This window comes from Stegostoma tigrinum, unplaced genomic scaffold (assembly GCF_030684315.1).
Source record: "Stegostoma tigrinum isolate sSteTig4 unplaced genomic scaffold, sSteTig4.hap1 scaffold_330, whole genome shotgun sequence".
Classification (NCBI taxonomy): domain Eukaryota; kingdom Metazoa; phylum Chordata; class Chondrichthyes; order Orectolobiformes; family Stegostomatidae; genus Stegostoma; species Stegostoma tigrinum.
This window is the reverse complement of record NW_026728258.1, coordinates 28,363-161,174: the sequence shown is the minus strand read 5'-3', so window position 1 is coordinate 161,174 and position 132,812 is coordinate 28,363. Positions and strand designations below refer to the sequence as shown.

The following is a 132,812-nucleotide window of genomic DNA, read 5'->3' as shown; positions in this document are numbered from 1 at the left end:
GGGGGAGAAAGGAGCAGGACGGGGGGGGGAGAAAGGAGCAGGACGGGGGGGGGGAGAAAGGAGCAGGACGGGGGGGGGGAGAAAGGAGCAGGACGGGGGGGGGGAGAAAGGAGCAGGACGGGGGGGGGGAGAAAGGAGCAGGACGGGGGGGGGGGGAAAGGAGCAGGACGGGGGGGGGGGAAAGGAGCAGGACGGGGGGGGGGGAAAGGAGCAGGACGGGGGGGGGGAGAAAGGAGCAGGACGGGGGGGGGGGAGAAAGGAGCAGGACGGGGGGGGGGCGCAAGGAGGAAGGGAGATGAACACAGCAGACAGGCTGACATCACCTCTACACCCAGAATATTCAGACCCTCCAGAAGCGTTTCTCCCTGCGACTCCTGAAACAGAGACTCGCAGCCATGCGCCGGCACCTCCACACACTGCAATCCAGCCTGCCCCAGCTCAGAGCCTCCCTCTCCCAGACCTGCACATGACCCCTGCTGTTTTTTATCCGCCGCAGGATCCACAGACTGAACACCCAGTTCCACTCAGCTTTACTGGACACCAAAAATCCTAAGTACAACCAACTCACGGGCCCCTGCCACCCACAAGAGGATTCCTGCGCCTCCCAAATCCCAAGTCTGTACCTGTCCCGCCGCCATTGACCATGAAGACCTGGCCGGAGACCCAACCGATGACGTCACATCCGCCTCCGCCGGCCACACCACTTCCGGAACCGCTACTGCAGTCACCACCTCCACTTCCAGGTACAACACCTCACACACCACGCTCACCGCAGCTGCTGCCGCCCACCCCGATCCTCCAACCGCCGACGGAACCCCGCCCACGTCAAACGGAACCCCGCCCACGGCCGACGCCGACAGAACCCCGCCCACGGCCGACGCCGACGGAACCCCGCCCACGGCCGACAACCTCATCGCTCCGCCCACAGCCTCCACAGCCAGCAACCCCAGAGGAGACAGACGCACTGAGCCCTGCCGCATGTTCACCTTCCCCCCAGACCTCCCACTGACTGAGGACGAACGGTCAGTCCTCAGTCAGGGGCTCACCTTTGTCCCCCTACAACCACACATCAACCAATACCAGTCACGATTGGACATAGAGCAGTTTTTCCACCGTCTTCGCCTCCATGCCTACTTCTTCAACCGGGAGCCGAACCCTCCCTCCACTGACCCCTTCACCCTCTTCCAACACAAGTCCTCCTCCTGGACACCACCCCCAGGCCTCCTAACCTCCCTCGCCCTCTTCATCTCCAACTGCCGTCGAGACATTAACCGCCTCAACCTCTCCACCCCTATCACCCACTCCAACCTCTCCCCCGCAGAACGGGCAGCCCTCCGCTCCAACCCCAACCTCACCATCAAAGCCGCAGACAAGGGTGGCACAGTGGTAGTATGGCGCACTGACCTCTACATCGCCGAGGGCAGACGCCAACTCTCTGACACCACCTACTACCGCCCTCTCGATCATGACCCCACACCCGAGCACCAAACCATCATCTCCAACACCGTTCATGACCTCATCACCTCAGGGGACCTCCCACCCACCGCCTCCAACCTCATTGTTCCCCAACCCCGCACGGCCCGTTTCTATCTCCCTCCCAACATCCACAAACCTGCCTGCCCTGGTCGACCCATCGTCTCAGCCTGTTCCTGCCCCACCGAACTTACCTCCACCTATCTGGACTCCATTTTCTCCCCTGTGGTCCAGGAACACCCTACCTACGTCCGTGACACCACCCACTCCCTCCACCTCCTCCAGGACTTCCAATTCCCTGGCCCCCAACACCTCATCTTCACCATGGACGTCCAGTCCCTATGCACCTGCATTCCGCATGCAGATGGCCTCCAGGCCCTGCGCTTCTTCCTGTCCTGCAGGTCCGACCAGTCCCCCTCCACCGACACCCTCATCCGCCTAGCCGAACTCGTCCTCACCCTCAACAACTTCTCTTTTGACTCCTCCCACTTCCTACAGACAAAGGGGGTGGCCATGGGCACCCGCATGGGCCCCAGCTATGCCTGCCTCTTTGTAGGTTATGTGGAACAGTCCCCCTTCCGCACCTACACAGGCCCCGAACCACACCTCTTCCTCCGGTACATTGATGACTGTATCGGCGCCGCCTCTTGCTCCCCAGAGAAGCTCGAACAGTTCATCCACTTCACCAACACCTTCCACCCCAACCTTCAGTTCATCTGGGCCATCTCCAGCACATCCCTCACTTTCCTGGACCTCTCAGTCTCCATCTCGGGCAACCAGCTTGTAACTGATGTCCATTTCAAGCCCACCGACTCCCACAGCTACCCAGAATACACCTCCTCCCACCCACCCTTCTGCAAAAATTCCATCCCATATTCCTAATTCCTCCGCCTCCGCCGCATCTGCTCCCACGATAAGACATTCCACTCCCGCACATCCCAGATGTCCAAGTTCTTCAAGGACCGCAACTTTCCCCCCACAGTGATCGAGAACGCCCTTGACCGCGTCTCCCGTATTTCCCGCAACACATCCCTCACACCCCGCCCCCGCCACAACCGCCCAAAGAGGATCCCCCTTGTTCTCACACACCACCCCACCAACCTCCGGATACAACGCATCATCCTCCGACACTTCCGCCATCTACAATCCGACCCCACCACCCAAGACATTTTTCCATCCCTACCCCTGTCTGCTTTCCGGAGAGACCACTCTCTCCGTGACTCCCTTGTTCGCTCCACACTGCCCTCCAACCCCACCACACCCGGCACCTTCCCCTGCAACCGCAGGAAATGCTACACTTGCCCCCACACCTCCTCCCTCACCCCTATCCCAGGCCCCAAGATGACATTCCACATTAAGCAGAGGTTCACCTGCACATCTGCCAATGTGCTATACTGCATCTACTGTACCCGGTGTGGCTTCCTCTGCATTGGGGAAACCAAGCGGAGGCTTGGGGACCGCTTTGCAGAACATCTCCGCTCAGTTCGCAACAAACAACTGCACCTCCCAGTCGCAATCCATTTCCACTCCCCCTCCCATTCTTTAGATGACATGTCCATCATGGGCCTCATGCAGTGCCACAATGATGCCAGCCACCCGAAGGTTGCAGAAACAGCAACTCATATTCCGCCTGGGAACCCTGCAGCCTAATGGTATCAATGTGGACTTCACCAGTTTCAAAATCTCCCCTTCCCTGCGTCCCTGATGCTGCTTGTCCTGCTGTGTTCATCCACATCAACACCTTGTTACCCCCCATTCTCCTTCGTTTGTGTTTTCTTGCTCTTCCTCCCTCCCTCTGATTCTCTCCCCCTCTCTCACCTCTGCTGGCTCTAATTTCACTCCCTTGTCATGTTCCCTTATTTCCATCTTTCTGTCCCTTCTCTCTCTCTCTCCGCCCACAAACTCACTCTGGCTTTATTCACAGAGAGTACAAGAGGAAAGGAAACCAAAGCACGCAGCGCCTTCGGCTGAGAGAGAAATGAAGAACTGCCGGAGATTTTCCAAACCCTGACACAGGGGTTGCCTCTCTCTCTCTCGACAGTCTCTGTGACTGCCCCATCAAACCCCACACCCATTCCCGTCCCATGGTGTCTCTCCACAAACCCACCTCCGGTTGGAAATGCAAACACAAGTTGCTGGAAATGCTCAGCATCTGTGAAGAAAAAGTCCCGAGGTAGCGTTTTGGGTGCGATGACCCTTTCCCTCAGAGCTCCGGCTCGAAATGCTCCAGCCTCTGAGACAGGGTCCCCTTGAGGTCGGAGAGCTGCGGCTCCATCTCGGCTGTTCGCTTGGCATCAGGAGCTCCCCTCAGCCCCTGGAAGGGGTATGATCACCCCCTAACCTTATACTGACAGTGGTTGTGTCCTTCCCTCATCCCTGGGAGCCCCTCCTGCCTTCTCACCTTGTTGCCAGGGTGCTTTTTGACTACGGAGGGCTGTGCGATAAAGATCCTACTTCCCACAGCGGCAGGGGGAGGGGGCATCCCATCGCTCCTAAAACACCTCCTCCCATCCAATCTTGTGGCAATGGCTGTTCGGCTGCAGAAAGCGGCGCTGCCCGTGACCCCAAACCTCCCTACAACACCCCTCTCCTAATCCGACCCTTTTGCAGTAGCTGTCGGCCACTCAGTCACTGGGCTGTACAATAGTGACTCTCCCCATGTCCACGCACTTCCAGGACGGCTATCCTCCAACCCCGACCCCATCCCATCCGCCTCCTTCCCTTTACCATGTGGTACGAGAGCTGCAGGCTGGTCGGCTACGGAAACCCGCGCAAGGCTGGATAATAGACACCCTCCCAATGTCCCCAGCCTTCCCCTCACCCGGGGAGGGGAATTCTCACCCCCAAAACATCCATTCCCAACACCTCGCTTTGGGATAGGAGCGGCGCACGATGTGAAACAGGGACCGTGCTCATGTCCCCAATCCTCCCTTCACCCCAAACCACCACCCCCAGCTTACCTTGCAGTAGGACATAGTTGTAGGCTGCTCAGCTACGGAAGGCGTCGCGGACCCGTGGCCGGATGCTCGGGCTCGGTGCCAGGCAGCTGTGCCCAGGCGCCGGGTGAAGAGGCCTTCTCCCACCTTGGATCCCCGCTCCCGACGCAGGGCCGAGCCACTGAGCAGCGAGCGCTCCAGCAGCCCGGATGCCTGCTCCCAGCCCGGTGGTCATGCTGGAGGCCGCTGGAGAACATGAGGTTGTAGGGGTCCGGGAGCGTGGTGCGATGATCCCCGCTGCCGAACAGCTGGGTCCTCAGAACCCTCCTGGGAAAAGGGATCCAGACAGCGGACTCGTCGCCGAGGGAGAGCGGGGGAAAGGCGTGAGTAGGAACAGGAGAGGAAGGGGATTTACTGAGAGGGAGAAAGAGACAGACTCTGTGTGTGTGTGTGTGTGTGTGTGTGTGTGTGTGTGTGTGTGTGAGAGAGAGAGAGAGAGGGGATTAGAAATGCAGTCTGATTGCGGATGGGTTGGGTTTAAATAGAGATTTTTAAACTTCGTTCAAAAAAACTCACAATGCTCCCTGCTGAGCGGGTGGAGAGGCTCGGATAGAGAGGAAGAGAGACACAGGGGGGCGGGGGAGAGGGGACAGAGAGAGGTTCACAGGGAGAGACGGAGAGACAGGGGAGACAGGGGAGAGAGAACGGCAGAAGCACACACAGAGGGAGCCAGATACAAGACGAGAGATAGAGAGGGGCGCACACATAGACAAAGAGACAGAGTGAGAGAGGAGAGAGACAGAAGTGCACAGCGAGGTGGCAGAGACAAGATGACAGAGAGAGACAGAGACATACAGTGAGGCACACACAGAGAGATGGAGAGACAGAGATTGTGTGTGTGGCGGGGGGTGGGTTTGGAGAAAATGGGAGAGAGAGAGACAGAGTCGTCGAGTTGTACAGCAGGGAAACAGACCCTTCAGTCCAACTCCTCCAGGCCGACCAGACACCGTAACTGACTAGTTCTGTTTGCCAGCCTGGAGCCCATATCCCTCCAGCCCCTTCCTATTCATGTGTCCCTGCAGGTGACTTCTCAATACTGTGAGTATAACAGCCTCTGCCACTCCTCTGGCAGTTCATGCCACACACAAACTACACTCGGGAGAACACGTTGGCGCCAAATCCCCCTCCCATCCTCTGAGAAAAGGAACCGGAAATGACATCACCAACCCAAGGAAACCGGAACACTGAAAGAGAAGGCGGGACCTAACTCCAGCGCTTCCCCGGATGCTCCCTGAAGATTTTACCCGGAATGGTGCCGAAACGTCTGCAAACTAACCTTCCAGCTCAGTGAGCAATCTTACATCCAGAACCTCAACCCTGAGCTACAAATCTTCTCAAAACTCGATAATGCTTTGCCACTTGATTAACAGGTGCATCCTTTTTTTAAAAAAAAATAAACTTTTTTTGCTGGATGTATGACTGACTGGCCAGTGTTTATTGTCCTTCCTTAACTGAGCCTTGGGAGCTCTGCAGACCAATGCTATCAACGTGGATTTCACAAGCTCCAAAATCTCCCTTCCCACCACTGCATCCCAAAACCAGCCCAGCTCGTCCCCTAATCTGTTCTTCCTCTGACCGATCCCCTCCTCCCAGCTCAAGCCAAACCCCCATTCCCGACCTCCAAACCTCTTCCCGCCCCCTTGACCTGTCCGTCCTCCCCAGACTGACCTAACCCCTCCCTACCTCCACACCCACACTCACCTCTACTGGCTTCATGTCCGCCCCTTTTACTTAAGACCAGAAGACATCGGAGTGGAAGTACGGCCATTCGGCCCATCAAGTCCACTCCACCATGTAAATCATGGCTCAGGGGCATTTCAACTCCACTTCCCTGAACTCTCCCCGTTGCCCTTGATTCCTCGTGAGATCAAGAATTAGTCGATCTCTGCCTCGAAGGCATCCAACGTCCTGGCCCCGACTGCACTCCGTGGCAATGATTTCCACAAGCCCGCCACTCTCTGGCTTTACAATTGTCATCTCATTTCCGTTTCAAATTTACCCCCTCTAATTTTAAGGCTGTGCCCACGGGTCCTAGTCTCCCGGCCTCACGGAAACAACTTCCTAGCGTCCACCCCTTCCGAGGCAGACATTATGTTGTAAGTTTCTATTAGATCTCCCCTCAACCTTCTAAACTCTGATGAGTACAATCCCAGGATCCTTAGCCGTTCATCATATGTCAAACCTACCACTCCAGGGATCATCCGTGTGAATCTCCGCTGGACACGCTCCAGGGCTAGTATGTCCTTTCTGAGGTGTGGGGCTCAAAATTGGACATGGTATTCTCAATGGGGCCTAACTAGAGCTTTATAAAGCCTCAGAAGCACATCGCTGCTTTTATATTCCAACCCTCTTGCGATAAAGGACAACATTACATTCGCTTTCTTAATTACGGACTCTACCTGCAAGTTAACCTTTAGAGAATCCTGGACCAACACTTCTAGATTCCTTTGTACTTGAGCTTTACGAATTTTCTCACCATTTAGAAAATAGTCCATGCCCGTATTCTTTTTACCAAAGTGCAAAACCCCACATTGAATTTCATCAGCCATTTCCTGGACCACTCTCCTGAACTGTCTAACTCTTTCTGCCGCTTCTCCACCTCCGCAGTACCACCTGCCTGTCCACCTATCTTCGTATCATCGGAAAACTTCGCCAGAATGACCCCGGTCCCTTCATCCAGATCATCAATACGTAAGGTGTACAGCTGCGGCCCCGACACCGAAACCTGCGACACCAATCGTCACCGGTTGCCATGCCGAAAAACAGCCTTTTATCCCAACTCTCTGCCTTCTATCAGACAGCCAATCCTCAATCCAAGCCAGTAGCTCATCTCGAACACCATGGGCCCTCACCTTGCTCAGCAGCCTCCCGTGAGACACTTACGTAAGGCCTTTTGGAAGTCTAGATAGATAACATCCACTGGGTTTCCCTGGGCTAACATACTTGTTACCTCTTCAAAGAATTCTAACAGGTTTGGCAGGCACGACCTCCCCTTACTACATCCATGCTGACTTGTTCTAATCTGACCCTGCACTTCCAGGAATTTCAAAATCTCATCCTTGACAATGATTCAAGAATTTTATTAACTACCGAAGTCAGGTTAATCGGCCTGTAATTTTCCACCTTTTGCCTTGATTCTTTCTTAAACAAGGGGGTTACAACATCAATTTTCCAATCATCTGGGACTTACCCTGACTCCAGGGACTTTTGAAAGATCACATCCAAAGCCTCTGCTATTTCCTCAGCCACCTTCCTCAGAACTCTAGGATGTAGCCCTTCGGGGCCAGGAGATTTAGCAATTTTTAGACCTTTTAGCTTTTCTAGCACTTTCTCTTTTGTAATGCCTATCGTACTCAACTTTGCCCCCTGACTCTCCCTAAGTGTTGGCATACTACTCATGTCTTCCACTGTGAAGACTGATGCAAAGTACTTATTCAGTCCTTCAGCTACTTCCTTATCTCCCATCACTAGCCTTCCAGCATCAATTTGGAGCGGCACACTGTCTACTTTTGCCTCATGTTTGTTTCTTATGTATTGAAAGAAGCTTTCACTGTGATTTCTAATATGACTAGCTAGCCTACCTTCATATTTGATCCTCTCCTTCCTTACTGCTCGTCTGTCTCCTCTGCACCTATCTTCCCCTCTGTCCATCTTCGATCTGCCTTCCCCCTCTCCCTGTTTATTTCAGAACTGTCTCCTCCTCCCTCTTTTCTGATGAAGGGTCTCTGCCCGAAATGTCAGCTTTTGTGTTCCTGAGATGCTGCTTGGCCTGCTGTGTTCATCCAGCTCCACACTTTGTTATCTTGGAATCTCCAGCATCTGCAGTTCCCATTTTCTTTTTATTTTGGGGGCAGCTGCTGTCAATACCCACCCAAACAAAAGCTTCATTTGTCATTTTCAAAATTGGTAATAGCCCACAATCTGCTGAGTGAACAAAGAAAGTACCCATTTGCCTGTGACTCTCAGATGGATTTCTTTCCGATTTATTTATTCTTTAATGAGACATAGCTGTTGCTGATTGTCCAGCATGAACTGACTTCTTGAACAGCTTCATGTTGCTGTACAGAGACCCACAATGCTGTTCCAAAAGAGATTACGAAGATTGACTCAGTCACAACCATTCATTTCCAAAAAAGTTTGTGAGTAGCTTGGAGGTGATTTTTACTGGGGTTAGTGCTACCATGTCTGATGTCCTTGCCCTTGAAGATGAGTTTTCTAAGTCTGGAAAGGTGTGTGTCAGAATAGTGGGTAAAAAATGTGGCAGTGCATCTTGTACAGGGACACATTATTGTCTCTTGAAGTTGGCTGTGGAGAGAATGGATACGGTGCCAATCAAGGGGCTGCTTTGGCCTAGACTCAAGATTGTTTTCAGTGTTGTTGGATCTGCACCGTCATTTACACACTTCTGACTTGAGAATTGGAGGAGGGCTGCAGGCTTCGGAGTGTCAGCAGTTTCTACATCAAATCGCAGAGTCGTCTTGCTTTGTCTCTGAGTCTGTGGCCCCGAGTGATATCTAAAACCAGGTCATCTCTCTTGTGAGCTTGTTATTCTAAACTGGACATTGCGCTTTCTTTACTCAGAGAGTAGTAAGGGAATGGAATGCTTTGCTTGCAACGGTTTTAGATTCGCCAACTTTCGGTACATTTAAGTCGTCATTGGATGAGCACATGGACGTACATGGAATAGTGTAGGTTAGATGGGCTTCAGATCGGCATGACAGGTCGGCACAACATCGAGGGACGAACGGCCTGTACTGCGCTGTAATGCTCTATGTTCTAATGGTCTCTTCATTATAGAAAAGAGGTGATTGCATTTGAGCATGTGTGGAGGACATTCATCAGGATCTTCTGAGGGAGTGAAGCATTTTAACTCGATGGAGAGTCTGGATAAGTTTGAGATAACAGGAACTGTCAATGCTGGAGTCTGAGATAACACAGCGTGGAGCTGGAGGAACACTGCAGGCCAGGCAGCATCACTGTTTTATCTGGATAAGGTTGGCTTGTTTTCTTCCGAAGAGGGAAGGTTGAAAAAGGTCCTGAAAAAATGGTCTGCATTCTGATGGGTCTAGGCGAGGGAAGCAGAACGACCATTCATGGGGTGGGAGGTCGGGGGGGCCGGGGGACGGGGGGGAAGAGATACATACATTTAAGCTAAAAGGCTCAGAAGGAATTTCAGGAAAGAAAAGACACCCAGAAGGTGCTAGGGGTTTGGAATTCATTGTCTGGGACTTTAGTTGAGGTGGTGGATAATCTTTTCACATTAAAGAAAAAGGGTTGGTACAGCACTTAAAATGAAATAACATTCAAGGCAACGGGCCTATTGCTAAAACATGAGCCGAATGTGAACTTTGTGTGGCTTCAGTGGTTACAGACACAATGGAATGAAGTGCTTGTTCAATTCACACAGATGATCCCTGGAATGGTAGGCTTCACCTACGATGAATGGCTAAGGATCCTGGGATTGTACTCACTACAGTTTAGATGGTTGAGGGGAGAACTAATAAAAACTTACAAGATAATGTATGGTTTAGAAGAGGTGGACGCTAGGAGGTTGTTTCCGTTAGCAGGGGAGACGAGGACCCGTGGGCACAGCCTTAAAATTCGAGGGGTTCAATTTAAAACTGAAATCAGACGACATTTCTTTGGGCAGAAAGTGGTGGGCTTGTGGAATTCATTGCCGCAGAGTGCAGTGCAGGCCGGGATGTTGGACGCCTTCAAGGCAGAGATCGACAAATTCTTGATCTCAAAAGGAATCAAGGGCTACGCGGAGAGTGCAGGGAAGTGGTGTAAAAATGCCCATCAGCCATGATTTAAATGGTGGAGAGGACTTGATGGGGCGAATGGCCTTACCTCCACTCCTATGTCTCATGGCCTTATGGTCTAATTCTGGAGAATTCTCTTATTCTATGATTCTGGAGCAGGGGACAGTGAGTGGACAGCACAGGACAGTTCACCTAACTTCTCCTTTACCAATCTTCTATCTGCCTCCCCACTTCTCCCTACTTTTTTCAGAATCTCCTTCTCCTCACCCATTTTTGAAGAAGGGTCTCGACCCGAAACGTCAGCTTTCTTGCTTCTCTGATGCTGCTCGGCCCGCTGTGTTCATCCAGTTCTACACCTTGTTCTCTCAGATTCTCCAGCATTGGCAAGTTCCTACCATCTCTTGAGGAAGCTTACTTGTTTTTGCACCCAACCTGTGGTGAGAATGTGGAACGCACCGACTGTGTGGGTGGTAGAGGCAGAAATGATAACATTTAACAAGTCTTTGATTGGGCATTTGTGATGCCAAGGCATACAAGGCTCTGGGTCGAGTGCTGGGAAATGTGATGAGAATAGTTCGGGACTTGCATCTTGTGAGGGCACATACAATTTGCTGAAGGGTCTGTTCCATTGCCATAGCACTCTATTATGCTGTCCCTCAATGATCCTGTGACAAGCAAGTGAAGGTTTACAGAAACAGGTACTTTTCAAGGACAATGCCAAAAGGAAAAGTGATGCACAGGCAAAGTGCATGTAAGAATTTAACCAAGGATTAACACCATTGAAGAACTGGAATTTGTGCCAATGCACCAAACCTGCAGATGAAAATGCAGTGTCCAGTTTGATTGCAAACTGCAACAACCACCAGTTAGTAACATGATCAATGGAAATATCTGAATGCCTGCTGTTGTGATCTCAAGCATTTACCTGCGTCGAGTGAAATCCACCACCATAGTTCTGTTGCATCGTTGGCCACCTCGCAATCGGTGTTGCATCGTCGATATCATTCCTTGACAACGCTTGAAGCAAGGCATAAGCAGTGGTTTCCACAGTCATCGCAGAAGCCTGTGCTGCTTCAATTGGATACGGCTTCTCGTCCTCCAACAATGGAGGCTTTCCAGTTACCAACATCAGAATCTGTCATTTGTTAAAGGGATTAGCTGAGAATAAAGTTTACATCATATAGATTTTTGTTTGCATTTCACCAACACAACAATGGTTTTGCTGGTCAAGATCCAGCATTATCTCACCACTGATGTCTATAACATTCTCCATACTTTCCGCTCAGTGATGGGTCCTTTTGTTTGGGAAAAATAGGCACCTTCGAATGCAAATGAATCAAGATGAGCTTTAGTTTCTCATCAGGCTACATGGCAGTTATTACAAGATGTTACGAACAAAAGGTGAAGGAGCAGATGAAACCATTCACCAGTCTGGATGATCTTCTTGCCCTCATCCTGAGGAGGCATCACAGATCTTAACTTACACGCAATTCAAATTATTTCATGCAATGACAAGACTGAATGTTCCGGATACTGCAAATGCCATGGCACCTGGCAGCATCCCACAAACTGTACTGGAACAATGTGCCCCAAGGTCGCCACACCAACAGTAAATGTTTTCCAGTACATTTTTAAACACTTGCAACACTCACATTTCATCGAAAGATGACCTATCACGCAATCGGCAGACAAATTGTCCTGACCAATTATGACCTCAATGTATTCTCAATCATCAGCAAAGGAACGCAACATCTGGATGACAGTGCTGTCAAACAGCTGCACACTAAGGTCCAGTTTACTTTTCGTCAGGCTCACACTTCTCATAACCTCATTCAGGATTTCCCACAAATATGATCAGAGATCCTGAGCTTGAAAAGGAAGGAAACTGCAATCTGTCATTTCCACCAAGGCAACTTCTGATTGAATGTGGTGTGAAGCAGAGGAATAGAAAATTGAGTCAGTGGCATTCACTGGATACCTGCACTGGCTGAAGTCATGTCTTCACTTGAACCAAAGTGGAGACATGAACGTTCATTGAATATTGTCCAGGTGTCCAGCAGAATTCATGACTTTTCCAACAGTGAAGTCAACGATGAGAAAATACAGCGAGACTTGGACAACGATCAGGCTTGGCCTGATAAACGATAAGTAACATTTGCACCATACAAGTGCGAAGCAGCAATCAGCTCCAACAAGAGCGAATATGACCATATCACAAAATTCCATGTCCTTACCCTCACATCATCCTTACATTTTTTTAAATGTGCAAGTGTTATCCAAGCCATGCAGGGTAATGGGCCAAGTGTTGGAAATGAGGTTCGAACAATTCAGTGCTTGTCTTTGACTCTCACAGAATCCGTGAGCCTAAGAATTTAATTCTCCTGTACTGTCGCCCACTGAGGTGCTTGGCTATCCAATTAATCAAGGTTAACACTGATCTAAAACTAAACTGGAACGGTTATATAATCAGCAGCTGCCAGGTCCGTGGTACAAACCGCCCTGCTGTGGGACAGGGTCAGGCAAATCCAAGTGAGTGATCGTGGTTGGAGACTCATTCGTTGGGGGCATAGTTTCTGTAGCCACATTTGAGATACCAGGGCTGTGTGTTGCTTCCCTGGTACCAAGGTCAAGGACATCTCTGAGTGGTTGCAAGAAATTCTTAAGGGGGAGGGTGAGCAGCCAGAGGCCATTGTGCGCATTGGTACCAATGACGTAGGTAGAAAGAGGGATGAGATCCTGTGGACTGTGTACAAGGAGTTAGCAAAGAGGCTGAAAGGCAGGACCTAGAGGGTAATAATTTATGGGTTGCCACGAGTGCCACATGTTAGTGAGTTAAGTCAGAGAAAGATAGGTGAGAAGAATGCATTGGTGAAGGAGCTGGTACTGGGGGCAGGCTTTCAGGTTCATGGATAATTGCGACCGCTTCTTTGGCAAGGGGTGACCTGTGTAAGAGGGATGGGTTGCACCTAAACTGAACGGGAACAAATACCCTCACAGGGAGGTTTGCTAGTGCTACTTGGGAGGATTTAAAGACTGGCAGGCAGCTGGGAACCAGAGCAGCAGGTCAGCAAGCAGATGAATTGATGGCAGGTACATGCTAGGACCAATAAATCAGAAAAGAATGGCAGTCAGAGACAGGTACATGAACATGATGGCACGAACAAGCTGAAATATGTTTATTTCACTGCCAGGAGTATTACAGGTAAGGCAGATGAGCTTAGAGCCTGGATCAGTACATGGGACTCTGATGTTGAGGCCATTACAGAGGCTTGGTTGAGACAGAGACCGGACTGGGTGCTCAATGTTCCAGGGTTTCATTGCTTTAGACAAGATAGAGGGGAAGATAAAAGAAGGTGGTGCTCTCCTAACCTGTGGGAAATGTTGCATCTGTACCTAGAAAGGACATTCTGGAAGGCTTGCCCACTGAGGCAACAGAGGTAGCGTTCAAAAATAAGATAGACACAATCACTCTGATCAGATTAAACTAATAGCCTGCTCCCCTTTTGCCACTGACACACTGAGGAACAAATATGTAGGCAGCTTTTGAAACAATGCGATAAGTCAGAGTTGTCACAGTCAGTGAATTTAACCTCCCCGGTATTGACTGGGACTCCCTTACAACAAGAGTTTACATGAGGCTGAATTTGTTAAGTCTATCCAAGAGAGTTTCTTGACACAGTACGTGGATAGAAGATGGGCCATACTGGACTTTGTCCTGGTCAGGTAACTGGTGAGAAGGGTGGGAAAGCATTTTGGAAATAGTGATCACAACTCCTTAAATTTTAAGATTGCTATGAAGAAGTATAAGTCAGGACCTTGGGGGAGAGTAAATTATATCAATTTTAGGTAGGAGCTGGGGAGTGTTAATTGGGAGGAGCTGTCACATTTGCCATATGGGAATTGTTTAAAGGCCTGCTTATGAGTTTAGGATCAGGAAGGAGGAAGGACAACGATGGCAAGGTAAAAGACCCTTGGATAATTGGGGAGGTTGTGAAGTTAGTCAAAAGGGAAAAACAAAAATATGTCAGGTTTAGGAAGCTAAAATCGAACAGGGCTGACATAAAGAAAGCAGAAAAAGAAAGGCGATCAAATGACCTTGGCAAGGAGGGTTGAAGGAAATCCCAAGGCATTCTGTGCATACATCTAAAACAAGGGGATAAATAGCAAGAAGGTACGACCATTCAGGATAAAGGAGGGAACTTGTGTTTGGAAGCAGAGGATGTGGGCAAGATCCTAAATTAAGTCCGTGCATCACTATTCACTCAGGCGAAGGGTGTGGAGGATAGTGGGATTTGTGTGGAGCATGCTCATATGATAACAGCATTTTGAAATCAAGAAAGAGCATTAAGGTGGATAAGTCCTCAGGACCCAATGGTATCTCCTCAAGGTTTTTGAGCGAGGTGAGAGAAGAGATTGTCGGGGCATTCAGCAATATCTTTGTATCCTTGGTAGCCACTGGAGGGGTACTGGAGGATTAGCAAGTTGCTAAATGTTCTTCTTCTGTTCAAGAAGGGAAATAGGGTCAATCCAGGAAACTCTCGACTAGCGAGTTTCTCATCGTTCATTGGAAGCTATTGGAGAGAATTCTTAGGGATTGTATTTATCTGTATTTGGAACAGCATGGCCTCATTCGGGACAGTCAGCATGGCTTTGTGCAGGGCAGGTCATGTCTTCCTAACTTGACTGAATTTTTTGAGGAGGTGACGAATGTGATCAATGAAGGTAGAGCAGTGGATATTGTTGACATGGATTTTAGCAATACTTTCAACAAGGTGCCTCATGATAGGATCATCCAGAAAATTAAGATGCACCGAGTCAATGGTGGCTTGGATGCTTGGATTCACAACTGGCTTGCCCAGAGAAGACAGAGGCAAGAGGTGGAATGGTGCTTTTCAGGCTGTAGATCCAGGACGATTGGTGTTCCGCAGGGATCTGTGCTGGGACCTCTGCTGTTTGTGGTCGATACAAAATGACTGAGGTGAAAATATAGATGGATGGGTTAGCAAGTTTGCAGACAATAGAATGATTGGGAGAATCAGGATGAGTGTAGACGTCATAAAAGGATACAGATCAGTTGCAGAAACGGCAAGTGGATTTTAATCCATTAAATGTGAGATGCTCCACTTTGGGAAATCAACTATTACAGAAAAATATACAGTTAATGGCACCCCTCAGTGCAGACACCCTCAGTGCAGAATTGTTAAGGTGGGGATGCAGGTGCACTCAATCTGTTCATTGAGAACTGTCGACGTGCTATCACCTCAATTTCTCTGTTCCCTGCACCAAACCCAACCTACGTCCTGCCCAACTGACTGCCCTCCACGCACTCATATCTCACCCTGACTTTGTTATTAAGCCTGCCGATAAGGTGGTGCTGTTGTGGTCTGGTGAGCTGAAGTCTACCTTGCAGAGGCTGAGCGCCAGCTCTCAGATACCTCCTCCGACTTCTCCTGGACCATGACCGCACCGGGCCATTGTATCTACTACAGTAACTGATCTTGGTCTATCTGGTGATCTTCCCCCTCTGTTTCCAAGCTGAAAGGCCACAGCTCCCCACAGGTTGCTCCTATGTCCCCCTAAAAATCCACAAATGAGACTGTCCTGGCAGACCCATTGTTTCAGCCTGTTCCTGCCCCACAGAACTCATCTCTTCCGACCTTGACTCAATCTTCTGTCCCCTGGTCCAAGCACTGCCCACATACATCCAGAAATACTCTGACATTTTACGCAGTTTTAAAAACATCAGTTTGCCGGTTCCAGCTGCGTCCTCTTTACCATGAACGTGTAATTCCTTTACACATCCATTCCCCACCAGGAGGTTCTTAGGGCTGTCCCCTTCTTCTTGGAGCAAAGACCTGTACATGCCCCTCCCACCACCACCCTCCTCCACTTGGTCGACCTCATCCTCACCCTCAACAACTTGTTGTTTAACTCCTCTCATTTTCTTCGGGTAAGAGGAGCAGCTCCGGGCACCTGCGTGGGCCCGAGTTAAACCTGTCTCTTCACGGGGTACGTGGAACATTCCCACCCACAACACTTTCTCCGATACATCAATGATATCATCCAGCTGCTTCTCTCTCTTGTCTGAAATTGGAAAACTTCATCAACTCCGCCTCCAATTTCCATCCTGCCCTCACTTTCACCTGCTCTACCTCTGACTCCACCCTTCCCTTCCTCAACATTTCTGCTTCCATTCCTGGGGGTAGGCTTCGCACTAATATCCATTACAAACTCTCTGACTCTCACAGCTACCTGGTCGATATATCCTCACACCCCACTTTCTGTAAAGACTCCAACCTCTTCTCTCACTTCCTCCATCTCCATCGAACATGTTCTCATGAGGCCAACATCAACAAGGGAGCCTCCAAAATGTCCATCTTCTTCCTCAACTGAGGATTCTCCGGCTCCGTGGTCGACAGGGCCCTCAACTGTGTCCAACCCAGCACTTTTGCCCTCACCTTTTCTCTTCCCTCCCAAGATAGCAATAAGGTTCCACTTGACCTTACCTATCAACCCACATACCCACATCCATACCAACCTCAGGCACCATTTCCACCACCACCAGCAGGATGCCGCCACCAGACACATATTCCCCTTCCCTCCCTTATCCGCCTTAACTGGATCACCAGGAGGAAATGCAAGCAGACACGGGGAGAACGTGCAAACTTCGCACAGACAGTTGCCCGAGGCTGCAGTGCGAACCACTGAGCCACCGTGCTGCCCAGAATCTTGGTGGTGTGGATGAGCAGAGAGATCTCGGTGTCCATGTGCGTAGATCCCTGAAAGTTGCCACGCAGATTGATAGGCTTGTTCAGAAGGCGTACGGCGTGTTAGGTTTTATTGGTACAGAGATTGAGTTTCGGAGCCATGAGGTCATGTTGCAGCTGTACAAAACACTGGTGCGGCCGCGCTTGGACTATTGCGTACAGTTCTGATCGCCACATTATTGGAAGGATTTGGAGGGGGTTTATTAGGATCTTGTCTGGTGTGGAAGGAAGGTCTTATGAGGAAAAGCTTCGGGACTTGAGGCTGTTTTTGTCAGAAGAAGGTGAAGAGGCAACTTAATAGAGACATACAAGATAATCAGAGGATTAGATAGGTGGACAGCGATAGTCTTTTTCCTCGATGGTGATGGTGAGCACGAGTGGAGATAGGTTTAAATTGAGGGGAGATAGATATGGGACACATGTCAGAGGGAGGTTCTTTATTCAGAGAGTAGTATGGGTACGGAATGCCCTGCCTGCAACAGGAGTAGATTGCCAAGTTTAAGGGCATTTAAATGAACATTGCTAAATATATGGATGGTAATGGAATAGTGTCGGTTAGATGGGCTTCAGGTTGGATTCACAGGTTGGTGCAACATCGAGGGCTGAAGGGCCTGTACTGCGCTGTAATGTTCTATGTTCTATGTCATAATACTTCAGTGAATTCTGGTTACCCTGCCGTAGGAAGAATGCTGTTAAACTATACAGAGTGCAAAAATAATTACAAAAGGTCATTGCCGGGACTGGAGGGTTTACGAGGAGTGGTGGATAGACTCGGACTTTTTCCCTGGAGGATCGGAGATGAAGGGGTGACTTCCAGAGGTGTAAAAAATCATGATGGGCATTGATAAGGGGAATAACCAAGGTAGGGGAGTCCAAAGCTAGAAGGGAGTAGGTTCAAATGTGAAAGGGAAAGATTTAAAAGTGACCCGACCGGCAACTTTTCCCACACAGAGGGTGGTGCGTGAATGCAATGAGCTGCCGACAGACGTGGTAGAGGCAGATAAAATTTCTGTATTTAAAAGACATTTGGACAGGTACACAATGAGGAAAGGTTTAGACGGATACCAAACGCAGGCAAATGGGACCGGTTAAGTTTGGGACACCTGATCAGTACAGATGATTAGGAGTGAGGGTCCTGATTCTGTGCTGTATGACTCTATGAATCTATGACTGAAGAGCTAACTAGGTGTGTGGATGAGGGCAATGCATTTGACACAGTCTACTTGGGCTTCAGCAGAGCTTTTGACAAGATTCCCCATTTGAAGACTGTTAGAACAGGAAACAGTCCATGGGATCCGAGGACACATGTGCACAGGAAATCATAACTCATGTAATTTGAATGAGTTTTTTAAAGTAGGAATGAAGAGCATTGATTGAGGCAGAAACATGGACGTATATGGGTTTCAGTAAGGCGTTCAAGAAGGTTCCTCACAGTAGTCCAGTAGGGAAGTTAAATCACACGGAGCACAGGGAGAGCTAGCCATAGAAGATAGAACATAGAACATTACAGCACAGTACAGGCCCTTCGGCCCTTGATCTTGTGCTGACCTGTCATGCCGATCTCAAGCCCATCTAACCTGCACTATTCCATGTACGTCCATATGCTTGTCCAATGACCACTTAAATGTACCTGAAGTTGGCGAATCTACTACCGTTGCAGGCAAAGCGTTCCATTCCCTTACTACTGTCTGAGTAAAGAAACTACCTCTGACATCTGTCCTGTATCTTTCACCCCTCAATTTAAAGCTCTGCCCCCACGTGCTCGCCATCACCATCCTAGGAAAAAGGCTCTCCCTATCCACCCTATCTCACCCTCTGATTATTTTATATGTTTCAATTAAGTCACCCCTCAACCTTCTTCTCTCTAATGACGACAGCCTCAAGTCCCTCAGCCTTTCCTCGTAAGACCTTCCCTCCATACCAGGCAACATCCTAGTAAATCTCCTCTGCACCCTTTCCAAAGCTTCCACATCCTTCTTATAATGCGGTGACCAGAACTGTATACAATACTCCAATGTGGCCGCTTCAGAGTTTTGTACAGCTTCACCATAACCTCTTGGTTCCGGAACTCGATCCCTCTATTAATCAAAGCTAAAACACTGTATGCCTTCTTAACAGCCCTGTCAACCTGGGTGGCAACTTTCAAGGATCTGTGTTCATGGACACCGAGATCTCTCCGCTCATCTATACTACTAAGAATCTTACCATTGGCCCTGTACTTTGCCTTCTGGTTACTCCTGCCGAAGTGCATCACCTCACGCTTGTCTGCATTAAACTCCATTTGCCACCTCTCAGCCCAGCTCTGCAGCTTATCTGTGTCTCTCTGCAACCAATCCTTTGTCACAATCCACAACTCCACCTATCTTAGTGTTGTCTGCAAATTTACTAACTCATCCTTCACTGCCCTCATCCAGGTCATTTATAAAAATGACAAACAGCAGTGGACCCAACACCGACCCTTGCGGTACCACCAGAAACTGGTCTCCAGGATGAACGTTTCCCATCAACTACCACCCTCTGTCTTCTTTCAGCAGGCCAAATTCCGATCCAAACTGCTATATCTCCCACAATTCCATTCCTCTGCATTTTGTACAATAGTCTGTTATGGGGAACCTTATCGAACGCCTTGCTGAAATCCATATACACCACATCAACCGGTTTACTCTCATCTATCTGTTTGGTCACCTTCTCAAAGAACTCAATAAGGTTTGTGAGGCACGACCTACCCTTCACAAAACTGTGCTGACTATCCCTAATCAATTTATTCTTTTCTAGATGATTATAAATCCTGTCCCTTAGAACCTTTTCCAACACTTTACCAACAACTGAGGTAAGGCTCACTGGCCGATAATTACCATGGTTGTCTCTACTCCCCTTCTTGAACAGGAGAACCACAATTGCTATCCTCCAGTCATCTGGCACTATTCCTGTAGACAATGATGAGTTAAAGATCAATGCCAAAGGCTCGGCAATCTCCTCCCTGGATTCCCCGAGGATCCGAGGATAAATCCCATCCGGCCCAGGGGTCATAGCTGTCTTCACCCTCTGTAGGATTTCAAATACCTCTTCCTTGTGAACCTCAATCCCACCTAGTCCAGTAGCCTGTATCTCTGTATTCTCCTCGACAACATTGTCGTTTTCTAGAGTGAATACTGTTGAAAAATATTCATTTCACGCTTCCCCTATCTCATCTGACTCCACACACAACTTCCCACTACTATCCTTGATTGGGCCTAATCTTACTTTTCTCATTCTTTTATTTCTTAAATACCGATAGAAAACCTTACGGTTTACCCTGATCCTATCCGCCAACAACTTCTCAAATCTCCTCCTGGCTCTTCTGAGCTCTCTCTTTCGGTCTTTCCTGGCTACCTTGTAACCCTCAAGCACCCTGACTGAGCATTCACATCTGAGAGTAACAGAAGCCTTCTGCTTCCTCTTGACCAGAGATTCCGCTTCCTTCGTAAACCACGGCTCCCGCGCTCTACAGCTTCCTCCCGGCCTGACAGGTACATACTTATCTAGGATACACAGGAACTTTTCCTTGAATAAGCTCTACATTTCTATTGTGCCCATCCCTTGCAGTTTCCTTCCCCATCCTATGCTCCCAAAATCTTGCCAAATCTCATCGGAATTGCCTTTCCCCCAGATAACTCTTGCCCAGTGGTGTACACCTCTACCTTTCCATCACTAAAGTAAACATAACAGAATTGTGATCGCTGAGGTTGGCAGTTTATTATCTTAGAATTGTGATCGCTATCACCAAGGTGATCACCTACTTCCAAATCTAACACCTGGCCAGGCTCATGACCCAGTTCCAAATCTGATGCGGTCACTGCACTCCAATTCCATTAGTCACTACATCCCACTTCCCTCAGTCACTGCACCCCAAGGCCCGTCAGGCACTGCATCCCTATTACCTCATTCACTCCTTCCCATTACGTCAGTCACTGCATCCCATTTCACTCAGTCACTACATCCCACTTCACGCAGTCACTGCCTCCCATTACCCTCAGTCACTGCATCCCATTTCCCACGGTCACATCATCCCATTTCACTCAGTGACTGCATCCCATTTCACTCAGTCACTGCCTCCCATTTCAGTGAGTCACACCCTCCCATTTCAGTGAGTCACACCCTCCCATTTCAGTGAGTCACACCCTCCCATTTCAGACAGTCACTGCATCCCATGTCCCCAGAGTCACTGCGTCCCATTACACTCAGTCACTGCATCCTATTTCCCTCAGTCACTGCATCACATTTCACTCAGTCTCTGCTTCCAATTTCCCTCAGTCACTGCGTCCCAGTTCAGTCAGTCAGTGTTTCCCATTACACTCAGTCACTGCGTCCCATTACACTCAGTCACTGCATCCTATTTCCCTCAGTCACTGCATCACATTTCACTCAGTCTCTGCTTCCAATTTCCCTCAGTCACTGCGTCCCAGTTCACTCAGTCAGTGTTTCCCATTACACTCAGTCACTGCGTCCCATTTCCCTCAGTCACTGCAAACCATTTCTGACAGTCACTGCAACCCATTTCACACAGTCACTGCATCTCCTTCCCCTCAGTCACTGCATCTCCTTCCCCTCAGTCACTGCATCCCCTTACCCTCAGGCACAGCATTCCATTTCCCAGAGTCATTGCATCTCCTTTCCCTCAGTCACTGCATCTCATTTCCCTCAGTCACTGCATCCCATTTCACTCAGCCACTGCATCCCATTTCACTCAGTCATTGCATCCTTTTTCACTCAGTCATTGCATCCTTTTTCACTCAGTCACTGCATCCCATTTGACTCAGTCACTGCATCCTATTTAACGGAGACGTTGAATCCTATTCAACTGAGACAGTGCATCCATTTCCATCAGTCACCGCACCCGATTCCCGACAGTCACCGCATTCCATTTCCCTCAGTCACCGCATCCCATTTCCCTCAGTCACCGCATCCCATTTCACTCAGTCACGCATCCCATTTCACTCAGTCACTGCACCCCATTACCCTCAGTCACTGCATCACATTACCCTCAGTCACGGCATCCAATTACCCTCAGTCACGGCATCCCATTTCACTCATTCACAGCTTCCCATTTCACTCAGTCACTGCATGCCATTTCCCACAGGGACGGCATCTCCTTTCCATCAGTCAACGCATCACATTTCACTCAGTCACTGCATCCCATTTCATTCAGTCACTGCATCCATTTCCCCACAGTCTCCGCATCACATTTCACAGAGACACGGCGTCCCATTTCACTTCGCCACTGCAACCCGTTACCCTCAGTCACAGCTTCCCGTTTCCACAGTCACTGTCTCCTTTCCCCAAGTCACTGCATCCCATCTCCACGGTCACTTGCACCCATTTCATTCAATCACTGACTCCCATTTCCATCACTCACTGCATCCCATTTCCAAAAGTCACTGCATCCTATTTCCCTCAGTAACTGCATCCCATTTCCCTCAGTCACTGCATCCCATTTCCATCAGTCAGTGCATCCCATTTCCCTCAGTCAGTGCATCCCATTTCACTCAGTCAGTGCATCCCATTTCACTCAGTCAGTGCATCCCATTTCACTCAGTCCGTGCATCCCATTTGCATCAGACACTGCATTTAATCTCCATCAGTCACTGCATCCCACTTCACACAGTCATTGCAGCTCATTTCACGCAGTCACTGCATCCTATTTCCCTCAGTCACTGCATCCCAATTCACTCAGTCACTGCATCCCATTTCACGCAGCCACTGCACCCCACTTCACTCAGTCACCGCATCCCATTTCACTCAGTCACTGCATCCCATTTCACTCAGTCACTACATCCCATTACACTCAGTCACGGCGTCCCATTTCACTCAGTCACGGCGTCCCATTTCACTCAGTCACGGCGTCCCACTTCACGCAGTCACGGCGTCCCACTTCACGCAGTCACCGCATCCCATTTCACTCAGTCACTGCATCCCATTTCACTCAGTCACTACATCCCATTACACTCAGTCACGGCGTCCAATTTCACTCAGTCACGGCGTCCCATTTCACTCAGTCATGGCGTCCCACTTCACGCAGTCACTGCCTCCCATTTCAGTCAGTGACTGCATCCCATTTCAGTCAGTCACTGCATCTCATTTCAATCAGTCAATGCATCCCATTTCACTCAGTCTCAGCATCCCATATCACTCAGGCACTGCATCCCATTTCCATCAGTCACTGCATCCCATTTCCTTCAGTCACTGCATCCCATTTCACTCAGTTACTGCATCCCTTCTAACGGAGACAGTGAATCCTATTCAACTGCAACAGTGAATCCATTTCGATCATCACCACACCCAATTCCCCACAGTCATGGCATCACATTACACTCAGTCACTGCATCCCATTACAGTCAGTCACTGCATCCCATTTCCCTCAGTCACTGCGTCCCATTTCACTCAGTCAGTGCATCCCATTTTCATCAGTTTGGGCGTCCCATTTCACTCAGTCACGACATCCCATTTCACGCAGCCACTGCATCCCATTTCACGCCGCCACTGCACCCCATTACACTCAGTCACTGCATCCCATTACCGTCAGCCACTGCATCCCATTACCGTCAGCCACTGCATCCCATTTCACTCAGTCACTGCATCCCATTTCCCTCAGTAACTGCATCCCATTTCACTCAGTCACTGCATCTGCTTTCCCTCAGTCACAGCATCCCAATTCACTGAGACAGTGAATCTCATTGAACTGAAACGGTGCATCCCATTACCCTCAGTCACAGCATTCCATTTCCCAGAGTCATTGCATCTCCTTTCCCTCAGTCAGTGCATCCCATTACCCTCAGTCACTGCATCCCATTTCACTCAGCCACTGCATCCCATTTCACTCAGTCATTGCATCCTTTTTCACTCAGTCACTGCATCCCATTTCACTCAGTCACTGCATCCCATTTAACGGAGACGTTGAATCCTGTTCAACTGAGACAGTGCATCCATTTCCATCAGTCACCGCACCCGATTCCCGACAGTCACCGCATTCCATTTCCCTCAGTCACCGCATCCCATTTCCCTCAGTCACGCATCCCATTTCCATCAGTCACTGCACCCCATTTCACTCAGTCACTGCGTCACACTACCCTCAGTCACTGCATCACATTACCCTCAGTCACTGCATCACATTACCCTCAGTCACTGCATCACATTACCCTCAGTCACGGCATCCCATTTCACTCATTCACAGCTTCACATTTCACTCAGTCACTGCATGCCATTTCCCACAGGGACGGCATCTCCTTTCCATCAGTCAACGCATCACATTTCACTCAGTCACTGCATCCCATTTCATTCAGTCACTGCATCCATTTCCCCACAGTCTCCGCATCACATTTCACAGAGACACGGCGTCCCATTTCACTTCGCCACTGCAACCCCTTACCCTCAGTCACAGCTTCCCGTTTCCACAGTCACTGCATCTCCTTTCCCCAAGTCACTGCATCCCATCTCCACGGTCACTTGCACCCATTTCATTCAATCACTGACTCCCATTTCCATCACTCACTGCATCCCATTTCCAAAAGTCACTGCATCCTATTTCCCTCAGTAACTGCATCCCATTTCCCTCAGTCAGTGCATCCCATTTCCCTCAGTCAGTGCATCCCATTTCCCTCAGTCCGTGCATCCCATTTCCCTCAGTCCGTGCATCCCATTTCCCTCAGTCCGTGCATCCCATTTCCCTCAGTCCGTGCATCCCATTTCCCTCAGTCCGTGCATCCCATTTGCATCAGACACTGCATTTAATCTCCATCAGTCACTGCATCCCACTTCACACAGTCACTGCATCCCATTTCACTCAGTCACTGCATCCCATTTCACTCAGTCACTGCATCCCATTTCACTCAGTCACTGCATCCCATTTCACTCAGTCACTGCATCCCATTTCACTCAGTCACTGCATCCCATTTCACTCAGTCACTGCATCCCATTTCACTCAGTCACTGCATCCCATTTGCATCAGACACTGCATCTCACTTCACTCATTCACTGCATCCCATTTCCCACAGTCACTGCATCCCATTTCACTCAGTCACTGCATCCCATTTCACTCAGTCACTGCATCCCATTTCACTCAGTCACTGCATCCCATTTCACTCAGTCCCTGCATCCCATTTCACTCAGTCCCTGCATCCCATTTCACTCAGTCCCTGCATCCCATTTCACTCAGTCACTGCATCCCATTTCACTCAGTCACTGCATCCCATTTCCCACAGTCACTGCATCCCATTTCCCACAGTCACGGCATCTCCTTTCCCTCAGTTACTGCGCCTCATTTCCTCACTCAGTGCAACCCATTTCCCACATTTACCTCAGTCATTGCATCCCATTACCCTCAGTCACTGCAACCCATTTCCCACAGTCACTGCATCGCATTTCACTCAGTCACTGCATCCCATTTAACTGAGACAGTGAATCTCATTGAACTGAGACAGTGCATCCCATTTCCCTCAGTCACAGCATCTCCTTTAACTCAGTCACAAAATCCCCTTTCACTCAATCACTGTATCCCATTTCACACAGTCACTGCACCCCATTTCACAGAGTCACTGCAGCCCATTTCACTCAGTCACTGCAGCCCATTTCACTCAGTCACTGCAGCCCATTTCACTCAGTCACTGCAGCCCATTTCACTCAGTCACAGCTTCCCATTTCACTCAGTCACTGCCTCCCTTTTCCCACAGTCACTGCAAAATTTTCCCACAGTCACTGCAACCCATTTCCCTCAGTCACTGCATCCCATTTCCCTCAGTCACTGCATCCCATTTCCCTGAGTCACTGCATCCCATTTCCCTCAGTCACTGCATCCCATTTCCTTCAGTCACTGCATCCCATTTCCCTCAGTGACTGCATCCCATTTGCATCAGACACTGCATTCAATTTCCATCAGTCACTGCATCTCACTTCACTCATTCACTGCATCCCATTTCCCACAGTCACTGCATCCCATTTCCCACAGTCACTGCATCCCATTTCACACAGTCACTGCATCCCATTTCCCACAGTCACTGCATCCCATTTCCCACAGTCACTGCATCCCATTTCCCTTAGTCAATGCATCCCATTTCACGCAGTCACTGCATCCCATTTCACGCAGTCACTGCATCCCATTTCACGCAGTCACTGCATCCCATTTCACGCAGTTACTGCATCCCATTTCCCTAAGTCACTGCATCCCATTTCACGCAGTCACTGCATCCCATTTCACGCAGTCACTGCATCACATTTCACGCAGTCACTGCATCACATTTCACGCAGTCACTGCATCCCATTTCACAGAGTCACTGCATCCTGTTTCTCATCTGATGCTGCATTAAAGTTACGTCAGGTACTGCATCCCATTTCCTCAGTCACTGCATCCCATTTCCCTCAGTCACTGCGTCCCATTTCACTCAGTCACTGCATCCCATTTCCCTCGGTCACTGTATCCCATTTCCGTCGGCCACTGCATCCCATTTCACTCAGTCACTGCATCCCATTTCCCTCAGTAACTGCATCCCATTTCACTCAGTCACTGCATCTGCTTTCCCTCAGTCACTGCATCCCAATTCACTGAGACAGTGAATCTCACTGAACTGAAACGGTGCATCCCATTACCCTCAGTCACAGCATTCCATTTCCCAGAGTCATTGCATCTCCTTTCCCTCAGTCAGTGCATCCCATTACCCTCAGTCACTGCAGCCCATTTCACTCAGTCACTGCAGCCCATTTCACTCAGTCACAGCTTCCCATTTCACTCAGTCACTGCCTCCCTTTTCCCACAGTCACTGCAAAATTTTCCCACAGTCACTGCAACCCATGTCCCTCAGTCACTGCATCCCATTTCCCTCAGTCACTGCATCCCATTTCCCTCAGTCACTGCATCCCATTTCCCTCAGCCACTGCATCCCATTTCACTCAGTGACTGCATCCCATTTCACTCAGTGACTGCATCCCATTTCACTCAGTGACTGCATCCCATTTCACTCAGTGACTGCATCCCATTTGCATCAGACACTGCATTCAATTTCCATCAGTCACTGCATCTCACTTCACTCATTCACTGCATCCCATTTCCCACAGTCACTGCATCCCATTTCACACAGTCACTGCATCCCATTTCACACAGTCACAGCATCACATTTCACACAGTCACAGCATCACATTTCACACAGTCACAGCATCACATTTCACACAGTCACTTCATCTCGTTTCCCACAGTCACTGCATCCCATTTCCCACAGTCACTGCATCCCATTTCCCACAGTCACAGCATCACATTTCACACAGTCACTGCATCCCATTTCACTCAGTCACTGCATCCTATTTAACGGAGACGTTGAATCCTGTTCAACTGAGACAGTGCATCCATTTCCATCAGTCACCACACCCGATTCCCGACAGTCACCGCATTCCATTTCCCTCAGTCACCGCATCCCATTTCCCTCAGTCACCGCATCCCATTTCACTCAGTCACGCATCCCATTTCCATCAGTCACTGCACCCCATTTCACTCAGTCACTGCGTCACACTTCCCTCAGTCACTGCATCACATTACCCTCAGTCACTGCATCACATTACCCTCAGTCACGGCATCCAATTACCCTCAGTCACGGCATCCCATTTCACTCATTCACGGCATCCCATTTCACTCATTCACAGCTTCACATTTCACTCATTCACAGCTTCACATTTCACTCATTCACAGCTTCACATTTCACTCAGTCACTGCATGCCATTTCCCACAGGGACGGCATCTCCTTTCCATCAGTCAACGCATCACATTTCACTCAGTCACTGCATCCCATTTCATTCAGTCACTGCATCCATTTCCCCACAGTCTCCGCATCACATTTCACAGAGACACGGCGTCCCATTTCACTTCGCCACTGCAACCCCTTACCCTCAGTCACAGCTTCCCGTTTCCACAGTCACTGCATCTCCTTTCCCCAAGTCACTGCATCCCATCTCCACGGTCACTTGCACCCATTTCATTCAATCACTGACTCCCATTTCCATCACTCACTGCATCCCATTTCCAAAAGTCACTGCATCCTATTTCCCTCAGTAACTGCATCCCATTTCCCTCAGTCAGTGCATCCCATTTCCCTCAGTCCGTGCATCCCATTTCCCTCAGTCCGTGCATCCCATTTCCCTCAGTCCGTGCATCCCATTTCCCTCAGTCCGTGCATCCCATTTCCCTCAGTCCGTGCATCCCATTTGCATCAGACACTGCATTTAATCTCCATCAGTCACTGCATCCCATTTCACTCAGTCACTGCATCCCATTTCACTCAATCACTGCATCCCATTTGCATCAGACACTGCATCCCATTTGCATCAGTCACTGCATCTCACTTCACTCATTCACTGCATCCCATTTCCATCAGTCACTGCATCCCATTTCCCTCAGTCACTGCATCCCATTTCACTCAGTCCCTGCATCCCATTTCACTCAGTCCCTGCATCCCATTTCACTCAGTCCCTGCATCCCATTTCACTCAGTGACTGCATGCCATTTGCATCAGACACTGCATTCAATTTCCATCAGTCACTGCATCTCACTTCACTCATTCACTGCATCCCATTTCCCACAGTCACTGCATCCCATTTCACACAGTCACTGCATCCCATTTCACACAGTCACAGCATCACATTTCACACAGTCACAGCATCACATTTCACACAGTCACAGCATCACATTTCACACAGTCACAGCATCACATTTCACACAGTCACAGCATCACATTTCACACAGTCACAGCATCACATTTCACACAGTCACTTCATCTCGTTTCCCACAGTCACTGCATCCCATTTCCCACAGTCACTGCATCCCATTTCCCTTAGTCAATGCATCCCATTTCACGCAGTCACTGCATCCCATTTCACGCAGTTACTGCATCCCATTTCCCTAAGTCACTGCATCCCATTTCACGCAGTCACTGCATCACATTTCACGCAGTCACTGCATCACATTTCACGCAGTCACTGCATCACATTTCACTCAGTCACTGCATCTCCTTTCCATCAGTCACTGCATCTCGTTTCCATCAGTCACTGCATCTCACTTCACTCATTCACTGCATCCCATTTCACGCAGTCACTGCATCCCATTTCACAGAGTCACTGCATCCTGTTTCTCATCTGATGCTGCATTCAAGTTCCGTCAGGTACTGCATCCCATTTCCTCAGTCACTGCATCCCATTTCCCTCAGTCACTGCGTCCCATTTCTCTCAGTCACTACATCCCATTTCCAAACAGTCATTGCATCCAATTTCACTCTCTCACTGCATTCAATTTCCATCTGTCACTGCATCCCATTTCACTCAGTCACGGCATCCCATTTCCCTCAGTCACGGCATCCCATTTAACGGAGACAGTGAATCCCATTTAACGGAGACAGTGAATCCCATTTAACGGAGACAGTGAATCCTATTCAACTGAGACAGTGAATGTATTTCCATCAATCACCACACCCAATGCCACACAGTCACTGCATCCCATTTCCATCACTCACTGCATCCCATTTCACTCAGTCACTGCATCCCATCTCCATCAGTCACGGCATCCGATTTCCATCAGTCACTGCAGCTCCTTTCCCTCAGTCACTGCATCCCATTTCAGTCAGTCACTGCATCCCATTTCAGTCAGTCACTGCATCCCATTTCCCTCAGTCACTGCATCCCATTCCCCTCAGTCACTGCATCACATTCCCCTCAGTCACTGCATCACATTAACCTCAGTCACAGCATGCCATTTCCCACAGTGACTGCATCCCATTTCATTTAGGCACTGCATCCCAGTTCAATCATTCACTGCATCCCAGTTCACTCAGTCGCTGCATCCCAGTTCACTCAGTCGCTGCATCCCATTCCCCTCAGTCACTGCATCCGATTTCCAACAGTCCCTGCAGCCCAATTAACGGTCACTGCATCCCATTTCACTCAGTCACTGCATCCCAGGACACTCAGTCACTGCATCCCCGTTCACTCAGTCACTGCATCCCCGTTCACTCAGTCACTGCATCCCAGTTCCATCAGTCACTGCACCCCATTTCAATCAGTCACTGCACCCCATTTCACTCATTCACAGCTTCCCATTTCACTCATTCACAGCATGCCATTTCCAACAGTGTCGGCATCTCCTTTCCATCAGTCAACGCATCACATTTCACTCAGTCACTGCATCCCATTTCATTCAGTCACTGCATCCATTTCCCCACAGTCTCCGCATCACATTTCACAGAGACACGGCGTCCCATTTCACTTCGCCACTGCAACCCGTTACCCTCAGTCACAGCATCCCATTTCCCACAGTCACTGCATCCCATTTCACTCAGTCACTGCATCCCATTTCACTCAGTCACTGCATCCCATTTCACTCAGTCACTGCATCCCATTTCACTCAGTCACTGCATCCCGTTTCACACAGTCACTGCATCCCGTTTCACACAGTCACTTCATCTCGTTTCCCACAGTCACTGCATCCCATTTCCCACAGTCACTGCATCCCATTTCACGCAGACACTGCATCACATTTCACGCAGTCACTGCATCACACTTCACGCAGTCACGGCATCACACTTCACGCAGTCACGGCATCACATTTCACTCTGTCACTGCATCACATTTCACGCAGTCACTGCATCCCATTTCACACAGTCACTGCATCCCGTTTCTCATCTGACGCTTCATTCAAGTTCCGTCAGGTACTGCATCCCATTTCACTCAGCCACTGCATCCCATTTCACTCAGCCACTGCATCCCATTTCACTCAGCCACTGCATCCCATTTCACTCAACCACTGCATCCCACATCACTCAGCCACTGCATCCCACATCACTCAGTCACTGCATCCCATTTCACTCAGTCACTGCCTCCCATTTTCCTCAGTCACTGCAACCCATTTCCCACAGTCACTGCGTCTCCTTTCCCTCAGTCACCGCATCCCATTTCACTCAGTCAGCGCATCCCATTTCCCTCAGTCACTGAATCCCATTTAACTGAGACAGTGAATCTCATTGAACTGAGACGGTGCATCCCATTACCCTCAGTCACAGCATTCCATTTCCCACAGTCACTTCATCTCCTTTCCCTCAGTCACTGCATGTCATTTCCCTCAGTCACTGCATGTCATTTCCCTCAGTCAATGCATCTCATTTCCCTCAGTCAATGCATCTCATTTCCCTCAGTCAATGCATCTCATTTCCCTCAGTCAATGCATCTCATTTCCCTCAGTCAATGCATCTCATTTCCCTCAGTCAATGCATCTCATTTCCCTCAGTCAATGCATCTCATTTCCCTCAGTCAATGCATCTCATTTCCCTCAGTCACTGCATCCCATTTCACTCAGCCACTGCATCCCATTTCACTCAGCCACTGCATCCCATTTCACTCAGCCACTGCATCCCATTTCACTCAGCCACTGCATCCCATTTCACTCAGCCACTGCATCCCATATCACTCAGCCACTGCATCCCATATCACTCAGCCACTGCATCCCATATCACTCAGTCACTGCATCCCATTTCCCTCAGTCACTGCATCCCATTTCACTCAGCCACTGCATCCCATTTCCATCAGTCACTGCATCCCATGACCGTCGGTCCCTGAATCCCATTTCACTCAGTCACTGCATCCCATTTCACTCAGCCACTGCATCCCATATCACTCAGTCACTGCATCCCATTTCCCACAGTCACTGCGTCTCCTTTCCCTCAGTCACAGCATCCCATTTCACTCAGTCAGCGCATCCCATTTCCCTCAGTCACTGCATCCCATTTCACTCAGCCACTGCATCCCATTTCAATCAGCCACTGCATCCCATTTCACTCAGTCACAGCATTCCATTTGACTCAGTCACTACATGCTATTTAACGGAGACAGTGAATCCTATTCAACTGAGACAGTGCATCCTATTTCACTCAGTCACTGCGTCCCATTACCCTCAGTCACTGCATCCCATTTCACTCAGGCACTCCCTCCCAAATTCAGTCAGTCACTACCTCCCATTTCACTCAGTCACAGCAGCCCCTTTCACTCAGTCACAGCAGCCCCTTTCACTCAGTCACTGCATCCCATTTCACTCAGTCACTGCATCCCATTTAACTGAGACAGTGAATCTCATTGAACTGAGACAGTGCATCCCATTTCCCTCAGTCACAGCATCTCCTTTAACTCATTCACAGCTTCCCATTTCACTCATTCACAGCTTCCCATTTCACTCAGTCACTGCAACCCATTTCCCTCAGTCACTGCAACCCATGTCACTCAGTCACTGCAGCCCATTTCACTCATTCACAGCTTCCCATTTCACTCATTCACAGCTTCCCATTTCACTCAGTCACTGCAACCCATTTCCCTCAGTCACTGCAACCCATGTCACTCAGTCACTGCAGCCCATTTCACTCATTCACAGCTTCCCATTTCACTCATTCACAGCTTCCCATTTCACTCAGTCACTGCATCCCATTTCCCTCAGTCACTGCACCCCATGTCACTCAGTCACTGCATCCCATTTCCCTCAGTCACTGCATCCCATTTCTCTCAGCCAGTGCATCCCATTTGCATCAGACACTGCATTCAATCTCCATCAGTCACTGCACCTCACTTCACTCATTCACTGCATCCCACTTCACACAGTCATTGCAGCTCATTTCACTCAGTCACTGCAGCCCATTTCACTCATTCACAGCTTCCCATTTCACTCATTCACAGCTTCCCATTTCACTCAGTCACTGCATCCCATTTCCTTCAGTGACTGCATCCCATTTCACTCAGTGACTGCATCCCATTTCTCTCAGCCAGTGCATCCCATTTGCATCAGACACTGCATTCAATCTCCATCAGTCACTGCACCTCACTTCACTCAGTCACTGCATCCCATTTCACTCAGTCACTGCATCCCATTTCACTCAGTCACTGCATCCCATTTCACTCAGTCACTGCATCTCACTTCACTCATTCACTGCATCCCATTTCCCACAGTCACTGCATCCCATTTCCCACAGTCACTGCATCCCATTTCCCACAGTCACTGCATCCCATTTCACTCAGTCACTGCATCCCATTTCACACAGTCACTTCATCTCGTTTCCCACAGTCACTGCATCCCATTTCCCACACTCACTGCATCCCATTTCACGCAGACACTGCATCACATTTCACGCAGTCACTGCATCACATTTCACGCAGTCACTGCATCACACTTCACGCAGTCACGGCATCACATTTCACGCAGTCACGGCATCACATTTCACGCAGTCACGGCATCACATTTCACGCAGTCACTGCATCACACTTCACGCAGTCATGGCATCACATTTCACGCAGTCACGGCATCACATTTCACTCTGTCACTGCATCACATTTCACGCAGTCACTGCATCCCATTTCACACAGTCACTGCATCCCATTTCACACAGTCACTGCATCCCGTTTCTCATCTGACGCTTCATTCAAGTTCCGTCAGGGACTGCATCCCATTTCACTCAGCCACTGCATCCCATTTCACTCAGGCACTGCATCCCATTTCACTCAGCCACTGCATCCCACATCACTCAGCCACTGCATCCCACATCACTCAGCCACTGCATCCCACATCACTCAGCCACTGCATCCCATTTCACTCAATCACTGCCTCCCATTTTCCTCAGTCACTGCAACCCATTTCCCACAGTCACTGCGTCTCCTTTCCCTCAGTCACCGCATCCCATTTCACTCAGTCAGCGCATCCCATTTCCCTCAGTCACTGAATCCCATTTAACTGAGACAGTGAATCTCATTGAACTGAGACGGTGCATCCCAATACCCTCAGTCACAGCATTCCATTTCCCACAGTCACTTCATCTCCTTTCCCTCAGTCACTGCATCTCATTTCCCTCAGTCACTGCATCCCATTTCACTCAGCCACTGCATCCCATTTCACTCAGCCACTGCATCCCATATCACTCAGTCACTGCATCCCATTTCCCTCAGTCACTGCATCCCATTTCACTCAGCCACTGCATCCCATTTCACTCAGCCACTGCATCCCATGACCGTCGGTCCCTGAATCCCATTTCACTCAGTCACTGCATCCCATTTCACTCAGCCACTGCATCCCATATCACTCAGTCACTGCATCCCATTTCCCACAGTCACTGCGTCTCCTTTCCCTCAGTCACAGCATCCCATTTCACTCAGTCAGCGCATCCCATTTCCCTCAGTCACTGCATCCCATTTCACTCAGCCACTGCATCCCATTTCAATCAGCCACTGCATCCCATTTCAATCAGCCACTGCATCCCATTTCACTCAATCACTGCATCCCATTTCACTCAGTCACAGCATTCCATTTGACTCAGTCACTACATGCTATTTAACGGAGACAGTGAATCCTATTCAACTGAGACAGTGCATCCTATTTCACTCAGTCACTGCGTCCCATTACCCTCAGTCACTGCATCCCATTTCACTCAGGCACTCCCTCCCAAATTCAGTCAGTCACTACCTCCCATTTCACTCAGTCACAGCAGCCCCTTTCACTCAGTCACAGCAGCCCCTTTCACTCAGTCACAGCAGCCCATTTCACTCAGTCACAGCAGCCCATTTCACTCAGTGACTGCATCGCGTTTCCCTCAGTCACAGCATCTCCTTTAACTCAGTCACAAAATCCCCTTTCACTCATTCACAGCTTCCCATTTCACTCATTCACAGCTTCCCATTTCACTCAGTCACTGCAACCCATTTCCCTCAGTCACTGCAACCCATTTCACAGAGTCACTGCATCCCATTTCACAGAGTCACTGCATCCCATTTCAATCAGCCACTGCATCCCATTTCACTCAATCACTGCATCCCATTTCACTCAGTCACAGCATTCCATTTGACTCAGTCACTACATGCTATTTAACGGAGACAGTGAATCCTATTCAACTGAGACAGTGCATCCTATTTCACTCAGTCACTGCGTCCCATTACCCTCAGTCACTGCATCCCATTTCACTCAGGCACTCCCTCCCAAATTCAGTCAGTCACTACCTCCCATTTCACTCAGTCACAGCAGCCCCTTTCACTCAGTCACAGCAGCCCCTTTCACTCAGTCACAGCAGCCCATTTCACTCAGTCACAGCAGCCCATTTCACTCAGTGACTGCATCGCGTTTCCCTCAGTCACAGCATCTCCTTTAACTCAGTCACAAAATCCCCTTTCACTCATTCACAGCTTCCCATTTCACTCATTCACAGCTTCCCATTTCACTCAGTCACTGCAACCCATTTCCCTCAGTCACTGCAACCCATTTCACAGAGTCACTGCATCCCATTTCACAGAGTCACTGCATCCCATTTCACTCAGCCACTGCATCCCATTTCACTCAGTCACTGCATCCCACATCACTCAGCCACTGCATCCCACATCACTCAGCCACTGCATCCCACATCACTCAGCCACTGCATCCCACATCACTCAGCCACTGCATCCCACATCACTCAGCCACTGCATCCCACATCACTCAGCCACTGCATCCCACATCACTCAGCCACTGCATCCCACATCACTCAGCCACTGCATCCCATTTCACTCAATCACTGCCTCCCATTTTCCTCAGTCACTGCAACCCATTTCCCACAGTCACTGCGTCTCCTTTCCCTCAGTCACCGCATCCCATTTCACTCAGTCAGCGCATCCCATTTCCCTCAGTCACTGAATCCCATTTAACTGAGACAGTGAATCTCATTGAACTGAGACGGTGCATCCCATTACCCTCAGTCACAGCATTCCATTTCCCACAGTCACTTCATCTCCTTTCCCTCAGTCAATGCATCTCATTTCCCTCAGTCACTGCATCCCATATCACTCAGTCACTGCATCCCATTTCCCTCAGTCACTGCATCCCATTTCACTCAGCCACTGCATCCCATTTCCATCAGTCACTGCATCCCATGACCGTCGGTCCCTGAATCCCATTTCACTCAGTCACTGCATCCCATTTCACTCAGCCACTGCATCCCATATCACTCAGTCACTGCATCCCATTTCCCACAGTCACTGCGTCTCCTTTCCCTCAGTCACAGCATCCCATTTCACTCAGTCAGCGCATCCCATTTCCCTCAGTCACTGCATCCCATTTCACTCAGCCACTGCATCCCATTTCAATCAGCCACTGCATCCCATTTCACTCAATCACTGCATCCCATTTCACTCAGTCACAGCATTCCATTTGACTCAGTCACTACATGCTATTTAACGGAGACAGTGAATCCTATTCAACTGAGAAAGTGCATCCTATTTCACTCAGTCACTGCGTCCCATTACCCTCAGTCACTGCATCCCATTTCACTCAGGCACTCCCTCCCAAATTCAGTCAGTCACTACCTCCCATTTCACTCAGTCACTACCTCCCATTTCACTCAGTCACTACCTCCCATTTCACTCAGTCACAGCAGCCCATTTCACTCAGTCACAGCAGCCCCTTTCACTCAGTCACTGCATCCCATTTCACTCAGTCACTGCATCGCATTTCCCTCAGTCACAGCATCTCCTTTAACTCAGTCACAAAATCCCCTTTCACTCATTCACAGCTTCCCATTTCACTCATTCACAGCTTCCCATTTCACTCAGTCACTGCATCCCATTTCCCTCAGTCACTGCATCCCATTTCCCTCAGTCACTGCATCCCATTTCCCTCAGTCACTGCATCCCATTTCCCTCAGTCACTGCATCCCATTTCTCTCAGCCAGTGCACCCCATTTCACTCACCCAGTGCATCCAATTTCCCTACATCAGTGCATCTCATTTCCCTCAGTCACTGCATCTCATTTCATTCAGTCACTGCATCCCATTTCCATCAGTCACGGCATCCCATTTCACTCATTCACAGCTTCCCATTTCACTCAGTCACTGCATCCCATTTCATTCAGTCACTGCATCCATTTCCCCACAGTCTCCGCATCACATTTCACAGAGACACGGCGTCCCATTTCACTCAGCCGCCTCAACCCGTTACCCTCAGTCACAGCATCCCGTTTCCACAGTCACTGCATCTCCTTTCCCCAAGTCACTGCATCCCATCTCCACGGTCACTTGCACCCATTTCATTCAATCACTGCCTCCCATTTCCATCACTCACTGCATCCCATTTCCAAAAGTCACTGCATCCTATTTCCCTCAGTAACTGCATCCCATTTCCCACAGTCACTGCATCCCACTTCACACAGTCATTGCAGCTCATTTCACTCAGTCACTGCATCCCATTTCACTCAGTCACGGCATCCTATTTGCATCACACACTGCATTCAATTTCAGTAACTGCATCCCATTTCCCACAGTCACTGCATCTCACTTCACTCATTCACTGCATCCCATTTCCCACAGTCACTGCATCCCATTTCACTCAGTCACTGCATCCCATTTCCCACAGTCACTGCATCCCATTTCCCACAGTCACTGCATCCCATTTCACACAGTCACTGCATCCCATTTCACACAGTCACTGCATCCCATTTCACACAGTCACTGCATCCCATTTCACGCAAACACTGCATCCCATTTCACGCAAACACTGCATCACATTTCACGCAGTCACTGCATCACATTTCACACAGTCACTGCATCCCGTTTCTCATCTGACGCTTCATTCAAGTTCCGTCAGGGACTGCATCCCATTTCACTCAGCCACTGCATCCCATTTCACTCAGCCACTGCATCCCATTTCACTCAGCCACTGCATCCCACATCACTCAGCCACTGCATCCCACATCACTCAGCCACTGCATCCCACATCACTCAGCCACTGCATCCCATTTTCCTCAGTCACTGCAACCCATTTCCCACAGTCACTGCGTCTCCTTTCCCTCAGTCACCGCATCCCATTTCCCTCAGTCAGCGCATCCCATTTCCCTCAGTCACTGAATCCCATTTAACTGAGACAGTGAATCTCATTGAACTGAGACGGTGCATCCCATTACCCTCAGTCACAGCATTCCATTTCCCACAGTCACTTCATCTCCTTTCCCTCAGTCACTGCATCTCATTTCCCTCAGTCAATGCATCTCATTTCCCTCAGTCACTGCATCCCATTTCACTCAGTCACTGCATCCCATTTCACTCAGCCACTGCATCCCATTTCACTCAGCCACTGCATCCCACATCACTCAGCCACTGCATCCCATTTCACTCAATCACTGCCTCCCATTTTCCTCAGTCACTGCAACCCATTTCCCACAGTCACTGCGTCTCCTTTCCCTCAGTTACCGCATCCCATTTCACTCAGTCAGCGCATCCCATATCCCTCAGTCACTGAATCCCATTTAACTGAGACAGTGAATCTCATTGAACTGAGACGGTGCATCCCATTACCCTCAGTCACAGCATTCCATTTCCCACAGTCACTTCATCTCCTTTCCCTCAGTCACTGCATCTCATTTCCCTCAGTCAATGCATCTCATTTCCCTCAGTCAATGCATCTCATTTCCCTCAGTCAATGCATCTCATTTCCCTCAGTCAATGCATCTCATTTCCCTCAGTCAATGCATCTCATTTCCCTCAGTCAATGCATCTCATTTCCCTCAGTCAATGCATCTCATTTCCCTCAGTCAATGCATCTCATTTCCCTCAGTCAATGCATCTCATTTCCCTCAGTCAATGCATCTCATTTCCCTCAGTCAATGCATCTCATTTCCCTCAGTCAATGCATCTCATTTCCCTCAGTCAATGCATCTCATTTCCCTCAGTCAATGCATCTCATTTCCCTCAGTCACTGCATTCCATTTCACTCAGCCACTGCATCCCATATCACTCAGCCACTGCATTCCATATCACTCAGTCACTGCATCCCATTTCCCTCAAGTCACTGCATCCCATTTCACTCAGCCACTGCATCCCATTTCACTCAGCCACTGCATCCCATTTCACTCAGCCACTGCATCCCATGACCGTCGGTCCCTGAATCCCATTTCACTCAGTCACTGCATCCCATTTCACTCAGTCACTGCATCACATTTCACTCAGTGACTGCATCCCATTTCACTCAATCACTGCCTCCCATTTCCCTCAGTCCCTGCATCCCATTTCACTCAGCCACTGCATCCCATTTCAATCAGCCACTGCTTCCCATTTCCCTCAGTCACTGCATCCCATTTCACTCAGCCACTGCATCCCATTTCAATCAGCCACTGCTTCCCATTTCACTCAGCCACTGCATCCCATTTCACTCAGTCACAGCATTCCATTTGACTCAGTCACTACATGCTATTTAACGGAGACAGTGAATCCTATTCAACTGAGACAGTGCATCCTATTTCACTCAGTCACTGCGTGCCATTACCCTCAGTCACTGCATCCCATTTCACTCAGTCACTGCATCCCATTTAACTGAGACAGTGAATCTCATTGAACTGAGACAGTGCATCCCATTTCCCTCAGTCACAGCATCTCCTTTAACTCAGTCACAAAATCCCCTTTCACTCATTCACAGCTTCCCATTTCACTCATTCAAAGCTTCCCATTTCACTCAGTCACTGCATCCCATTTCCCTCAGTCACTGCATCCCATTTCCTTCAGTGACTGCATCCCATTTCCCTCAGTCACTGCATCACATTTCACTCACCCAGTGCATCCAATTTCCCTACATCAGTGCATCTCATTTCCCTCAGTCACTGCATCTCATTTCATTCAGTCACTGCATCCCATTTAGCTCAGTCACTGCATCCCTTATCCATCAGTCACTGCATCCCATTTCCATCAGTCACTGCATGCCATTTCCCGCAGTGACTGCATCTCCTTTCCATCAGTCAACGCATCACATTTCACTCAGTCACTGCATCCCATTTCATTCAGTCACAGAATCCATTTCCCCACAGTCTCCGCATCAGATTTCACAGAGACACGGCGTCCCATTTCACTTAGCCACTGCAACCCGTTACCCTCAGTCACAGCATCCCGTTTCCACAGTCACTGCATCTCCTTTCCCCAGGTCACTGCATCCCATCTCCATGGTCACTCGTACCTGTTTCATTCAATCACTGCCTCTCATTTCCATCACTCACTTCATCCCATTTCCAAAAGTCACTGCATCCTACTTCCCTCAGTAACTGCATCCCATTTCCCTCAGTCACTGCATCCCATTTCACTCAGTCACTGCATCCCATTTCACTCAGTCACTGCATCCCATTTCACTCAGTCACTGCATCCCATTTCACTCAGTCACTGCATCCCATTTCAGTCAGTCACTGCATCCCATTTCAGTCAGTCACTACATCCCATTTCCATCAGTCACTGCATCCCATTACGCTCAGTCACAGCATGCCATTTCCCACAGTCACTGCATCCCAGTTCAATCAGTCACTGCATCCCTGTCCACTCAGTCACTGCATCCCATTACCCTCAGTCACTGCATCCCATTACCCTCAGTCACTGCATCCCATTACCCTCAGTCACTGCATCCCATTACCCTCAGTCACTGCATCCCATTACCCTCAGTCACTGCATCCCATTACCCTCAGTCACTGCATCCCATTTCCAGCAGTCTGTGCATCCCTTTTCCCTCAGTCACTGCATCCCATTCCCGTCAGTCACTGCATCCCATTTCACTCAGTCACTGCATCCCATTTCCATCAGTCACTGCATCCCATTCCCCTCAGTCACTGCATCCCATTCCCCTCAGTCACTGCATCCCATTCCCCTCAGTCACTGCATCCCATTCCCCTCAGTCAGTGCATCCTATTTCCCACAGTCCCTGCAGCCCATTTAACAGTCACTGCATCCCATTTCCCTCAGTCTCTGCATCCCATTTCCTTCAGACACTGCATCCCACTTCACACAGTCATTGCAGCTCATTTCACTCAGTCACTGCATCCCATCTCACTCAGTCACTGCATCCCATTTGCATCACACACTGCATTCAATTTCCATCAGTCACTGCATCTCACTTCACTCATTCACTGCATCCCATTTCCCACAGTCACTGCATCGCATTTCACTCAGTCACTGCATCCCATTTCCCACAGTCACTGCATCCCATTTCCCACAGTCACTGCATCCCATTTCCCACAGTCACAGCATCCCATTTCCCACAGTCACTGCATCCCATTTCACGCAGTCACTGCATCCCATTTCACGCAGTCACTGCATCCCATTTCACGCAGTCACTGCATCCCATTTCACGCAGTCAGTGCATCCTATTTCACTCCGTCACTGCATTCAATTTCCATCAGTCACTGCAATGCATTCCACTCTGTTACTGCATCCCGTTTCATTCAGTCATGGTATCCCACTTCACTCAGTCACTGCATCCCAATTCACTCAGTCACTACAACCCATTTCGCACAGTCACTGCATCCCATTTCACTGCGTCACTGCATTCAATTTCCATCAGTCACTGCATTCAATTTCCGTCAGTCACTGCATCGCATTTCACTCAGTCAGGGCATCCTATTTCACTCAGTCAGGGCATCCTATTTCACTCAGTCAGGGCATCCCATTTCCCTCAGTCAGGGCATCCCATTTCCCTCAGTCACTCCATCCCATTTCATGCAGTCACTCCATCCCATTTCACGCAGTCACTGCATCCCATTTCCCTCAGTCACTGCGTCCCATTTCACTAAGTCACTGCATCCCATTTCACTCAGTCACTGCATCCAATTTCACTCAGACACTGCATCCCATTTCACTCAGACACTGCATCCCATTTCACTCAGACACTGCATCCCATTTCACTCAGACACTGCATCCCATTTCACTCAGACACTGCATCCCATTTCACTCAGACACTGCATCCCATTTCACTCAGACACTGCATCCCATTTCACTCAGACACTGCATCCCATTTCACACAGTCACTGCATCCCATTTCACACAGTCACTGCATCCCATTTCACGCAGTCAGAGCATCCCATTTCACTCCGTCACTGCATTCAATTTCCATCAGTCACTGCATTCAATTTCCATCAGTCACTGCAATGCATTCTACTCTGTTACTGCATCCCGTTTCACTCAGTCATGGTATCCCACTTCACTCAGTCACTGCATCCCAATTCACTCAGTCACGACAACCCATTTCCCACAGTCACTGCATCCCATTTCACTCAGCCACTGCATCCCATTTGCATCACACACTGCATTCAATTTCCATCAGTCACTGCATCTCACTTCACTCATTCACTGCATCGCATTTCACTCAGTCACTGCATCCCATTTCCCACAGCCACTTCATCCCATTTCCCACAGTCACTTCATCCCATTTCCCACAGTCACTTCATCCCATTTCCCACAGTCACTTCATCCCATTTCCCACAGTCACTTCATCCCATTTCCCACAGTCACAGCATCACATTTCACACAGTCACAGCATCACATTTCCCGCAGTCACTGCATCCCATTTCACGCAGTCACTGCATCCCATTTCACGCAGTCAGTGCATCCCATTTCACTCCGTCACTGCATTCAATTTCCATCAGTCACTGCATTCAATTTCCATCAGTCACTGCAATGCATTCCACTCTGTTACTGCATCCCGTTTCACTCAGTCATGGTATCCCACTTCACTCAGTCACTGCATCCCAATTCACTCAGTCACTACAACCCATTTCCCACAGTCACTGCATCCCATTTCACTGCGTCACTGCATTCAGTTTCCATCAGTCACTGCATCGCATTTCACTCAGTCAGGGCATCCTATTTCACTCAGTCAGGGCATCCTATTTCACTCAGTCAGGGCATCCTATTTCACTCAGTCACTGCATCTCACTTCACTCATTCACTGCATCCTATTTCAGGCAGTCACTGCATCCCATTTCCCTCAGTCACTGTATCCCATTTCACTCAGACACTGCATCCCATTTCTCTCAGTCACTACAACCCATTTCCCACAGTCACTGCAGCCAATTTCACTCTCTCATTGCATTCAATTTCCATCCGTCAGTGCATTCAATTTCCGTCAGTCACTGCATCGCATTTCACTCAGTCAGGGAATCCTATTTCACTCAGTCAGGGCATCCTATTTCACTCAGTCAGGGCATCCTATTTCACTCAGTCAGGGCATCCTATTTCACTCAGTCAGGGCATCCTATTTCACTCAGTCACTGCATCCCATTTCCCTCAGTCACTGCATCCCATTTCCCTCAGTCACTGCATCCCATTTCATGCAGTCACTGCATACCATTTCACGCAGTCACTGCATACCATTTCACGCAGTCACTGCATACCATTTCACGCAGTCACTGCATACCATTTCACGCAGTCACTGCATACCATTTCACGCAGTCACGGCATCACATTTCACGCAGTCACGGCATCACATTTCCCTCAGTCACGGCATCCCATTTCCCTCAGTCACGGCATCCCATTTCCCTCAGTCACTGCATCCAATTTCACGCAGTCACTGTATCCCATTTCACTCAGACACTGCATCCCATTTCTCTCAGTCACTACAACCCATTTCCCACAGTCACTGCAGCCAATTTCACTCTCTCATTGCATTCAATTTCCATCCGTCAGTGCATTCAATTTCCGTCAGTCACTGCATCGCATTTCACTCAGTCAGGGCATCCTATTTCACTCAGTCAGGGCATCCTATTTCCCTCAGTCAGGGCATCCTATTTCCCTCAGTCAGGGCATCCTATTTCCCTCAGTCAGGGCATCCTATTTCCCTCAGTCAGGGCATCCTATTTCCCTCAGTCAGGGCATCCCATTTCCCTCAGTCAGGGCATCCCATTTCCCTCAGTCACTGCATCCCATTTCCCTCAGTCACTGCATCCTATTTCATGCAGTCACTGCATACCATTTCATGCAGTCACTGCATACCATTTCACGCAGTCACTGCATACCATTTCACGCAGTCACTGCATACCATTTCCCTCAGTCACGGCATCCCATTTCCCTCAGTCACGGCATCCCATTTCCCTCAGTTACTGCAACCCATTTCACTCAGTCACTGCATCCCATTTAACGGAGACAGTGAATCCTATTCAACTGAGACAGTTGAATGTATTTCGATCAATCACCACACCCAATTCCACACAGTCACGGCATCCAATTTCACTCAGTCACAGCATCCCATTTCTCTCAGTCACTACATCCCATTTCCCACAGTCATTGCTTCCAATTTCACTCTCTCACAGCATTCAATTTCCATCTGTCACTGCATCCCATTTCACTCAGTCACTGCATCCCATTTCACTCAGTCACTGCATCCCATTTCACTCAGTCACTGCATCCCATTTCACTCAGTCACTGCATCCCATTTCCATCAGTCACGGCATCCCATTTCCATCAGTCACGGCATCCCATTTCCATCAGTCACTGCATCCCATTTCCATCAGTCACTGCATCTCCTTTCCCTCAGTCACTGCATCTCCTTTCCCTCAGTCACTGCGTCCCATTTCACTCAGTCACGGTGTCCCATTTCCCTCAGTCACTGCATCCCATTTCACGCAGTCACTGCATCCCATTTCACGCAGACACTGCATCCCATTTCACGCAGACACTGCATCCCATTTCACGCAGACACTGCATCCCATTTCACGCAGACACTGCATCCCATTTCACGCAGACACTGCATCCCATTTCACGCAGACACTGCATCACATTTCAGGCAGTCACTGCATCACATTTCAGGCAGTCACTGCATCACATTTCACGCAGTCACGGCATCACATTTCACTCCGTCACGGCATCACATTTCACTCAATCACTGCATCTCCTTTCCATCAGTCACTGCATCTCCTTTCCATCAGTCACTGCATCTCCTTTCCATCAGTCACTGCATCTCCTTTCCATCAGTCACTGCATCTCCTTTCCATCAGTCACTGCATCTCCTTTCCATCAGTCACTGCATCTCACTTCACTCATTCACTGCATCCCATTTCACGCAGTCACTGCATCCCATTTCACAGAGTCACGGCATCCTGTTTCTCATCTGATGCTGCATTCAAGTTCCGTCAGGTACTGCATCCCATTTCCCTCAGTCACTGCGTCCCATTTCACTCAGTCACTGCATCCCATTTCCCTCAGTCACTGCATCCCATTTCTCTCAGACACTACATCCCATTTCCAACAGTCATTGTATCCAATTTCACTCTCTCACTGCATTTAATTTCCATCTGTCACTGCATCCCATTTCCCTCAGTCACGGGATCCCATTTCCCTCAGTCACTGCATCCCATTTCACTCAGTCACTGCATCCCATTTAACGGAGACAGTGAATCCTATTCAACTGAGACAGTGAATGTATCTCCATCAATCACCACACCCAATGCCACTCGGTCACTGCATCCCATTTCTCTCAGTCACTGCATCCCATTTCTCTCAGTCACTGCATCCCATTTCTCTCAGTCACTGCATCCCATTTCTCTCAGTCACTGCATCCCATTTCCACAGTCATTGCATCCAATTTCACTCTCTCACTGCATCCCATTTCCCTCAGTCACTGCATCCCATTTCCCTCAGTCACTGCATCCCATTTCCCTCAGTCACTGCATCCCATTTCAGTCAGTCACTGCATCCCATTTCAGTCAGTAACTGCATTCCAGTTCACTCAGTCACTGCATCCCATTCCCCTCAGTCACTGCATCCCATTCCCCTCAGTCACTGCATCCCATTCCCCTCAGTCACTGCATCCCATTCCCCTCAGTCACTGCATCCCATTTCCCTCAGTCACTGCATCCCATTTCCCTCAGTCACTGCATCCCATTTCCCTCAGTCACTGCATCCCATTTCCCTCAGTCACTGCATCCCATTCCCATCAGTCACTGCATCCCATTTCACTCATCACTGCATCCCAGTTCACTCAGTCGCTGCATCCCATTCCCCTCAGTCACTGCATCCCATTCCCCTCAGTCAGTGCGTCCCATTTCCAACAGACCCTGCAGCCCGTTTAGCAGGAACTGCATCCCATTTCATTCAGTCACTGCATCCCAGGACTCTCAGTCACTGCATCCCCGTTCACTCAGTCACAGCATCCCAGTTCACTCAGTCACAGCATCCCAGTTCACTCAGTCACAGCATCCCAGTTCAGTCAGTCACTGCATCCCAGTTCAGTCAGTCACTGCATCCCAGTTCAGTCAGTCACTGCATCCCAGTTCAGTCAGTCACTGCATCCCAGTTCAGTCAGTCACTGCATCCCAGTTCAGTCAGTCACTGCATCCCATTTCACACAGTCACTGCATCCCATTTCACACAGTCACTGCATCCCAGTTCACTCAGTCGCTGCATCCCATTCCCCTCAGTCACTGTATCTCCTTTCCCTCAGTCACTGCACCCCATTTCACTCAGTCATTGCAGCCCATTTCACTCATTCACAGCTTCCCATTTCATTCATTCACAGCTCCCCATTTCACTCATTCACAGCTCCCCATTTCACTCATTCACAGCTCCCCATTTCACTCAGTCACTGCATGCCATTTCCCACAGTGACGGCATCTCCTTTCCATCAGTCAACGCATCACATTTCACTCAGTCACTGCATCCCATTTCATTCAGTCACTGCATCCATTTCCCCACAGTCTCCGCATCACATTTCACAGAGACACGGCGTCCCATTTCACTTAGCCGCCTCAACCCGTCGCCCTCAGTCACAGCATCCCGTTTCCACAGTCACTGCATCTCCTTTCCCCAAGTCACTGCATCCCATCTCCACGGTCACTTGCACCCATTTAATTCAATCACTGCCTCCCATTTCCATCACTCACTGCATCCCATTTCCAAAAGTCACTGCATCCTATTTCCCTCAGTAACTGCATCCCATTTCCCTCAGTCACTGCATCCCATTTCCCTCAGTCACTGCATCCCATTTCCCTCAGTCACTGCATCCCATTTCCCTCAGTCACTGCATCCCATTTCCCTCAGTCACTGCATCCCATTTCACTCAGTCACTGCATCCCATTTCACTCAGTCACTGCATCCCATTTCACTCAGTCACTGCATCCCATTTGCATCAGACACTGCATTCAATCTCCATCAGTCACTGCATCTCACTTCACTCATTCACTGCATCCCATTTCCCACAGTCACTGCATCCCATTTCACTCAGTCACTGCATCCCATTTCAGACAGTCACTGCATCCCATTTCAGACAGTCACTGCATCCCATTTCAGACAGTCACTGCATCCCATTTCAGACAGTCACTGCATCACATTTCACACAGTCACAGCATCACATTTCACACAGTCACAGCATCACATTTCACACAGTCACTGCATCCCATTTCCCACAGTCACTGCATCCCATTTCCGTCAGTCACTGCATCCCATTTCACGTAGTCACTGCATCCCATTTCTCGCAGTCATTGCATCCCATTTCACGCAGTCACTGCATCCCATTTCACGCAGTCACTGTATCCCATTTCACGCAGTCACTGTATCCCAATTCACTCAGTCACTACAACCCATTTCCCACAGTCGTTGCAGCCAATTTCACTCTCTCACTGCATTCAATTTCCATCCGTCAGTGCATGCAATTTCCGTCAGTCACTGCATCGCGTTTCACTCAGTCAGGGCATCCTATTTCACTCAGTCGGGGCATCCTATTTCACTCAGTCGGGGCATCCTATTTCACTCAGTCGGGGCATCCTATTTCACTCAGTCGGGGCATCCTATTTCACTCAGTCGGGGCATCCCATTTCACGCAGTCACTGCATCCCATTTCACGCAGACACTGCATCCCATTTCACGCAGACACTGCATCCCATTTCACGCAGACACTGCATCCCATTTCACGCAGTCACTGCATCCCATTTCACGCAGTCACTGCATCACATTTCAGGCAGTCACTGCATCACATTTCACGCAGTCACTGCATCACACTTCACGCAGTCACGGCATCACATTTCACTCAGTCACTGCATCACATTTCACTCAGTCACTGCATCCTATTTCACCCAGTCACTGCATCCCATTTCACACAGTCACTGCATCCCATTTCTCATCTGATGCTGCATTCAAGTTCCGTCAGGTACTGCATCCCATTTCCTCAGTCACTGCATCCCATTTCCCTCAGTCACTGCATCCCATTTCTCTCAGTCACTACATCCCATTTCCCACCGTCATTGCATCCAATTTCACTCTCTCACTGCATTCAATTTCGATCTGTCACTGCATCCCATTTCACTCAGTCACTGCATCCCATTTACCTCAGTCACTGCATCCCATTTATCTCAGTCACTGCATCCCATTTCACTGAGTCACTGAATCGCATTTGTTGTTCTCACTTGAATGCAATGGTCATGAATCTCCTCCAATGGCTGGTCATGTATTTCCAATGCAAAATTTTACCAAGTTTTGATTTTCAATTTTGATTACATGTGTCTCCTCTATTCTATAAGATGCTGCTATAAACTCAAATTTTATAAATCATAATTCATCCACCATTACCTACAGAGTTAATTTCAACAAACAGATCCAATTAGAATTGTCACATTCCCAAATCCTGATTCAATTTTTTCTAATTATGGGCCACGTGGTTCAGAAAAAAGACACTTCAGGTCAGAGAGATGTACAGTAGGGAAACAGATCCTTTGGCCCAATTTGTCTATGTTGACCGGATATCCTAAATTAATTTAGTCCCATTTGCCAGCATTTGGCCCATATTCCTCTCAACCCATCCTATTCATATACCCATCCACATGCCTCTTAAACGTACAAGCCTCCACCACTTCCTCTGGCAGCTCATTCCACACATGCACCACTATGAAAAAAATCCGGTCCATTTTAAATCTTCCCTCTCTCATTTTCAACCTATTCCCTCCAGTTTTGGATTCCAGCAACCCGGGGAAAAGATCTTGGCTGTTCGCTCTATCCACGTCCCTCGTAATTGTATAAACTTCGATATGGTCAGCCCTGAACTCCAAAGTTCCAAGTAATCGCTGCCTGTTCAAGCCCACGGTATACCTTCAACCTCCGATGCTGGTAACATCCTTGTAGATCTTCTCTGAACCCTTTCAAGTTTACAACATACAACAATACAGCGCAGAACAGGCCCTTCGGCCCTCAATGTTGCGCCAACATCCTTCCTCTCGCAAGGAGACCAAAAGCGATTGCAGTATTCCAAAAGCAGCCGAACCAACATCCTATATGGCTGCTGAGTGATCTCCCAACTCCTATACTCAATGCATTGACCGATAAAGGCGAGCACACCAAATGTCTCCTTCATATCCTTTCTACCGGTGGCTGTACTTTGATGGAACTACGAAACTGCACACCAGCGTCTTTATTAAGCAACACTCCCCACAACCTTCAGTGTATACGTGCTGCCCTGATTTGCCTTTCCAAAAGGGAGCACCTCACATTTATCTAACCTCAACTCCATCTGCCACTCCTCAGTTTATTGGCCCTTGTCAATGTCCCATTGCATTCTGAGGTGACCTTCTTGGCTGGCTACTACACCTTCAATCATTGGGAAACTTACTAACCACACCTTCTATTTTCATATCCAAATCATTGCATCACTTCAACTCCCCCTCCCACTCCCTGAATGACATGTCCATCCTGGGCCTCTTCCAGTGTCACAATCACACCACCCAGAAACTAGAGGAGCAGCACCTCATATTCCGCCTCGGGAGCTTCCAACTCAATGGCCTCAATATGGACTTTGCCACCCTCAAAATCTCCCCACCCGTCAGCCTCATCCCAAGACTAGTTCCTCCACTCATCCCCGCCTCCATGACCTGTCCGCCTTCTCTCCCACCTATCCACTCCTCCCACCTCACTGACCAACTCCCACCACTGCTTGGAATTATTCTTCTTTTCACACTTCATCAGCTCGATGTTGTTTCTAAAATCTATTTTCCAATTTTGGAAAAAGTGAGATAAAGAGAAGTAAAAGAAGTTACATTCTTACCACTCGTGAAATCTCTGAATATTCTTCTGTTGAAAGGCCGCCAAGGAACAATGCAATTCTTTTGTCACAAACGCTGTGAGGGAGACATCTTTTTCGGTTCCACTAACTCCACCCTAAGGAAGACAAACCCACGTAACATATCTAGTGACTTAAAGCATACTCTATTGTTGCCCAAGGTGGAGAGCTGGATGAACACAGCAGGCCAAGCAGCATCAGAGGAGCAAGAAAGCTGATGTTTCGGGACGAGACCCTACTTCAGAAAATTGGCGCTGGAGAATCTGAGATAACAAGGTGTAGAGCTGGATGATAGTGCTTGACCTGCTGTGTTCATCCAGCTTTACACCTTCTTATCTCAGATTCTCCAGCATCTGCAGTTCCTACTGCCTCTATTGTTGCCCTTTCACTTTACTGAACTAATATGAGCCAGTAGTTTTGTTTAGGCCCATGTAATCTTACAGTTATTGGCCTGTACAAAATTCTGAATTAATTTTGATCAACTGACGGGAGGAGAGATTAATTTTATAGAAATTTTTGTTTTCTACCAATTTGCAGAGGGCATCGTGGGCGATTGAAGGACAGTGTTATTATCCTCCAGGTCTGCGGACTGCATCGTTACCAACTTGCCCATTTGCATAGACATACAGTATTCATGATGTACCAATGAAACATAATAAACCAATACTGTGTACTAAAAACAACGTTCACATATCAACGGAAAGTTAAATATTTATCATCGAGTTTGAAGGATTGAATTCAATGATACAAAGCAAAAACCAGTGAAGATGAGTGCAGTTGGTCAGCACTTTTGCCACTAAGTGGAGGTTGGCAGTTTGAGGCCACCCAAGAACAAGCAAGCTCTGTCTAACTCCAAGGGCAGCACGGTGGCTCAGTGGTTAGCACTGCTGACTCACAGCGCCAGGGACCCAGGTTCGATCCCACCGTTGCGTGATTTTCTGTGCAGAGTTTGTACATTCTGCCCATGCCTGCATGGGTTCCTGCTGGGTGCTCTGGTTTCCTCCCACTGTCCAACGATGTGCAGGCTAGTTGTATGGGCCATGCCAAACTTGCCCATTGTGTTTCGGGATGTGTAGATTAGGTGTGTTAGTCATGGGAAATGTAGGGTTACTGAGGAAAGGGTCGGGGAATGAGTCAGGGTGAGATGCTCTTTGGAGGGTGGCTGTGGTCTTGTTGGGTCAAAAGGGGCTTGTTTCCACACTGTAGGGATTCTATGATATGGAAGTATCTTTTGAAGTGGGCATTCATGGGTATGCTGTAACAGAGACCTTGTAATACTACACAACAAATATTTGGAACTAGACTGTCAATTCAGACATAGCATCAAAAAAGGTCATGGAAGTTGTCACCGATATAAAGCAGGATTGATGAAAATCCAGCAGGAAATGGTGTCAAAAGGCACTGTATCTTTTATTCACCTCCAGTTATTTTGTCCAAGGCACTGGATGCTGGCAGGATTGAAACATGTAAGAAATGCTTCACAAATCACATATAAGGACCTGCACATCTTTGAACAATGGGAGGAAACTGCAGCACCTGGCAGAAGCCCCTCGCAGACGCGGGGAGGACATGTCAATTCCACACAGATCGTTACCCAAGACTGGAATCTCAATTGGCTCCCCAGTGCATGAGCAGCTCTAACCACTGAGCAACTACCTTGCCCAGAAGGGGTTTTATAAGCGCATACATTATTTCCATTAATAGTTGGGGTAAGACAGATCCAATCCTCTATGTCCAATCAAAATAACATATCGTAGATATCATGACAACAATCATAAATGATTTTGAATAAGTAAATCAAAAAAACAGAAATTGTTTCCAAGCCTAAATACTAGATATGGTGCAGTTAAGATGAATAGCGCAACAACAAAAAGGCCATATTTTATGTGACCATCGGTAACACTTGAAAACTTGCAACAATATAGTCACCAGTAGAGATCTGGAGTGGTTTGATGATGCACTCCTTCATACACTGGAATGAAACTCCAAAGATCACAAATTCTCCTTCAATACCGTGTTATAACAGTGACTGCATCAACCTGTGTTTATGGGCCTGACTGGAAGCCCACACAACACGCACAAACAAAAATATAATCTAAGGTGATAGGAGAAATAAATGTATGTATGCAACGTCTTTGAAAAGCAATCATTTCTAGCAGATGCAAGCCCATAAGGAATCTCGTTTCGCAGATTATATTCATTTGCACTGCAGTTCACGCCAGTCAGAATCAGTTTTCGTTTCATGACAGGTAACTAAAATGTCCAAAACAATGAACTTTGTTTGATCAGAAGATTTTAAGTAAGGACTATGTCTTGTGTGAGCTGACGGCATTAGGGGATGGAGAAGGTACACTCACTGCTGGCATCTTGACACCATTGAATGAGCAAGCGTGGATGCAAAGGTTGTAACAGGTAACAATTGTACAGGCAATATCTTTTGAGCTCCTTCCGAGCAGGCCTGTAATACTCTAAAGCTGTGCTAGACCCTCACTTACTCCACCTTACGTACGCTGCCTTTTTCTTTTCGACAAGAAGCACCTCTGCACCCGTCATCCAAGGCTCCTTAATCTTACCCCTTCTTACCTGTCTCAGAGGAACAAATTCATACATCACTCGCAACAACTGCTCCTTGAACAGCTCCACATGTCTGCTGTGCCCTTTCTGTGGAACAATTGCTCCCAATCTGTAGTTCCCAACTCCGGTCTGATAGCATCAGAGTTTCCTTTTCCCCAGTTCAATGTCTTCCCCTGGTAACTGCTCCTTTCCCTTTCCATGGCTATGGTAAATGTGAGGCTGTTGTAGTCACTGTCGCCAAAGTGTTCTCCCACCACGATATCTGACACCTGTCCTGGCTCATTGCCGAGCACCAAATCCAAAACGGCCTCCCTCCTCGGCCTGTCCACATACTGAGTAAGGAAACCCTCCTGAACACACCTGACAAAAACGGCACCATCCAAACCATCTGCACTCAGGAGGTTTCAATCTATATTGGGAAAGTTGAAGTCACCCTGAACAACAACCCTGCTACGTTTGCACTTTTCAACTATCTGCCGGCCAATGAGTTCTTTGATCTCTCAACTGCTATTTGGGGGCCGTAGGAAACCCCCAGTGAGGTGACTGCTGCCTTGCTGTTCCGAACTTCCACCCACACTGACTCAGTCGACAAACCTTCCTTGGCAACCTCAGCCCATACCACCACAGTAGACGAGTCCTCAAAGGTTCTTTCAGCCGCCGTTATAGTGTCCTTGACCAACAAAGCCACACCTCCCCATCTTTTACCACCTTCACAGACCTTAATCAAAGATCTAAACCCTGGAACCCGCAACATCCATTCCTGACTCTGCTCTATCCATGTCTCCGAAATGGCCACAACATCGAAGTCCCAGGTACCTATCCAAGCTGCAACCTCACCTAACTTATTCCGGATACTCCCGGCATTGAAGTCGTCACACTTCAATCCAGCTTGCTGTCTGCCAGCACACTCCTGTGACAGTGAGGTCCTGACCATGTCCTCCCTACGCTCATCCTCCTGTGTACTAGGACTACACCTCAGTTTCCCATCCCCCTTCTGAGCTCGTTTAAATCCACCCGAATGGCACTAGCCAATTTCCCACCCAGGATATTCGTGCCCCTCTGGTTCAAGTGGAGACCGTCCTGTTTGTACAGGTCCCACCTTCCCCAGAATGAGCCCCAATTGACATTGTACCTGAAGCCCTCGCACCTGCACCATCCCTGCAGCCACGTCTTCAGCTGAAATCTCTCCCTGTTCTTTGCCTCGCTATCACGTGGTACGGGTGACAAACAGAGAGGACCACGCTCTTTGTTCCAGCTCTCAGCTTCCACCCTAGCTCCCTCAAATCCTGCCTGGCATCCCTATCCCTCTTTCTACCTATGTCGCTGGTGCCTACGTGGACCACGACTTGGGGCTGGTCACCGTCTCCCCTCAGGACCCTAAACACACGATCCGAGACATCATGGACCCTGGCTCCTGGTCGGCAACACACCAATCGTCAGTCTCTTTCGTTCCCGGCAAATCTTCTATCAGTCCCTCTAACTATTGAGTCCCCAATGACTATCACTCTCTTCCTATCCCCGCTTCCCTTCTGTGCAAGAGGGACAGACTCTGTGCCAGAGACCTGCACCCTACTGCATGCCCCTGGTAAGTCGTCCCCCGGAACAGTATCCAAAACGGTATACTTGTTTTTCAGGGGAGCGACCGCAGGGGATTTCAGGGGAACGACCACAGGGGAAGGTTGGTCGAGCTACACCGGGTAAACGTACATTTTTGGCTGAAGAAACATGTGTTTCAATGTGAGCTAATGGAAGAAGCCATGGACTCAAAGCTAAACATTTCGACAGTAAGACAACCATTCTTAAAAGCAGCAGACAGCATGAAAAAGAAATCAGCGGCTTTAATATCCGGTTAAAATTTGTGGAATATCAGATGGAATTTTCTTATTGACTCCATTGTGCAATCATATCGATCTAAAAATGTTAACTGCATTAATTAATACTAACCAGAAACGGACTTTGTAGTAAATGGTTTGACTATTTTCTGTATCTGGAACATCCCTTTTCCTTCTCCAACGAAGATCGTACCAACCTATGGTACCAAACTCTGAGTCAAACGGACGGGACTCGTAATCTTTAGGTTCCACATCAAAACAGTCTAATTGTATGGTTCTGTGCAATAAAAGAGAAAGAATAAACATGTTTCCCACAATTTTGCTGATGTTTACGAACAGAATGCACAAATTCAACAAGTTTGAGCTGGCATGTCTGCTTCCTCCAGCCTGTTTAAACTGTTCCATTCAATGTGAAATTTGTCATAAGTTTTAGCACACAGGTCTACTTGATCTGTGCCACCACCTTCTATTAGTCATACATGCTTTCCCCCTCTTCCTGTAATACATTCCTTGAAGTGTTCAATGAGATTTTGATTTTAAATCTTATCGTCATATTCTTTTGATTCTCAAGCATCAATGAATCTGATGTCGCCGCCATTCCATGCAGTGCATAGCACGTCAAACAGGAGTCTTACTCTTGCCATGAGCACTGAGGGAGTACGGGATCATAACTGTCTCATAGTTCAGAACGAAATTCTACATATAGGGCTATGTCGAGTCATGCAGTTAATTTTATTTGACATGCTATTTCTTTTCTTCACAAATATGCTGGATTTAAAGTGATCTTCACCCTCATTTAAAATGAATCCAATATCCAACCATGTGTAAAACAAGCAGATCCAAATTTTAATTGGAGTTTGGTGTTTCACAAATATATTACTTTCTTAAAAATTATATTTGAGTCAACATTATCATTTCATTCCCTGACAGCGGGTGAACTTACTTTTAAACTCCAATTTTCCTTCGGTATTAACGGAGAGGTGAGCCTTTTCGCAAGCACCGAAAGGCTGCACCAGTTTATGCTAAAACTTACGGAACTGTAAGTTTCACAAATATGTTCCTATTAAACACTAATTCCTATTGAAGCAGTATGAAGCTAAATTCATTCAACTGGACAGCAAAAATGGTCAAGATTTTAAAAGCAAGCAACTATTTTGAAGTCACTCTTTGAGCTAAATTCCATCTTGGTGTGTGAGAGTCCATAGGTTCCTCACTCTCAACGAACCATTCAAACTGTCATGCAATTACTGAAACACACAGACAAAAAACATGAATGTTAACAGTCACTAAGATTTTGAGAGTGATTTGGAATTCATATTCAATACCCGCTGGGGGAAATCTGTTCCAATCTGGATAGTACTCACTTATCACCATCCCACCTACCTTCCCCAGCACCTCCTCCCCCTCCACGCTGTTTTTTTCTGAGCTCCCTTCCACCCTCCATTTCTCAGGAAGGGTCCTGACCCAAAACCTCAACTTTCTTGAGCCTCTGATGCTGCCTGCCCTGCTGTGTTCCTCCAGCTCCACAATGTGTTATCTCAGACACCAACATTGGCAGTTCTTACTATCTGGATAACTCATTCTCACCTTGTCACAAGTGATTTATACTCATTATCTTTTCAGATTACGCATGTACATGTATATACTTAAATATACATATTGCACTTTTATGCCTGAACCACTAACCTAGAGGATATTTTAAAACAGTCTCTTCATATCTGCATGAAAGAGAAATCATCAAGGTCATAACTTTCATTTTAGGAATAACTCGAACATTCAAAGTACTCACAGTCAGTGTCCCATTTCCTTGACCAGTCAACTTGATGTGAATCTTTCTTCCAAGCGGAAGCTATAACAACAATTATATTTGAGAATCAAACTCTTCATTGCATCACCAATATTTCCTTGTCTGTTTGAAACATAAGATAATGAAATAATCATGGACAGATTGGCCAACAGTGTAATTTAATGCGTGTTACAACCATTGAAGTGATCTTTAAAAAGCTGTTGTCACACAACACACCACTTTTTGAGATGCAGTGATGAACATACTTCCTGAGACGTAAATAATATATGCCGAATTAATTCCAAAGAATACATTTACAATTAAAAAGAAGCTAAAAATCTCTTCACATTGTGATGCTTGTCAGATTGCTATTCGTCAATGGAAATCGTTCAGAACAGTTATTTATTCCCAGATGAAAAGGAAGTGTATACATATCATTTTCAAATCTTATCCAAGAGAGAAAAAAAAACGCCTTCATGAATGCATTGTCAAACAAGAAGACTCAGGAAAAAAGTCATTTGGCCCATTGAATTTCCTCCATCATTCGCTGAGATCATGTTTGATCTCATGACATTTATCACGACACAACATTTCCACCAAACCCACCTTACAGCTAATACATTCCGATCCAAGTCACATCCTGGTAAATCTCTGTTTCTGTGCCATGCCTTGTCTTTCTAAATATTTTTTCAGTCATCTACAAATTTAGCCACAGCACATGCACCTCTTTCCTCCAAGTCATTAATAAACAAGCACAAGAGCTGTGGTTCCTTCAGCACGACCTCATTTCTTACTGACAAGCCAACCCTGGCATCTCTGTCCATTTGTATCGGAGATAATGGGAACTGCAGATGCTTCAGAATCCAAGATAACAAAGTGTGGAGCTGGATGAACACAGCAGGACGAACACACAGAAGTAGAAGGGTCTCGGCACGAAACGTCAGCTTTTACGCTCCTGAGATGCTTCTTGGCCTGTTGTGCTCATCCAGCTCCACGCTTTGTTATCTCTGTCCACTTGCCTGTTCTTTCTATCGGACATGAATCATTGGATATTTTGTTCCCAACACTTATCCCCTAACAACCACCTCTCTGTGATACCCAGAGTGATGTATCTGTCAATTTCAATCTGCTCCACAAACTCATTGACTTTGTTTCATACACTCCCTGCAATTCAATACAAGATCTTCAGTCTGGCATTTACAGCCACCCTTCTTATCTGCTGCAGATGAAGTGAGATTCCTGACCATTTCGACACATTTTGTCCTATTACTTGCTCTGGAAACTTTGCTGAGCACTTACCAGCTTCTAACTCTTTCCACAATTTTCCATGCAACTGAGCTCACCCGCTCCACACTTTTTATTTTAACACCCTACCCCAAGACCGAGCTCTGTATTTTGCCAGGATACTTGGCCCAAAATGATTCTTGTCGAGCCTATAACAACAGAACGACTCCCTCCTTCCCCATACCGATGCCAATGTCCCATGAATTCAAACACATTTCTGCCATGCCACCATTTGAACAATGCATTTGCATCTATAATTATGCTCACACCGTGCCAAATTGCTCAGATAATAATCCAGAGATTATTACCATTCTGGTTCTGCTTTCTCATTCAGCACCTCAGTGCTCATAATCCCTCAGCAGAACCTCTTTCCTCTTTCTTCCATATCAATGGTACCTGTGTGGACCACGATAGCTGGATTTCTACTCCTCCCACTTCAAGTTCCTTTGTAGCCGAGATGGAATATCCTGAACCTGGGCACCAGGCAGGCAACACTACTTTCGAGACTCTCGATCCTAGTCACAACGAACAGTGTTCATTCCCCAAACTACACTACCTCTGATTATAACTACATTTCACTTTTTATCCCCTCCTGAATGTCCCCCCTGTACCACAGTGCTACAGTCAGTTTACTCATCTTCCCGAAACCCTGCACTCTCATCCACACACGAAGAAAGAATCTCAAACCTGTTAGATAAGATCAAAGGCCAAGGTTCCTTCTGCACTACATCCTGGATCCTTCCACCTGCCCTGTTCTTTGTCACACTCTCACGTCTCTGGCCACTGACTGAGTTTCAGCTAGTTAATCTAAGGTGTGTGAATGCCTCCTGAAGCACAGCATTCCCTGGTAACTCTGCCCCACATGATTTGTTGATTGGTCGAAACTGAGATTCCAGTTCATCAACCCTGAGCTGGAGTATGGGGTCTGACCACTCCCCCGTCATGTAGGAATAAATCATCATCTGGCCTGGCATCTCCATTTCAATTACTTGGATCTTAATTTGATTTGAAAACATTCTGGTCTTTTAGTTTGGAGCCTGTAAATATTTCTCCGATTTACTTTCAATCTGAAAGCTACCGATAATAGATTCTTAAACCAGTAGCGATCACCAACCAATGAACCTGGTTCACCCTCTAGGTCCCTGATTCTGGCTTCAATTCACCCTGTCTCAAGAAAAACTGCTTACGAACTATCAGGCAAAAAAAAGCAAGCAAATGGCACCTCTTACCCTCTGCGCTGACTTGCCACATTGCCACCAAGTTCCCCAAAATATATATTCATTTGGTGCATTTCACTCGAGATGTGATCTCTACTTCCAGAACATGCAAAGCATACTGAACCATCGCAATATACTACCTTAAAAACCTCAGCTCTCAGCTTATTACTTTTGGGTACATTCTCAAATGCTTTCTCCAAGTCCAAACACAACACATTTACTGGTTTTCCTCTATTAATTCTCCTTCCAAAACTTCCTCGAAAAACCAAAACAAATTAGCCAGACATAATTTCTCTTTCAGCAGGCTGTGGTGATTCTGTTTGATTAGATTCTGATTTTCCAAATGTCCTGCTATTATTTTTTTCACAGTTGATCACCACATATTTCCAACAATAGATGTTAGGCTGGTTCGGTTGTAGTTATCTTCTTTTTGCCTCTCTCCTTTTTAAATAGGAATGTCACATCAGCATTTTTCCAGCCCTCAGATGCTACTCTCGAATCTAAAACTTTTTGGGAAATTACAATCAATGCATACACCGACTCTGAAGCTCATTGTTCAGAATCTTAGAAAGTAAACCATCACGGCAAAGAGTCTAATCTGCTTTCACTCCATTAGATTGTCTACTGCTACTTCTCTCATGGTACTGATGGTGTGGTAGTGATGTGTTTAATTCCTCCCTGTATTCTTTAGTAATAAGGGGATCCTTGAAGTATCTTCCGCTGTAAAGACTACCCTTTTCTCATTGTCGTTGTTCCTTGATTTAAAAATTAACCTGGCCATCTCAGCCGAGCATATAATTAATGGCATTACCTCTCAAACCTTCTCTGTCAAAGTGTTCAATAGATTGCTACAACCTGAAAGAAGTAATTCTTCCCCTAAATTAATAGGCAACCAATTTGAAAATGTGGCCTCTGGTCGTAAAATCTTTCACAATGGGAGTAATCTCTACGGATATACACTATCAAGCCTCTTAAGCATCTTAAATGTTGAAAAAATAAGATTTGTTTCAATCTTATAAACTCCAATGAATGTCGTCCCAGCCCGCCCAACTTTCCTAAGCATGGCAATCCCCTACGCCATTTCCGAAATCAACCCAGTCAACATGAGGTGTACGGCCTCCGCAGCATTCACTCTGTGGCCGTACATGACTTGTCAGTTACCATCTTGCTGCTACGACTCTACTTCTATGTACGATGCAGTCCTCTGTCCATCCTAACATACTACGCTTGAACACGTGGGCTCTTTTCTTTTGAGACACCTTATGAGCTGTACCTTATCAAATGCTTTGTTGAAATCTCAATGTACGACATCAACTGGTGGTCCTTCGTCAGTAATGTTTGTTTCCTTCTCAAAGCACTGTAGCAAGTTTGTCAAGTATTATTTCCCCTTTATGAAAGGATGTTAACTCTGTAGGATGTTATAGTACACTAAGTACCCTGTTATTTCATCTTTCATTGCCGGCATGAACATCTTCCCAGGTTGACCTAAATTGGCAATACTTGCTCACTATTTTATTGAAGTATCTTTGTAATAAAGGTGTTATGTTCACAATCTTTCAATCCTCTGAGAATTTTCCACAATCTAAGGATTCTTGGAAGATTATCATCAGTGCCTCCATTGTATCTGTAGCTGCATTGTTCAACATGAGAGGATACAACTCATCATACCCCTTGGATATTTTCTCTACTGATTGGAGTCATGTTTGGAATTCTGTGCAGTGACATTCACTTTTAACAGTTTGCTAAATACTACCAGGAACAGAAATTGTGATCCAGCTGCAACTAAGCTAAAGCTTTCAGCACAGAAGAAAGTCTTTGAATTCATTTTGACCCAAATAACTCCTGAAAAGGGCAATACAATTTGCCTCAGTCCATAAATGTTCTTTCTCCAACATCCTGAGATGCATTATCTGTATTTCTTCAAATTTACCACAGAATCTGTTTCAATCACCCTTTCAGCAATACGCATGACAACAATTCGGCATTCTTCGTCCCCCTGTAGCCTCCGTTGCACATGTGCATTGTTAGCTGATTATTTGTTTGTGTGCCTGCTTTTTTGCTCAAATGGATCAAGTTAAGTTCGTGTTCTTTTGTCATCAGAACTCTTGGCTCCTCACTCTCATCTTCCATGTTTTATCCCTCTGCTGGAATATTTAATTTGTTGACATATCTGAAATATGTTGTCGAATGGATTGGGTTTTGTGCCATTGCATTCCCCACAGCCCATCTACCCATCCTGTTGCTTGTTCTAACAGTTATTATCTTGCAGAGTGGAAAATGCAGTTTGAAAGCAATGGAACATTATTGATGAAGAAGTTGATGCATAAATTGCTGCGATCTTCCAAACTACAAACTCACCTTCGATTCTTTCTCGGTCAGAGCATTATGCCAGCGCACATGAATCGTGTTCTCAATGGGACTTCCAAAACCATGGAATTGAATTTGCATGTTGATTTCTTCTTCCCTCTTCAGAAATGCAATGTCCTATCATGATGAAGCTTCCAAGGCAATGATTGTGTCCTTCAATGAAGGGAAAAGTGACTTTTAGATTCATGGAAATATTTCAGTACTTCCACATACATGAAATGCAAACATTCTCCCTGCATGCTGACCCAACTCCGCAAGGCTTGGGCATGACCCAGTCTCATTTTATCGAATCTTTCTGATTTTACATGCCACGGGATAATCATTGCAGGGTAACAGAAATGTTGATCATGGACATTTATCAGTGTTTTAATAAATAATGGCAAATTTTCAACATCTTGCAAGTGTATGAAGGCTCAATCTCATGACACCTTGCCTGCTGCACAAAGACATTCTTACACTGCTTTGAGTGTTAGGGCTCAAACAAAACACAATCATTACACAAATGCATCAACACACGGCTTTCAATAGGATCTGGCGCAGGCTTGGAGGGCCGAAGCGCCTGTTCCTGTGCTGTAATTTTCTTTGTTCTTTGACCACATAAAAAGGAAAAGGGAGGTGTATAACAGTCATCAAGGGAACAAGAGTCCCTGTGGACGCACTAACGTCAACCAGGCCAACATCCCCAGCACTGAGGCACTGACCATCCTCGATCAGCTACAATGGGCTGGACACTTCATCTGTATGACTGACACGAGACTCTCCGCATGTTCTCATCCCAGCTTCAAAAAAGCAGGCGAGACCCAGATGTGCAGAGGAAGCACTCGGTGATAAACTCAAGTCCTCAATGGTGAAGTGCGACATTCCTGCAGACACCTGGGAATCGCCGGCCTAAGACGGCCTAAAGCCTGAAGAGCACCTGGGAAGGCATCAAACACTTTGCGGCTTGCCTTTGGAAGCAGCGGAAGCCATGCAGCCACACCAACACCTCCCTCACCCCTTCCCACGACTGCCTTCTGCCCCGAGTGCAACAGAGCCGACGGGAGCTGCATCGGTCTGTGCAGCCAGCAATCAATTCAGCCTGAGAGTGGGAGAGTGTCATCCATATCTGCGAGAAACCACCATGATGATGATGATGTCATGATGATGATGATGTATAGTGTGCAGGGGCATCTCATCACAGCAAATCAGAGAACAAATACAGGGCAACAGAACACTGGTGACCAAGATTAGGATGAGGGAGAATCTCAAAATCTTCTACAAGTGTCTCAGAGGGAAAGAGAAAACCCAGGGAAAACCAGGTCTCATTAGGGATGAAGAGGCAAATGAACGGTTTGAACTGGAGGGCAATGTCAGGTGTTAAACGAGAATTTCACATCAGCTTTTACATGTGAGAAGGAGCACACAATTCTCGGACAGAATTAACAGAGACTGGGGAGATGTTAGGTGTTTTGGTGAATTTAAAATTGGACAAATCCCAGGTTTGGATGAGGTGTATGCCACGATGCCCAGGGAGATGAGAGAAAACATTCCACTCGCCCTCATACAGAGATTTCAAAAGTAACAAAGGACTGGAGAACAGGTAACATAGTTCCACTTATCAAAATGCGTGACAAACATAAAGCAGAGTATTTCAGACCGGTGAGTATCACATCAGTAGATAGCAAAATATTGGAGAAAATTCTGAACGGCAGACTCAATTTCCATTTCAAGAAGTGGGGTCTGATCAGCGACCGTCAGCATAGCTTTGTCAGAGGGAGGTCACGCCTCACAAACTTAGATGATTCTTTCAAAGAGGTGACAGAGTGTGCAGATGGGAGTTGATGTAGTGAAAATAGATTTCAGCAAAGACTTGGACAGGGTCCCAAATGGGAGCGTGGCAAAGAAGGTAAAGCTCGGGGGGTCCAGGAAAATGCAGCAAGTTGAATCCAAAGTCACAGATTGGTCAAATGGGCAGGTCAACGGTAGATGGAATGTTAACCCTGATCAATAAGGCAATTTGGACAAACTAACAAGGCAAGGAATCATTCAAAGAAATGCCAGGACACTAGGAAGATCAGAGGAATGGTGTGATCTTGGGGTGCTTGTCCACAGATTCCTGAACATGGAATGGCAGCTTAAAGGGACAGTTCAGAAAGCATATGGCTCAAGAGCTGTACAGGACTTTTGTTAGGCCCCAGCTGAAGTGCTCAGTGCAGTTCTGGTCTCTCCATTATAGAAAGGAGGTGTTTGCATTTGAGCATGTGTGGAGGACATTCATCAGGATGTTCTGAGGGGGTGAAGCATTTTAACTCTTTGGAGAGTCTGGATAAGTTTGCGTTAGCAATAACTGCCAATGCTGGAGTCTGAGATCACACAGTGTGGAGCTGGAGGAACACTGCAGGCCGGGCAGCATCACTGTTGCCGATCTCTGATTAAAGGTCTAGGCCTGAAACATCAGCTTTTGTGCTCCCGAGATGCTGCTTGGCCTGCTGTGTCTAGCCAGCTCCACACTTTGTTCTCTTGGATTCTCCAGCATCTGCAGTTCCCATTGTCTCTAGCATCACTGTTTTATCTGGATAAGGTTGGATTGTTTTCTTTCGAGTAGAGAAGGTTGAAGGAGGTCCTGAAAAAATTGTTTAGATTAATATGGGTAGGGGTGAGGTAAAAAGAAGGTCGATAATGGAGTCGGTCGGGGGGCGGTGGTGGTAGAGGAAGAGATACATACATTTAAGCTAAAAGCTCAGAAGGAATTTCAGGAAAGAAAAGACACCCAGAAGGTGCTGGGGGTTTGGAATTCATTGTCTGGGACTTCAGTTGAGGTGGATAATCTTTTCACGTTAAAGAAAAAGGGTTGGTACAGCATGTAAAATGAAATAACATTCAAGGCAATAGGCCTATTGCTAGAACATGAGCCGAATGTGAACTTAGTGTGGCTTCAGTGGTTACAGACACAAATGGAATGAAGTGCTTGTTCAATTCTGTAGAATTCTCTGATTCTATGATTCTGGAGCAGGGGACAGTGAGTGGACAGCACGGGACAGTTCACCTATCTTCTCCTTTCTCCATCTTCTGTCTGCCTCCCCACTTCTCACTATTTTTTACAGAATCCCCTTCTCCTCCCTGGGTTTTGAAGAAGGGTCTCGATCTGAAACGTCAGCTTTCTTGCTTCTCTGATGCTGCTCGGCCCGCTGTGTTCATCCAGTTCGACACCTTGCTCTCTCAGATTCTCCAGCATTGGCAAGTTCCTACTATCTCTTGAGGAAACTTACTTGTTTTTGCACCCAAACTGTGGTGAGAATGTGGAACGCACCGACTGTGTGGGTGGTAGAGGCAGAAAGCATGATAACATTTAACAAGTCTTTGATTGGGCATTTGCGATGCCAAGGCATACAAGGCTCTGGGTCGAGTGCTGGGAAATGTGATGAGAATAGTTCGGGACTTGCATCTTGTGAGGGCACATACAATTTGCTGAAGGGTCTGTTCCATTGCCATAGCACTCTATTATGCTGTCCCTCAATGATCCTATGACAAGCAAGTGAAGGTTTCCAGAAACAGGTAGTTTTCAAGGACAATGCCAAGAGGAAAAGTGATGCACAGGCAAAGTGCATGTAAGAATTTAACCAAGGATTAACACCATTGAAGAACTGGAATTTGTGCCAATGCACCAAACCTGCAGATGAAAATGCAGTGTCCAGTTTGATTGCAAACTGCAACAACCACCAGTTAGTAACATGATCAATGGAAATATCTGAATGCCTGTTGTTGTGATCTCAAGCATTTACCTGCGTCGAGTGAAATCCACCACCATAGTTCTGTTGCATCGTTCGCCACCTCGCAATCGGTGTTGCGTAGTCAATATCATTCCTTGACAATGCTTGAAGCAAGGCATAAGCAGTGGTTTCCACAGTCATCGCAAAAGCCTATGCTGCTTCAAGTGGATACGGCTTCTCGTCCTCCAACAATGGAGGCTTTCCCGTTACCAACATCACAATCTGTCATTTGAGAAAGGGATTAGCTGAGAATAAAGTTTACATCATATAGATTTTTGTTTGCATTTCACCAACATAACAATGGTTTTCTGGTCAAGATCCACCATTGTCTCACCACTGATGTCTAGAACATGCTCCATACTTCCCGCTCAGTGATGGGTCCTTTTGTTTGGGAAAAATAGGCACCTTCGAATGCAAATGAATCAAGATGAGCTTAAGTTTCTCATCAGGCTACATGGCAGTTATTACAAGATGTTACGAACAAAAGGTGAAGAGGCAGATGAAACCATTCAGAGCATCAGTCTGGATGATCTTCTTGCCCTCATCCTGAGGAGGAATCACAGATCTTAACTTCCGCGCAATTCAAGTTATTTCACGCAATGACAAGACTGAATGTTCCGGATACTGCAAATGCCATGGCACCTGGCAGCATCCGACAAACTGTATTGGAACAATGTGCCCCAAGGTCAGCACACCAACAGTAAATGTTTTCCAGTACATTTTTAAACACTTGCGACACTCACATTTCAGAGAAAGATGACCTATCATGTAATAGTCAGACAAATTGTGCTGACCAATTATGGCCTCAATGTATTCTCAATCATCAGCAAAGTAATGCAACATCTGGATGACAGTGCTGTCAAACAGTTGCACACTAAGGCTCAGTTTACTTTTCGTCAGGCTCACACTTCTCATAACCTCATTCAGGATTTCCCACAAATACGATCAGAGATCCTGAGCTTGAAAAGGAAGGAAACTGCAATCTGTCATTTCCACCAAGCCAACTTCTGATTGAATGTGGTGTTAAGCAGAGGAATAGAAAATTGAGTCAGTGGCATTCACTGGATACCTGCACTGGCTGAAGTCATGTCTTCATTTGAACCAAAGTGGAGACATGAATGTTCATTGAATATTGTCCAGGTGTCCAGCAGAATTCATGACTTTTCCAACAGTGAAATCAACGATGAGAAAATACAGTGAGACTTGCACAACGATCAGGCTTGGCCTGATAAAGGATAAGTAACATTTGCACCACACAAGTGCTAAGCAGCAATCAGCTCCAACAAGAGAGAATATGACCACATCACAAAATTCCATGTCCTTACCTGAACATCATCCTTACATTTTTGTTTTAAATGTACAAGTGCTATCCAAGCCATGCAAGGCTATGCGCCAGGTGTTGGAAATGAGGTTAGAAAAATTCACTGCTTCTCTTTGTCTGTCACAGAATCCGTGAACTTAAGAATTTAATTAAGTCTATCCAAGAGAGTTTCTTGACACAGTATATGGATAGAAGATGGGCCATGCTGGACTTTGTCCTGGTCAGGTAACTGGTGAGAAGGGTGGGAAAGCATTTTGGAAACAGTGATCACAACTCCTTCAATTTTAAGATTGCTATGAAGAAGGATAAGTCAGGACCTTGGGGGAGAGTAAATTATATCAATTTTAGGTAGGAGCTGGGGAGTGTTAATTGGGGGGAGCTGTCACATTTGCCATATGGGAATTGTTTAAAGGCCTGCTTATGAGTTTAGGATCAGGAAGGAGGAAGGACAAGGATGGCGAGGTAAAGACCCTTGGATAATTGGGGAGGTTGTGAAGTTAGTCAAAAGGGACAAAAACAGAAATATGTCAGGTTTAGGAAACTAAAATCGAACAGGGCCGACATTAGAAAAAGCAGAAAAAGAAAGGGCGATGAAATGACCTTGGCAAGGAGGGTTGAAGGAAATCCCAAGGCATTCTGTGCATACATCAAAAACAAGGGGATAAATAGTGAGAAAGTAGGATCATTCAGGATAAAGGAGGGAACTTGTGTACGGAAGCAGAGGATATGGGCAAGATCCGAAATGAGTACTGTGCATCACTATTCACTCAGGCGAAGGGTGTGGAGGATAGTGGGATTTGTGTGGAGCATGCTCATATGATAACAGCATTTTGAGATCAAGAAAGAGCATTAAGGTGGATAAGTCCTCAGGACCCAATGGTATCTACTCAAGGATTTTGAGCGAGTTGAGAGAGGAGATTGTCGGGGCATTCAGCAATATCTTTGTATCCTTGGTAACCACTGGAGATGTGCTGAGAACGAGCAAGTTGCTAAATGTTCTTCTTCTGTTCAAGAAGGTAAATCGGGTCAATCCAGGAAACTATAGACTAGAGAGTCTCTCATCGTTCATTGGGAAGCTATTGGACAGAATTCTTAGGGGTTGTATTTATCTGTATTTGGAACAGCATGGCCCAATTAGGGACAGTCAGCATGGCTTTGTGCAGGGCAGGTCATGTCTTACTAAATTGATTGAATTTTTTGAGGAGGTAACTAATGTGATCATTGAAGGTAGAGTGGTGGATATTGTTGACATGGATGTTAGCAAGGCTTTCAACAAGGTGCTTCACCGTAGGATCATCCAGAAGATTAAGATCCATGGGGTCCGTGGTCACTTAGCTGCTTGGATTCACAACTGGCTTGCCCAGAGAAGGCAGAGGGTGGTGGTGGAAACGTGCTTTTTAGGCTGCAGATCCAGGACTATTGTGTTCTGCAGGGATCTGTACTGGGACCTCTGCTGTTGTGGTATATATATAAAATGACTGAGGTGACAAGATAGATGGATGGGTTAGTAAGTTTTTAGACGATATAATGATTGGTAGAGTGGTAGTTAGGGTAGAAAGTCATAAAAGGATACAGAAGGATACAGATCCATTGCAGAAATGGCAAGTGAATTTTAATCCATTAAGTGTGAAGTGCTCCACTTTGGGAAATTAAATGTTAAGGAAAAATACACAGTTAATGGCAGGACCCTGAGCAGCATTTGTGTACACAGGGATCTTGGGATTCAGTTCATAGCTCCCCGAAAGGGGCCACACAAGTTGATAGAGTGGCAAAGAAGACGCATGGCATGCTTGCCTTTATTAGTTCGGGAATCGAGCACAAGAATCAGGATGTCATGTTCCAGCTTTAGAACACTTTGGTTAGGCCTTAAGTATTGCACTCTTAAGAATTGTATCCAATTCTGGTCGTCATGTTACAGGAAGGACGTGGAGGTTTTGAATACGGTGCAAAAGAGGTTGCCTGGATTTGAGGGCTTGAGCTAGAAAGGAGAGGCTGGAAAGACTCAGGCTGTTTTCTCTGCAGTGGCAGAGGTTGAGGGAAGACTTGATAGAGGTTTACAAATTTATGACATGCATAGACAGATTCTGACTGTAACCCTTCTTCCAGATTTGAAATGTCTAAAACTGGGGGCATGTATTTAAGGTGAGAGCAGGAAAGTTCAAAGGAGATGTCAGAGACAATTCTTATATCCAGAGAGTGGTAGGAGTCTGAAAAGCACTGCCGGGGTGGCTGTGGAAGCAGATACAATAGGGCCGTTTAAGACACTTTTATATACATGCATGAATATACAAGGAATGTAGGAATATGAATCAAGGACATTCAGAAGGGTTTAGCTAAATTTGGCATCATGTTTGGCACAACATTGCATGCCAAAGGGCCTGTTCCTCTGCTGAAGTGTTCTTGGATCTATGTTAATCAATGTGACTGGAACCGTAGATCAGAGACAATAGATTCTACAGCAAGTAGACTTCTCAACATCTGTCCACTGCCGATAAACTCCAAATCCGGGTGTCAATGAAATACTCTTCACTCAGCTGAACGAGTGCGACTCCGACAACACTATCGATAAACGACAGCAATGCAGTCAAATCATCCCATTGATTGATCCCCCTTCTTACGTAAGGATATAGGAAAACAAGTCAGCCATTCAACCCTTCAAACACTTTCTACCATCCAATGAGGTTATAACTTAATTGTGGCCTACCTCCATATTGCCTTTGGTCCATATCCCTCAATACTGTTTTTCCTTTCGGTCGAACTGAAAATTTACAATTAACAATGGATCGAGAATGAACTGTTGTTTGAGATGAGGAGTTACAATGAGACAATGCACCAATTCATCAAACTCCTTCCACAGTACCTGATAATTGTGTGAACCCTACCACCCAAAAATATTTAAACAGCAGCTCCAGAATCTGCATGTTCCCTGTCAAAATCAGCAGAATCCTGATCTGGAACTGTATGACTGTTACTTCATTTCCACTGAGTAAAAGCAATTCATCTCCTGTCCTCAGTATTTCATTAATATATTCATACCACGTGCATTGCAGCTATTCAACAGGCCAATTCTCCACAACCTTCTCAACAGCAATTCTGGATGGATAGCAAATGCAGCCCAAGAAAGCAACATCAATGACATGCTCGTGAATTTTAAAAATTATAATGACAATATTTGCGGATTATAACAAATCTCCGACTTCATGACGTCTCAAATCCATTCTCCCCCTCTCCCCACTGCTTGGATGTGCATTCATGATTGTGATTTACAAAGAACAGCAACTAATTTGAAACAATTCACTTGCAAAAATAGAACAGAAATCTAGTTTTGTGCAAAACCGATGCAAAACAGATAGTAGCGGATAGCGAAGGGGACTGTTGGAGAATGCAGAATATAGACAGATTGGAGAGTTAGGTGGAGAAATGGCAGATGGGGTTCAATCCGGGCAAATGCGAGGTGATGCATTTTGGAAGATCCAATTCAAGAGCGAACTGTACGGGAAATGGAAAAGCCCTGGGGAAAATTGATGCACAGAGAGATCTGGGTGTTCAGGTCCATTGCACCCAGACGGTGGCAACGCAGGTCAATAGAGTGGTCAAGAAGGCATACGGCATGCTTTCATTCATCAGACGGGGTATCAAGTATAAGAGTTGGCATGTCATGTTGCAGTTTTATAGGACTTTGATTCACATTTGGAATACGGCGTACAGTTCTGGTCGCCACATTACCAATAGGACGTGAATACTTTGGAGATGGTGCAGAGGAGGTTCACCAGGATGTTACCTGGTATGGAGGGCACTAGCTATGAACAGAGGTTGAGTAGATTGGGATTATTTACATGAGAAACACGGAGGTTGAAGGGGGGGGACCTGATTGATGTCGACAAAATCATGAGAGGTATAGGCAGGGTGGATAGCAAGAAGCTTTCCATCTCAGAGTGGGGGCATTACTAGACGTCACAATTTCAAGGTGAGAGGGGAAAAGTTTAAGGCATATGAGTGGAAAGTTCTTTATGCAGAGAGTCGTGGGTGCCTGAAACGCGTTGTCAACGCAGGCGTTCAAGGCGGGCACAATAGCGTCATTTAAGATGTATCTAGACAGAAACATGAATGGGCAGGGAGCAAAGGGAACAGATCCTTGGAAAACAGGCGACAGGTTTACATAAAGGATCTGGAACGGCGCATGCTTGGAGGGCCAAAGGGCCTGTTCCTGTGCTGTAATTTTCTTTGTTCTTTTCCTCTTTGAAACAGTTTGAAGGCTGGCTATCAGCTAGACAACAGCAGCGAAACCTGGGATTCGTCATTAGAAACATGAAGGAGTTTCCAACATCAATTGGAGAGAGAGCGTACTTGAAGATTCAAGTCACTATTTCATCTACAACTTTCCACTCACACCGGTGAAATGCCCTTTCAGAACTACAGTGCACGTTAGTCCAGAACCTGCTGCACTCAAGCCACTTCCATTTTTCCACTTCCTGAACTACAATTTGATCCCTTCATTTCCTGGTTTGTTTGCTTTTATGTTTTTCTAGTCTTGAAGATTTCTACAGTACAAATTTACAGTTGCCCTATTTTAGAAGGATATTATTAAGCAAGAGTGGGCACAGAAGAAATTTACCAGATTGTTGCTGAGCATGGAAGGTTTCAGTGATAAAGGAAGGTTGGGTCAGCTGGAACTTTTTTCACTGGAGCAAAGGGGATAAAAGGTGACCTGATCGAGGTTTATAAATAGGACAAGGCTGAATGGATATGGGCCACGAAGAGGCAGTTGGGACTAGTTTAGTTTGGGATTATGTTGGACCTCAGGGCCCATTTCCACGCTGTACGACTATGACTCTATAAAATAGGCTGACAAGGTAAAGTAACACATACCGTACCAAAACGAGAAAAAAAAAGCACAGCATCCCCTTCAAATTACATCTCACCACAGGACAAGTTAAGGCCAGGCTACTACATAGAACAAACATCAACACTGCATCTCAAACCTCCACTGGAATTGAATAGTTTTGCATTTATCTTGATAAGTCAAACCACATTCTGTTCTCCAACCCTCTGGTACTTCCCTTGTGAGAGGAATTGAAAAACTGGTCAGGGCCACTGAGATTTTCTTTGAAGTAACAAGGTGTACAGCTGGACGAAAACAGCCGGCCAAGCAGCATCAGAGCAACAGGAAGGCTGACGTTTCAGGCCTAGACACTTCTTCAGAAATGGAGGAGGGAGAGGGGGTTCTGAAATAAATAGGGAGAGAGCGGGAGGCGGATAGAAGTTGGATAAAGGAAAAGATAGGTGGACAGGAGACAGGCAGGTCAAAGAAGCATGGATGGAGTGCAGGTGGGAAGTCAGGGAGCAGACAGGGCAGTCCAGAGAGGACAAACAGGTCAAGGGGGCGGGAAGAGGCTAGTAGGTAGGAGGTGGGGGTGGGGCTGGAGGTGGCAGGATGGAAGAGGTGGGTTGGTTTTGGGTTGCGGGAGCAGGAGGGGAGATTTTGAAGCTTGTGAAGTCCACATTGATACCACTGAGCTGCAGGGTTCCCAAGCGGAATATGAGGTGCTGCTCCTGCAATCTTCTGGTGGCACTGCAGGAGACCCAGGATGGACATATAATCTGAGGATTGGGAGGGAGAGTTGAAACGGTTCGCAACTGGTAGGTGCAGTTCTTTCGTGCATTAGTGACTTGCAAAGGTCCCCAAGCCTCCGCTTGGTTTCCCCGATGTAGAGGCGGCTACAATGGGAACAGCGAATACAGTATATCACATTAGCAGATGTGCAGGTGAACATCTGCTTGATGTGGAAATTTCTTCTTGGGGCCTGGGATGGGGGTGAGGGGGGAGGTATCGAGACAGGTGTAGCACTTCCTGCAGTTGCAGGGAAAAGTGCCGCGTGTACGGGGTGCTGGAGGGGAGTGTGGAGCGCGTAAGGGAGTCACCTAAGGGTGGCGAGGGAAAAAATGTATTCGGTGGTAGGGTCAGAGTGCAGATGGCATAAGTGTCGGCGATGATGCATTGAATCCGAAGGTTGGTGGGGTGGTATGTGAGGGCGAGGAGGACTCTGTTTTGGTTGTTGTTACGGGGAGCGGGTGTGAGGGGTGAGTTGTGGGAAATGTGGGTGACCCGGTCGAGGGTGTTTTCGACCACTGCGGGGGGGTGGGGGGTAGTTGCGGTCCTTGAAAACTAAAACTTCTCTTTCAAATCCTCCCACCTCCTACAGGCAAAGTGGGTGGCCAGGGTATCCACATGGGCCCAAGCTATGCCTGCCTCTTTGCAGGTTACATGGAACGATCCCTCTTCCGTACCTACACTGGCCCTAAACCCCATCTCTTCCTCCGTTACATTGATGACCGTATCGGCGCCACTAATGTGGTATGCTGCATAATGTGCTATGTGGTAATCCTTTCACCATGTATATTTCGTAATCAAACAACAAACTAAAGGAAGACAACAAAATGTGGGGCTGGATGAACACAGCAGGCCCAGCAGCATCTCAGGAGCACAGAAGCTGACGTTTCGGGCCTAGACCCTTCATCAGAGAGGGGGATGGGGAGAGGGTTCTGGAATACATAGGGAGAGAGGGGGAGGCGGACCGAAGATGGAGAGAAAATAATATAGGTGGAGAGGAGAGTATAGGTGGGGAGGTAGGGAGGTGATAGGTCAGTCCAGGGAAGACGGACAGGTCAAGGAGGTGGGATGAGGTTCAGAGGCAGAAAATGGAGGTGCGGCTTGAGGTGGGAGGAAGGGATGGGTGAGAGGAAGAACAGGTTAGGGAGGCAGAGACAGGCTGGGCTGGTTGTGTGATGCAGTGGGGGGAGGGGACGAACTGGGCTGGTTTTGGGATGCGGTGGGGGAAGGGGAGATTTTGAAGCTGGTGAAGTCCACATTGTTACCATTGGGCTTCAGGGTTCCCAAGCGGAATACGAGTTGCTGTTCCTGCAACCTTCGGGTGGTATCATTGTGGTATTGCAGGAGGCCCAGGATGGACATGTCGTCTGAGGAACGGGAGGGGGAGTTAAAATGGTTCGCGACTGGGAGTTGCAGTTGTTTATTGTGAACCGAGCGGAGGTGTTCTGCAAAGCGGTCCCCAAGCCTCCGCTTGGTTTCCCCAATGTAGAGGAAGCCACACAGGGTACAATGGATACAGTATACCAACTGCACCTCCCAGTCGCGAACCAATTTAACTCCCCCTCCCGTTCCTCAGACGACATGTCCATCCTGGGCCTCCTGCAGTGCCACAATAATGCCACCCCAAGGTTCTAGTAACAGCAACTCATATTCCGCTTGGGAACCCTGCAGCCCAATGGAATCAACGTGGACTTCACCAGCTTCAAAATCTCCTCTTCCCCCACCGCATCCCAAAACCAGCCCAGCTCATCCCCTCCCCCCACTGCAACCCAAAACCAGTCCAGCCGGTCTCCGCTTCCCTGGCCTGTTCTTCCTCTCACCCATCCCTTCCTCCTACCTCAAGCCGCACCTCCATTTCCTACCTACTACCTCATCCCGCCTCCTTGACCTGTCCGTCTTCCCTGGACTGACCTATCCCCTCCCTACCTCCCCACCTATACTCTCCTCTCCACCTATCTTCTTTTCTCTCCATCTTCGGTCCGCCTCCCCCTCTCCCCCTATTCATTCCCGAACCCTCTCCCCATCCCCCTCTCTGATGAAGGGTCTACACCTGAAACGTCAGTTTTTGTGCGCCCGAGATGCTGCTCGGCCTGCTGTGTTCATCCAGCTTCACACTTTATTCTCTTGGATTCTCCAGCATCTGCAGTTCCCATTATCTCCTGGGGGTTACCACTGACTAGAAACTCAACTAGGCTTGGCACACAAATAGATTGGCTACAAGAGCACATCAGAGGCGAGGAATACTGTGGTGAATAATTTACCTCTTGACTCCCTAAAGCCTGTGCATCGTCGACAAGACACAAGTCAGGAATATGATGGAATACACCCTTCTCGCCTGGACAGGTGCAGCTCCAACATTCAAGAAACTTGACACCTTCCAGGACAAAGCGGCATGCTTGATTGGTCCCATATCCTTTCCCACGACTACTGACACTCAGTAGCAGCACTCTGTACTATCTACAAGATGCACTGCAGAAATTCACCAAAGACTCTCAGACAGCACCTTCCGAATCCACTACCAATTCCATCTTGGACAAGCACAGCAAATACATGGGAACACCACCACATGCCTGTTCCCCTCCGAGCCACTCAGCATCCTGACTTGGAAATATATCACTGTTTTTTTTCCACTGTTGCTGGGTCAAAAGCCTGGAATTCCCTCCCTAACAGCATTGTGGGTCAACCTACAGCATGCGGATTGCAGTGGTTCAAGAAGGCAGCTCACCACCACCTTCCCAAGGGCAACCAGGGACGGGCAATAATGCTGACCCAGATAGTGATGGCCCACGTCCCACAACTGAATAAAAATAAACATAAGAACACACACACAGTAACATGACAACGACTAGAAAATCTGTTTCTTTTTTGTTTGCTTTCATGATACTTATTGTGGGAATAAATCCCAGCCAGATTAGCAAGAAGAATGTCCATGATTACATGTGGGATTTTTTGCATCGAGCTGAGAGGGTTAATGTTTCATCTTAATTACAATACCTCAGGCAGTGTAGCACTCTATATGTCGTCCCCTGCTGTGGGATTTGAACCCCTGAACTACCAGGCAATATATCTCATAAATTTCACTTCTGAGGGTAGGAGATAATAACTTGCAGAAACTATCCTGATGTATCAATGGATTTCCCCTTCGACACAGAACCTTTTCATCATGTTTGTGCAGAAATGACCAAGTTTCTGCATTCAAAGGACAAGCAACAGCTAACACTGCTGGAGAGACTCAGATAGAGAGAGAGAGAGAGAGAGAGAGAGAGAGAGAGCACCAAAAGATGAAATCGCCATGTGAAGAAATTTCAGTGAGAAATGCAAAAACGTTCCAAATGAAAATTCAAACACAAAAAGCACAATTGCAGTATTATACTGAACGCTGAATTTAATGGAAGTGATGGACATTAAGCGAAGAAAAAAAACAACACTGAACGGTTTGTGTCTTGTATTTTATAGCTGTACTAGCATGATAGATTTTCATACAGCTCCTGGTCCATTATTAATTGGTGGGTTTTCAGTGATGGTAGCTATACCCATATTTAAAGCCCACCTCTAGCTGCCCGCAGTGAATTGTATTGAATTATTTATTGTCACTTGCAGTGAATAATACGGTAAGATACAGTGAAAAGCTCCAACTGTTTCCGCAATACAGTGCCATTATGGATGGTCTGAGAATAAAAAGAGTAAAAAGAAAGTTTTTGTTCCACTACCTCCAGGATGACTCTGAGCCGGCTCACCAAAGACATCTGCACTGCCAGCCCTCTTGCGCCGTCTTGCACCATCTGTGCCAGGCCCACCAACATAGGTGTCGCCACTCTTCAGGAGCCTTGCCACGGGGCTCATATCACTGTCACCAAGTCCCGTGCTCAACACATAATCGCCCCACATACGGGAATTCCCGATTGCAATCCGTCGCCACCTTGCCAATAACCAGGGGTCCCTGCTCCAGGCCTGCAATCAGCGGTGCCTGCCCGCACTGCCACCTTGATGATGCCAGGAGTTCCCACTCTAGGCCCACCACATCCAGGAGTCCCTGGCTCTGCTGGCGACCACCTCGCCAAGAGCCTCGCTCTGGCTGCCTTCACCCAAGGTGTTGTCTTGCCGGTGCCGCCATCTTGAAGCGTGCACAGCAGCTGCTGGCCCCACGTGACGACATCCCTGATGCCATTGCCATGGTTTCTGACTGCCAGGAAGCAGCTGCCAGTCTTCACGTGGCCCGTGCTCACTGCAACGTCAATCCGGGTGACTCACACGCCAAAAAGATAATCCAGGAAAAAAAAGCAGAAATAAAAAGTGAAAGAAAACAGATGGGAGTGGGTGAGCCCCAGGCAAGAGCCCAGACACAACCCTGCTACTCCCTCCTAGAAGGAGTGCAGTGGTTTCAGGCACTTGAAGAGTTTGAGTAACAGGCTGAGGTCCAGTTCCTGTTCCTATCTCAGCCATAGATAACAAGGTGTAGAGTTGGATGAACACAGCAGGCCAGGCAGCATCATAGGAGCAGGGAAGCTGATGTTTTGGGCCTAGGCCCCTCTTCAGAAATTTCTGAAGAAGGGCCTAGGCCCGAAACATCAGGTCTCCTGCTCCTATGATGCTGCTTGGCCTGCTGTGTTCATCCAGCTCTACACCTTGTTATCTCAGATTCTCCACCATCTGCAGTTCCTACTGCTTATGTCAACCATCTTGTGTGGAAATGTTGTTCAGTACAGAAAATACAACAAATGCAGACTAGCGTGGTGGCTTGCCTGACAGATATCAGGATGCCATTTAAGAGTTTGCGACAAACCAAAAGCTTTTGTCGTCATTTCCTGATGCCAGTCTGTTGTTTCCAGCATGCACTGAGAGACCACTTACTTACTGATTTTCAATCATGAAGGAGCCACGGGTTTCCATGAAAGACACTTGGAACATTGAAGGCAATGCCAGGGGCTCATGTCTTTGGAGTGTTCTGCCAGTCATGTCTAAAATAGACCAGCAGGTGAAGCAAAGTGATAATGGGAACTGCAGATGCTGGAGAATCCAAGATACTAAAATCCTGAGATGCTGCTGGGTCTGCTGTGTTCATCCAGCCTCACATTTTATTATTAAGGTGAAGCAAAGGGCAGTTTTCAACCTTAAAAGCTCCAACACGCAGCCACAATCAGCAGCTCTCACTGCACAATGGACGGTTCCTGCTTATTATTTCACGTTTGGAGTGCACTGTAATGAGTACAGTTCATTTTTAATACACAAATTATTTCAAACATCAATTCAGAATGCGTGAACATTTTTGCATTAATTCAGCTTTAATTGGCCAATTTGCTCTCATAACAAGCATTGTTGCAAAACAATCTGACCCAGATCTGAAAGATTAAAACATCCTGTAAAAGCCAACACATGAGAATTGTTAAGAATGATATTTACTCGTTCACATCACCCATTTGGATCTTTGCAGCTCTTAAAAAGGTGAATCCTGCTCTCTGTGTTTAAATAGGTTTCCAGTGGATGCTTCTGTTGCTGGTCATGAATGCCTCTGTTGGCATTGCTGAGATGTTGACTGCTCTGCGCTAACCCTCTACTAATTTTGCATTTATGGGCCTTATATCATACTAATGTACCTATCACAGCAACTTTATTCAGAACTGCAGATCATCCAGCTTGTTTAAATCTGAGCAAGGTGAAGAACTTTGAATATGGGAAAAGAAAAGCAGACTTTGTGTATCATTGTCAGCTGTTTATCTCTAGCATTAGAAAGTTAGGCAGTTCTGAACAGTTTGATTAGAAAAGTAGGTCAATCATAATTTCTATTTAAAAAATGGACCAAAAGAGTGGGCACTGCAGGGGATAGGGTGCTTTATTTCCCCATGAGAAGAAAGAAAGCAAAAAGGGGAAAAAATCTAGGCAGTTATGATTCCATTATTTCCCACTCCCAGACTTAGAGTTCCACTGCCTTGAATCAGTATTCAACAACCTTTTGTCATCCAACCATCCTGAGAGACTAATTGGAACAGTCTTAAAGAAAAACTGCATTAGTGCAATGCTTTTCACAACTTCAGGGCATCTCAAAGCAATCAAAGCCAATGAAATACTTTCTGAATTGTAGTCACCATTGTAAGGTAGAAAACAGCAAACTACTGCAAGCAACAATGTAACCTTGTTTTGCCCATGAAAACACAAATGTTGATTGCATTATGATAACTGTTGAGCTCAATGACATTCAAAAAGAAAGTCAGAATTCCATTTAATCGTTAAAAACAGTAACACTACTGAAACTTATATTTTAAAACCTGTACTGCAACAGATGACCAAAACACCATTGATTAAGCATTATTATGAAAGACAACTTAGATTTTGAACTACAAAAAGGATCATTTGCCTTTTAAACTTACCCACACATTGCACATTCCATGCACATTGTAAACCATATGCAGTAGCTCCAACCCTACAATGGATTTGTATTTCCATGTTTTACATTCTAGCTGCTTCAAGTGGCCCTCTCCAGGTACTTCCCTCAATTTTTATAGTTTCCTAATCCACCAGGAGTAGTAAAGTCTATCTCAATGGATTTTCTTCCCCGACCATGTCAAGACAAATCTCCTGCAATCTTTCTATCTCTATGCCTATGAAATGCATCTCTTCAACTAGAGTTGGTCTCATACCACAGCCAGTTCACAAAGTCAAGTGATAATGGGAACTGCAGATGTTGGAGAATCCAAGATCATAAAATGTGAGACTGGATGAACACAGCAGGCCCAGCAGCATCTCAGGAGCACAAAAGCTGACGCTTTGGGCCTCGACCCTTCATCAGAGAGGGGGATGGGGTGAGGGTTCTGGAATAAATAGGGAGAGAGGGGGAGGCAAACTGAAGATGGAGAGAAAAGAAAATAAGTGGAGAGGAGAGTACAGGTGGGCAGGTCGGGAGGGGATAGGTCAGTCCAGGGAAGACAGACAGGTCAAGGAAGTGGGATGAGGTAAGTAGGTAGGAGATGGAGGTGTGGCTTGGGGTGGGAGGAAGGGATGGGTGTGGTGCAGTCGGTGGAGGGGACGAACTGGGCCCAGTTCGTCCCCCCCCCGCACTGTACCACACAACCAGCCCAGCTCTTCCCCTTCACCCACTGCATCCCACAAGTTTAGGGAGGCAGAGACGGGCTGGACTGGTTTTGGGATGCAGTGGGTGGAGGGGAAGAGCTGGGCTGGTTGTGTCGTGCAGTGGGGGGAGGGGACGAACTGAACTGGTTTTGGGATGCGGTGGGGAACTAAAAAAAATTATACAGGTTTTAATCAAACAGAGACACAAAAAAGGAGTGGGTTGGAGGTGAAAATAGTATCAGAGATAATGGGAACTGCAGATGCTGGAGAATTCCAAGATAATAAAATGTGAGGCTGGATGAACACAGCAGGCCAAGCAACATCTCAGGAGCACAAAAGCTGACGTTTCGGGCCTAGACCCTTCAGAAACGTCACCTTTTGTGCTCCTAAGATGCTGCTTGGCCTGCTGTGTTCATCCAGCCTCACATTTTATTATCTTGGGTTGGAGGTGATGTTGGTGGTAGGAAAGAGCTCAGAGGGGCAAAATCAAATGATGTTACAAAGGGGGAATTGGGCAGGTCTGACTCTACGTTGTGGATAAGTGATTGGAAGCTCATCTCAGAGTCACATATGACACCACCGAGTGCGCAAACAGGCTCCAGCCTCTGACAGACGCCAGGAAAAGGAATCTGTGGCCAGGAAGCGTAGTTTGTTTTGGGTTTGAAGATAATGGTTTGCAATACAGAATAGAATCACGACAAAAGGGAGATGAAAAATCGAGCACAATATCGGATTCCTCATATAACGAAAATATAATAACAATGACGTGATTGCAAGCTTTCAGGATCTCTGCCATATATTCATTAAGTGGTAATGGAAAACAATGTTGCATTGTTTGGATACAAGTGCATTTTTACAGTAGAAACATGAGAAAAAATATTATACTGCAATATAGACAGATGAGAGAGAAGTTAAAAATAGTCTTCTGAACTTAAGTTGATGAAAGCTCCGTTAAGCCGATGGTTATGGATCTGTGCCGTTCTTTGCATTAAATCTGATCTCCTGGAAATGCAGGGTTATGGTGATAGGGGGTTGGGTTTGGGTGGGATACTCTTTGGAAGGTCAGTGTGAGCTCAATGGGTCGCATGGTCTGCTTCCATTCTGTGGGGATTCTATGAACTGAATTATCAGTGAGGAGGACCTGATCTTCAAACTTTACATGAGATAAATCAAAACATCTTCTAGCCACACTCTGATAAATGAGCACATATTAGAAATCAGCATTTAGCATACAAGAGCAGCTACAGCTAAATGCATTGTTACTGTTGATTACTGGCTTTAGGTCTGTAGAAGAAGTACATCCAACAGATTTTCATGTAGGCAGTATGGTATTCTGCAAAGCTGCATTTGGTCAGTTGATGAGGACACTACTTCTACAACCTCCTCTTAAACAAGCAGATCTCTGATCTCCTACAACTCAGGCCTTGTGTGCAAGCCTTACTCCTTTGACCCATTGCTGGTCAAGCATTTAGCCATTTCCAACCTGAGGTTTGGAATTCATTCCAGAGGCCTCTTTATCCCTGTCTCCTCCTATAAGATACTTCTCAAACACTTTCTTTCACTCAGTATGGCTCCCTGTTTGATTCGGCTCCTCTGACATGCCTTGGGGCTTGGTAGCTATGGCAAAGGCACTATACAAATGCAACTTTGATTACAGATGACAAGTGAATGTGAAGTGTACAGAATCTGTTAGTTCGTGCCAGTTTTAGCAGCTCTGCTGATAGGTTCCTAAAGATTAGCCCTTAGGATCATCCAGACGCTTGACTGCATTTACTCAATCCTGGAAAGCATCATTTTGGTCCACTTATCAATAACATTCACACTCGGAGAGAAACAAAAAATGTTGCCAAACCAGAAGTTTGTTGATTTAACAAAACAGAAATAAATCAAGAGTTAAAGAAAAATCTGCTCTCATAAAGACAGATCAGAATATCTGTTTATTTGACAATCATCCAGGACTCTAAGGGCAGAGATCTTCACCTCGTCATTGAGCTAGCTAGGAAACCACATTGCATTGAACGGAACTAATTACAATGGGAAACAAAAACACTTGTCAATAGAAGGGTGACAACTGATAGTCAGCATGTGACATTGCTGTGTTGCTGTTGCCAGGTCTATTTAAGTCACCGTAAACCTTTAGGCTCCTTGTGTCTTAGAAACAGCAGCAGCTTTCCTGAATAAAATACTATATCAAAGTCATTAGATTTCTGACAGCCTGGAACAGTAGCAAGGCCAGATTTGAAACAATAGCTGGTTGAAAATAGGCCACATAAGAATCTATGCATGAGGTTTTTCTGTACTTGGGATGAAAATCTAATGTCTCATTTAGTTGAAGAACAAAGCAAAACAAAGGTCATTTTAAAAAATTTAAAAATGCAATCAAAGTTCAACAATGAAGAGAAGGAACACTTGCACTCAAACAGGGAAGTTGGTGCTTAATCGTACAAATTGATTGCTTTGGTTTTGTGTGAATTATAATGGCACTTTTACTTCACACTTAATTTTCAACCTTTTGACTGAGGCGGTCAGTCATATACAGGAAAGTTGAGTTGTGTGTGCACGTGCTCTGTTTTATCTGTCCAGAAAATAAGAACAGGAGGTCATTCAGTCCTTGAACTTCTTCCACTGTTCAATTACATCATGACTGTTCTCTGATTTAACTCCAAAAGCCCAACTTGCTTCAACAAGACTCTTATAAAATCTCAATCACCTTCCAAACTGGTGATCACTACTATTTAGTGAAACAAGGAGAACTGACTCATGGGAGCACCACCTTGAAATCACTCACCATACGTACTTGGAACTATATCGCTGCTTCTTTGCTGCTGAGTCAGATCCTTCAAACTCCCTCCCTGACAACACTGTGATGTCCTACACCACATCAAAAGCAGACGTTCAAGAAGGCAGTTCATGACCTTTTTCTCAAGCGCAGATAGGGATGAACAATAAATATGCATTCCAAACTCAAACAGACAAAAAGGATTGATCTCCCACCTCGATAGGTTTTGAGAAGAAGAGCTTTCCAATGCTTTCAGCAACCTTTGTTCAAGAAGTACGTCTGGAACAGCCTAGCTCTGATTTCAAGGTTACACGCTCCTTGAGCTGCAATAGGATGAAACTGACATTGAAGGTCCTGAGCTCGCTGGGCCTGACATCAGTGAGTTCCAGCTGGTTTCAGAGCTCCATGTGTAGAAATTGCATTGTAAATGCATGTTTTGCAATGAGTTCGGAAACCACCCCATCTATCAGCATCACTGAGAGCACTTGCACTGCACAAACTGCCAGCAATTCAGCAAGGCAGCCCCTTTCGCAAGTTCAATAAACAATGATCAGCAAATGTCGACTTTGTCACCAACATCCCATGAGTTATTTTTTTACAAAAACACATTGCAAAACATTGAAATTTCTTTTACCAGGATAAAGATCTTTTACCGCATGACTGTCAACCGGAATTGCCACTGAACATATTCTTGGACTATAATCACACAAGATGTCCAAGTACTGGACTGTTCTCCTCTATTTCCAAAATTTGTTTAATTAAGAAATTGAAGTATTTGAAGAAACACCATTTTCAACGTCCCTGGATTTTTCTCTCACAATCTTCAATCCTCAAGGAATTCCAGAGAAATCCGAGAAGGTTGGAAATCCTACTCTAAGCCATGTTGATTACAGTTCAGCCACATGAAGACCCACAGCAGAAATTTGCAATCCTGAGTCGACATCATCCTCAAATGCAGGGATAGCTGATGATGGTGACTAACAATGGTGGGCTTACAATGGAAGTTAGACAAGTACATGAATAAAAAAGGAGCAGAAGGACGTGCTGATAAAGTGAAGATGAGGAAGGTATGAGGACTCATACGAAGTATAAATAGCAGCTTACCCTAGTTGAGCAGAATGGCCTGTTTCTGTGCTGTAAATTCAACATAATTCTACACAGGAGTCAGGAAATATATCCTGTACGATGAAACATTGAGAAGGCCATGATGAGACTGAGCTGGCAAAAACCAATTCTATCATACTCCCATATTAAAAAAACCTGAAGAGTTCTGAGGAATGGTCACTGGACCCGAAACATGAACTCTGTTTTTCCCTTTGCAGATGCTGCCAGACCTGCTGAGCTTTTCCAGCATCTTTGTTTTTGTTCTATCATACCCTTTCTGGATAGAAACACAAAAAAATAGGAATAGGAGTAGGCCATTCAGCCCTTTGAGCCAGCTCTGCCATTATGATCGTGCTGGTCATCCAACTCAAGTACCCTGTTCCCTCTTTTAACTATACTGTTTCATCCCTTTCACTGCAGGAACTATGCTTGTCTCCTTCTTGAAAATATTCAACGTATTGGCCCCAGCTGATTTCTTTGGCAGTGAATTCCACAGGTTCACCACTCTCTGCGTGAAGGAATCTCTCCTCATCTAAGTCCTAAATGGGCTACCCATATCTTTACATTATCATTCCTGGTTCTGAACTCCCCACTCCTCAGAAATATCCTTTCTTGGGTTTACTCTGCCTATTCCAGTTAGAATTTTACAGGTGTTTCGGACGCACCCCTCCCCCCACGCCCCCCCCCCCCCCACCCCCAATCTGCTGAACAGCTCTGAATACAGTTCAAATTGATCTTGACTCTCTTCATACAACAATCCTGTCATCCCAGGAATCAGTCAATTTCAACCTCAACATTGGATTGAATATTTCATGGTATTATTTCAAGAAATTCAGTAGCAGTGCCCAAGTTTGAATACAGTGTAGGTCAATATTTTTCTCTCAGCTTTGCTTAACAATTCCAGATTATCAGAGGGTATTTGGGATGTTTTTGTCTGCACAATTATATTGGGGCTACAAGAGTTAAAGTGTGGGGCAGGCTGCAAAAACTTGGCTTAATTCCCAAATTTAGAAGGTTAGGGAGTTTACAAATTGATCTGCTTAAAATGATTTGATGAGGTATATGAAGAGAAACTATTTTTTTCTGGTCATACAGTCTGAAATAAGGGAATATAATGTTAAACTTAGAGCTAGGCTGTTCAGGCTGATGTCAGAAGGCATTTCTTCACCCACTGCAGAGTTGAATCCTGAAATTGGGACCTCACCCCCACCAACTCAAACCCCCTCAAAAAGCTGTTAAATGTGAGGATCAACTGAAAATCTCAAATCTGAGTTTATTTATTTAGGTAAGGGTAGTAAGGAATACAGAATCAAGTTAGGAAATCTATTTTTTTAAAATTCATTCACGGGACCTGGGAATCTCTGGCTACATTAACATTGATTGTTCATCGATAATCACCTTTGACTACCAGCGAAGGTAGTGAGAAGCATTTTTTGAATCACTGCATGTTCTGAAATGTAGAAACACCACATGAAAGGAATTTCCAGGATTTTGCCCCAGTTGACAGTGAAGGAATAATGATAAATATTTCTGAGTCAGGATCATGTGTGACTCGGAGGGGAACCTGCAGGTGGTGGTGATCCTATGTATCTACTGGCCCAATCCTTCGAGCTGGGAGAGGTCGCAGATTTGGAAGGTACTGTCAAAAGGAGTTATAGAGAGTATTTCACTGCTTTTTCCACATGGGAGCTGTCACTGTCCATCCTGTGGTTGGAGGGCATGACTGTTGAAGTTGGTGGATGGGGTACCAATCAAATGGGTTGTTTTAGCTGGGCTGGAGTCACACTGCTCAAGTATTGTTGGGGTTATACTAATCAAGACAGTGGCCCCAGTTTGCTGTCAGCTGTTTGGATGTGTTGGGAAAGCAGAGCTTAGAGCTGATTTGGTTCTGGGCTGACCTTAGCTCTGTCTATCACTGAATGGCATGCAAGTAGTCCCATGTTGTGGCTTCACCAGGTTGACACCTCATTTTTAGGTATGTCTGGCATTGCTTCTAGCATGTCCTCCTGCCCTTTTCACGGAAGAAGGGTTGTTGCCCTAGTTTGATGGTGAGGGTAGAGTGGGGGATATGTCTGGATGTGATTATGTAAGAGTAAAATTCCGCTGCTGTTGATGCCCCTTCTGAATGCCCTGTCTTAAGCTGATGCCCTTTTGGAATGCCCAGTCTTGAGCTGCTAGATGTGTTTGAAGCCTGTCCCATTTACCATGGTGTTAGTGCCACATGACAAAATGGAGGGTAAACTCAAAGCCAAAACAAGACTTTGTCTCCGCAAAGACTGTGCCGTGGTCTCTCTCACCAATACAATCAGGGACAGACACCTCTTGGTGAGAACAAGATCAAATAGATTTTTCCCTCTTGTTGGTTCTTTCAGCACCTGCCACAGATCTAGTCAAGCAGGCTCGTCCTTTCAGACTTGACCAATTCGATCAGTAGGGTACTTAATGAAACAGTCCAGAGCAGAGTTAGTCGTGAAGTCCCTCACCCAGAGAGCCCTGTGTGCCTTTAACACCCTCGATGCCACCTCCAAGTGATGTTCAACATGGAGCAGCTGTGGAGAAAGGGTGAGGAGTGGTTGTCGGGAGTAATCAGTGGGATGTTTCCTTGCTCATGTTTGATTTGACGCCATCAGACTTCATATGGGCTAGAATCAAAACCAGGGACTCGCAGGGTAATTGCTTCTTGGCTGTAGTTTCTGTGCTACCATCTCGGTCAGGTCTGTCCTGTTGGACCGGGCACACCCAGGGTGGTAATGGTGGTGTCTGGGTTATTGTCTGTCCGCTATGACTCAGTGAGCATGAGAATGACAGGTTGTTGATTGCCTCGTTTGTGGAACAGCTCTCCCTATTTTGGTGCAGATGTTAATAAGGAAGGCTTTGCAGCGTCAGGGGGGGTTAGGTTTACCATTGGTTTGACGCTGACCAGTCAATCTACTTTAGTCCCTTTGTATGGGCTTTGTAGTAGTTTGACTGGCTTGCCGAGCCATTTCAGGGGGCAGTCAAGAGTGAAACATATTGCAATGGGTCTGGAGTCACATGTAAGCCAGTCCAGGTAAAGACAGCAGATGTCGTATCCTAAAGGACACTGGCAAACCAGCTGAATTTTCATGACAATTAGCAATAATTTGATTGCTGCCATTAGTCTCTTTTTTATCTCCAGATTTTATTGAATTAAAATTTCACCATCTGCTGCCTTGGGATTTAAGGCCAATCAACCTTAATCTAACTGCATAATAGCACCAGCTTTAGAATGATGTGTCTTCTAGATATGATATGGTCTGAGTGCTGTCCTATATGTTAGCTCACATAACATATACCACAAAGACTGGGTACTCCTTGAGACAGATGTCTTGAAGTTCATTAACAACACTAACTATTTACACTGCTATAGCATCTCGTACTCATAGTCTGGTTTCAGTGCTTATTGATGTTACTACAAATTACATGCACGTAGCTGACTGAACATGCCAGACTGACCTAATTGTCTGAGAGCTTGACTGAAGGTGAGGTGGGTATCTTTATGCAAGAGTGTTACACATGATGTCAAGTAACTGTTTTAAAGGTACACTGCCTGTCTGCGCTGGAATCTCTGTAATAACAAACAGAAAAGCTGATTGGCCTACACCAGTTCATATGTCAGACAAGGAAAGGCAGCAAGTTAGCCATGATTTGAGGTTTTTTAGTCAATATGCATCTAGCAGTGCAGTGTAGGCACAGCCATTATACAAAAGCAGTGTTGCACTCCAAAATCCCACAAAGTCTTTAACAGGCTGGTAGAGCTTATAGGCACCACTGCAAAGTATTTAATTTCCATCAGATGGTGTCCTTTCAAGTGCAAGAATTTGTTTGCAGACCATCAGTCAAACCTGGCTGTTAAAATTATCCCCATTACTACAAAACACCAATTCTGCAACACTCTTTAAAAGAACTACTGAGGTGGGAGATCAGCATTTATTCATAGTGATAATGGGAACTGCAGATGCTGGAGAATCCAAGATCATAAAATGTGAGGCTGGATGAACACAGCAGGCCAAGCAGCATCTCAGGAGCACAAAAGCTGACGTTTCGGGCCTAGACCCTTCATCAGAGAGCATTTATTCAGACATCTGTTTAAGGTCACGAGTGAGCCGAGTCGAAAAACATCAGGCTCCAAGGTTGGGTACACATAATTCTATGTTTCTTCCCAAATCTGTCCTCCCCGCTACGTCTGCAAAACTATAATTATTCTTGGCATTTAAAAGCCGGAAGAAAAGAGTGGTGTTTAGAAAGGTGGGGGGACTGGGGGGAGAAAGAGGGAGAGCTGCACATCTTATTTGTCATGAAAGGAGAAGCTTCAATTTGTAATTAGATTAAGTGACAGCAGTCGCAAATATGACCATTCTTATCAACAACTCCTCAAGTCAATTAGCTGTAGAGAGCTCTTTTCCAATCGAGTGCTGGGGAGAAAGAGTGATAAAAAGCTGCTTCATTAAAAAAAAGACAGAATTTTAATAGCCTGCCAGAGAAGAGTGGACTCACCTCTTAAAGGAACAATGGCAAACATGGACAGATGATTTTTTTTCAGGCAACTTTAGTTCGTGGGAGTTGTCATGTATTAGAGTGTCATCCCAAACCCTGCAGTAGGTACATTTTTGTTTATTTAAAAATATAATGCTGCTTTATTTGAAATGAAATGTCTGTGTGGATTTCCTCCAGGTGCTCCAATTTCCTTCCACAAGATGTGCAGGTTAGGTGGACTGGCTATTCTACGTTGCCCATAGTGTCCAGGGGTGTGTGGGCTAGCCATGGGAAATGCAGGGTTATAGGGATAGGATGAATTGGGTGGGATGCTCTTTGGAAAGTCGGTGCAGATTCACTCGGCAGAATCTTGTAGGGATTCTATGATTCTAGGAAATTCCAACAAAAGTGAAGTTGTGGTTGATCTGAAGTCAAGGACAATGATGTTGTTGTCAGCAAATATGGCTGCAAGAGAAGTCACCCTTTAAAATGAAATAGCCTTTCTGCCAGCATGAAGCTTATTTCTGAATAGAACAATTAAAACTAATAGCAAACTTGCATAAGTGTTGCTTAAGAATGTATTTCTTCAGGAGGGAAGTTTCAAATTGACAGCGTACTTGGCAACATTTCCCAGAAATTATCATGTTTTCTATATGCCAGGATGTCTCAGCTGAGAAAAGGAAAGGCTTTCCAGACCTTGCATCTTGTACCAATATCAAGCACTCCTAGGTCAGGTAGAATATGGGTTGATAGTAGGGAATTGGTTCCATACTGAAAATGTATGACATTATCCATCACATGAACTATTGTTTTAGAGATTCTAAGACTGCCAATGCCATGCCAAGTAATTCCAAATCAGAATTACAGCAGCAATGGTTTACTTTATGTGGACCAATGAATAATCTAATTGCATATATTTGGTGGTTTTCACCACTGTTCTTTTTCAACTAGCATCCTATCCTCCCCATCTGAAATAAGCATCAACCAAATGCACCAAAATGGACCACATCAGCTGAATAGTTAGTTTCTATGCTGTAAAAATCTATGTAAATGTTAAATCACTCCATTCCCTATTTGTGGGATCTTTCTGTGCATGGGTAGCCACCAGCTTTGTCTACGAATTGTCATTGTACTGTAAGATGATCTACTCTAAGAGTTACTTTGAAAGATTTCTGAGGGCTAGGCATGTTTTTTTTTCCTTCGAAACCGGCTGGCTCTATGGAAGACATTGGAACATGTTCATTGGCTTCCATCATTGTAAAAGATTTCTGACTTCCCGTTGCTCACTGAGGACAACTAGTGGCAGAAACTCAGTGCTGCAGCTTTAGCGCAGCACTCCATGTGATCTTTCCCAAAATGATCTGAAATGTTGAGGCTACAGGTTCTGAGGTAGGAATGATATTCACAAAGTTCTGACCATGTTCTATCAACTGTGTGCCTATTCTAACAGTTTCCTGTTCTCACAGGCCACCCAACAACTCACAACTTCCCCCAATGACCCCGCACCCATACATGCCTCACAGAGGGGATGCAAGATGTTTTAGGCCTCAAAATGGGTCACAGTGGCAAGATGTTTAAGGAGCACTGGCTCATTGGATCCTAACTCAGTTCCCAGTGTGTACACCAGCCACAGACTCCAGTTTTAGACAAATGTGGCTATCTGTTTGACATCACTATTAATATGGCACAGTGGCTCAGTGGTTCGCACTGCTGCCTCACAGCACCAGGGACCCAGTTCAATTCTAACCTCTGGCAAATGTCTGTGTGGAGTTTGCACATTCTGCCCTTTGTCTGCGTGGGCTTCCTCTAGGTGCCCCAGCTTCCTCCCACAGTCCAAAGATGTGCAGGTCGGGTGGATTGGCCATGGTAAATTAAGACCGTAAGACCATAAGACATAGGAGTGGAAGTAAGGCCATTCGACCCATCAAGTCCACTCCACCATTTAAATCATGGCTGATGGGCATTTCAACTCCACTTCCCTGCACTTTCCCCGTAGCCCTTGATTCCTTATGAGATCAAGAATTTGTTGATCTCTGCCTTGAAGGCATCCAAGGTCCCGGCCTCCACTGCACTCCGTGGCAATGAATTCCACAAGCCCACCACTCTCTGGCTGAAGAAATGTCGTCTCATTTCAGTTTTAAATTTACCCCCTCTAATTTTAAGGCTGTGCCCACCGGTCCTAGTCTCCCCACCTAACGGAAACAACTTCCTAGCGTCCACCCCTTCTAAACCACACATTATCTTGTAAGTTTCTATCAGATCTCCCCCCAAACTTCTAAACTGTAATGAGCACAATCCCAGGATCCTTAGCCGTTCACCATATGTTAAACCTACCATTCCAGGGATGATCCGTGTGAATCTCCGCTGGACACGCTCCAGGGCTAGTATGTCCTTCCTGAGGTGTGGGGGCCAAATTGTCTGTCGTGTCCAGAGATGAGCAGGCTTCGTAAATGCTGGGTTACAGGGATAAGGCAGGTGCGATACTCTGCAAAGAGTTGGTGCTGACCTGATGGGCTGAATAGCCTCTATCAGTACCGTAGGGATTCTGTGGTATCAATTACAAAATTTACACTTCTAAGGGGTTAAGTACAGTAGCTATCTTGAGTTGGACAAGGGACTGAAATTTTGTGCCTTTCTATTTTCAAGGAACTGCCAGAAGACCAGCCCCATTTTACCTCAGTACCAATCACAGACATTAATGCTTTGCTCTGACGTGTTGAAAGAACAAATCAAGTCCTGCTCGGCCCTCTGCAAGTATAGGCAGAATGGTTTTGATCCAGATAGGGAGACCCAGAAACAGTCCAGGGTTCGTTGTTTTGACCATACAGTGGTCTATTCTTTTCTTTAGGTTTTGTCAAATTTTGATGTAACTGGGTGCCTTGCTAAGCCATCCCAGAGAGCAGGCACCCATCGCTGTGGGTATCAAGTCACAAGCAGGGGGCAAGTGACCAGCTAAGAATAGCAGTAAAAGGGTACTAGTGAACCAAATGAGTTTTCACAACATTCAACGTGGTTGCCACTAATTCCATTTCAGTTACTGCCATGGCAGGCTTTGAACCAACGACCTCAGTACATTGCCCTCGTCCTCGGGACTCCTCAGACAGTAAGACTGTCTTCGCCTTGCCGCCTCCCCATTTTCTCAGCACTTCTGTATGATGATGCTTGGCATAAAGGATCCCATGGCTGCTGTTGTCAAGTTTTTCCTGGTATCCTTGCTATTACTGGGATCTTGCTGTGTGCAGCCCTGTCAACCTACATTTCCTCCATCACAACCGCACCTACACTTCAGAAGTGTCTCTTAGGTTGTAACACATCCCAAAATCATGAAATATGCCAAATAAATGCAAGAATTGTCATTTTTTCATCTTTTTGTATAAGGCTAAAACCATGATAAAAGTAAAAGTAGAGGCAAGCTCAAATTAACTTAAATACAAAAGGTTCTGACTACTAGAAGCCACATTGATGCATTGATTAAAATGAATGGCTAGGTCATCAAGCAATAAGGTGAAACACACAAGAATCATGGAGCCAATTAAATTTGTGTTGCATGTGTGACAGGGTCACGGGATCATAACACACTCCTTTACAATGGGCACATATTTCACAGAATGTTACCCGATCAAAATAAGTCAATTTTTTCTCAGATTGATGCTGCATATAATTAGCACAATGGTTTCCATCTGGAAGTGTTTTAACACATGAACATTCTATTTTAATATGGGATGGGAGACAAGAACTTCAATAAAGCCAGTCCATACTGGATGTAAATGCTGTTAAATACAACAAGAATAACTTGTTAATAAAATGTGAGACTGGATGAACACAGCAGGCCCAGCAGCATCTCAGGAACACAAAAGCTGATGTTTCGGGCCTAGACCCTCCTGAGATGCTGTTGGGCCTGCTGTGTTCATCCAGCCTCACATTTCATTATCTTGGATTCTCCAGCATCTGCAGTTCCCATTATCACTCAAGAATAACTTGTTAATATGTAGTGTTTTTAGAGTCCCAAGTTGCTTCACGAGAAGTCATTGGGTAATTTTTTACATTGAGCTACATCGTGATATATTAGGACAAGTGACCAAAAGGTGAGCACTTTAAGTGAGCAGAAACAGATAGTGGAGATTCAGAGAGAGGTTTGTGAGGGAATTACAATGGTAAGGCAGTAGGAACCTGAAGCTAAAACTGCTGGAACAGTGAAGACAAAGGAAAGTTAAGTACATTTAAGACGTCATTGGACAAGCATATGGAATAGTGTAGGTTAGATGGGCTTCAGATTGGTCTGGCTGGTCGGCACAACATCAAGGGCCGAAGGGCCTCTACTGTGCTGTAATGTTCTATGTTATATTCTATGAAATTAAGGATGTGGAAGAAGCCAGATTTGAAGGAATGAAAGAATCACAGAGAGTTTTAGATTTGGAGGGATTGACCAAGATAAGGAGGAATGGGGCCAAGGAGGGCCTCGGACTGTGTAGCCAAAGACCCGAGTAATATTCTGGGCACCTGGATTCATATTCTGCCGTGACAGACGGTGGAATTTGAATGTAATTTAAAAATCTGGAATTAAGAGTCTAAACAATGACCACGAATCCATCGTTGACTGTCGGAAAAAGCCGTCTGGTTCACAAATGTCATTTAGGGAAGCAAACTGCTTTCCTTACCTGGTCTGGCCTACACGTGACTTCAGACCCACAGCAACATGGTTGACTCTTAACTGGCCTCTGGGCAAAGAGGGAAGGGCAATAAATACTGGCTTAACCAGCAACGCCCCCACCCTGTGAATGAATAAATAAAAATTTTGTTTCCCGAATCCTTCAGTTCTCTGATCTTTCTTTTTGTTTCCTTCACTGCTTCATAGGAGGCACAGAGCGACCAGTTCACAAATTACAAAGTCTTTGGCTTATCGGTTAAAAGCAACAGCTTACAACAAGTGTTGAGCGAAACAACTGGCTTTCTTTTAGTTCCAAGTATTATTTACTGCAGAGACAAAGAGAGACTCTACCTTCCATTTCTGAGGCCTGAAGGCTTCCACGGTATCATTCACACCCACAAGCTGTTCACTTTCCCAGGAACCAGAGAGCTGTCGTCAGGCTGATGACCTGTAGCATCCACAACTAGTCACAATTCCACAAACCAATCAGCAACCACAGCATGTACTGCATGATACGGCCCAGTCCATAAGCAGCAGGAGGCTGACTTGGGTTTTCAACTTGTGAAAGAAATAGAAAACTGGGAAAGCTAAAGACAATTTCATTGCATTGAAGAAGGAGTGAATTAGCTGAGAGAATGTGTTTTGAACTTTAATTTCAAAAAGAGGCAAATTATTCCACAGGTAAGTCCATGTCATGGACAGAACATTACAGGTTCAATATCTGCCTCAGTTTCGAATACCTTCCACCCAAAGGTACCAACTTGAGGCAAAACATTTTGCTGAGGGGAATCAACAGATCTCCCATTGCTTCCTGGTATGTGCGGTGATTAAAGCACTCTATTGGGTAGACAGGGGAAAATGAAATAATTGAATAGGCTAATGGCCTTACTAGAATGCAACAGGATAGAAATCATGCTTCAGTGATACGAAGCTCCAGACAGACCACATCTCAAGAGGAGTTTTGGACACCATGTCTTAGAAAGGATATTCTAACCTTGTAAATGTAGGTTTATCAGAATAATACTTCTAAAAACCTACAAGGGCGAAATAATGAAGAGAGATTACACAAACAAGGGCTGTACCTGCTATAATTCAAAAATATTAAGGCATAAATTGATTGAAGATTTTCAAATAATAAGGGGAAAAGTCGTAAAAAGATGTTTCTGCTCATTTGAAAGTCTATGGCGGCGAGCGTCTTCAAAAAATTTGAGTCAGGCCTTTCAGGAATAATTGTTTTATACAAAGGGTGGCTGCATTTAGACCTTACTTCACAATTGTCAATTTTTTTTAAAAAGTGATTGATTTATTTTTGTTAGCTGAGGGTATCAAAGAACATAGAGCAAAGGTGGCAAGACAGAGTTGGGTCACATATTGGCTATGATCTCACAAAGTGGCAGAACAGGCTTGAGAGACTAAATGGCCTCTTCCTGTTCCAATGTTCCGGCTGTTTCATTTGGTTTGGGAATTCTGAACGACACAGCATAAACGTAACATCAGGGCTAGGCCGATCTTGGGCACCGTCAGGAAGCAGCGTTGTACACAGTGTGACGGAAATCTGGAACTCTGACATCCAAAAAGGTTAAATTTCAATTGAAAGTTTCAGAACTGAGAGACTGGTAGATTTTCATTTGGCAAAATGAAGCAAGATGGAATCAGGGCAGGTCAATGGAGTTCGGATTCAGTTTGTCCGTTATCTAAGTTAAAGATAGAATAAGCTTAAGGAGCTGTAAGGCCTCCTATGATACAGAAACACCAGTTTGTGTGTGTCTGAGCAGTTTGCCTTCCTGCCATTACCTGTTCAATTGATTCAGTGATCCACTGGGGTTTAAATGAACAGAGAACAGTAAAATAATGTGAGAATTCATAGTGATAAGGAGATAGAGCCTGACAGTCATTACAAATGAGGGGGGCGTTCCATCGATAGTACTTAATCATCATCCATGAGTAATTCCTTCAATCTATATAAATATCATACTGAACAACAGTTAGATTGTCCTATTCCTATAATTAAAATATAATACTTGAGGCATTTGGAGCCTGAAGAGCATATGAAGCAGACACAGGGCACACAGTAATTCCATCAGAATTATAAAGCAATCAAATAGAGAGAAAATAACATCTAAAATCCAGGTTCACCTATTTTAGTTCTACTGTAAAAATTTGGCCCAATATAATTTTAAAAATTAATATAACGAAAAGCATCATATTAAGTTGTCAAAACATAGTCTTTGAAATTAACCTCGAGCTACAGGGAAAATTTGGCAATATTCTACAGTGGTGTATGAATAATATGTTTTCCAGGAGCAAAGCAGAGTCCTCCCACTGAAATACTACTGCACACCTTTTTTTTTATCTTTTCCGAATAAAGGCAAAAGTCTATGGTATTTGCATGCAATCGAAAACACCCTGACCTATGTATCGTACACACATTGTTTGAGCATCTTATATCACAGAAAAACAAATACTTTATTCTTCCTGTAATTTAAGGTATTATAACGGGCACCCTTGCATTTAGTCTTCACATCGTCAACTTTTTCACTCCTCACCAGTGATTTCTTTGCTGACATTTACAGTAGCATGTAGATGTCCTTTGGTTTACTACTAATCGGAAACAAAGGCACCCAATGACATGAATCAGTTTCAATTGTGGGTTGACTGCTGATCACAAGTTTTATTGACCATAACTGATATGTGTCAGAGTAGTCAGTTCATCTTATGTCCGTTGAGATTATCATGGGTTTTATATCACATTGATGTTGCCAATTGAAAATACTATTGTATCTGAGCCCGAGTACATACTGAGTTAATTTGTTTACATTGCTTTATTTTAAAGTTCTGTCTTTCTCAGTTTGAAGAGATTAAAGCAAGACGTCATCACCTTGAAACCTCTATGTGATGTACACGCTTCACAAATAATGTTCATTAAAACATTCAAATAGGCCGGCTCCATCATTCAATTGGATTATTGATGATCCCAGCTCAACTTCATCTTCCCACGCTTTGCTCTAAATTCCTTCAAAACCTCACTGAACAAAAGAAAACTCTCAGAAAATTTTTTCAGAGATAGTAGGAACTGCCGATGCTGGAGAATCTGCTGTGTTCATTCAGCTTCACACCATGTTATCAGAAAATTTAAAATGATGCACAAACACAGCCTTCTGGAGAGAATTTCAGATTTCCCCTCTCTTCTGTATAGACAGCTGCTCCTGCTCAGCTTGGGTTCCAATATTAAGTATTAATCTTTTGTTCTGGATTCACCCCAAGACGAAACAGTTCCTCTATATTTATCCTAATGAATCTATTCATCATGTTAAATATTTTGTTGAGATCAATGTGGACCATCTAAACTGAAGAGATAAGCTATGTCCAGACAACCGGTCTCCATAACTTAACTCTTTAAGCCCTGCTATCATTCTGGTGAATCTACAATTTACCTCCTCAAAAGGCCTTCTCTGAGGCATGCTGACCAAAACTGAACATTGAATTCCAGATGCAGTCTGGCCAAGCTTCATGAATTTGAACTGCCTTGAGATAAAAGCAATCTTTTCTACTTGAACTCTATCCTGTAATAGTCTGTTTGTCTTGACACACCAATCTTTTAAAGCTGCTGGTCTCATCATTAAGGAGATCGGCCTCAGACTTGCCCACATTGCGATGCTTTGACCCATTCCCCTTCTTTTTGTTTCTGCGCTGTATCCTCCTGACTTTTGAAGAGATAACTCGGTGAAAATGCAGAATTTCCTATTGACAGCTTTGTTTTTTCAAATATTATTGAAATTACAACTTCTGCCTGGCATACAGTCCTTCACGGTAAACTCAGCCGGTACAAGAATCGGACTCACACTATTGGTATCATTTTGCATCCCAAACCAGCCATCCAGCCAACTCAGCTAACCAACCAAGTATATGCTGAAATATTTCAAGTTGAATGTAATGGAAAGTGCATTAGAATTCAACTTTCCTCCTTACAACATATTCCGCTCTGAGGCATCTCAGAGCAATTTCCGTCCTATTAGTATTTACTTCATACATACCATGCCAAACGTACAACCTTCGGGAATCTATGTCGTTTTGGCCACGAGGGTAGAATAGCTAAAAGGCTATGGTGATCCTTCCCCAGTACCATCTTTATTTTATATCCACCAAAGGCTCAGGCAGTACATAAACTGTCTGGTTTGGAATTGAATGACAGAGACCAGTCTGTGATATGTTATCGGATCTAAGTGATGAAGAAGACATTACTAGTAATCTCTGCATGCCAGATTAAAGGAAGGAATGGGAATCAGAGCTACCCACAACCGCTGCTCATAAGTGATATCTCTTTTCAAAAGGTTGCTATGCACAGTCACTCGGAGATATCAAGAGCTGCAGATGTTGGAGTCAGAGTCAACATAGTGTGGAGCTGGAGGAACATGAGAGGTCGGGCAGCATAAGAGGAGCAGAAAAATTGACGTTTCAGATTTACAGCCCTGATAGAATGTATGGTCACTATTCTGTGCCCTGTGATGCTCCCACTGAGAACAAGTCAATTCTTGGTCTCATGACACTCCTGCAAGTAGTGGGTGCTCAATTGGAGAACCAAATCCTGGCAGCTGGTGTTCTTTCTCAAATGTTGGCCTCATATAAGATGTGTGAAAGATATGCGAGCCCTCCGATGTTTGTTGGATGAGTGTGCATTCTGCTACATTCAAATACCATGACTCTTAACCTTAATCTTGAATAACTTATACAAAGGGATAATGCAATGATGCACATTAGTATTTAAGACTGCAGACTCAGCTTTACTCGTGAAAAAATACATTGCTCATACTTTGCAGTACTGCCTCATTTCAGCTTGTAATTTAATTGTAAAAGGCTATGTTTTGACTAATCATCGTTTCTTAACATAGAACTTCTATTTCACTCCACAAGAAAGGATCTTCAATGCAGCTGAAAGCTGGGTGAACTTCGCTTTGAAATGGTATTATTTCTCTGTCATTTGATAGTGATTGGTTCATCATGAACCACAGCTCTGGTAAATGCCAGTGTCTTCAGTCAGGGAAAAGGATTGGTTTTGCGCCTTCATACATGTGTTCCAATATGGTTATGAAATGCAATTGCGATATTAAAAAGACACATCCACCAGCTCTGCCTATTGGATGTCACAGTCATTCAAATTCACTCACAAGTAATTGGCTACAGCCAGTCATCAAGCATCAATGGGCAGGAGTCTCTTGCTTCTGTCAGGGAGGATCATTCACTCCTCAAACACCAATAAAACATGTCACTCAATGATACAAACTCATCTGATGTTTGTCTGATAGTTCAATAGAATAAAGCACTTTGTTTTCTTTGCCAGAAATTCTTCACTGAACTATAACCCACATTAACCATCAGGATTGTGAGAGTATGGGGTAGAAATTACATGTAATTCATTCATTTTATTACAGCATCTGGTACTTTCATAACTTTTCTTTCCACTGGTAGATAGGTCAACACATTGAAATATCAAGCACTACTCTGGTTTGATAAGCTCCAGGCTTCTGGAAATAATAATAAATACAGATAAAATAAGGCCAGCCTCCTCCTCCCATCCAATCGCCACTCCAAATACAATGAGCATCTCTGTATTTTAGATCATAGGAGGACTCTGTAAAGCTGCACCTACTCATCCAAATTACACTTAACTGCTCGATGTACCCCACATTATTAAAAAGCATGTAATTTGTATTATCATGACTTCTGCAAAGTGAAGCATGGTATTTAGTTATTAAATATGGTTGTAATCTCATCATTTTTCTAAATGAAATTATACTATGTCCAATATTATACAAGCCACTGGAGAATCCTCATGCAACAGAATTCCTCTTCTTTCATTTTTAAAAAGATGAACAAGACAGAGTGCCTTATAGGGCATCAAACATTTCAGGAATAGATTGTAAAATTTGAAAGTTACGAATATTAGCTTCAAATCACACAGAAGAATGAGCTGTTGAGAAAATATAACTGGAGCCAACTCTCCGACAGAAATCCACAAATAACTTGCCTTTATATAATCTCTCTCTGAGCTTCAGGACATCTCCAAAGCATTTTTTTCAGCCAAATAAGTACAATATTTGGTGAAGGCCAAACCTGAACTTAATTTCTCACCCAAAAAAAAGTACCTCTGACATTGCAGCACTCCTTCAATACTGCAGTGAAACGTGCTCATATTTCTAGAAAGTGACTTGAATCCACAACCATTTGACGCAATGGTGATATTTCTACTAAGCCAATACAGTAACAATGGAATCTGTCATGTACCTTCACATCACAGCTATTTCTTTTCTCCATGACTTCATCTTGATTGGCAGCTTGTAAACAGTCAGCACCATACAATACTAGCATAGTAAGTGGCTCCCTACACTCAGAATAGAGAATCTCGAATGAGGATGCAAGTAGATGCCTTAATGTGGATGCTCCAACTGGAATCTACAATATACAGTGCAGTAACGCAACAACATTTCTTCAAAGGTTTCTCCAGAACCCACAACATCGACCAACCAGCAGGGCAAGGACAGCAGGCACACGGGGGCATCACTTCTCAGTTTCCCTCCAATCTTTGGATGTACACACAATCCTGACATGAAACTGTTGCCATTCCATCATCTTTACTGATTGAGAATTCTGCAGCTCCCTCCTTATCATCGCTTTGGGAATACTGTGGTTTTGGAAGGCAGCTCAGGGGCATTTGCTCATCAGCAATTAATGCTGGCCCCGTATCAGTGATGCCCACATTCAATAAATAAATAATATTTTAAAAAGAGGCATTCAGAATGAATCACCTCTCTTGCCACCCACTTTGCCAATAGTGTTTCTAGGGCAACCCAAGCAGCACAATGAAAGCAAGGTGCTCTGAGGCAGGAGGAATGAAGTAGTTTAAAATGGGAACTATTTGCAGTGGTGCAGAGAAAACAGTGGGAAGTGGGGCAGATCAGAAATCTCTTTTCGCCAGTCAACCCAGGCATAACGGATTGAATGGACTCATTCTGTGCTGTACAATTTTATGATTTTAACCATTGTGGAAAGTGGATGGCAAAGCACAAAGCCATCTATACAAAGTCTAAGTGCTTCAACAAGCAGCTAGGCTGCCACATTACTTTCTGATTTATTGTGCAATTCCATTTCTTTGGTTTAATAGCTTTTTTAAAAAATAAATCTGTATGTACTTACAATGTGTTCTGCAAAACCCACAGCAATTGCTATTCTCCTTCCTTGAAGTTATAAGCAGTTTTATGACAAGGTACGAGAGGCAAGCAAAATCAATAAGGCCATACAAAGCAACCAATTCTGTTCAGGCCAGCATTCATTTCCTCAATCTGAATACACCTTTTACTTTCCCTCACCATGATACAGTACATTCCACATGCACCCACAAAAAAACTATTCATTTCCTGAGTTAGATGCTATAACACTTAAAAGACACTTAGAATCGTACATGAACAGGAAAGATTTGGAGAGTTATGGACCAGGAGCAGGCAGGTGGGACGAGTTTAGCTCGAAAATATGTTTGGCACGGGCTGGTTTGACTGAAGAGTCTGTTTCCATGCTGTATGATTCTATGACTCTGTTTCTCAAGCAGTTCTCAGAAATATTATAAAAAGATTGAATCTAAAATGAGCAGAACGAAAGGTACTCATATATTCCTTTTTCCTCTCTCCAAGTTTAATAAGTGACACCCAGAAAAAAAGAGTCACAATTTTGGCTATTTGATCTGAGCTTACAAGCTAAGAGATTCTGGACAGCAGCAGGAAGAGGGGTCAACCTATGTGCAGTTGGATGATGGATGTTAGAACGGAATATAGGAACATGTCATTTGAGAGCAACAGAAAGCCATTCAGCCCTTTAACACTGCTCCACCATTCAGTGGCTGATCTGCTTGTGGACTCAAGCCCCTCTGTCCCTTTTCCCCAACCCCTCGTCTCCCACATCTATCAAAAAACCATCTAACTCAACCTAGAATAAAGTCAATGGTACAGCCGCCATTACTTTTTGGGGAAGAGAATTCCACAGACCCATACCCCTCTGATGGAAATCCTCCTCGTCTCCATCATAGAAAGAAGACCTCCTGTTCTTAAATTGTACCCCTTTTTTGAGATTCCCTCACAAGAGGAAACATTTTCCCTGTACACAATGTATCAGGTTCCCTCAGGATTTTATATATTGCCATAGGATCAATTCTCATTCTTCTAAGTTCCAACTGGTACAGATCCAACCTTTCCTCACAGAAGAACCCTATCTTCCCAGGAACAGGTCACAGAATGGCTGCCAACAAACCACAACCGATGTATGAGGGTGGCATAAGACAGACAGAATTGGCACACCATGACAGCAGGTCTCCTGGCAGGAGCGGCTACAAGCAGCAGCTTAATAAGAAGGTGCACTCACTATCTACTGGCAAGTTTCTGAAAATTTGCTCCGAGTGAGTGAATGAGAGCAGGCTGCACAGTGTGGTGTTTACACCATTTTCCTTTCACTCACTATACAGATCAATCATTGGATATGAAACCTTTGAAGAGCAGGTGTGCATGCTGGAATGGATAGAGATAGAGGAAGCTGATGTGCTGAAAATTTTGTCAAACATTAAGATCGACAAGTCGCCAGGCCAGGACCAGATTTGTCCTCGGCTGCTTTGGGAAGCGAGAAATGCAATTGCTTCGCCACTTGCGAAGATCTTTGCATCCTCGCTCTCCACTGGAGTCGTACCTGAGGACTGGAGAGAGGCAAATGTAATTCCTCTCTTCAAGAAAGCAAATAGGGAAATCCCCGGCAATTATAGACCAGTAAGTCTCACGTCTGTCGTCTGCAAGGTGTTAGAAAGGATTCTGAGGGATAAGATTTATGACCATCTGGAAGAGCATGGCTTGATCAAATACAGTCAACACGGCTTTGTGAGGGGTAGGTCATGCCTTACAAACTTTATCGAGTTTTTTGAGGATGTGACTAGAAAAGTTGATGAGGGTCGAGCTGTGGATGTGGTGTATATGGACTTCAGTAAGGCATTTGATAAGGTTCCCCATGGTAGGCTCATTCAGAAGGTCAGGAGGAATGGGATACAGGGGAACTTAGCTGCTTGGATACAGAATTGGCTGGCCAACAGAAGACAGCGAGTGGTAGTAGAAGGAAAATATTCTGCCTGGAAGTCAGTGGTGAGTGGGGTTCCACAGGGCTCTGTCCTTGGGCCTCTACTGTTTGTAATTTTTATTAATGACTTGGATGAGGGGATTGAAGGATGGGTCAGCAAGTTTGCAGACGACACAAAGGTCGGAGGTGTCGTTGACAGTGTAGAGGGCTGTTGTAGGCTGCAGCGGGACATTGACAGGATGCAGAGATGGGCTGAGAGGTGGCAGATGGAGTTCAACCTGGATAAATGCGAGGTGATGCATTTTGGAAGGTCGAATTTGAAAGCTGAGTACAGGATTAACGATAGGATTCTTGGCAGTGTGGAGGAACAGAGGGATCTTGGTGTGCAGATACATAGATCCCTTAAAATGGCCACCCAAGTGGACAGGGTTGTTAAGAAAGCATATGGTGTTTTGGCTTTCATTAACAGGGGGATTGAGTTTAAGAGTCGTGAGATCTTGTTGCAGCTCTATAAAACTTTGGTTAGACCGCACTTGGAATACTGCGTCCAGTTCTGGGCGCCCTATTATAGGAAAGATGTGGACGCTTTGGAGAGGGTTCAGAGGAGGTTTACCAGGATGCTGCCTGGACTGGAGGGCTTATCTTATGAAGAGAGGTTGACTGAGCTCGGTCTCTTTTCATTGGAGAAAAGGAGCAGGAGAGGGGATCTAATTGAGGTATACAAGATAATGAGAGGCATAGATAGAGTTGATAGCCAGAGGCTATTTCCCAGGGCAGAAATGGCTAGCACGAGGGGTCATAGTTTTAAGCTGGTTGGTGGAAAGTATAGAGGGGATGTCAGAGGCAGGTTCTTTACGCAGAGAGTTGTGAGAGCATGGAATGCGTTGCCAGCAGCAGTTGTGGAAGCAAGGTCATTGGGGTCATTTAAGAGACTGCTGGACATGTATATGGTCACAGAAATTTGAGGGTGCATACATGAGGATCAATGGTCGGCACAACATTGTGGGCTGAAGGGCCTGTTCTGTGCTGTACTGTTCTATGTTCTATGTTCTATGTTCTATATTAGCTGCAGCTCAGTGGGTTTCACTCCAACCGTTAAGACAGAATGTCATTGTTCAAGTCAGGATCTATAGACCTGAGAAGAAAATCTAGGCTAACATACCCAGTGGTCCATTGTTGGAGGTGCTGACCTTTGGATGATACCATTCGAACCAACACTCTACCCATTGAAATTGTGGCTTCAGGTGTCTAGTTGTTAAATACTCGTATTCCCTCTCAGGTAATGTAATGCCTCTGTTGTCAAGCAGAGTTATCCTGGTGTTTTGGTCAATACTAAGCTCTGAACTGATATTACTGAAGGGGTTTTCTGGTCACTGTGATGTTGCCGTTTGTGAGATCTCACTGTGCACAAATGGACTGCCGTGTTTCCACATTACGACAGTGACTCCAATTCTCAACTATTCTCTTGGCCAGAAGTTGTTTGGGATATCCTAAAGCTGTGAAATGCACAATGTTAAGAAAGAAAGCCTTCTCTTTCTTCCCTTTCATGGCCTCAGGACATTCCAAAGCACTTTACAGCCAATGAAGTATTTTGGCAGTCATCAGTTGGTAATACAGAACTTGAAAAAAATACATTTTGTTTATCCTTTTCATCTTGCACTTATTGGGGCAATTTGCAAGAAGTGAAGGGAAAAGCTGTACACAAAGAGAGTGCTGATTCATCTGGAAGTGGAACCACATCAATATTTAGGAACAGGTACAGCAAATGGTTGAAGTAAAGATGAATAAAGCAATTACAGTGGACTCTGAGGTGTTTCCACAGGGAAAACACCAGGACTCACTTCTTATTTACTGTAATAGTTGATCCTTTTACATTGTATTTGATGTGAATTGTCCTGTTAAGTGCAAGTTGAAAAACTGGAGCAAAATATGCCTTTTCTCAGCAGTATTCATATTTTGGAAGTGTAGTCACGATTGCAATGTCAGGAAATGCAGCAGTCAATTTAGGCACAGCAAGCTGCTACAGTTAACAAAGCAACAGCAAGAAAAAATCATTCCCTCCACCAGTGATGGGAAGTAGCAGCTGTGCACATCATCTACAAAATCCCCTGCATAAATTCACCAAGGCTCTTTAGAAACCAACACTTTCATAAATACTACCATCTAGAAGGATAAGGGCAGCAAATTTATGGGAATACCACCACCTGCAAGTTGCCCTCCAAGCCATGGTTCAAGAAGGCAGCTCACCAACACCTTGTCAAGGGCAGCTATGAGTGGGCAATAAATACTGGCCAGCCAGCAGCAGCTCCATTCTAAGAATGAATACAAAAAAACCCCAGGTAATTTATTCAGTGCCAGTTCTTCCTTTCTTTAATGACTATTTAAAGTCTCTATTGATGGTATAACTAAAGCAGCACAAGCGCTTGTTTCCAACTGCTGCATCAAACACATAGAGTTCAAAATGTGCAACCAGAATTAATGACTGAACAGGCAGCCAAGTCAATATTTAGGAATAGGTTAAGCAAGTGGTCAAAGTAAGGATGAATAAAGCATTCACTGGAACAGAGTGGGCACATGGGATTAAGACTCATGTCCATGTAGAGGGTAAAATCTTTATACAAAAACGTTGGTTAGAGTGAGTGGCAACTGTTTGCCTTTATTCACGTCTTTAATGGATTCTAAGGCATGTCTCAGAAACTGATACTGCAATAACAAGTAGATAGTAGCAAGGGGAAGAGGTAGGTTTTCATCAGACTGATGCTCTATGTCATTCGCGAAACTTCTGGAAGAGCTTTACATTCTACTTCAATATTCAAAGGGGAGACCAAAACCTCTCCAAAGTAACGCCACTGATTATATCAAATGATTATATCAAATATCACAAGGTACACACACACACACAGCAAACCTCAAACTGCTGAAGTCTGGCAGAAATCCAAGAATCATCCCAACTGAAATAAAATGCACCTTTCAATCTGTAAAGACATGTTACAGCACAGGAGTTGACATAGGTGCAGTTGGAATTTTGAGTTTTATCATTAAGAGAATAAAAATGTCTCATGATTTTAATTTGTCATACCAACTTGCAGAGAAATCATGTACTACACATCTGGCACGATAGTAAAATAACAGTGGGACACATAGATGCTCTACAATAGCGATAACAAGGTGTACAGCTGGATGTACACAGCAGGCCAAGCAACATCAGAGGAGCAGGAAGGCTGATGTTTCAAGCCAAGACCCTTCTTCAGAAATCTTTGACATGATTTTGGAGTATCGTGGAAATTTGCAGCAATGGAAGGAGAGCATTTGGCCCAGCGCATCTTTGCCAGCCAAATTAAAACTATCAAGTTGAATCCTGTTTTCCAGCTCTTGGCCCTCTACATTAACGTTAGTTCAAATAAAGATCCAAGTTATTTTTAAACTCTAGCAGCTTTTATGTCTTCAGTTGCAAAACTTTATGGACCCTCTCGACACTCTAAATATTTTGTCTCATCCTCTCCTAAAAACACTGCTTCGTGTTTTTGGCTGCCAACTAAGTGACCACAGTCTCAGCCAAGAAACCAATCAGTCAGTACCTTGTATTATCATGGGAGGTGGAGACAGAACACTGGGCTTAGCCAGGATCTGTACTTCCATTAGTATTGCACACACCACACAGAGTTCCCAATTTAATAAAGAAAAGTTCTAATTATGTGGATTATGCTGGCAAAGTCACCATTTTATTGCCCATTTTTATGAACTATTTGCTATACTACTTCAGAAGGCAAGTAAGGGTCAACTGCCTCAGGGCTGAATGACACAAGACTCTGGGTTCCCCACCTCTTTGACTAAAAGCACAGAGATGGGGAAGTCTGCCAAGCTCTGCAACCATCTGATGGGTTGATTGCTCCGCTTATACATGAAGATGTCCTGCCTCAGAGAGATTCAGGCCAGTAAGAGATTGGCAGCATTCCAGCACTGTACCAGCAGCACCACCAGAAGACGTGATCATTACTGGTATTGCACTTGGGACTTAGACAATTGTTCCAGATTCAGCTCACCAAGTGAGAAGAATTGGTAGGCCCTAGTGAGGATATGTTGGGGAGTTGGGGTGTTGTCAGAATTTTGAAGACTGGTGATAAGCAAGGCATTACATATGATCCTCTAATGGGAGCATGGGCTAATTTAGAAGAGACAGTCACCATCTGCCACCCCACCCTCAAACCCAGCCCCAACACAGCTACCTGCTGGGTATTTGGCGTTAGGCCGCTCCAGCCATTTAAATCCCAATGATACCGCACCCTCCCACCTCGACTTATTGTCTAATAACAACAGCATGTATGCATCTTGCATTGCTAAAAGTAAAATGTCTCACAATATTTCATAGGAGGAATGATCTAATCAAACGTGACACTGGCGATATCAACACAGGTAACCGCTCTGGTATTTTATAACCAATAATGTAAAGGAGAACATGGTCGGGGGGGGGGGGTGGTAAAGGAGTGGTGAGGTTTATGGAAGAAATTCCAGAGCTTAAGGCATTGTCAGCTGAAGGCATGGTCACCAATTATGGAGCACCAATAGACACAAAGACAGACTTTGTGAAGCATGGAGATTTTCATTATCTGTCCCAAGGAAAATAGCATCATCATCACAGATATGATCATTATTGGTAAACATTGATACAGTGTTGCATTCAGTCAGTGAACTTAGAGAACCAATAGAGAGAAATCCAACAAATGCACAGGCCACGCATTCAAAATCTAAACTCAACAGGGATCATGAGGTCAAAGGGAGAGTCAACCCACAAAGGTTCTCAACACCAGAGAATAAGCCAGAAAATTACAAATCAAAGTACTGTGTGTGACATGATCAATCAGTAAGAAACTATTTTTAAAAGGGACATGGTGTCTTCTCCTGAAAGACTTCCACTGCATCCAACAATTGGAGTCTTGTAGAACACAACGACAGCAGCTCTTCATAACTGGATAGCAGAGCAGCGCATCTCCAGACTATGACAGAATCTCATCCTGGCAAATAATGCTTTTAGTTTATTCCATCATCCTTAATCACAATATGTTTTACTCATGTAGGAGCAAGTCACATCAAAATAAATTAACATTTTCCCACGATTTACTCACAGTGTACCCTTCAAATCCCATTATTCTTTTATTTTTAACAAAATATCTGGAGTGAAGCTTTAGGCAAATATAGAACTGAATAAGATTCCCCCTCCCACATTGTGGCGTACATTATCAAGTTTCCAGTTAAGCGATACATAAATGTTTCAGAAATCCTCACTGTGCCTTGTTCGGAAAGGGTTGCCTTTTCCTTCTCCTTGCAGCCAGGATAGCTGGGAGAGACATCACTCCTGCGTCTCAGACAATCTTTCCGAAAATACTGTTATTACTACATCATAGATCAGCCAGCTCGAGGTCTCCCCCGTTTAATCCTGGTTAATTTTAGAATTGAAATCTATCAATTAAAGCGTCTCCCAGCAAAACTGCTTCTAATTACCAGATCTGCAGCATCTATTGCTTTGTCATCAACAGGCACTTGTCAGCCCGTCAATCAAGGGGTTAAATTTAAAATAGCCCCGGTTGTTTGGGGCGTGCGAGCCAGTGAGCATCCGGCAGTAAGGGAACAGCGTCAGAGGGCTGCAAGCTAACGGGGTCCGAATCATGTTGCCAAACCACTGCCCGGGTGTGGAGTCACTGCATTTGTCACATCCAAGTCCCCCCTCACGTCTCTAGGCTCTCTTTGCAACACAGCAACAACAACCTGCACAGAGTGGGTCAAACAAGATCTCCAGTTTGCACTTCCTCAGAAGCGACACTGAGCTATTACCTTCTTGACAGCTTTCCACTAGAATTAGCTGTTTAACCATCTTAGTCACTGGCCTGATATTCTCTGGTCGGGCACTTTTTTTGCCGAAACAGAACAGTGCAAACCTCCAGAACCACCTTTCCCCTTTTCCGAACTGATTCTGTGCGTTGTATCTCAACCGTGGATTCGCTACAAACCATCTGCAATCTCTTGCCCGGTTGATAGGGAATCTGGGATTCCCAGTATTGACCTTATCTATCCTCAACGTCCAATCTGCGCTGTTAGGAGCAGAAAGCGCCGGCTTGTGAAGCTAAGGGATGCAGGGGAGCTGTCTGAGGGAGAGAGAACGCACTATTCAGGCTAATGCTACATTCCCACCGATTGCACTGTATCAAGAGTCACGAACAGCATCGGTCAAGATAGGAGAGCCCATATTGAACAACAGACCAAACTCCCTCCCCTCCTACTCCACAATAACAGGACATTTGCAAAACACACACACACAAAAAAACGCAGGCACATTCACATCAGCCAATGGAACAGTGTGTAAAGGGTACTCACTCGCTTTGCCTTGTTTCGGCCTTTGCAACAGCTTCTGCATTGCAGCTACATCTTCGGTTTTGACAGCTTGCAGTAATTCCTGATCTTTCTCCATGGCTTGTTGATGTGTGTGTGTGTGTGTGTTTATGTGCGTGTTTTTATATCCGATGCATCTTAGGTTTTAGGAGCTTAAGCGAGAGAGAGACACACACACACAGAGGGAGGAAGACTATGCCTGGCAGAGTGTGTGCATAGAGGCAGGGACAGGAGGAGAGCGACCGATGGGTGAAAGGCATAGACAGCCTCGTCTCTTGTATCACAAACCAAAACAGCTCTCTCTCCTAAAATAATAAAATGTGAGGCTGGATGAGCACAGCAGGCCAAGCAGCATCTCAGGAGCACAAAAGCTGACGTTTCGGGCCTAGACCCTTCATCAGAGAGGGGGACGGGGAGAGGGAACTGGAATAAATAGGGAGAGAGGGGGACGGGGAGAGGGAACTGGAATAAATAGGGAGAGAGGGGGAGGCGGACCGAAGGTGGAGAGGAGAGAAAAGGTCAGTCCAGGGAAGACGGACAGGTCAAGGAGGTGGGATGAGGTTAGTAGGTAGATGGGGGTGCGGCTTGGGGTGGGAGGAAGGGATGGCTGAGAGGAAGAACAGGTTAGGGAGGCAGAGACAGGTTGGACTGGTTTTGGGATGCAGTGGGTGGAGGGGAAGAGCTGGGCTGGTTGTGTGGTGCAGTGGGGGGAGGGGACGAACTGGGCTGGTTTAGGGATGCGGTGGGGGAAGGGGAGATTTAGCATCCCTAAACCAGCCCAGTTCGTCCCCTCCCCCCACTGCACCTCACAACCAGCCCAGCTCTTCCCCCCCACCCACTGCATCCCAAAACCAGTCCAACCTGTCTCTGCCTCCCTAACCGGTTCTTCCTCTCACCCATCCCTTCCTCCCCCCGACAAGCCGCACCTCCATCGACCTACTAACCTCATCCCACCTCCTTGACCTGTCCGTCTTCCCTGGACTGACCTATCCCCTCCCTACCTCCCCACCTATCTTCTTTACTCTCCATCTTCGGTCCGCCTCCCCCTCTCTCCCTGTTTATTCCAGTTCCCTCTCCCCATCCCCCTCTCTGATGAAGGGTCTAGGCCCGAAACGTCAGCTTGTGTGCTCCTGAGATGCTGCTTGGCCTGCTGTGTTCATCCAGCCTCACATTTTATTATCTTGGAATTCTCCAGCATCTGCAGTTCCCATTATCTCAGCTCTCTCCCCTTCCCCACCCCGGATTATTGCAAATAAAAAGGACAACACAAAATTCTCCTTGCTGTCCTCCCCCGAGAGCCTGGTGGCTGCACTAAGTACACAGCGGCGATGCCATGGTTCTTCAGTCCGTCCTCACCCCCCTCGCGTTTCGCAGCCGCTGCCTCACGCTCTCTCTCTCTCTCCACAAGAGCTGAGATCTGCTTTCAATGCTCCTACCCTGCCGCATGGCGGAGGAAGATTGTACAGGAGCCAAATCATCACATCCCTCTCATACCAAATAGGACAGATCCTGGGCCAAGGCAGGTTTATTTCTGGAAGCGCTCTTAAAGGAAACCCCTACCAAAGAGTGCGTGTTGGGGGTGGGGTGGGAAAGGGGTGGAACTGATCCTTTTAAAATCTCTGGTTTGTCACCATTTTCTGAAAATAACACCGCTTTGCTTTCTAACATCCCGCTAATCCTTCCCACCATTGCAATATCTGTATTTATTGGTCGATAGACAAGAATTGAACAGGTGAAACTGCACATTTAAACATTATGCTCGTCACAATATTAACTGATGGAAATGGATGCTGTAACTTCAACTTGGCCGGGACTGTTCCAAACTCTCTATCATCCTGGATTAAGAACTGCAAGGTGATGCAGCGTTGGTACCTGGTCCCTTTTCACTGGGGGTTGCCAACCTGCTGTCTCAGGAGTCAGCATAACATTTGGCGATTGCAATTTTACGCTGCAAATAGCGCCAATTTGAAAATAATACCGGCGTCTCCGGAAGTGAATTAAACTTGGACAAGAAGCAAATGCGGCTTCCATCAATCATTGCACCCGCCACCACAGCCCTCTCCCACTTCTTACGCCCCTTCAATTATACTTAACACACAAATACAGCTCAATTCCGATTAGCACGTCTCGTTATTTTTTCACTCCCTTCCCCGCCATGTTAACCAGTTATCATTGAGCACCCTGGCTGGTTCCTTATCTGGTCAATCCATAATTGTACATCCCATCTATGGTCTGGGATCAAGCTAGTTATTTGGGAATTATCTCCACACCTGTCTGAAAGGCAGTGTCTTGTTCTCCCTGGGTTATTTTTAATCTGGAAGCAATGCTAATGATGCTGTCTGACTTGGGGTCATGCTTGTCATCAAGATTTGTATGTGCACTCTGCGCAGGGTGGCAATTAACTCGGAAATGTTTTCACCTAGCGGCTGAATGGCTCTAAGTGTCTGCACCCCTCTCATGTGCGTAAATTATCACCGACATGTAAATCTCTGATGGTTCTAATTTGGGATACCACATTATCAATGAGTTATTTTCCGTGTCTTAAGATCCAATAACGTCAGTATCCACTTGCCCACATCATTTGGATGCTTGAGATAGTCGCAGGTAACAGAGAAGGTTGAAAAGGACAAAGATGCTGTTGTGCTGTGCATGGGCTATCCAAAAGCATTTTGTACAATTTTTGAAGAAAATCTCAGAATGAAAGGGATCCAAAATTGTCTGAGGGATAAGAAAGAGAGTGTAATATAACAAAGTGTGTAGCTGGATGAACACAGCAGGCCAAGCAGCATCTCAGGAGCACCAAAGCTGACGTCAGCTGCTGTGCTCCTGAGATGCTGCTCAGCCTGCTGTGTTCATCCAGCTACACACTTTGTTATCCTGGATTCTCCAGCATCTGCAGTTCCCATTATCTCTGATCACAAGAAAGAGAGTGTGATGGGTGTTTTTCTGATTGAGAGGATGTTTGTTGTGGAGTTCCCCTGAGGCTGGTATTGAGACCCTTGCTTTCCTGATACGGACATAAATGATCTAGGCTTGGGTGTGCAGGGGACAACATTGTACTGTGCAGATGACACAAAACTCCAATGTACTGCGACCTGTTATGAGACATAGAGTCATAGAAATGTACAGCACAGTCGTTGGTCCATTTCATGGGCGCCATTAGACTTTCATTCCTGGGTGTTGTTTTTAAATTGAAATTGGATTCAAACATGCGTCATGGTGAAAGTTGATTCTGATTACCTGAATCTCCGGATTACTAGTCCAGTGATGTTGTCACAACGCCTCCATTTATGAGAATGATTCTCAGGGATGAGAAACTCAGTTATGAGGATTTTTTCAAGGTACCGGGACTGCTTTCCTTGGAAACTTGATAGAAACTTTCCAAAACCATGAGTGCTCAGGAGAAAGCAGATAGGAATAAAATGCTTCAGAGATAGTAGGAACTGCAGATGCTGGGGAATCTGAGATAACAAGGTGCTGAGCTGGATGAACGCAGCAGGCCCAGCTGCATCAGAGGAGCAGGAAGGCTGACATTTCAGGCCTAGACCCTTCTTCATTTTTCTGACGAAAGTTCAGAAAGCTCTTCATCCAGTTGTACACCTTGTTATCTAGGAATAAAATGTTCCCACTCCTAAAATGAATCTAGAACCAGAGGGCACAGTTTCAAAGATGCTAACAAAAGAAGCAAATGGGCAGTGAGAAAAAAATACTTTATTCAGCCAGTGAGTGATCTGGGCCTGGAATCCACTGCCCGGAAATGTGGTGGTGGCAGATTCGGCGAAGGCACGCAAGAGGGATGGTTACTTAAACAGAAAAAAAAATACATGCAGGGTTTTTGGAAAAAGGTAGAAGATTGGCCTTAAATTAGAGTGCTCAGAGAGCTTGGCAAGTATGATGGGCTGAATGTCTTCCTTCTGCGTTGTAGCAATTCTGCGTTTCTGCCAGGTTCACTCTTCTGTTGTGGGCAGTGATGGATGGCATTTTTGCAGGCAATCACGTAGGTGCTGGATTTTGTACATGACGGGTAGAATTTAACACCCCTCTCTTTATGCGGGGTTTGAGCTGGAGAGTGTAAGTACGGACCTGACTGTCTTTCAAGTTTTACCCTGATGCAGTCTCGATTGGGAAGGCTGGTAAATGGTCTTTACTCCCCTGAGTGGGCAATTAATAACTGAGGCTGAACAAATATCACACAGAAAGTTTGAGAAGTAAAACTCTTAATTATAGAATCCCTACAGTGTACAATCAGACCCTTTGACCCAACATTGACCTTTGCAGCATTCCACCCACACCCATTCCACTATAACCCACCTAACCCACACATACCTGGACACTCTTAGCAACTTAGCATGGCCAAGCCATCTAACCTGCACATCTTTGGACTGTGGGCGGAAACTGGAGCACCCAGAGGAAACCCATGCAGACATATACAGAATGTGCAAACTCCACACAGACAGTCACCTGAGGTTGGAATTGAACCTGGGTCCCGGGAGCTGTGAGGCAGCAGTGCTAACCATTGATCCGCCATGCCATATTAGTAGCGATGGCAAACAGATAGCACCTGACTACCTTTTCTTACAACCTCCTGATTCCCTGGCCAGAAAACCTCTCCCACGACCCCAATTTGTTCATGACTCACTAATAGCATTGGATTAATTGCAGTACCAGCATCAGCCACCCTTCCTGGTGGCACCACCTGCAATGGCGAGACACTGGTCTCTGTTTGGCCAGCATCTCTCAGTGAGTGGGGTTTTAGCCACAGACTGCCCCCGAATGGTAAGTGCTCGGTTGGCACTTCATTCACTGGAACTTTCCTGACACGGTAACCTGGGGTTTCTGTCAGTTCTCCAAGTGCTAGGTATAATCCCTGTCATCTGATTCACATTCTGATGGAAGTATGCGTAATGCTGCTTGGATGCTAATGGTATATGTTTTGACCTCAGTATTCCAGTTACAATCCTCTCTTCATCCAGTGCAGTGAGGATAGAGATATCACCAACTACTTACAGGTTAGATGCAAGTGGATTTCCGCTGACTCTTGTAAAAGTGTTTCGTGGTTTTCAGAGCTGTTTAAGCCAGCTGAAATCTCTCAGGAATGGGGAAGCATTCCCTGACTGTGAGGATACTGCACAAGTCAACAACAGGGCTACAGTAGTGGCTATCCCCTCAGACAAGCATGACTGAGAGAATGGACAGAAATCACACAGAGCAGGACAGGTGACTGGAATAAGGTGAATGATGAAGGAGACAACGATTCTCAGTGGGATACCTGAATCTCCAGAGTCTGAATGGAGCCATTTTTCCCGTCGTGAAGAACTGTGCGTGAGCTTTCACCTTAGTACAGACATCCTCACTGGAATTGATCACTTCTGAAACTGTAACTACAACCTCCAAGCAGGGTCACAAGGTCATGGCCAGAGGATGGGAAGATTCCAGGCTGGCCCAAAGATTACTTGCAAAATTTTCCAGCTTGTCATTTTTCCTGTTCCCATAAGGACCTGTAATGGGAATCAAAATTACATGAAAATCAAGTACATTTCAGTTTTCCTTGTCAGAGAGCAGCAGGATACTGAACAGAAGACTTTGTAATAATTCTTCAATATTCTGCCCTGCCATCCTCATTTGAACAACTTGAAGTAACGAGGAGGTGACAAGAGCCTTTGTTTGATGACGTGGTCCATATGGGAGTGTGTATTACACACTCAGAGGGGCTGCATAAAGTACCACAGGAAATGTAATGGTGCAGACCACTGGAGTAGTTCAATGTTGCTTCTGCTGCCTGGAGCACTCTGGGGCAGTCCTGCAGGACAGAGAAGGGCCGGTGTCGTCATGATTCTTGATAGTCTCCAACCTTGGCATCATGAGGGTACGCTGTCGCTGCCAGTGATCGGGCACCAGCTGAGAAAGAGGAGGAGTTGGAAGCAGTGACGAGGTAACCATTGCAGCTTTTTTGTTGCCAGACTTTCTGTGATCCACTCGACCAACTGTAATACAGGTAAATGTAAGCTCAAATTCCACTAACAAGGCTGAACCTTCCCTCTCCTTGGCTGTTGACTACCACTGCACCACTTGTCTACAAACAACAGTAAATGCCATCACAATATCGATATTTCAAAACAATAATGTTGAACAATCTATGCCATAATGCATGCAAATATCAACTGCCCTCATTTATTTCCTTCATACCAGTATTACAGGTGCCTTTTTCTTGCTTAATGCTCCCACAGAGTGCGATCCCTGTGACTGTGGCACTGCAGGTGAAAGCTGATGATTTTTATTGTGTTTATCCTGAGTAACTCTAGCTCCAGAAGGGCCCACCCACGACTGTACCACAACAGCTTCTGCTTTTTCTGGAGCAGAGATACCAATCATGACTCAATCTGTAACTGTTCCCATCAGGTTGGCCACAACTCAGTGCTGGAGTGGATGGGTTCCAAACACTGCGCCAGATTGAAGCCAGAGTCTTTCCTGCTCCGTGACATTAATGGCAGGCTTTCTAACCTGCCAATGCACCAATCCTTCTTCTGTCGGCCACCCCATCCCCATTGCAGTTCTCATCTGAATCCCCTGTAGCTGAAATGGAGTGTGACTTCATCCTCTGGTGAACTGGCACCAATTCCTTGAGACCTCACTGCAGGTCACTCATGCTCAGTGTACGAAATGAGGAATAACTGGTTGAGGGACAGAGTGGTTGAGGAAAGAAATTCCAGTGTTAGTACCTTGGCAGCTCACAGCAATGCCACCTGTGAGCTAACTACAACTGGAAATGTTCAGGAATGAGTTAGTGTAAGACTGTAGATAGCTCTGAAAACTAGGAGACTGGAGGGGATTACAGAGATTAGGGGAGGGATTCAAGACCGTGGAGGGATTTGAAACCGAAACTAGAGTTTATTAATTAATATTAAAATTGAGGATTTGCTGAACTTGGAATTGATGCAGGTCAAGGGGCACAGGATGTGCTATGAACGGTTAACATAAACAGCAGAAGACCCTGATTTTATCGAGAAGAGAAAACGGGAGGTGCGCAGGGTGCATTGGAATAATTAAGTGCAAAGGGACCAATTGCAAGAAAGTCTGTTTCAGCAACAAATAAACTGGGATTGGAACAAAGTAAGATGTTACAACAGCATTCGTTTGATCGTTCTTTGTGAAAGGGGTGGGGAGCGGTTGTGAGGAAAGAAGGGGTGAGGGCAGGACATTTCCATAATTCTTCTTTCTTTCAATTAGAGTTTCTTTATTTAGTTTTACTGTCTTCTGTCCCTGTAGAGTGCACTGGGTTAATGGCAGGAAATGTACAAGGAGAAGTCCCCTCAGTGACAGCCAACTGTGTGAGAGCTATTAAAAGAGGAATTACTAAATAATGTTTACTAAATCTGGAGAACTATGATTTTGTTTACCAATGAGATTTATCAGCTCTGGTTTCTTTCAGTTGACAGCAAGAGGTTTGTTGATGAATCTCTAACATTCACAGCTTTGACTTTCAACCAACTTTCCACAAGGGGTGGGGGGGTGGGGTTCGTGAATGGAAGGAGCTGCCAACAGATGTGGTCGAGGCAGATAAAATTGCTGTATTTAAAAGACATTTGGACAGGTACACAATTAGGAAAGGTTTAGACGGATACCAAGCACAGGCAAATGGGACCGGTTAAGTTTGGGACACCTGATCAGTACAGATGATTGGGACTGAAGGTCCTCATTCTGTGCTGTATGACTCTATGAATCTATGATTGAAGAGCTAACTAGGTGTGTGCATGAGGGCAATGCATTTGATACAGTCTACTTGGGCATCAGCAAAGCTTTTGACAAGATTCCCCCATTTGAAGACTGTTAGAACAGGAAACAGTCCATGGGATCCGAGGACACATGTGCACAGGAAATCATAACTCATGTAATTTGATTGAGTTTTTTAAAGTCGTAATCAAGAGCATTGACGAAGGCAGAAAGATGGACGCATACGGGCTTCAGGAAGGCGTTCAAGGTGGTTCCTCACGGTACTCCAAGAGGGAAGTTAAATCACACGGAGCACAGGGAGAGCTAGCCATAGAACATAGAACATTACAACACAGTACAGGCCCTTCGGCCCTCGATCTTGTGCCGACCTGTCATGCCGATCTCAAGCCCATCTAACCTGCACTATTCCATGTACGCCCATATGCTTATCCAATGGCGACTTAAATATACCTAAAGTTGGCAAATCTACGACCGTTGCAGGCAAAGCGTTCCATTCCCTTACTACTCTCTGAGTAAACAAACTACCTCTGACATCTGTCCTATATCTTTCACCCCTCAATTTAAAGCTATGCCCCCTCGTGTTCGCCGTCACCATCCGAGGAAAAAGGCTCTCCCTATCCACCCTATCTAACCCTCTGATTATTTTATATGTCTCAATTAAGTCACCTCTCAACCTTCTTCTCTCGAATGAAAACAGCCTCAAGTCCCTCAGCCATTCATTCTAAGACCTTCCCTCTATACCAGGCAACATCCTAGTAAATCTCCTCTGCACCCTTTTCAAAGCTTCCACATCCTTCTTATAATGCGGTGACCAGAACTGTACGCAATACTCCAAGTGCGGCCGCACCAGAGTTTTGTACAGCTTCACCATAACCTCTTGGTTCTGGAACTCGATCCCTCTATTAATCAAAGCTAAAACACTGTATGCCTTCTTAACAGCCCTGTCACCCTGGGTGGCAACTTTCAAGGATCTGTGTTCATGGACACCAAGATCTCTCTGCTCATCTATACTACTAAGCATCTTACCATTAGCCCTGTACTTTGCGTTCTGGTTACTCCTACCAAAGTGCATCACCTCACACTTGTCTGCATTAAACTCCATTTGTCACCTCTCAGACCAGCTCTGCAGCTTATCTATGTCCCTCTGCAACCAATCCTTTGTCACTATCCACAAGTCCACCGATCTTAGTGTCGTCTGCAAATTTACTAACCCATCCTTCTACGCCCTCATCCAGGTCATTTATAAAAATGACAAACAGCAGTGGACCCAACACCCACCCCTGCGGTACACCACCAGTAACTGGTCTCCAGGATGAACGTTTCCCATCAACTACCACCCTCTGTCTTCTTTCAGCAAGCCAATTTCCGATCCAAACTGCTATATCTCCCACAATTCCATTCCTCTGCATTTTGTACAATAGTCTGTTATGCGGAACCTTATCGAACGCCTTGCTGAAATCCATATACTCCACATCAACCGGTTTACTCTCATCTATCTGTTTGGTCACCTTCTCAAAGAACTCAATAAGGTTTGTGAAGCACGACCTTCCCTTCACAAAACCGTGCTGACTATCCCGAATCAATTTATTCTTTTCTAGATGATTGTAAATCCTGTCCCATATAACCTTTTTCAACACTTTACCGACAAGTGAGGTAAGGCTCACTGGCCGATAATTACCAGGGTTGTCTCTACTCCCCTTCTTGAACAGGGGAACCACAATTGCTATCCTCCAGTCATCTGGCACTATTCCTGTAGACAATGATGAGTTAAAGATCAATGCCAAAGGCTCGGCAATCTCCTCCCTGGATTCTCAGAGGATCCGAGGATAAATCCCATCCGGCCCAGGGGACATAGCTATCTTCACCCTCTGTAGGATTTCAAAAACCTCTTCCTTGTGAACCTCAATCCCACTTAGTCCAGTAGCCTGTATGTCTGTATTCTCCTCGACAACATTGTGGTTTTCTAGAGTGAATACTGTTGAAAAATATTCATTTAGCGCTTCCCCTATCTCATCTGACTCCACACACAACTTACCACTACTATCCTTGATTGGGCCTCATCTTACTTTTGTCATTCTTTAATTCCTTAAATACCGAGAGAAAGCCTGAGGGTTTACCCTGATCCTATCCGCCAACAACTTCTCATGTCTCCTCCTGGATCTTCTGAGCTCTCTCTTTCGGTCTTTCCTGGCTACCTTGTAACCCTCAATCCTAACTGAGCTTTCACATCTGAAAATAACAGAAGCATTCTTCTTCCTCTTGACCAGAGATTCCACTTCCTTCGTAAACCACGGCTCCCGCACCCTACAGCTTACTCCCTGCCTGACAGGTACATACTTACCTAGGACACACAGGAGCTTTCCCTTGAATAAGCTCCACATTTCTATTGTGCCCATCCACTGCAGTTTCCTTCCCCATCCTATGCTCCCTAAATCTTGCATAATCTCTTCGTAATTGCCTTTCCGCCAGCCATAACTCTTGCACAGTGGTGTACACCTATCCCTTTCCATCACTGAAGTAAACATAACAGAATTGTGATCGCTATCACCAAGGTGATCAACGACTTTGAAATCTAACACCTGGCCAGGATCATCACCCAGTACTGATGTGGTCACTGCACCCCAATTCCATCAGTCACTGCATCCCATTTCACTCAGTCACTGTATCCCGTTTCTCACTGAGGCTGCATTCAATTTCCGTCAATCACTGCATCCCATTTCCGTCAGTCAAGGCATCCCATTTCCCATAGTCACTGCATCCCATTTCACTCAGTCACTGGATCTCCTTCACCATAGTCACTGCATTCCATTTCCATCAGTCACTGTTTCCCGTATCTCACAGGCGCTGCATTCAATTTCCCACACTCACTGCATCCCATTTCCCATAGTCACAGCATCTCCTTTCCCTCAGTCTCTGCATCGCATTTCACTCAGTCAATGCTTCCCATGTCCCACAGTCACTGCATCCCATTTCTCTCTGTCACTGCATCTCATTTCACTCAGTCACTGCATCCCATTTCCCTCAGTCACTGCATCTCATTTCACTCAGGCACTGTATCCCATTTCCCTCACTCACTGGACCCCAAGTCCGCTTGGGCACTGCATCCCCATGAACTCAGTCACTCCTTCCCAGTACCTCAGTCACTGCATCCCATTTCCATCAGGTACTGCATCACATTTCCATCAGACACTACAGCTCATGTCACTCTGTCACTGCATCCCATTTCCCTCAGTCACTGCATCTCCTTCACCACAGTCACTGCATCCCATTTCACGCAGTCACTGCATCACATTTCACTCAGTCACTGCATCGTATTTTACTCAGTCACTGCATCCCATTTCACTCAATCACTGCGTCTCCTTCACCACAGTCACTGCGTCCAATTTCCATCAGTCACTGTTTCCCGTATCTCTCAGACGCTGCATTCAATTTCACACCCTCACTGCATCCCATTTCCCATCGTCACAGCATCACCTTTCCCTCAGTCTTTGCATTGCAATTCACTCAGTGATTGCATCCCATTTCCCTCAGTCACTGCATCCCATTTCCGTCAGTCACTGCATTCCATTTCACTCAGCCACTGCATCCCATTTCACTCGGTGACTGCATCACAGTTTTCTCAGTGACTGAATCACAGTACACTCAGTGAGTGCATCATATTTCACTCAATGATGGAATCACATTTCACTGAGTCACTGCGTCCCATTTCACGCAGTCACTGCATCCCATTTCACTCATTCACTGCATCCCATTTCACTCATTCACTGCATCCCATTTCACTCAGTCACTGCATCCCATTTCACTCAGTCGCTGCATCCCCTTCACCACAGTCACTGCATCCCATTTCCATCAGTCACTGATTCCCGTATCTCACAGACAGTGCAATCAAGGCTTCTCATTTCACTCAGTGACTGCAGCTCATGTCACTCTGTCACTGCATCCAATTTCCATCAGTCAGTGCAACTCATTTCACTCATTCACTGCATCCCATTTCACTCAGTCACTGCATCACATTTCACTCAGTCACAGCATCCCATTTCACTCAGTCACAGCATCCCATTCCACTCAGTCACTGCATCCGATTTCACTCAATCAGCGCGTCACATTTCACTCAGGCACTGTATCCCATTTCCCTCACTCACTGCACCCCAAGTCCGCTTGGGCACTGCATCCCCATGAACTCAGTCACTCCTTCCCTGTACCTCAGTCACCGCATCCCATTTCGCTCTGGTACTGCATCACATTTCCATCAGACACTGCAGCTCATGTCACTCTGTCACTGCATCCAATTTCCCTAAGTCACTGCATCTCATTTAACTCATTCACTGCATCAAATTTCCCTCAATCACTGCATCCCATTTCACTCTGTCACTGCATCCCATGTCCCTCAGTCACTGCATCCCATGTCCCTCAGTCACTGCATCCCATGTCCCTCAGTCACTGCATCCCATGTCCCTCAGTCACTGCATCCCATGTCACTCAGTCACTGCATCCCATGTCCCTCAGTCACTGCATCCCATTTCACTCAGTCACTGCATCCCATTTCACTCAATCACTGCATCTCCTTCACCACAGTCACTGCATTCCATTCCCCACAGACACGGCATCCCATTCACTTGAGTCTCAGAATCCCAGTTCACACAGCCACTGCATCCCATTTCACACAGTGACTGCATCCCATTTCACACAGCCAGTGCATCCCATTTCACACAGCCACTGCATCCCATTTCACACAGCCACTGCATCCCATTTCACTCAATGCTTCACTTGACACACAGTCAAGGCATCCCTTTCCATCAGTCACTGCGTCCCATTTCCTCAGTCACTGCATCTCCTTTCCACAGTCACGGCAATCCCATTTCACTCAGTCACTGCATCCCATTTCACAGAGTCACTGCATCTCCTTTCCATCAGTCACTGCGTCCCATTTCACTCAGTCACTGCGTCCCATTTCCATCAGTCACTGCATCCCATTGCCCTCAGTCACTGCATCCTATTTCACTCAGTAACTGCATCCCATTACCCTCAGTCACTGCATTCCATTTCACTCAGTCACTGCATCCCCTTCACCACAGTCACTGCATCCCATTTCCATCAGTCACTGTTTCCCGTATCTCACAGACAGTGCAATCAATGCTTCTCATTTCACTCAGTGACTGCAGCTCATGTCACTCTGTCACTGCATCCAATTTCCATCAGTCAGTGCATCTCATTTCACTCATTCACTGCATCCCATTTCACTCAGTCACTGCATCACATTTCACTCAGTCACAGCATCCCATTTCACTCAGTCACAGCATCCCATTTCACTCAGTCACTGCATCCCATTCCACTCAGTCACTGCATCCCATTCCACTCAGTCACTGCATCCGATTTCACTCAGTCAGCGCGTCACATTTCACTTAGGCACTGTAACCCATTTCCCTCACTCACTGCACCCCAAGTCCGCTTGGGCACTGCATCCCCATGAACTCAGTCACTCCTTCCCTGTACCTCAGTCACCGCATCCCATTTCCCTCTGGTACTGCATCACATTTCCATCAGACACTGCAGCTCATGTCACTCTGTCACTGCATCCAATTTCCCTAAGTCACTGCATCTCATTTAACTCATTCACTGCATCAAATTTCCCTCAATCACTGCATCCCATTTCACTCAGTCACTTCATCCCATGTCCCTCAGTCACTGCATCCCATGTCTCTCAGTCACTGCATCCCATTTCACTCAGTCACTGCATCCCATGTCCCTCAGTCACTGCATCCCATGTCTCTCAGTCACTGCATCCCATTTCACTCAGTCACTGCATCCCATTTCACTCAGTCACTGCATCCCATTTCACTCAGTCACTGCATCCCATTTGAAGCAGTCACTGCATCCCATTTCACTCAATCACTGCATCTCCTTCACCACAGTCACTGCATCCCATTCCCCACAGACACGGCATCCCATTCACTTGAGTCTCAGAATCCCAGTTCACACAGCCACTGCATCCCATTTCACACAGTGACGGCATCCCATTTCACACAGCCAGGGCATCCCATTTCACACAGCCAGTGCATCCCATTTCACACAGCCACTGCATCCCATTTCACACAGCCACTGCATCCCATTTCACTCAAGGCTTCACTTTACACACAGTCAAGGCATCCCTTTCCATCAGTCACTGCGTCCCATTTCCTCAGTCACTGCATCTCCTTTCCACAGTCACGGCAATCCCATTTCACTCAGTCACTGCATCCAATTTCAAAGAGTCACTGCATCTCCTTTCCATCAGTCACTGCGTCCCATTTCACTCAGTCACTGCGTCCCATTTCCATCAGTCACTGCATCCCATTGCCTTCAGTCACTGCATCCGATTTCACTCAGGAACTGCATCCCATTACCCTCAGTCACTGCATCCCATTTCACTCAGTCACTGCATCCCATTTCACTCAGTCACTGCATCCCATTTGAAGCAGTCACTGCATCCCATTTCACTCAATCACTGCATCTCCTTCACCACAGTCACTGCATCCCATTCCCCACAGACACGGCATCCCATTCACTTGAGTCTCAGAATCCCAGTTCACACAGCCACTGCATCCCATTTCACACAGTGACTGCATCCCATTTCACACAGCCAGTGCATCCCATTTCACACAGCCACTGCATCCCATTTCACACAGCCACTGCATCCCATTTCACACAGCCACTGCATCCCATTTCACTCAGTCACTGCATCCCATTCCACTCAGTCACTGCATACCATTCCACTCAGTCACTGCATACCATTTCACTCAGTCAGTGCATCACATTTCCCTCAGTCACTGCATCCTATTTCCTCAGTCAATGCATCTCCTTTCCACAGTCACGGCAATTCCATTTCACTCAGCCACTGCGTCCCATTTCACTCAGTCACTGCATCGCATTTCACTCAGTCACTGCATCGCATTTCACTCAGTCACTGCATCCCATTTCACACAGTCACTGCATCCCAGTTCACACAGTCACCACATCCCAGTTCACAAAGTCACCGCATCACATTTCCGTCAGTCACTGCATCCCAGTTCCATCAATCTCTGTATCTGATTTCTATCAGTCACTGCGCGCATTTCACTCAGTCACTGCATCTCATTTCACTCATTCACTGCATCCCATTTCACGCAGTCACTGCATCGCATTTCACTCAGTCACTGCATCGCATTTCACTCAGTCACTGCATCCCATTTCATTCAGTCAGTGCGTCACATTTCACTCAGGCACTGTATCCCATTTCCCTAAGTCACTGCACCCCAAGCCCGCTCGGGCACTGCATCCCGATTAACTCAGTCACTCCTACCCAGTACCTCCGTCACTGCATCCCATTTCACTCAGTCACTGCTTCCATTTCCATCAGTCATTGCATCCCATTACCCTCAGTCCCAGCATACCATTTCCCACAGACACTGCATTTCATTTCCCGAAGACACTGCATCTTATTTCCACCAGTCACTGCATCCCATTTCATTCCCCACTGCATCTCATTTCATGCAGTCACTGCATCGCATTTCACTCAGTCACTGCATCCCATTTCACTCAGTCACTGCATCCCATTTCACTCAGTCACTGCATCCCATTCCACTCAGTCACTGCATCCCATTAACTTCAGTCGCAGGATCCCATTTCAAACAGACACTGCATCCCATCTCCGTCAGTCACTGCATCCCATTTCCCTCAGTCACTGCATACCATTTCCATCAGACACTGCATCTCATTTCACTCAGTCACTGCATCCCATTTCCGTCAGTCACTGCATCCCTATTAACTCAGTCACTCCTTCCCAGTACCTCAGTCACTGCATCGCATTTCACTCAGTCACTGCATCCCATTTCACTCAGTCACTGCATCCATTTCCATCAGTCACTGCATCCCATTGCCCTCAGTCGCAGCATCCCATTTCCCACAGACACTGCATTTCCTTTCCCTTCGTCACTGCATCTCATTTCCACCAGTCACTGCATCCCATTTCACTCCCCACTGCATCCCATTTCACTCAGCCACTGCATCCCATTTCACTCAGCCACTGCATCCCAGTTCACATCGTCACCGCATCCCAGTTCACACAGTCACCACATCCCAGTTCACACAGTCACCGCATCCCAGTTCCGTCAGTCATTGCATCCCAGTTCCATCAGTCACTGTATCCGATTTCTATCAGTCACTGCATCTCATTTCACTCATTCACTGCATCCCATTTCACGCAGTCACTGCATCCCATTTCACTCAGTCACTGCACCCCAAGCCCGCTCGGGCACTGCATCCCTATAAACTCAGTCACTCCTTCCCAGTACCTCAGTCACTGCATCGCATTTCACTCAGTCACTGCATCCCCTTTCACTCAGTCACGGCATCCATTTCCATCAGTCAGTACATCCCATTACCCTCAGTCACTGCATCCCATTACCCTCAGTCGCAGCATCCCATTTCCCACAGACACTGCATTTCCTTTCCCTTAGTCATTGCATCTCATTTCCAGCAGTCACTGCATCCCATTTCACGCCCCACTGCATCCCATTTCACTCAGCCACTGCATACCATTTCACTCAGCCACTGCATCCCAGTTCACATAGTCACCGCATCCCAGTTCACACAGTCACCACATCCCAGTTCACAAAGTCACCGCATCACATTTCCGTCAGTCACTGCATCCCAGTTCCATCAATCACTGTATCCGATTTCTATCAGTCACTGCATCTCATTTCACTCATTCACTGCATCTCATTTCACGCAGTCACTGCATCGCATTTCATTCAGTCACTGCATCGCATTTCATTCAGTCACTGCATCGCATTTCACTCAGTCACTGCATCCCATTTCATTCAGTCAGTGCGTCACATTTCACTCAGGCACTGTATCCCATTTCCCTAAGTCACTGCACCCCAAGCCCGCTCGGGCACTGCATCCCTATTAACTCAGTCACTCCTACCCAGTACCTCCGTCACTGCATCCTATTTCACTCAGTCACTGCTTCCATTTCCATCAGTCATTGCATCCCATTACCCTCAGTCCCAGCATACCATTTCCCACAGACACTGCATTTCATTTCCCGAAGACACTGCATCTTATTTCCACCAGTCACTGCATCCCATTTCATTCCCCACTGCATCTCATTTCACGCAGTCACTGCATCGCATTTCACTCAGTCACTGCATCCCATTTCACTCAGTCACTGCGTCCCATTTCACTCAGCCACTGCGTCCCATTTCACTCAGTCACTGCGTCCCATTTCCCTCAGTCCGCATCCCATTTCCTTCAGTCACTGCATCCCAGGCCAATCAATCACTGTATCCGATTTCTATCAGTCACTGCGCGCATTTCCCTCAGTCACTGCATCTCATTTCACTCATTCACTGCATCCCATTTCACGCAGTCACTGCATCCCATTCCACTGAGTCACTGCATCCCATTACCCTCAGTCACTGCATCCCATTAACTTCAGTCGCAGGATCCCATTTCAAACAGACACTGCATCCCATCTCCGTCAGTCACTGCATCCCATTTCCCTCAGTCACTGCATACCATTTCCATCAGACACTGCATCCCATTTCCCTCAGTCACTGCATCCCATTTCCCTCAGTCACTGCATCCCATTTCCCTCAGTCACTGCATCCCATTTCACTCAGTCACTGCATCCCATTTCACTCAGTCACTGCATCCCATTACCCTCAGTCACTGCATCCCATTACCCTCAGTCACTGCATCCCATTACCTTCAGTTGCAGGATCCCATTTCCAACAGACACTGCATCCCATTTCACTCAGTCACTGCATCCGATTCCCCTCAGTCACTGCATCCCATTTCACTCAGTCACTGCATCCCATTACCCTCAGTCACTGCATCCCATTTCACTCAGTCACTGCATCCCATTTCCCTCAGTCACTGCATACCATTTCCATCAGTCACTGCATACCATTTCCATCAGTCACTGCATCCCATTTCCCTCAGTCACTGCATCCCATTTCCTCAGTCACTGCATCTCCTTTCCACAGTCATAGCAATCCCATTTCACTCAGTCACTGCATCCCATTTCACTCAGTCACTGCATCCCATTTCACTCAGTCACTGCATCCCATTACCCTCAGTCACTGCATCCCATTACCCTCAGTCACTGCATCCCATTACCTTCAGTTGCAGGATCCCATTTCCAACAGACACTGCATCCCATTTCACTCAGTCACTGCATCCAATTCCCCTCAGTCACTGCATCCCATTTCACTCAGTCACTGCATCCCATTACCCTCAGTCACTGCATCCCATTTCACTCAGTCACTGCATACCATTTCCATCAGTCACTGCATCCCATTTCCCTCAGTCACTGCATCCCATTTCCTCAGTCACTGCATCTCCTTTCCACAGTCATAGCAATCCCATTTCACTCAGTCACTGCATCCCAGTTCAGTCAGTCGCTGCATCCCATTTCACTCAGTCACTGCGTCCCATTTCACGCAGTCACTGCGTCCCATTTCACGCAGTCACTGCGTCCCATTTCACGCAGTCACTGCATCCCATTTAAGGCGGTCACTGCTTCGCATTTCACTCAGTCACTGCATCCCATTTCACTCAATCACTGCATCTCCTTCACCACAGTCACTGCATCCCATTTCCAACAGTCACTGCAGCCCATTTCACTCAGTCACTGCATCGCATTTCACTCAATCACTGCATCCCATGTCCCACAGTCACTGCATCCCATTTCCATCAGTCACTGTTTCCCGTATCTCTCAGACGCTGTATTCAAATTCAAAAACTCACTGCATCCCATTCCCCTCAGTCACTGCATCCCATTACCCTGAGTCACAGTATGCCATTTCCCACAGTCACTGCATCTTCTTTCCCTCAGTCACTGCATCCCATCTCCCTCAGTCACTGCACTCCATGTCCCTCAGTCACTGCACCCCATGTCCCTCAGTCACTGCACCCCATGTGCCTCAGTCACTGCATCCCATTGCCCTCAGTCGCTGCATCCCATTGCCCTCAGTCGCTGCATCCCACTTCACTCAGTCACTGCATCCCACTTCACTCAGTCACTGCATCCCATTTCCCTCAGTCAATGCATCTCATTTCACTCAGTCACTGCATCCCATTTCACTCAATCACTGCATCTCCTTCACCACAGTCACTGCATCCCATTTCCAACAGTCACTGCAGCCCATTTCACTCAGTCACTGCATCGCATTTCACTCAGTCACTGCATCACATTTCACTCAGTCACTGCATCACATTTCACACAATCACTGCATCCCATTTTCATCAGTCACTGTTTCCAGTATTTCTCAGACCCTGCATTAAATTTCCACACACTCACTGCATCCCATTCCCCTCAGTCACTGCATCGCATTTCACTCAGTGACTGCAACACATTTCACTCACTGACTGCATCCCATTTCACTCAGTGACTGAATCACATTTCACTCAGTCACTGCATCCCATTTCATTCAGCCTCTGCATCCCATTTCACTCAGTCAGTGCTTCCCATTTCACTCAATCACTGCATCCCATTTCACTCAATCATTGCATCTCCTTCACCAGAGTCACTGCATCCCATGTCCCTCAGTCACTGTTTCCCCTATCTCACAGACACTGCATCCCATTTCCCTCAGTCACCGCATATCATTTCCCTCAGTCACTGCATCACATTCCCCTCAGTCACTGCCTCCCATTGCCCTCAGTCACTGCATCCCATTGTCCTCAGTCACTGCATCCCATTGTCCTCAGTCACTGCATCCCATTGTCCTCAGTCACTGCATCCCATTTCACTCAGTCACTGCATCCCATTTCACTCAGTCACTGCATCCCATTACCCTCAGTCACTGCATCCCATTACCTTCAGTTGCAGGATCCCATTTCCAACAGACACTGCGTCCCATTTCACTCAGTCACTGCATCCCATTTCACTCAGTCACTGCATCCCATTTCCCTCAGTCACTGCATCCCATTTCCCTCAGTCACTGCATCCCATTTCCTCAGTCACTGCATCTCCTTTCCACAGTCATGGCAATCCCATTTCACTCAGTCACTGCATCCCAGTTCAGTCAGTCACTGCATCCCATTTCACTCAGTCACTGCGTCCCATTTCACGCAGTCACTGCATCCCATTTAAGGCGGTCACTGCTTCGCATTTCACTCAGTCACTGCATCCCATTTCACTCAATCACTGCATCTCCTTCACCACAGTCACTGCATCCCATTTCCCTCAGTCACTGCACCTCATTTCACTCAGTCACTGCATCCCATTTCACTCAATCACTGCATCTCCTTCACCACAGTCACTGCATCCCATGTCCCTCAGTCACTGTTTCCCCTGTCTCACAGACACTGCATCCCATTTCCCTCAGTCACCGCATATCATTTCCCTCAGTCACTGCATCACATTCCCCTCAGTCACTGCCTCCCATTGCCCTCAGTCACTGCATCCCATTGTCCTCAGTCACTGCATCCCATTGTCCTCAGTCACTGCATCCCATTGTCCTCAGTCACTGCATCCCATTTCACTCAATCATTGCATCTCCTTCACCAGAGTCACTGCATCCCATGTCCCTCAGTCACTGTTTCCCCTATCTCACAGACACTGCATCCCATTTCCCTCAGTCACCGCATATCATTTCCCTCAGTCACTGCATCACATTCCCCTCAGTCACTGCCTCCCATTGCCCTCAGTCACTGCATCCCATTGTCCTCAGTCACTGCATCCCATTGTCCTCAGTCACTGCATCCCATTGTCCTCAGTCACTGCATCCCATTTCACTCAGTCACTGCATCCCATTTCACTCAGTCACTGCATCCCATTACCCTCAGTCACTGCATCCCATTACCTTCAGTTGCAGGATCCCATTTCCAACAGACACTGCGTCCCATTTCACTCAGTCACTGCATCCCATTTCACTCAGTCACTGCATCCCATTTCCCTCAGTCACTGCATCCCATTTCCCTCAGTCACTGCATCCCATTTCCTCAGTCACTGCATCTCCTTTCCACAGTCATGGCAATCCCATTTCACTCAGTCACTGCATCCCAGTTCAGTCAGTCACTGCATCCCATTTCACTCAGTCACTGCGTCCCATTTCACGCAGTCACTGCATCCCATTTAAGGCGGTCACTGCTTCGCATTTCACTCAGTCACTGCATCCCATTTCACTCAATCACTGCATCTCCTTCACCACAGTCACTGCATCCCATTTCCCTCAGTCACTGCACCTCATTTCACTCAGTCACTGCATCCCATTTCACTCAATCACTGCATCTCCTTCACCACAGTCACTGCATCCCATGTCCCTCAGTCACTGTTTCCCCTGTCTCACAGACACTGCATCCCATTTCCCTCAGTCACCGCATATCATTTCCCTCAGTCACTGCATCACATTCCCCTCAGTCACTGCCTCCCATTGCCCTCAGTCACTGCATCCCATTGTCCTCAGTCACTGCATCCCATTGTCCTCAGTCACTGCATCCCATTGTCCTCAGTCACTGCATCCCATTTCACTCAGTCACTGCATCCCATTACCCTCAGTCACTGCATCCCATTACCTTCAGTTGCAGGATCCCATTTCCAACAGACACTGCATCCCATTTCACTCAGTCACTGCATCCGATTCCCCTCAGTCACTGCATCCCATTTCACTCAGTCACTGCATCCCATTTCCCTCAGTCACTGCATCCCATTTCCTCAGTCACTGCATCCCATTTCCACAGTCATGGCAATCCCATTTCACTCAGTCACTGCATCCCAGTTCAGTCAGTCACTGCATCCCATTTCACTCAGTCACTGCGTCCCATTTCACGCAGTCACTGCGTCCCATTTAAGGCGGTCACTGCTTCGCATTTCACTCAGTCACTGCATCCCATTTCACTCAATCACTGCATCTCCTTCACCACAGTCACTGCATCCCATTTCCCTCAGTCACTGCACCTCATTTCACTCAGTCACTGCATCCCATTTCACTCAATCACTGCATCTCCTTCACCACAGTCACTGCATCCCATTTCCAACAGTCACTGCAGCCCATTTCACTCAGTCACTGCATCCCATTTCCATCAGTCACAGTTTCCCGTATCTCTCAGACGCTGTATTCAAATTCCAAAACTCACTGCATCCCATTCCCCTCAGTCACTGCATCCCATTACCCTGAGTCACAGTATGCCATTTCCCACAGTCACTGCATCTTCTTTCCCTCAGTCACTGCATCCCATTTCCATCAGTCACTGCATCCCATCTCCCTCAGTCACTGCACATCATGTCCCTCAGTCACTGCACCCCATGTCCCTCAGTCACTGCACCCCATGTCCCTCAGTCACTGCACCCCATGTCCCTCAGTCACTGCATCCCATGTCCCTCAGTCACTGCATCCCATTGCCCTCAGTCGCTGCATCCCATTGCCCTCAGTCGCTGCATCCCACTTCACTCAGTCACTGCATCCCATTTCACTCATCTGGATAGTACTCACTTATTACCATCCCACCTACCTTCCCCAGCACCTCCTCCCCCTCCACGCTATTTGTTTCTGAGCTCCCTTCCACCCTCCATTTCTCAGGAAGGGTCCTGACCCAAAACCTCAACTTTCTTGAGCCTCTGATGCTGCCTGCCCTGCTGTGTTCCTCCAGCTCCACAATGTGTTATCTCAGACACCAACATTGGCAGGTCTTACCATCTGGATAACTCATTCTCACCTTGCAACAAGTGATTTCTCGTCATTTTCTTTTCAGATTACGCATGTACATGTATATACATAAATATACATATAACACTTTTATGCCTGAACCACTAACCTAGAGGATATTTTAAAAGAGTCTCTTCATATCTGCATGCAAGAAAAATCATCAAGGTCATGATTTTCATTTTAGGAATAACTCGAACATTCAAAGTACTCACAGTCAGTGTCCCATTTCCTTGACCAGTCAATTTGATGTGAATCTTTCTTCCAAGTGGAAACTATAACAGCAATTATATTTGCGAATCAAACTCTTCATTGCATCACCAATATTTCCTTGTCTGTTTGAAACGTAAGATAATGAAATCATCATGGACAGATTGGCCAACAATGTAATCTAATGTGTGTTATGGCAACTGAAAATCACAACCATTGAAGTGATCTTTAAAAAGCTGTTGTCATACAACAGAGCACTTTTTGAGGTGCAGTGATGAACATACTTCCTGAGATGCAAATAATATATGCCCAATTAATTCCAAAGAATAACTTGACAATTAAAAAGAAGCTAAAAATCTCTTTACATTGTGATGCTTGTCAGATTGCTATTCGTCAATGGAAATCGTTCAGAACAATTATTTATTCCCAGATGAAAAGGAAGTGTATACATTTCATTTTCACATTTCATTCAAGAGAGAAAAAAAACACCCTTATGAATGCATTGTCAAACAAGAAGACTCACTAAAAAAGTTACTTGGCCCATTGAATTTCCTCCATCATTCGGTGAGGTCATTGTTGATCTCATTGCATTTATCATGATACAACATTTCCACCAAACCCTCCTTGTAGCTAATACATTCCAATCCAAGTAACATCCTGGTAAATCTCTGTTTCTCTGTCATGCCTTGTCTTTCGAAATATTTTTGAATCATCTACAAATTTAGCCACAGCACATGCACCTCTTTCCTCCAAGTCATTAATAAACAAGCACAAGAGCTGTGGTTCCTTCAGCGCGACCTCATTTCTTACTGACAAGCCAACCCTGGCATCTCTGTCCATTTGTATCAGACAGAATGGGAACTGAAGATGCTTCAGAATCCAAGGTAACAAAGTGTGGAGCTGGATGAACACAGCAGGATGAACACACAGAAGTAGAAGGGTCGAGGCCCGAAACGTCAGCTTTTACGCTCCTGAGATGCTGCTTGGCCTGCTGTGCTCATCCAGCTCCACACTTTGTTATCTCTGTCCATTTGCCTGTTCTTTCTATCGGACATGAATCATTGGCTATTTCGTTCCCAACACTTATCCCCTAACAAACACCTCTCTGTGATACCCAGAGTGATGTATCTGTCAATTTCAATCTGCACCACAAACTCATTCACTTTGTTTCATACACTCCCTGCAATTAAATACAACATCTTCAGTCTGGCATTTACAGCCACCCTTCTTATCTGCTGCACCTGAAGTGAGAGTCATGAACATTTCCAAACTTTTTGTCCTATTACTTGCTCTGGAAACTTTGCTGAGCACTTACCAGCTTCTAACTTTTTCCATAATTTTCCATGCAACTGCGCTCACCCACTCCAGGCATTTTATTTTAGCGCCCTACCCTGAGACCTTGCTCTGTATTTTGCCAGGAGACTTGTCCCAATATGATTCTCGTTGAGCCTATAACACCAGAACAACTCCCTCCTTCCCCGTACCGATGCCAATGTCCCATGAATTCAAACACATTTCTGCCATGCCACCATTTGAACAATGCATTTACATCTATAAATTATGCTCACACCGTGCCAAATTGCTCAGATAGTAATCCAGAGATTATTACCATTCTGGTTCTGCTTTCTCACCTCAGCACCTTGGCGCTCATAATCCCTCAGCAGAACCCCTTTCCTCTTTCTTCCATATCAATGGTACCTGTGTGGACCACGATAGCTGGATTTCTACTCCCCCCACTTCAAGATCCTTTGTAGCCGAGATGGAATATCCTGAACCTGGGCACCAGGCAGGCAACACTACTTTCGAGACTCTCGATCCTCATCACAACCAACAGTGTTCATTCCCCTAACTATACTACCTCTGATTATAACTACATTTCACTTTTTATCTCCTCTGGAATGTCCCCCTGTACCACAGTGCTACAGTCAGTTTACTCATCCTCCCTATACCCTGCACTCTCATCCACACAGGAAGAAAGAATCTCAAACCTGTTAGATAAGATCAAAGGCCAAGGTTCCTTCTGCACTACATCCTGGAGCCTTCCACCTGCCCTGTTCTTTGTCACACTCTCACGTCTCTGGCCACTGACCGAGTTTCAGCTAGTTAATCTAAGGTGTGTGACTGCCTCCTGAGGCACAGCATTCCCCGGTAACTGTCCCCCACATGATTTGTTGATTGGTAAAAACTGAGATTCCAGTTCATTAACCCTGAGCTGGAGTATGGGGTCTGACCACTACCCCGTCACGTAGGTATAAATCATCGTCTGGCCTGGCATCTCCATTTCAATTACTTCGATCTTAATTTGATTTGAAAACATTCTGGTCTTTTAGTTTGTAGCCTGTAAATATTTCTCCGATTTACTTGCAATCTGAAAGCTACCGATAATAGATTCTTAAACCAGAAGCGATCACCAACCAATGAGCCTGGTTCACCCTCCGGGTCCCTGATTCTGGCTTCAATTTACCCTGTCTCAAAAAAAAATGCTTACAAACTATCAGGCAAAAAAAGCAAGCAAATGGCACCTCTTACACTCTGCACTGACTTACCGCATTGCCACCAAGTTCCCCAAAATATATATTCACTTGGTGCATTTCACTCGAGATGTGATCTCTCCTTCCAGAACGTGCAAAGCATACTGATCCAAAGCAATATACTACCTTCAAAACCTCAGCTCTCAGCTTATTACTTTTGAGTACATTCTCAAATGCTTTCTCCAAGTCCAAACACAACACATTTACTGGTTTTCCTCTATTAATTCTCCTTTCAAAACTTCCTCCAAAAACCCAAACAAATTAGCCAGACATAATTTCTCTTTCAGCAGGCTATGGTGATTCTGTTTGATTAGATTCTGATTTTCCAAATGTTCTGCTATTATTTTCTTCATAGTTGATTGCCACATATTTCCAACAATAGATGTCAGGCTGTTTCGATTGTAGTTATCTTCTTTTTGCCTCTCTCCTTTTTCAATAGGGACGTCACATCGGCATTTTTCCAGCCCTCAGATGCTTCTCTAGAATCTAAACCTTTTTGGGAAATTACAATCAATGCATATACCGA

The 132,812-nt window shown here is 46.2% G+C and overlaps 1 long non-coding RNA gene across 2 annotated transcripts; it reads right to left on the bottom strand.

Moving 5' to 3' along the window:
• Window positions 1–11,204: 11,204 nt before the first annotated feature.
• LOC132208246 (uncharacterized) lies at window positions 11,205–107,772 on the bottom strand. 2 transcript variants are annotated; one of them, XR_009444333.1, is made up of 7 exons: window positions 107,131–107,772; window positions 64,650–64,859; window positions 60,880–61,041; window positions 56,024–56,083; window positions 54,347–54,511; window positions 49,814–49,926; window positions 11,205–11,366 (listed from the first exon to the last, which is right to left on the bottom strand). It is a non-coding gene; the product is annotated as an uncharacterized LOC132208246 (long non-coding RNA). The 2 variants fall into 2 exon arrangements; XR_009444334.1 differs by lacking the exon at window positions 64,650–64,859.
• Between the last annotated feature and the right edge of the window lie 25,040 nt (window positions 107,773–132,812).